The following is a 144,179-nucleotide window of genomic DNA, read 5'->3' on the forward strand; positions in this document are numbered from 1 at the left end:
TGTTTTGGGGGTAAGCAATCAAACGCTCATACCAAGAATTTAGAGGACTTGACGCTGATTGGTCGATTAGACAGTTCATCAGTTCTAAGAATCAATATAAACGATCACTGAACTAACTAGGACAAGAAACGCCCAGTACAGGAAGAGTGTACATGTTATCGTATCCGAATTGTTCCTTAAATTGGACAATAGCATATTTCTTAGCGGGTGTCCTCATCTCGACGTCATTGACCTTCATTGTTACTGGTACAGAATCAGTACACGCATCGCTATGGAATAAGCCACATATGGTACTTATCTGTGTAGATGATCTCAAGGAGGTATTATACTGTCCAGAATACACTTGTGATAAATGTGAAATGACTTTTCTCTATTAATTCCTTTTGATCTGAAGTTCTTTGTCACAAACTTTGTATATCTAATGCAACTTATCACTGCAGCTATAAACGGTTTTATTTGTTACCATTTTCTAATGTTTTGTCTAATATTTTAACCTCATAACAGTATGCTATGACCGAGTAACCTCAGCAGGTGAGGATAAGTGTGACGTGGATAAATCAGAGCTCGGGCTCTGGACAGAATGACGGAAAGGTATTATACATTATACCCACGATTGTATATATTTTTCTGTCACGTCAGAGGACCACAAGTTTGCAAAGCGAAACACGGTACAACTGTGTTGTAAAAGTATTTATATATCTGCCTTTATAGCTAAAATAGATAGAATTATCATAAAAACGCCCGCATGTTATCAGAAATGAGCGGGCCACTGTAACTTGATAATGCTCTCATATAACTTGACGACGGGCCATTATCACGCCCGTTGTTAGGTGACGTCATAGGGATAGGTGACGTCACGTTCAATAGTGACGTCATCTGGTTTGTCTATGACGTTTCCATATTTGTAAAAGTGGGTCAGTGACATTCGTGTTGATTGCAGTAAATATTTCAAAATCGACATTGTTGTTTCTTTTTATTTGATAACAAATTTCATCCATTTTAGCTATAATAACGGTAACCCTATTTTTCAGGGCATTATCATTTACAGAAGCCCTCGGTCTTTTCAACTGCCCTCCTTCGTCGGGCAGTTAATGGAAGACCTCGGGCTTCTGCAAATGATAATGCCCTGAAAAATAGCGTTACCCTTATATTAACACGGGATGACGATGACAATATACATGGTAGGGATTTAACCAACCCATATCACTTAACGGCAAGCATAGCTGCGGGTTTATCCCTACTTCTCTTAATAATCGTTATTTTCTTGTGGCTTAAAGCTCGACGCTTATTTTTGCACTGACCTTACTTACGGAAGGCTCCCCAACTGACAGTTTGACGATTTGGAAAACACCCCAAACTACAACCTTATTCCCCTCCTTCATTTATGTCTAAATCCACTATCTAAATGGATGTTTTTCGGATCATATCGACAGTATTTCTGGTATTTATTTTATTTCGAAGAATAAAAAAGTTCAATAGACCAAATACGTCATTGGTTTTACATTTGACAAATTCTCACAATTCTATCTTTGTCCCCCAGACCTCACGTTAACGGCTGGAAATACTTTAACTAATTTTCGTATTCAGCGGGTATTCCTTATTTATGATTTACTGTTTGATTGTCACAATTTGCAAATAAAACCCCGACACAATCTATAAATACACTTCAAAAAACGAAAGTAGATTTAGATGTAAAAACACTTTTTGCCAAATATCTAAAATAATTACAATAAATGAGAACCAAATAAGTCAAACAGAAAGATGACGTGTCTATAATTCGCGAAAACACATGCAAAGCACAAAAACGTAGCGTTTGGGGATCAATTTTACAGCTTCATCCAAACGCAAACGCCTGTAAAAAACGTGCAGCACAGGATCCTGCATTTAGGCATGCAGGCCCCCTGCTGAATGGGTGTAAAAATCCACATAAACGGCTGTTCATACGGTCCTTTTAACGGCAGTAGAGGTGGTGACAGAATGCCAAGACTGAATGCAGCTCAACGGAACAACGCCATTGGGAGATCACAAGCTGGAGCAACTCAGCAAGAAGTGGCCAGGCACTTTGCCATATCCAGACAGACAATCTCTGCACTGTGGTCCCCATACAACAACACCAACAGAGTTGACGACAGACCAAGGTCAGGAAGACCAAGGGTGAGAACCCAAGCACTTGATCGATACATCCGGCTGCAACATCAGGGTGGTAGGACGCCTCTCGTGCCTGTGGTAGGTGCATTGTCAGGTGTGCGTTACAGAGACTTGATCCTACAGCCTTACGTTCTTCCTCACGTCAACGTTCATGGCGGACAGTTCAAGCAGGACAACGCTCGACCGCATATTGCACGTGTTTGTAAGGACTTCTTACAGCACAACAACATCCACACATTACCTTGGCCAGCCCGGTCACCAGATTTGTCCCCAATAGAGCATCCGGCGCTTCTTGATGCACTTCAGCATGAATGGCAGCACATCCAACAGCGTGTTATTGACAACTTGATTGCATCTATGGGTCGTCGGTGTCAAGCGGTGATTGATGCACGCGGTGGGCACAATCGATACTGCCATTTTCCATACCCCTGTGACATTATCTGTAACGTGTGCGTGTGTCTGTCCAGGTGACACGATTAATGTCTTTAACATTGTGTACATTGATCTTCAAACAGGGTTTCAATTATGGTTTCTGTGTCCTATTTTGAAACACTCGCATTATCTTACATTTTGAAAGTCATTGTCAAGTTTCTTTTTTGAAAGGGAATACATTTCTGGAAAGATTTGTGTGAGTTGGCTAATGGCGTTCCGTTTAAAACGATTCCTTCCTTCAACGACGGGTGTTTTTATGGTACCTCAACAATTTGGAGTGGCTTTTCCGTTACCTCCAACATAATGCATATATTAATTGCCAACTGCCATGAGGCGATAATGATGACGATTCCTAATCTAGGTTATTCTTGCCCGTAATATTTCATATTGCAAAAATCGCTTTGTTCAACCATTTTACAGACTAGCTATTTGTGACTGTTATTACTGACTGACTGAGTATGGTTTTACGCCGCTTTTAGCAATATTCCAGCAATATCACGGCGGGGGACACCAGAAATGGGCTTCACACATTGTACCCATGTCGGAAATCGAACCCGGGTCTTCGGCGTGACGAGCGAACGCTTTAACCACTAGGCTACCCGACCGCCCCTGACTGTTATTAACGCTTGCCAGAAACGTACAGTGAGAAAATCAGACTATAAAATGGTAACGAATTTGAAATATTTTATCATATTTGTTCTCCTCCTTCACAGATACCGTATTACAATGAGAAAGTTTATTTCTCTTTATAACAGCAGTCAGCTGTACACACGTTGTTTTTTTAATCTACTGGTGATTTGGTCAAGACACACCCAATGATATAACTTTACAGGATTTTAAATGCAAGGATCGGCAAAAGTTGTATCTGAAAATATTTTTTTATCAGGAATAATATATTCCAATATCTTGTTAATTTAGATGCAGTTTTTACAAAACATATTTAAAATAATAATAATAACCCTAAGCGAAGCAGCTGATCGCTATTGCCGGGTATTATTTTTTACATGGAACCAGTCTGACCAGTCACCGTCAAGGCTCCGTGATCGCGAGAATTACGTGTTGACATAGAATCGTCCAACAAAAACAAATATGACTTTTAACGAATCAAAGTATGGCATTTATGATACATGTATCAATTCTCTGTCAACTAAAGACCGCCTCCGTGGTCTAGTGGTAGAGCGTCCGCCCGGAGAGCGGATGGTCCGGGGTTCGATCCCAGGCCGCGTCATACCAAAAGACGTTAAAATATGGTACTTGTTGTTACCCTGTCTGGCGCTCGGCATTAAGGGGCTAAAACAAGGACTGGTCGGCTCGGAGTCAGTATACTGTGTCTGAGTGGGGTATTCATGTTAAACTGCGGCATGGTATCTCAGTGAGCTAGCACTATAAATCGGCATCAGTCCGGACTAGTACAAGCAGCCACACACGCACACACGTGCATGCGCATCGCTATATAAGTGCAAAAATCTTGGACGCGACGTTAAACCCAATTTCACCTCACCTGTCAACTAAAGTTCGTTTCAAGGCGTCAATAACGGTAATCTGGTTGCTGTTAATAACGGTGAGTTGTGCGATCTTCCGATCGCTTCACACACGATTTCGTCGAAATTAATTAAAACAATATTAAAAGGAATTTTGAATAAAATTAATGTAACAAGTTTCAAACATAATTCCAGATATACAAAGAACACTTTTTATAGCCAGACAGTGTAATTACATCAAATAATTAGCGAACTTCAGTATGGATTTGTTGACATGGTATTTCCGGTGTTACGTGCTCACAGTAATGTATTTCCATGGGGGAAAAACATCAAACCTCATTAATTCGTGTATAATGCGCACCCCCTTCTACACAGCTGGGGTTTTTTCTTAAAAAAAAAGAAAACTATTCTCTTGCACTGTGTGCACTATTCTCAAGAAAATGTGGTTAGGCTTACTGATAAATTTACGCCAATTTGACTCTGAATTGGTCCCAATAAGCGCCCACCCCTTCTGTCTTTTTTTAAGGACCCTGGGCGCTTATTGGGTCGAATACAGTAATTAATTCTACATTGTATTTGAATAATATTTCGTGATGGTCATGCTTTGTGGTTATACGAAGAATCATAAGATCATTTCTCTTATTCTTTCCTATGTTACTACATTTTGACTGTTAACGCTGTTATTTGATGTTTTCCGGATATTTATAAAAAATTGAAATTGGTTACAAGTTAGTATATGGAATGATCGATACTGTATTACTTTTATTGTGTTTTTTGTGATGGTATTTTACATCCATGACCTGAACTCAGTCATCAGACCTGTGGGCAGCTCTTGTCCACAGGCGGAAGATGTTATAAGGTTAAAAACGTCTCAAAAACATTAGAAAATGGTAACAAATAAAATCGTTTATTGCTGCAATGATGAGTTGCATTAGATATACAAAGTTTGTGACAGAGAACTTTTAGATCGAAAGGAAGTAATAGAGAGCAGACATTTCACATTTATCACAAGTGTATTCTGGACATTTCATATTTATCATTGGATTGGTTCCATGTTATCGTCAATAAGTTAATGAAACAAGCAGAGAGGCAAGACACTTTTCATTTGTAGCATCCGGAGTGAGTCACAAAATCAAAAGAGAGATGATCAATCTGGCATGTAGGCTTCGGTATTTTACTGATTACGACACACATGAGTTCATGGTCAGATCTAACTTTTAACGAATGAAAATGAGGTATTGTGACATGTGACAAAGACCGGCCAGGCCTGAACACTATAAAATGATACCTTCAACATTAGGAGAAGAGAGCGCGGTTTGCAATCGATCAATTCGAATCCCGGTCGAACTAAGTTCTCCCCAGTTAGTGACGAGCCTGGTCCTGTCCTGTATTGATAGATGGGCTGAGAGTAAGTAAAACTATGTAAGTAAAAAGCTGGTGTTGCGTTTCTTTATTATGTGAGTATAAATACTGATAGAGACAATTTGGAGTAAGCGTTGTTAGACCAGTCACTCCTTGACGGAGCCGAGCCAATGATGACTAGGCGAGTTGCAAAGTCATGGCCTAACTGATCACAATGACCCGGTATGGCAATACTTTCAGTAGCTGTTGTAGGGTCGCACTTAAAGCGCAAAGGCAGTTATGACAGTACACACTCAACGTGCCTGTCACTGTGGCGTATGGGTATTGGTATTGGCGTATGGGTATGGAATGTATACCCACGATTTGGTACATCATAGCAAATTTAGAAGGGACATTGTCGCTTTCTCACTTTTTGACAATTCTTGCATGTTTTATTTTAGGGCGACAACGCTACAATGTCCCTTCTAAAACTGCTGAGATTTACCCAATTCCAGATTTATAACACCTTTCCGTTATTCAGCCAGTCCAGAGCCCGAGCTATTGAGGTCATACTGATTTACACTCTTAAAAAAACAACAACAACAAAATGTCCAGGTAGATTTTTAGTAAATTTATTGTACCTAATAAAGTCGATATATTTGATTCAATATCATAGATACAAAGAGAAATTTCTGAGCTCGATAGCCACATGTTAGCGTTGTACAAAGGCATTGAAAACTGTTCATTGTCATGTCATATAAAGGCAACAGGATTGCGCTGAACTCAGTTTCTTGTGTGACCGCCCCGGGCAGCAATCACGTTTGGCACTGACTGGAAAAGTGTACAAATTCTGTCCTGCGGAATTCTGCAGCATTCTGCTTGTAACACGTTGGCCAATTGTGGGAGTGTCTGCGGCGTGTTGACGTTGACGTACATTCGATCGAGTTCATCCCAGAGGTATTCTATTGGGTTGAGATCTGGAAATCTCGACGGGCAGGGCATGAAGTTGATGTTGGCATTATGGAGGTCAATGATTGGAAGAAGGCGAGGTTTAAGAATTTGATTCATGTAGCGATTTGCTGTCAAATTTCCATGAACCATAACCAAGTCTGATCTCGTGGAGTTGGATATGGCCATCAACACAATGAAGCTACCGCCACCGAAATTGTCAAATTCACGTACACGTTGTGGAGCGAACGTTGATTTCGACGACAATAAACATGTTGTCTTCCAACTGGCCAGAGACGAAGATATCGTCATTCATCGTTAAACCACACTCGTCTCCAGTTTCTCAACTTTCAAGGCTGTAAGGTATGGCACCAAAACAAGCATCGCTGTTGATGACTCTATTGCAAAATAGGGACGATAACCGGTCTTCTGGGTCGGATTCCAGCCTCGAGACGATGGTTCTTGACAATCTGATGCAAAATCCTCCTCAAACGAGGGATGCCTCCTGCAGTCTTCGTAGCTGTGGCATTGCGATGACATAGGTGGAGCAGTCGAATGTAGCGATGCTGTGCCGTGGTGGTAACTCTTTGTCGGGCAGTTCTCAGACGGTCTGCAGTGGAATTGAACTGTGTATATCGGTCCCAAAGGTGGCAAATGGTGCCGTGGTGGACACTGATGTGGCGTGCAACAGATAACTACGGTTCCCCTCTTTGGATACGTCTTTGGCGATGTCAGTCGGCAGCGCTGAGTCTCGGCATTTTTTAACGTGAAATATATTGACAGTTGAAATGACAAATTATTGGCTTAAGCTTGCCTTTTTATAGCCACTATTTTGATTGAAAGAGGCGACAAAATGGATCGGGTGGTCATCTCGGTGACTTGGCTGATTGCGTATCATCGTACAACGAAGTCATGGATCGTTGTTCACAATATCGATCACTGGATTGTCTGGTCCAGACTCGATTGTTTACACAGTCCGTCCTCATATAGCTGGAATACGTATGCGGCGTTTAACAACAAACCAAAACTTAAACAACGTCCGGGTGGTCACAATATGAGACCTGGCAAATGGTGGCCATTGTACCCTGATGGTGTGGATCTTTGCTCATGCTAAAGAAGATTGTTTGTCCAAGCCCTACATTTAACAGGTCTTCGTGATATAACTGTCACATTGCTCACGAAACATATCTACCAGGTATTCATAGCATACATTATGCCGAAACACGAACCATGCATGCATTCAATTTAAATGAACCCACAATCAAAGGTTTCGGGAGTGCCCAAGGGACGCAACTCTACACAGCGAATCGCCGCGTCTTAGACGACTGAGCCACGCGTGCCACCCTTGGTGACAGGTGTACTATAATTGTTACAACTGGTTAGACGCCAAAACACGACTCGCTGTGGGGTTGTGATCGGTTTTATTCAGATGACTAAATGTTGAAATGAAGAAATGACGAAATTGAGAAATGGCCCTGAAACAATTAGAACAGAATAGAAACGGCCATACATTATATCAGTTATACATACATATCACAAGTAGCTTATAATTATATAAAGAATATATTGATACTATGGTATCTCATAACACATTGTAAATTGTTACAAATTTATCCATGATGACACATGTTATCACGCCAAGGGAGACAATTTCCCACCAAATACAACATTTTGCCCACATACTCAAAATTAAAAATATTTACACATATACCCAACATACACATAATTCCACAAGTAAGCTGACGTACATTTAAATAAACATGTCGTAACCCTCAAAGGTGACATAAAACGTGTACATGAAGATAATGCTAATAAGCCTTACCTATTTGTGGAGTTGAGCCATGTAATTGAACGTGGTGACTCATGCTCGATGACCATAGATTGCCTGTAATTCACAAACACCATCATACAACATTGTGACAATGCATTCACCATCACTCCGGCTCTCTGCTCACACAATTCAAACAAAACCATTTGACATATATACATACAGCCAACTGACAAAAGCTGACGTTTAATAACTTTTTTTAACTCTAATCAGAACATTTGTTGCAACTTTCTACACCACCACATGGACTTAAGGTTTGACTTAGGTGACAAACATCAGATACTTTAGATACTTAAATACATTTTATAAAATTATCATTTTTAACAAGATACTAAATAACATTAATTTCTAAGAAACAACATACTTAATGAACATGTAAAAGAACTAATAAACCTAAACATAATTCAGTGTTTAAGTATTTAACTGACCTGTTGAATCCTACTCATGCCACCTTGCTGTTGCCTCGTGTGCTGTGCTCTGATTGTGAGGTGGTTAGATTGGTTCAAAGAAGACTATCTTAGTTTTTAAATTAGCCAATTAGAAGCTAAGCATTAGGGTCAGGTGATAAACAACTTTCATCCTGGATCCAGAATGAGACAATACTCTTGATCCAGCATTATACTTTACATAACTCTGACGTCATAACCATTCAGATGAATGAAATTCATAGGAACTAATAGATTAACAAAATCAAATGTCAATCTAATTGACATTCGCTTAAAACCACTAACATTAGAATATTGCCACCAACCATCAATATTTTTAACAACCTTTTTATGACTTAAACCTTATTTTTATTCCTATTTTACCTTTAAACCATAAAATATAAAACACCATGTTGCATCCAATAATTGTAAAATGGATATATACAAAGAAACCAAATAATGACATTAAAACACCCTCAAAATGACACTGCTGCATAATTTACACCTCCAGCGTGGCTCCTTGTCGTAACACAATCATCAAGACCTTCAACAAGACATGGGTTTCTGAAATTGGCGTTTTAGGCATTATGAACATCTCATGCAGGAAAGTATGTTTATAACGAACATTTCTGAAACAATACATATTCCACATGTTCACAAAATTCTTTGTTTTGGTTTTTTAATGTTTTTGTTAAATATTTTCCCCAGAGTTGTAGAGTAATACAGTATTCCGTCAAAACGTATTTTGGATTACATAGAACGACATATTACACTCCTTAATATTTAAACAAACATTAGAAATAAACATTGTCACATTTCGATACGCAATCAGACTCAAACATAGCATGTATCAACAGAATCAAATCAAAATATACTTAGTTCATATAACTTATTCATCTATACATATTATACTTATTTACAAACATTCTGAGAAGCATTTTTAAACCGTATTTTTTCATAAATATATTCATACATTATTTGCATGATCTTTTGAAATATGAGAAAGTTTAACATATATATTACACATCTTCTGTTAACTTACAAGTCATTCACATACACATTTACTAAATGCGATACAGCATTGTCATTGTCACTGGTAGTCATTTTTTTTTTCCTTTCAATTTTTTGAGCCAAGGTTGCGGCACTTTCTTCTCTGTGGTTCCTTTCTGCCACGAGCCTGGATCTGGAGCCTGAGACTCCTCCTTCTCGATATAATAATGTCCATGAATGTGTAGATGTTTGGAAGGTTGGGACCTTATTGCTTTAGTTCGGAGTGCCAACCCACCAAGTAGTTGATGTCAAAGTAGCTCCATGCATTACGCAAATCAGCTTCAACCAACTGTTAAGTCACAAAGTCTGAATTTCAGAACCCTGGCTTCATCAAGTTTAGCGCATCTATAAACAAGATACTTTACTGTTTTCCTCCAACCCATAATAAATCTAGACAGACCAGTCAACCACCTTGGTGGGACAGTGAACTTGAAAACATAAAGAATGAAAAATACCGTGCCCTGAGAGGACATAGAGATTATTGTTTAGATATTAGTGTGTTCAGGGAGTTGCGATCTAAATTCAAGAAAACGTTTGCACTTAAAAGACAATCTTATCAAAATCAACAGCAACAAAAACTTATTGAATCAAGAGCTAATCCTAAATTATTCTGGAAATTGTTAAAGCAAGGGAGACAATGACAATTGGTAGTTGGATTTAGAATTGATGAATGGATGAAGCTCTTTTCGTCCCTCCTCCACTCAGAAAATAAACCCATCTTACCTGTACCAATAGACACAGAAAATTATTTAACTGATGATACCCCGGCACATGAAGGATTAAATAAACCTGTAACAAATCAAGAAAATGAACAACATATCCAAAAGCTTGCAAATAATAAATCACCAGGATCTGATGGTATTGTCTCTGAATATTTCAAGAATACCAAAAATATAATTCTACCTACATTGACTGCTCTCTTTAATGAAATGCTTGACAATGGTGTGTTTCCAAATGCTTGGAATAGAAGTATCATTTGCCCTCTTTTTAAGTCTTCAGACAAGCGTGATGTAAACAACTACAGGAGAATATCCTTGATTGATAATTTGTGTAAAATATCTACCTCTATCATAAACTGGAGACTTAAGAATTTTTGTGAGAAAAATAACACAATATGTTTGCAGATGATCTTTCATCTGTATCATATTCAGCAGTTCAACTACAAAAGAAAATTGATGCTCTACACTTATTCCGTTTACAAACTGGTATGAAAGTCAATCTGAAGAAGACAAAAGTAATGTTATTTAGAAATGGTGGTCCCCTAAGAAGTTATGAAAAGTGGTCATATAATGGTGAAAGCATTGATGTTGTTCCATTTTACAGATATTTAGGAATTATGTAGACCCAGGCTTCACATGTTTAGCTGCTCAGAGTTCCAAAGCTGTGTTTGCCATAGATAGATATCAGAAGAAACTTGGTGATATTCCATGCAAAGATTTATTCAAACTTATTGATATTATTGTAACTCCTGTCCTGTGCTATGGCTCTGAAATCTGGGGTGTTAATTACAGCAATATAATTGAGGATATTCAAGTTAAGGTGTGCAAATCAGTTCTCAAAGTGTCAATAAATACATGTAATGTGATGGTGCTTGGTGAGTGTGGTAGAGCTCCTTTACAGCTCACATATATGACAAGAGCTGTGAAGTACTGGTGCAGGCTGATACAACTAAGCCCTGAGAGACTACCATATCAGTGTTACAAGATGCTAGCTGTTCTGGATGATTCAGGTCGCACCACCTGGGCCACACACATTAAAAATATTTTATTCAGATTTGGATTTGGATATGCATGGATAGCACAAGAAGTTGGGGATAAAAAAAAAAATTCCATGTTTACACAGAGACTATTTGACAACTTGCTGCAAACCTGGAGTGTAAATGTGAACAGTTTATCTGACTCTTATTCCTATAAACATTTTAAATCGCTACTAAATGTTGAATATTACTTAAATTCACCACTTCTATCTCACTTAAAAAGGATTTTATCACGCTTCAGATGCAGAACTTTCCAATAGCAGTAAATACTGGAAGATACCATACCATACCATAAGTAGAAAGACTCTGCCCTCTCTGTGTTCACTTTATTGAAAATGAATATCACGTACTATTAAATTGTGAATCCTACAGCTCCCTTCATAATGCACTTTTAGAAAAATATATTACCACTAACCTTCAGCATAATTTTATCTCTATTATTTCCTCAGATGCATATGATACCTTATATAAAATATCTATTTTTCTTACCAAAGCTCATCAACTTAGGGTAAATAGTAAATAATCCACTGCGAATAAGTATTAAAAAAATGGAAAAAATGTAAATAATGTAAATTTTCCCAGTTTGTAAATATGTCATTTTGCGCAGGCTTTATGTATTCCTGCATATGTATGTAATTTTGGCCAGTGGCCTTTTATTGAATAAATTGTCTGTCAAGGTTAGCATTATTCAGGCAGGTATCGTCGATGTCAAGCGGGTGGTCGGGCGTCGGACAGAAGCACGTCAAATGAGCCTATTTGCACTGTGATCAAGAATTAAAGAGAATATACAGACCCCACCGTTGTGCATTTGTCCAAATGGCTAGGCAAAAGTGGATCATTCACCCCTTCAACTGACAATCATTCACCCCTTCAACTGACAATTAGACACATTTGGGGCGGCATTTTTGGCTTGTTCAAAAACTGTTAACATAGTCACTGATACCAAATGGATGTTGTATTCAGCAGCTTACTGGTCCTCAATCTGGAAGAATGTTTTGTAAGTTGTCTGGCGTTAATCAGGAACATTTCCACAAATTTATTATAAGTAACATCTTATCATCAACAGCACCATCGATGGTGTGCAATATATCCGCCATATTTCGGGGCAAATGCCAAAGGTACTGTGCAGGTTGTCGACAGTTGTGAATATGAGCATCTTCTAGAGCCTTCAGGCATTTAGTTTTATGATAATTAATATGCAGGTTAAAAGTCAAATGGTGATCGAAAATGAGATCCGAAAACTCTTCTACAACCTTGATAGCAGTGCCATGTACAAATAGCTCTGGATCTTTGTGGTGCTTGTATTTCCTACAAAAATGAATGCAATTGGTCTTCACTTTTGGAAACTTAAAACCGTTTTCAAGACATTATTTTTGGATTTTGTTGAGACAAAGCTGCAACGGTCTCACGATGGTATGCACATTTTTGCCACGACATGAAATATTAAAATCGTCCACAAAAAGTGAACCATCAATGGAATCATTTATCAATCTTTATACTAAACAGAGCTACAGACAAAATTCTGCCTTGTGATCAAATATATTAGAAAGCGTCTCTAAACATGAATCAGGCAAATGCTTCAGGAGCTGATAGTGAATATTATCATTTCCCGTTGCAGTATCGTGTGCTTAGAGCAGTATTAAGCTCGTCTAGCGAAAATACCTCATTATAATCTTCTCCATTTTGAGAAGTAAAATCAACCCTCTTCTTTCCTGTTGTTTCTGATATTTTTGAAACTTGGGATCATAGTTCAATAATGAAGAGTGTTTGGCCAGCGTTTCGCCCAATTTATTGGCAATGTCCAATTTATCTGTTAATAGATGGTCAGTGTCCTTGAGATTGTTGACACTCGATTGCCTTTAATTTTTGCAATCATAATCCACACCTTGGATATAGGCGTGCGAGAATTAATTTTAGACATTATTCCTTCAAGCTTATTTTTGCTTGAAGGTACGGCGTGTCTTGGCACTTGTTATTTTAACATGATTTAACTTATTTACAGTTGGACGTCGGCGGAAATATGTCTCAGCCTTTTCCCTTCTCTTCCTAGCCAGTTTGCACTCATTATCAAACCATGGTTTTCGAATGTGTGGATTTGCAGAGGAGTTTAGAATGGTTATATCGGCAATTTCATTTTAGATATCAGAAAATAGCTGAAAAGGATCAGTCACATTTCTGAACACATCAGGCTTAACCTACCAATACAGAGTTCCTGAAAGCTAGTCTATTTGGCTTTGGTAAAGTTCCACCTTGATGTGGGTGGAACATCAGATGGATTATTTGCTGTTAGGAGTGAAGGGAAATGATTGCTTCCACACAAGTCATTGTGAACTGACCGTGTAAATTCGTTTAAGAGATTGAAATTTGTCAGTGACAAATCTAAAGCGGAATAAGTACTTGATCTATCATTGAAAATGCACAAGTTGTTATCAGAAATAAAACACTTTAAGGACTTTACCTTTAGGATTAACGGAAACACTCCACCATCATAGGTTATGTCCGTTCAAATCTTCAAGATCACGGAGGGCTTTCGGAGCTGATCATATAGTGATTGAAGGTCTGATCATTGAAGCGCAGAAGGAGGGGAAATATATAATGAGCACAGTGTAAGTGTTATATGCAAAGTCAGGCGTACTGCGACAGCTTGAAGATTGGTTTGAAGCGCCACAGAGAATCCTCCAGTAGCCTTAACACCTGGAGGAGAAAATGAATAGTAGGCACTATACCAACGTAAATCAAAGTTGTCAGTCTCCTGGAGACAGATTGCCGATGAGTTAAAATATTGTATTAATAAATGTAATGCATTAAAATTGGTCCTAAGACCTCTGCAATTCCACTGAATCAGTTGAATTATAATTTTCAAGTTACTTGTGCATGAACAGGAGATCTACATCTCCCATTTCAAGGCTACTTACTTCTGTTTCGCCCATAAGGATGAGGAGAGACATCCACGTCCTCCAAGGTTTGATAGCGGTTATAAATTTGTATAGGGTCACAGTGACCCTTTGGTACACGATCTGAGTAATCAACCTGTTTGTTTGGACTTTTTACAACAGGAGGTTTTTTTCCAATCATTTTTATTCCAGTTTCAGTGGTTACATACACATACGCCTTTACATTTAACTTAGGCACCTATTTATTAATGAAATTATTCTCTTTTTGAAACAATGTAGGTTCATGATCAAAATTTAGCTTATGTCGCGGGAAAACTAAAAACTTGCCGTTTCCACATGCTTCTAAATGCAGTTGTGTGGCTGCTTTATTTGTGAACGGTGAAGATTCATTCTTTTTTTTAATTTAAGTTCTGTCTTTCCGATGTAGGTTTCATTGCATCCACTACAAACAAACAAGTAAATAACATTTCTAGTATCACAACTCATATTTTGTTTTACAGTAAATTTAGTGTCCTTTGTAATTTGGACTGAACAGCCTTCAATTATACCTGTGGAGTGATGACAACAGAATCAAATTTAGAACCTGTCAAAATCATTCTAAGATTTTTGGGTTGTCTTTGGCTGTTGATCATTTTGTATTTGCTTAATATCTTCTCCATTTTAATACTTTGAATCAAAATAGGCAGCAATCGTTGAACCATGGATAATGTTTTTTCATGATTGGGGTTGAATTTAGATACTAGAGTTAAATTATTCCCCATATTGTTTTCTTCAGACTTTTCTCAGTTTTAGTTGCTTATTACTTAGCGCCTTCTGTATGCCATCTTCAATTAGCTTTGCGTGATAATTTTGATGCAGTAGGAAACTCTTAAGTTCAGCAAGGCGAGTAGTTTTAACATCATTCCCGGAAACAATGGTACAAATACGTCTTGCAAGACAGTAAGGGATATTTCGTTTTGTATGATACGGGTGCGTATCAGTATCTTTATAAAAGATATCAGTTTGTACAAATCTCCCAGATATTAAATTGATTCTTACATCTTCTTATTCTTATATATATTTTATTATTAACAATTAGACACAGCATATTTTACTAAGCGTAAAAAATTGGATAGGCCTTGATCATGTAGGATCGTGCAAGATGTTCTGGCATGAAAGTTGTTAACACCATATTTATGAGCAATCGTAGAAAAGTAAGCTAATGATAAAAGAATAAACAATACCAAACTATAATATTGTAATCATTATATTGGAGAAACATTGTAGTCTTTCTTTGGCAATGGAGTCAAAGTGATTGGAAATAATCAATAATAACACACAATCAGCAATCTATGCAAGAATGATGGTATCATGTAAACTAAAATATGATTTCCACTTTCTGTTTTAAGTACAAAGCTTATTATTAGTTTTTGCTGACAGATATTCTAAATAAATAGCATCTTTTAATACCTGTTTAAAACGTCCATGGAAGGTTTCACTTTCTTTAAACTAGAAATAAAAATGTGTCTTTTAGCTAACATAATAATATGATTATTTGCAGATTTTGCACTTATTTCACCAAATCATACATTAAATCGTGTAAAAAGTATATGACAAGTTCCAACAGAATTTTAAAAAAACTCCAAGTTCTGCCAGAATTCAAACACATATTCACAGTCATAAAATACATGCATCAAGCTTTCTTTCTCTATCTTGCAAAATTCACCAAAATCATCATCGACAAGTTTCATTTTATACAGTTCTTTTTTGCATATATCATTTTATGCAGGAATCTAAATTGAAAATCTATCAGTTTTACATCTCTAAAGTCTTTTCTAAAAGAGACACACAAAATTAAGCCCATTCTAAGCATTCACCAAATTCCATCTCCCATTTTTTACATATTTTGGGTTGTGATTCAGAAAAAATAATTTTATCATAAAAAAGTCTTGAACCTTTTTTACAAATCAATAAGTCCTGATAACATGGATGAATATACATATCAAAGCATAAATCTACATCAAATTGTTTTTTAATTACTGTTTTCCTTGTTTGAGGAATAATTGAAATAAGCTGAACATAATGCAAAAAATCCCTTTAATATTTATATCTTTCTTTTAGGATTTCAAATGGAGTAAATCTATTTCCCTGACATATATGTTTTAGGGACCAAATACCCTTATTATATCAATCTTTTATGAAAATATTTCGGGAGTTTAAGTAGTGGTTTAACCATAATGGTTAATTCATAATGTTTTCAATATGAGAAAGGTCTAATTCATATTTTCTAAATTTTCACATCAAGCTTTAATAACATCATTCCTATATGGGTTAGAAGCTTTTGTGTAGATAAAAGCATTTGAACCTAATCTTAGTAAATCATTTACTGGAATGTCATATTGCTGACATTTCTGATGTTTATTACATTTACTTAAAAAGGAGATTTTTAGAGATTTCACAAAAGTTTTAATATCAGGCATTCTTAGTCCCCAATTTTTATATTTTCTCTTTTTATTTTATCTGTTTTTCCGTTCCAAAGAAAATCAAAAAATAATTTGGCGGATTTGGGAGTGCAGTGAATATGTGAACTAGCTGTGGTAAAGCAAGTGTTTTAATAACTATTATTTTCCCAATTAATATTAAATGCCTTTTTCTCCAGGTTGCTAAAAGTTTAGTGATATTTTCTAATCTTTTACGAGTAATGATTACCCATAAATCCTTCAATTCCGGGTTAAGAAAAATACCTAAAACTTCAAAGACTCCATTGTGCAACTCTAAGTTGAGCTGATGACATATTTTTTTAATCTGCTCCAAGTGAGGGCGCCTATCCATATAGCCTTTGTTTATCCATGTTTATTTTTAGCCCTGACATTTGGCAGACATCATTAAGTGTTTTAATTGCATCATTAAGGCATTCTGGAATAGCATGTAAGAATAATTCGGTGTGGTCTGCATATTGACCAAGTTTATGGGTTTTTTCCATGCATCTCTATACCTCTAATGTTTGTATCCTCTCTAATAAGTATGCTTAGAATTTCAGCTACTAGAATAAAAAAAAAAAATATGGGGAAATGGGATCACCTTGTCTACATCCTCTTTCATTTTCAAAGAAAGAAGAAAGATGGCCATTTTGTATGACACAGAACTATTGTTAAAAGCATATTTATCCAATCAACAATACAGGATCCCAAACCAAAATTTGTAAGTATGTCTTTTATGAATGATTTGGAAATTGTGTCAAAGGCTTTCTCAAAATCTAAAAGAAGAAGAAGACCTGTTTTATTTTGTTCTTTTAGATGGAATATAATAATCTTATATTTTCTGCAATGCATCTTCCTGGTATAAAGCCAGTTTGATTTTCATCAATTAGAGAAGGGAGAGTTTTCTTTATTCTATTTGCAATACAAGCACTCATTATTTTGTATAATACATTAAGGAGAATTATAGGTCGCCAGTTTTGAAAAATAAAGTTCTATCCTTTTTACCTTTCGGAACATAGGTGATGATACCTCTGTTAACTGTTATTTTTAATTTCTTACTACTAAAGGATTCATTCATGTATCTGAAGATCCAAGGGCCTAATGTCTTCCAAAAAATTCTATGCTGAAACCATCAAGACCTGGACTCGTTATTTTTCATATCCATGACAACTCTATTAATTTCCTCTTGAGTGATTTCTTGTTCCATACTATCTCTTAAACTCAAGTTAAGTTTAGGAGTTTTGATGTCTTTTAAAAAACTATTTAGGTTATCGTTTTCGCAATTTGGATTAGTATATAATTGTGATTGTATTTTGTTCTTTTTCTTCTCTTCAAATAAGATGATATTGAAATTGAATTTCCTCTAACTTTCCTCAAGAAGGTTTCGAATACAATTGCTGCTGGGTATTTTAATTTTAAAAGCTCTACAGGAACATTATCCTGGTCATTACGGGCATATTCAAGTTTAACTTCTTTAAGTGTTTTTTTTAACCATATCACAAAATTCCTTATTATATAACAAAGATGAATTGAATTTCCAATAACCCTTCCCTTTTTCTTTGTTTACAGATGTTGATAAGGTTGAAGAGATGGCTGAGTGATCCGATCTGTAGCCTGCTGATATCTTTGCATCTAGTGTAATATTACTTACATTTTCTGTTATTAAAAAGAACAGGAGTTGGCTTTGTTGCCGGTGCGAGTGTTGGCGCTGCTGCTACTGATGGTGTTGACACAGGTGCTTCATCTGTTTGTGAAGAGGAACTGTATTGTAACAAAGAATATTTGTCTCCCCAAACCCAGGTTATGTCAGTCTGGCATTGCACAGACACGACTGATTTTGAAGATGTGTGTGTTACAGCTGCCGAGAAGGATACAGCTGTGGTTGGAGAGGTAGTTGCAGCCTTGACTAAACGCTTTGCTTCAGGGAAGGTTAAATTCTTTTCATGCTGTAATTGTACAATCTGGAGTTGAAGTTTGAGCTGTGGACAGGTATTTTAGGAAGCCACATGATTTTCAGAGCAATTTGCACAGTTAGGTGTTTTTGTACATTTATCACCAGTTTTGTGGTCATGTTCTCAACATTCATGGCAGATCTTGAGATTTTTGCACGATTGAGCACCATGCCCAAACTGGTGGCACTTGTAACATCGAAGTTGGTTTTGAATATACTCGCCCACCTCAATGTTGAAAATATCCTGCTTTAATGTTTCTAGGTGGAGTTGGTTTTGAAAAGGTCATTATATAGGTATTTGAATTATAAATTGTGTCATCTCTTTTGTATGTTTGACGTTAATGACTCCCTGATCTTGTAGTTCGACGTCTATTTCATTTTCTGTCATTTCACAGAGACAATGATCCCTGTCTCTGACAATGCCTTTGATCGAATTTAGAGTTTTGTGAGGAGAAATCAGAACAGGAGTGGAAACCAGCTGTTTGGCAGCTTGCAAGATTGAAGATTGTTTTGAGGTTTTGCATTCCACCAGCAGAAATCCACATCTAATTTTCTTGCAGCAATGCCATAAAGTGCCTTAGAGATGGCAAATGGGTTAAGCTTCAAAGGGGTACGTACCATCAGAAGCAGTAACCACTAAAAATCGAGACCAACTGTTGTTTGAAGAATTCTTCAGAGAAGTTTTTTCCTCATCTGAGGAATCATCCAATCAACATTTTGTTTTTGGGGGGTTGTGCCATGTTGATTTTGTATGTAGTTTACCACCCCAGCTCCTCACACACCACGGATTGTCATAATTAATCCACCAGATTGGCCACTGAGCCACCGCCTTCTTTAGGCATCTGAAAGATTTCACAATCAAAAATCAAGCTTAAATAGATAAATAATTGGGTCAAGTCCTAAAGTATAAGACAGTTGGTGCTGATTGGTGATTAGCAATGGACAAATGGAACAGTAAATAAGCACTTACAGTTCACTCCTCGACTACGAAGTAGACGGTGTCTGAAGCGGTCGTAAAATACCAAGAACTCTCTGATGCGTGATTTGCTTAACTACATTGACGGGATTTCACTTGGTTGAAGTTAAATGTATATCCTTGTATGTTTTGTTTTTTTCAAACATTTAGTATACACTTACTCCAACAGCCACTTTAACTCCGTTGTTTTGAGAAAGTTCTAAACTAAGATCAGCACAGTAATATAATTTTGTATTGTTCTACATTAACGTTTATGGGTGCATGGTTGCACAGCTTCCCTTTTTGTCAATCCCTCCCAATCCAATCCAACCCCACTTTAAAAATACCTGGATCCGCCCCTGAACAGGATTTAATTAATTCCAAAACTGGTATAGTATGTCTACAAAACAGGCTACAATGTTTATTACATACGACCTGTTTTCGTCTGCATTAAGAGTTATCTATTTCTAATCATGGTACCACAGTTTCGAACTCGTGAAGATCCGGGGTAGAATAGGTCTTCAGCAACCCATGCTTGCCGTAAAAGGTGACTATGCTCGTCGTAAGAGGCGACTAACGGGATCGGGTGGTCAGGCTCGCTGACTTGGTTGATGCATGTCATCGATGCCAAATGCGTGGATCGATGCTCATGATATTAATCACTGGATTGTCTTGTCCAGACTCGATTATTTACAGACCGCCGTCATATGGCTGGTATAATGCTGAGTGCGGCGTTAAACAACCAACCAACCAACCTATCGCACCAGTGAAATAAACCAAATCATGCAATTCTATTTACATATGCAATTGTTCTTAATATTGATTTATATTCCAAATGAATTTACAAAATATTCTGGCTATTTATAATGATATTAAACATTTTTTTGTAAATAATGATAATATTGGTTAATAAGGCAGTAATGACTTAGGTGACTCATAGGCTATCCCATCCCCTAAGTGACACTAATAAACCAAATCATGCAATGATATTTACATATGAAATTGTTCTCAATATTGATTTATATTCCCAAGGTATTTAGAAATCAAACTCCCAATGTTCTGGCCATTTATGTGGATATAACAATTTTTTTAAATAATATTAATATTGGTAAATAAGGCAGTCATGACTGATAACAGTACTGTTACATCCCATCGCGTCCGTTATAAACATAGTTTTCTGCATGAGATGTTCATAATTCCTAAAACGCCAATTTCAGGGACCGATGTCTTGTTGAAAGACCGTCTTGATAAGGACTTGTGTTACGTGTGGACTTTGCAATCGCAAGGGATTCACATTATCAAAGTGTAAATCTAAAAGATCTCTTTTCCCGTATCAGCGGGCATCTCATCATAAATTACTTGAAAGAAATTGGTCTGTATAATAAATTTTAAATATGTATGTGAATAATTAAATGCTTGTTTTTAAATTTGGTGTGATGCTATTAGCAACTGACATTATTAAAGGCTCTGTCCAGGAGGTTAACGTAGCGTAAAAATATTGTCCCCCTGTGTGACACGTAATCCTATAGTAATTGATGTAACTATCATCAACCAGTGTTTTAAGCCAACTCATTGATGAGGTTTTTTTAATATTGGCTAGTATTGTGCACAACCACCAGTGGCTAAAGTGATGACGTAAATCCTGCTAGGGTATCATGCAGGAAGCAGAAGTACTGTAAACTGTATTAATGATATTGTAATGCTCATATGTTTCATCAATTGTTTTTAAATATAGTATGCTCCAATATGTTTCATAAATTGTTTTTAAATATGTAATTGCATAAATAACTTAATTGTATATATATTAGCTTGGTCTCGTTGCTATATGGCTGAAATAATGCCGATGCGACGTTAAATTTTAACTCACTCACTCACTCACTCATTGTGTTACGGCAAGGAGCCATGCAAGAGGTATACATTTTAGTACACCTTCTGTCACCAAGGGGGCACGGATGGCTCCGGTCCGGTCCGCCCCAATTATGTTTCTAGGTTTGTCTGCACCATACCCGCGGTCGTGGGTTTCACCGAAGTGGTAAACATTTGAGACCTGCATCACTTCGGGCTTTCCTTCCACATTAAGCTGACACGCCGCAATATTATTGGAATACTGTTAAAAGCGGCCTTAATACCCATCTCACCCACTCACTTCTTTTCGCTAAGGGAATTCCTTCATGGGGATTTTTGTCGCAGGGATCCAACATTGCGTATGCTGCCACAATCGACATTAGTTATTAACATCCGACAGAGAAACGTTGACTGGTATGCCAACAATGAGTTCCGTTGCATTCATCCACATGATTAGCTTGCATCTATATTACCTCATTTACATTGCATTCATGCATGGTTCGTGTTTCGGCATTATGTATGCTGTGAATACCTGGGGGATATTGTTTAGTGAGCAATGTGACAGTTATATCAGGAAGGCCTATTAAATGTAGGGCGTGGACAAACAATCCTCTTTAGCATATTCAAATATACACATCGTCGCGGCATGATGGCCACCATTTGCCCCGTTCAATATTGCGACCACCCGAACGTTTTTTTAGTTGTTTTTTTTGTTTAACACCGCATACATATTCCAACAATATGAGGACGGACTGTAAACAATTGAGTCTGGACCAGACAATCCAGTGATCGATATTGTGAAGAACGCCCCACGCAGTTGGTGTTCGATTGGGTTTATGTTTAGTCTAACAACAAGGATTATGTAGGGTCCTAGGGACTTAGTCTGCCCTGGAATTCACAAAGGACGTTTCCAGGACGTGGGTTGTCGCTATGTGCCATTTGCATGCAGCTTAACAAACATATGGATTCGCATTTTGTTAGCACAAGGTTCTGATACAGTTCATGTTTTTAGTTTCGTCAACACAGCGAATCATCGATACTCTCTGTAACTAAACGTTTTCTCCGGCCATTAATTCCTGTAGTACATTTGTTCGCAATAAATTGCGAAATATGCAATATTCAACTTATATCGACATAATTCATATCAACTTACTATGTACATTGCTCCGCAAAGCAACATTTGTGACCAACCATGTGATATCGGATCTTGTTGGTTAATAATCACACTATTTGCTTCTTATTATATTTTAAAACTACAGTATCTTAGGAGCACAAAAATACAATCTGCAAGCTTCAATTCAAAATTATTACCTACATACGTGACATCAAACATTTTCCGACTTATAATTGTTTATGTAATAATTGCAGTTTTTAGATATAATGTCTGGTTAATTGAAAGTAGACATGTTTTGAACATTACGAAGTAACGAAAGAAAAATAAGATAATTTTGTACAGTCCGCACACATGCTGATTTTTATTGAAGTAAGGTGACGTCAAACATCTTTATGATATCACAGCAGAATTAGAAGGGACATTGTCGCGTTGTCGGATTGTCGCCCTTAAATAAAAAATTGCAAAAAGTGTCAAAAAGTGACAATGCAACATTTTGCCTAATTGTTGCATTGTCGCGCTTTTAATATATTTGAAAATTATATAATTAATTGTATATTTATATATTTATCCTATCTCACACTATGCAATTATCTTTCGTCTTTCGTTTCTGAGTGGAAACGTGTCTGAAATAAAAGTTTCCAGCTTCTAAAGTTTATTAACCCTGTCATACCTCACATCGCCAGGGTCACCTCCAAGATCTGGGTCATGCACTGATCACGTGTCTATCCCAGTCAACTCATTTTCTTATAGCATATACATGTAGACTAATGAATTTCGATGCAGGGATGGACGGGTGGGCATATAACGTGTGTGATGTGAGGATAAGTATATAAATATACAATTTAAAATAAAGTATTCAATTTTTTAAACTTATCCTATCTCACACTATGCATTTTATCCCACGGTTGGATGGTGGGGAGCAACTCCCTTGTCAATATGTGTCACATGTTCAAACGTAAGGAAGCGTAATCGTATGTCTAAAACGAACGAGTACGACTTACATTCGAGAGAGTATGCATCCAGTCGTCGAATCTACAAGACGGGGTATTCCTATTTCCAGAGGACGATAGGTTGGACCCACTCGGCATCTCTTTTATCGCTTCATCAAACCCTCATTCATCTCAGTGATTGAATCGATGGCTAAAAAATGAGAAGAGGAAACGATCGACAATATCCACAAAAGGACCATCGATCCGTTACTCAACACACTTCCCTGAAGTAGAGGTGTTTGAAATAAAGGATCGGGACACCGAAATCGGCCGCGTCTAATGACGACTTCATGTTGAAGACCAAGGTCTCTACAGACGAGTGATTATATCCTCCAACTGTATTGTCAGTCTGGGAAACCCGAATGAATACCCAAAAACACAAATAGTCTTGACAAATGTTTATTATTTACAGTGAGTGAGTGAGTGAGTTGGGTTTAACGCCGCTTTTAACATTATTCCAGTTATATCACGGCGTGTCAGCTTTAATGTGGGAGGAAAGACCGAAGTGATGCAGGTCTCAGACGTTTACCACTTCGGTGAAACCCACGACCACGGGTATGGTGCTGACAAACCTAGAAACATAATTGTTGCGAAACGGGATTCGAACCCACAATCATAGGTTTCTGGCGTGCCCAAGGGACGCAACTCTGCACAGCGATTCGCGGCGCCTTACACGACTGGGCCACCCGTGCCTCTGGATGTAATGTAATGAAAAACTGGTTATACATCTCCCTATCTGTGAAATTGTGTCGTGGAGATCTGGTGTCCAAACTGGTGAAGGCCTTGAACGTCCGTAATTGAGATGTCTCGGAGGTAATGGGATGCGAACACTGTATCAGATTTCCAAAAACATCCCTCCATAATTGCAAGGAGCAATTATTATGAACTGCCATGGTGGAAGCGACAGCACGGTTTTCGTGAGAATTAGATGCAACTGGAGCAGGTACATGTAGGCCAGCGAAGGTGTAGGCTCGAAGGATCACTGAACGTATCAAAAACGAGATTGTGGTTTTGGATACTTCTGTAGTAGCTGCCGCAGAGAGCGGGATGAATAACCTCTTACATAATCGACGAAGTGGTTTCGCCGCTTCCAGATTGATTCGAAGTGTATGTACCGGACACAACAATATGTCTTCATCAGGGTTTAAGAGGGCGGTCAATGTTCGGATGCTGAATAGTTGATCCGGTTGACCAGGAAGTTGATTTTTGGCGATGAAATCCCATCGTAGTCCCAAAAATACTTTACCATGTGCGGTTCGTTCAAAACGCACTCTGTTGACGTCTAAAGCGTAGATTTCACTCACACGAGCAGCCGTTGCAAGGGCCTGAAGGAAAACTGTCTTCAAAGAAATGTTTTTCGAAATCTTTCTCGGCGAGAGGTTCGTACTCGGCCGAAGTAAGACGGCGAAGTATGATGTTAAGATCCCAAATTGGTGTAACACATGTTATATTTGGGGTGACACTTTCTTAGTAAAGCACAGTCTCTAGTACTTCTTTTAAATTGAGTCTCGTCCGGGATTCCAACCCACACTTGCCAGAGTGAGGCACCTAATCGCCAGCACACAAAGTCAGCGATCTAACCCACTCAGCCACCGAGGCTTCCACTAAAATGAAAGTCCGTCAACTGGTAGTCTAGATCACGTACTTTGAGTCCCCCTCTGACAAGTGTAAATTGGCAGGGCTCCCATGGCCGAAAGCTATGCATACACAATGCCATTTAGAAAGTGGTCAAATGTAACACATGTTATATTTGGGTTAACACTTTCTTAGTAAAGTACAGATTCTAGTTCTTTTTTTTAGTTGAGTCCCGTCCGGGATTCCAACCAACACTTGCCAGAGTGAGGCAAATAATCGCCAGCACACAAACTCAGCGATCTAACCCACTTAGCCAACGAGGCTTCCACTAAAATGAAAGTCCGTCAACTGGTAGTCTAGATCACGTACTTTGAGTACCCCTCTGACAAGTGTAAATTGGCACGGCTCCCATGGCCGAAAGCTATGAAGACATAATGAAAGTTTTGAAAGTGGTCAAATGTAACACATGTTATATTTGGGAAAAACACTTTCTTAGTAAAGTACAGCGAGCTCCATGTTAGTTGTAAAACATGACAAGTCGAAAGGACGAACATCGGTCGGGTTCGATACGTTGGCTGACATAAGACGGTCATCCACACTCGTGTCTAACGCGAAGACTCGTCGAATGTCTGAGTCTCGGGATATGACGGTAGGTTCGGCTTTGAAGGTAGATTCGTGGAGACCTTACACATGTCGTCTGTAAGAAAAGAGTCAGAAACTCATCCATCATCTAACGAGATCATGGGGCCAGTGGGATCCCCTGGCCCACCGATGAGGGTGATCGGGCCGATCTGGCTTTCTTGACCGGTGTTTTGGTGGATTTGGTGGATCTGACACCGATCTCACACCGATTTTTATGCATGTATAGTTTGAAGGATTCATCTGGTAGATCGGAGCAGAGCTCGCAACGCTCTAAAAAATGCATAGTCCACGACAATGCAACACTTGGAATGAGGGTCAGACGGCGAGAAAACACGTCGGCACAAAGTCCAGACAGGTCTCCGTGTGGACTGCTCGTCCATTATGAAGAATAACTATCCCAAACAGGGGTGTAAGTAAATTTGCAGGCAATTAGACGACAAAAATATGAAGATCGCTTGCAAGCGAAAACAAAACAAAATGGATTCCTGTAATAACAACACGTCACCAGTGCGTGGCGATTTGAAAGAAAATGACTTGACTGGTATAGACACGTAATCAGTGCACGGAGGTCAACCAGCGTGCAAAGAGCATGGCCAAGATCTGGGAGGTGACCGTGGCGATGTTAGTGAGTGAGTGAGTTGGGTTTAACGCCACCTTTAACAGTATTCCAGTTATATCGCGGCGTGTTAGCTTAATGTGGGAGGAAAGCCCCAAGTGATGCAGGTCTCAGACGTTTACCATATAGGTAAAACCCACGAGCACGGGTATGGTGCTGACAAACCTAGAAACATAATCGGGGCGAACCGTGATTCGAACCCACAATCATCGGTTTCTGGCGTGTCCAAGGGACGCAACTCTGCACTGCGAATCACGGTGTCTTAGACGACAGGGCCACCTGTCCCCCCTCGTGGCGATGTGAGGTATGACAGGGTTAATGAACTTCAGAAGCTGGACAGTTTTATTTCAGACACGTTTCCACTCAGAATCGAAAGAACAAAAAGAAATACATAGTATGAGATAGGAAAAGTTTAATTTTTTTTTACCAACGGGAGACAATCTGACAATGCGACAATGTTCCTTTTTGGGTTCCAGTATTGAAACACTTGCGCTTTGTCAACATACCGAGTTTACCTCGTCCCTTATCTCCCCGCCCAAACAACTTGTCAGCTGCAGTCTAACAGTCAAATACCCCATTTGAAGACCGACACATCCCTCGCTACCTCGCTGTAGGGTGAGATGGTCATCCATACCCATTCCCATACGCCACAGTGACAGGCACGTTGAGTGTGCATGCTACGACCGAGTAACGTGAGCATACGTGCTTCGGGTAAGAGAGATATGTATACACTCTTCAAAATAAGAAACGTAAAGTAAATATGTAGTTCATGGAACCTGACTATACAAAAAATCTGGTATATAAATTGGATATATGTTATTGAAGAAATGTTGGTGGCCTTGTATTTGACAAACGTAGCTTCAAAAGGCAGCCATTGACGATTTGCAATATCTTAAACGGGGGTTTAGGGGAATCGTAGTCTTCTGTTGCACGCCACTTCAACGTCCACCACAGCACCATTTACCGCCTTTGAGACAGATATACACAGTTCAGTTCCTGATGCAGACCGTCCGAGAACCGGCCGACCAAGAGTTACCACCCTGTACAGGATCGCTACATTCGACTGTTCCACCAACGTCATCGCAAAGCCACAGCTATGAAGACTGCAGGACGCATCCCTGGTTTGAGGAGGATATTGGACCAGACTGTCATCAACCATCTTTGCCAGGCTGGAATCCGACCAAGAAGACCAGTTATCATCCCTGTGTTCCAACAGATCGATCGACAGCGACGCTTGGTTTGATGCCATACCTTACATCCTGGGAATACCGCCAGAGGCAGATGTTTTAACAGGACAAGGTTCTACCGCACGCAGCTCGTGTCACGCTAGACTACCTTCATAATGCCAACATCAACCTCCTGCCCAGGCCGTCGGGATCTCCATATCTCAACCCAATTGAATACCTCTGGGAAGAACTCGATCGACGTGTACGTCAGAACATGCCGCAGACACTCCCACAACTGGCCAACGCGTTACAAGCAGAATGGCGCAGATTTCCGCAGGACAGATATTGTTCACTCATCCACTCATCCAGTCGGTGCCGGGGAGATGCAGAGCCGTGATTACTGCCTGGGGCGGTCACACAAGATACTGAGTTCAGCACAATCCTGTGGCCTTATGTGACATGAAAATGAACAGTTTTCAATGCCTTTGTACAACAACAACATGTGACTATCGAATTCATAAAAAAAAATTGTATCTATGATATTAAATTAAATATATCGACTTTATTAGGTACAATACATTTACTAAAAATCTACCTGCGCGTTTCTTTCTTTAAAGAGTGTAAATCAGTATGACCTCAATATTTCGGGCTCTGGACTGGCTGAATGACGGAAAGGTGTTATAAATCTGGATTTATACCCACGATTTGGTACATCACAGCAGAAGTAGAAGGGACATTTTCGCATTATCGCATTGTCACCCTAAAAAAGAAAAAAAACATGCAAGAAGTGTCAAAAGGTGACAACGCGACAATGTCCCTTCTAATTTGGCTTTGGTGTACCCAATAGTACATGTATGCTACGACCGAATAACGTGAGCAGGTGAGTTTTTTTGCATACGCGCTTCGGATAAGAGACATACGCAAATCAGTATGGCGTGGATAGCTCGGGCTCTGGACTGAATAACGGAAAAGTATTATAAATTATACCCACGATTGTATATATTTTTGGTGATGTAGAAGTATTTATATCTGCCTATGACACGGGAGAGAGAGAGGGGGTGGGGGTGGGGGTGGGGGGGGGGGGGGTCGTTAATCCCGATACAACGGTCCTCCCACACTTCCATTTCACGCTAACACGCCAAGATTTGTCTAAACTACTATTCAAAGCAGTGTTGAGACCAACATATTCTCTATATAGTATGATACCTCCTTGAGATCACCCATACAGATAAGTACCACATGCAGCATATTCCATAGCGATGCGTGCACTGTTTCTTTACCAGTAACAATGGGGGACACCCGCGAAGAAATCTGCTATTGTCCAATTTAAGGACAATTTGGACAAGATAATTTGTACATTGTTCCTGTCCTGGGCGTTTCTTGTCCTACTTACTTCAGTGATCGATGATATTGATTATTAGAACTGATGAACTGTCTAATCGACCAATTAGCGTTAAGTCTTCTGAATTCTCGGTATGATTGCTTACCTCGTATTTCGTAAATCAGTGTTTATCAAATATAACATTGTTACATCATGAGCATCGATCAACGCTATTGAAATGCAATGACATGCATCAACCAAGTCAGCAAGCCTGACCACACTATCCCGTTAGTAGCCTCGTATAGCATAGTCGCCTTTTACGGCAACCATGGATTGCTAAAGACCTATTCTATACCGGATCTTAACTCGTCGACAGGGATAAATATTGAAATACTAATGTGTTTTTGCCAACTGATAAGGGTATCGGGGGCATGGAAATATAATACAGGGAAGAAATTACAATGTAAAAAACAAATAAAACAATAATAGATTTGTTCATTTAAGGACTGGGAAGTTATTATAGGGGAGGGGGCGTCATAAAAAAGTTAAATGTATTGGGGGAGGGGAAGGACATGACAAAATGTTAATTAATAGTGGGGAAGGATGTCAATAAAATATGAAACAGTATTAAGACAAATTTCACCCCTATATGATGTGGCGCAGCAGTCATAGCAGACGCGGGAAATTGCTGTGCCAAAGTGCTACCCTTTGGGGCACCCGGATCACTGAATCCGAGATTCGCGACGATCAAGATGTTTGGTTTGCCAACAAAGTGCAGCACTGACAAACCAACGATCATTATCAGGGTGTCTTCTGTTCGAATCCATGGTCGACATATCCAGGCAACCTCTTCTAACTATTGTCCAATGTCCAATGAAATAAGGTCACGAAGAAGTATTGAGACTGAAACGTGTAATTCTGCTGCAGGTTCTTTTATATTCAGAAGTTCATCTTGTAAGCATAGAAAGTATTGTACTTGATACGTCCGTACATGCAAACTGATAAAAGTGTACCTTTTCAGTCACCCCTCTTTTGCAAAGTCCCATCAGTCAAGTAACATATGCTTAACAGTGAGACTGTAAATATGTGCTGTTGTTTTAATGTAGGAGGTTCATCCACATCATGTTGCCGTTTTATTAAAACGAGCGTATTGAGACCTAATTGAGTGCCCCATCATTTGGCATGAATAAAACGGTTAAATGTGGAAGATGTGTAGATATAGGTGCTTTAGCTTCAACATCCATTGTATATATATATATATTCAAATGTTAAAATTCAAACACAGTGGTTTGCTGCACCCTCATTTAATATTTCTCCTGTATGGTATGTAAAATGCATCTGTATAATCAAGTCACATCTGTTTTAAATCTCTCAATAGTCTGTGTTGTGCAAGAGTGAAAGAACGTGTAACACATCCAGATGAACTGCTTACGAGCTCGTGTGGACAGAGCGCCTCATGGAGAGCAGATGGTCGGTGCCTCGTCACGAGACGAACAAGGTAAGATTCTACCCGATAGATATCGTCATACATTCATGTCTAGATGTTCAAATACAAATATGCATCATGATAGCCGTACACACAGTACACTCAGACCTATTTTTGAAGCTGTGTCAAGAGTCAGAGGCTGTAGCTGGTAGCATGCAAAAAAGGTTATTCGGCATTGAACATGTTTATAATCAGATCAAAATTCTATGAGCACATTGTATATTAGGGGTATCATTTCTGGGATCCCAATGTTACAACATATACCCAGGAGAGTACGCAGAGGTAATCAGTCGTAATTGGGCCGTTGACAGGATTTTAATATATACTAGAAAGGTGTTTGCATAACATGCAAAAACAGAAGCCCTCCCACCAGAAATATGTCAAGGCCTGCTTCATGCGCATAATTGGTATCCAAAAGGTATACTTCGTGTTCATAGTTAGAATCCATGATAGCTACTTTGTTTGCATAGTTGGAATCCAAAAGGTCTGCTTCGTGTGTCCATCTGGAATCAAAAAGGTCTACAGGTGTTCAAAGTTAGAATCCAAGACGTCTACTTCGTGTGCACATTTGGAATCCAAAAGGTCTACTTCGTGTACATTGTTGGAATCCAAAAGTCTTCGTTGTGTATATTGTTGGAATCCAAAAGTCTACTTTGTTTGGAGAGCCTACGAACCTCGAGTTTCGTGGAGACAACAGACGGCTTTGGGTCCAACGGTTCTTGATTTTGTATAATGATCACGACATGAATAATCTATTGTATTACAACTTCGGTTCAGTTGAAATCTTTTCCAGGGAGAAAGGAGAACCAAACGCAGATGTCATGTTGTTTTCTAGCCAATATTGATCACGTGACATTCACGTGATTTGAGCATTATTTTTCGGGTCAGTTTTAAACGGTTACGTCAGCATTATATGTTTCACGTGATATTGATTAAACAAAGAAATTCAAAGATTTTTAACTGAGGAATAACAGATTATATTAAGTGTCACCCTAATAAATATCATCGTGTTTCAATACTGAATCATTAAAATATAGAACATAATTTTTTTCTATGTTCTGTAAGACTTTTATAGAGTAAAAGTTAAGACCATGGTTGTTGTTGATTATCTGAAGTTGACACCGTGTAACCATTCGACACGTTGACTATAGGTGTTGTTTAACTCAAATTCTTCCATATTGGAATTTAAAGAAAAACTGCAAATGAAAGCAACAAAAAACATTTAGATACAGTAGTGTAACTCCTTTGTAGGTACTTTGACGATGAACACGATACTGAACAAGTTGGTGTTTGTATGGTGTCCTCCAAGGTTAACCTGTCCCAGCATCTATTGGTTACCTGCATTTGTGAAACTGTTGTAATGTGTAGTAATAACCTTAAGTGTCCACTAATAGGTTTGCTCCTCTATCTTTGAGAACGTATTGATGACTATGCAATAATATCAAGGATAGCTTGTCACCAGTGCCACCAGTAGGGTGGGATATACTCACCTTTTCGCGAACACTGGCATCATCACTCTTTGATAGTGATTAATAAATCTTGCAGTCATTTGATTATTCTTGAAATTTTAATTAATTGTTGGGGCTAAGTTTGTATTTAGCGAGGTTCATTTTCCATAATCTAGAAGTAAGACATAACTTACGTGACCATTTTCTTTACATATTTGCGTCTCAATAATAGTATTTTTCATACAGTTGTCTGCATTGTGTTGCAGTCAATCAACCTACCAGCGCTACTTCAGTCACTCATCTGTTTGTCGCAACGGCACATTTCAACTTGCAAACAAGTGTTAGTTCTTCATACATGCAATGAAGCTAAAGTTATTTGGCGTGCTCTAATCCTCGAAACCCACAATTATTTATAAAGTTGAGTTATTTATGGAAGAAAACTATAGTTCACAAGAGTATTGCAGGGTCCAGTTCCACAAAGCGATAGAAGGGCTACAACACTTGAAAGTCTAAGTATTGGAGTTAGTATCACCACAGCGCTAAGATCACTTTTTGGAACACCCTCAAGATTTAATATCCTCTTTAATATCCACTTTTTGATGGGTACAGGTAACAGGTAATCTTATTAAGATCAGTCACATCAAGGTGATGTCAGGACAAATTCAAAACGGCTTGCCTCGGGTAGCGGTTGCATGCATGTACAATATCATTGATTGCTTCGGTTAACCATTGCACGTTTGTATTACAATATCATTGGTGGCTTAATAAACAGAGTCTCCATCAACTCAGTAAAAATTTCAGTTCATCGCTTGAATTAATATGCTCGTAATTATATTGGCATGACATCTGTGTTTATTTGAATGTTTACGCTTTAATTTACCATACTGCAGTCCTTCTTGTTTCCACCCAGACCATTGTTGCTTCGAGTTGAACAGCAGAGTCTCGCCAAGCAGTACGATATCGTTGCTGCCGCACTTTGGTATGATTGTGTGGGTTCCACATTGTTGAGATTGAGGATCGCTGTCGCTTGACCCGCTGGGGGTATGGTACCATCCTAAGACGTGTTCAGCGTTGCTGTTCAGGAGAAGACAACAGGAGAGGACCACCTGGGGCAGGTAGGGTTCCTAGGTCGTACACAACTGACAGATCAATTCTTCCAGGCATCATCTTCCCGAGGCAAGAGAGTTCACTGACTATATAAGTCCAGTTTCCACCCTTGCCGTACAAGGCTTCCACAAAAATGAAAGCCCGACAACTGGTAGTCTAGATCACATACTTTGTGTACCCCTCTGACAGTAAATTGGCACGGTTCCTTTGGCCAAAAGCTACGAACAAACAATGCCATTTAGAAAGTGATCAAATGTAACAAATGTTATATTTGGGATAACAGTTTCATAGTAAAGTACAGATTCTACTCACTCTGGCAGTATGGGTCCGAATCCAAGATGAGACTCAACCTCAAAGTACTAGAATCTGTAATGACCATTTTCCAACAATACTTTCCAACAACTATTAATCCGTCTGACGAACCACCTTCAACAAGGTGGAACTTTACAAAGGCCAACTGTTTTTCTTTAAAACACTGTGTACTGAAAAAGTAAAAGGAATTTTCCTGATCCTAATAAACTTTTGTGAAATATATTAAATGCTATTGGAGGCAAAAGCATTCCTAAGTCCTCCGCATACCCTCATATACGTAACAATGGTTTGATGATGATTGTGAGGCTATTAGGATGAAAGCTGAGAATATTTCCGACGACATCCAGCTGTCCACAACTTGAATAGCGTTAACATCTAAAGTGGGTGGGGCTAAAGTGAGACGTACCTTCAAACAGACTAAACGTCAATGGTGGAGGAACCGTGTATCAAAAATTAATTCCCGCACGTCCATATCCATGTTGAACATGATTAAGTGCAAAGGAACTAAATCAAAGATGGGAATACCCTTTTAACTACCAAATCTGAAATTGCCAACAAACTTGATCACACTTCGGCAAATCATTCCTGATCATCACATTATAACCCTCAATTTCAGAAGTTTCAAAAACAGCAGGAAAAGAAAAAGGTAAATTTTAACTCTGATATTGGTGAGGACTACAACGAAACATTTTTACTCCATAAATTAATGCAAGCTCATGACACACCAGCAGGAGCCAACAACATCCACCATCAGCTCCTTAAACACTTGCCACTTTCTTGTTGTTTTAAGAAAATGAATACAATAGAAAGACAGCAACAGCTCTGTCATACCAATTGAAAAATGGGCGAACGAAAACGGCTTCAAATTCTCAAAATCCAAAATAGACTGTATTCATTTTTGTCATAAATACAAACCGCATAAGGATCCAGATTTGAATTTAGATGGTATTCCTATCAAAGTGGTAGAGGAGGCCAAATTCCACATTCTTACCACGCATCAAATGTCCAATGGCAAAGTGCCTGAAGGCTCTCAACTTGTTAAAAGTCGTTTCAAATTCCGAGTAGGGATGGGATCGGACCACCCGCCTGCACTTGTACAGATCGTTGATATGCTATGGTTCCATTGTCTGTGGTGGAGCCTGCAAAAGCAATTTAGAAAAATTAGACACAATACACCATCAAGGCTTAAGGCTCTGTCTTGGAGCTTTTAGGACCTCTTTCGTGGACAGTTTGTATGTGGAGGCCGATGAACCTTCACTCGAACAGCGACGCATTAACGTTCACTGAAATACATCACTAAATTGCACTCAAATAAATCAAATCCAGCATATAATTGTGTTTTCCACCCTCAATGTGAAAACCTGTTTCAAATTCTGTCCAAGTTTAAACCACCACTTTGAATCAGAATCCAACCAGACATAACTGCAGCTAAAATAGATCTTAATATTATATCACCTTAACGTCCATGGCAGATGGTGAAGCCAGAAGAAGACCCCTACTTTAACCCAGCTTAAAAAGTCAGAAACTAATCCTTTGGTATGTCAAAAATCTTAAAACCAATTACGCTCGAAATATATTTCTCACAAGTCCATGTTTACAGACGGGTCCAAGGATGGTGTCAAAGTTGCAAGTGGATCCAGAACTGTCTCCACTAGAATCCCAGATTCTAGTTCTATCTTTACTGCTGAGGCCAAAGCTATCCTAAAAGCTTTGGCCTATATTGAACAACAAAACCAATCTAAAAAATTTATCTTCTCCGATTCAGGATCTTAAAAGTGTCTCCTTAAATCATCCTATAATTCTAGACATTTTAGAACTGTTCAATTATCTTTCTACTGGCCAATGTGACATTGTCTTTTGCTGGTTGCCAAGTCACGTAGGCATAACAGGTACCTCAAAAGCCTGTGCTGCAGCTGAAGCAGCTCTTGACAAACAGTTATCTCCACTACTTATCCCGTACAGCGATTTCAAATTAACTATTAAAAGTTATACTCGGGATTTCATGCAAAAGAGTTTGGACACCCAGGTACGAAGCAATAAACTTCACGAATTAAAACCAATAATCGGTCATACTTAATTGGGTTGTCAGTGAAGACATGATGAGGCCGTTTTACGACAATGTCGTATTGGCCACAGACGGTTTACCAATGACTGTCTGCTTAAGACAGATGAGGACAAATGTATCCCTTGTGATGAAAGGTTCACTGTCAAGCGTATATTGCTTGACTGTGTGGACTTTGCAATCCCAAGGGATTCACATTATCAAAGCGTAAATCTGAAAGATCTCCTTTCCCATGTCAGCGGGAATATCATTATCAGCTATTATCAGTCTGTACAATACATTTTAAATATGTATGTGAATAATTAAATGCTTGTTTTAAATTTGGCGTGATGCTATTATCAACTGACATTATTGTAGGCTGTGTCCAGGAGGTTAAGGTAGCGTAAAATTATTGTCCCCCTGTGTGACACGTAATCCTATCATAATCATCAACGAGTGTTTTTAAGCCAAACCATTGCTGAGTATTTTTTTAAATTGGCTAGTATTATGCACAACCATGTGAAAAGTGATGACCTAAATCCTGCTGGGGTATCATGCAGGAAGCCGAGGTACTGTCAGTCCCTATGATCCCCAGCGAGTAGGGCTAACTTTGGTTACTGGTGGCCTATAGCCCGTGTTGTAAAACTGTATTCATGATGTTGTTATGCTCATGTTTCATGAATTGTTTTTAAATATTACTTTGTATAACGACTTCGAAAAGATGCTTGTATTGTTTCTTTAATCATTATAAACCCGTAGTACAAAAGGGGTAAAAAACCTGTACATGTCAGCACTTGAGTAATGGTGATAAGACCTTTGAGTAGGTGTAGAAACCACTGATTTGAAACACGTGCTTTTTCCAGAAGTTTGAAAAAAAAGGTAAGAAAAGATAACTCTTATTGACTTAGATAGAAAGAGAAGCGTCCGTAAAATATTGCCTCGTAGGGGGCAAGACACTCCCCTTCTGATTTCGCATGGAAATCACACACAATTGAAATGTCGCTGTAATGTCACATATCTTGCAGACACAAGTGGAATTAAAACAAGCGAACAAGGTTCACAACTGGACGGTTGTAAGTCACACACTTATCCTTCTTGTACACACGAATCGCGGCTTTGCGGACAAGGTTATCTTGTCCAGGAAACACTGTTTCCACAACACCAAGAGGCCACTCATTCCTTGCACAATTGTCTTTCACAAGAACAACATCTCCTTCTTGCAGGTTAGGCTGGGAAATCTTCCATTTCGACCTGGTTTGAAGACTCTGCAAGTAGTCAGGTCTCCATCTTCGCCAAAACTCTTCTGCAAGTGTCTGGACATACATCCACTGAGACTTGCATATATTTTTTACATCTAGAGACAGATCAAAATTTGGGGTGTGTGCCGTTTTTTGAGTCAATAACATTGCAGGTGATAAGATCATCGGTTGTTCAGGGTCAGTCGAGATGGATGTGATAGGTCGAGCATTGATGATTGCCGTCACTTCAGCCATAAGGGTCGAGAGTACTTCATGGGTCAACCGTTTTGTGTTCAAGAGCATAGCATCAAGTATTCTCCGAGAAGTCCCAATCATTCGCTCCCATACACCTCCCATGTGAGATGAGTGAGGGGTGTTGAACAACCAAACCACACCATTGTTGTACAGGAAGTCTTGCACAGGCCCATCTTCTACATTAACAGCAGTGACATTAAGGGATTCAATAGCACCAATGAAATTTGTTCCCCTATCAGAACGGAATTGCTTGACTTCCCCTCTTAAGGCAATAAACCTTCTGAGACAGTTTATGAATGAGGAGCTTGTCATTTCTTCAACGAGTTCAATGTGTACTGCACGTATCATTAGGCAGGTAAACAATATTGCCCATCGTTTGCTGTTTGCACTACCACCTCTTGTACGACGAGTCACAATTTCCCATGGTCCGAAAGCGTCAACACCAACATAAGTGAATGGTGGGCATGGCACCAAGCGGTCTGGAGGCAAATCTGACATCATTTGAGTTTCTGGTTTTCATCTGAGCCGATTGCACGTGACACACTTGCTGATTAGAGATGACACCAGTCTTTTTGCCCCAATAATCCAGTAACCTGCCGATTTCAGAGCACCTTCCGTCAGATGTCTTCCTTGATGTCTTACCCTGTCATGGTAGTGGTGTACAAGAAGCTTTGCAACATGGTTTCCCTTGGGAATGATAATGGGATTAATCTCACAAGCTGTCAGTTTGCTGTTCTTCAGTTTCCTCCTACCCTAAGAACGCCTTGTTCATCTAAAGCAGGTGAGAGGGACAAGATTGAGCTTTTCCTTGGAAGTGGCTTCTGGTTTTGCAGACACATGATCTCCTCAGAGTAAGCTTCCCTTTGGACTGCTTTGACAATGAAGACCTCTGCATCCTTAAATCCTTCTACATTTCTGAAGTCTTTACACTGGTGCCAACCAACACATGAACTGTTAGTTTTGGTGAAGGATCTTGCAATGTGTTTCAGATGTGAGATTGTCTTTACAAGTTTTTTCCAACTAGAAAATCTCGTAAAGCGATCAGTGCCAAGTTGTTGCGGCACAGCTGTAGAGACTGAGGTTTTAGTCGACTTGAGTTCAGCTCTAACCTCTTTATCATTGTCTGGGTCGACAAGCGAGAAAAGTTGTGAGTCACACATATCAGATGTATCACTTTGGCTCAGGACATCAGGTCCTCTTAACCAAAGGCAATCACTGTAGCACAATGATGTCACAGACCTCGTTGCTTGATCAGCTGGATTTATGTTTGATGGCACATAGTTCCACTGTTTTGGTTGTGAAGATTGGCGAATTCTGTCAATCCTGTTTGCGACATACACATGGAATCTTCGTTTCTCATTGCATATATAACCCAATACGACGCGGCTGTCTGTGAAAAAATGCAGGCATTCTGCCTGAATGTCAAGCTGCTGGAGTAGGACATCTGCCATCTCTGCAGATAGAACAGCAGCACACAACTCTAACCGAGGTATGGTATGTCCATGATGTGGGGCTACTTTGGACTTGCCCAGCAAGAAACTCAGTGTACTGGTGCCATTGACGTCGTACATCTTGAGGTAAGCAACAGCACCTATTGCTTCCTTCGAAGCATCAGAGAATATATGAATCTCTTTGGTAAGGGAATCAGACATTGAGATTTTTTAATAAGGTCTTGGGATGACAACATTTTCAAGATTCTTGAGGGAGTCACACCAGTTCTGCCACTGAGATAAGTAAGAAGAGGGAAGGGGGTCATCCCAACCAGAGGTTGTTGACATTAGTTCCCTAAGCAACAGTTTTCCTTTGATGACAACTGGTGCTGCAAAGCCCACAGGGTCGTAGAGGCTGTTTATGGTAGACAATACCCCACGCCTGGTGAAGGGCTTCGTCTCGGCACAGACTTGGAAGGTGAAAGTGTCTTTGTTAATATCCCAGGATAGGCCAAGACTTCTTTGAGGCGGAGGAGTGTTCGTGTTGAAGTCCAAGTCCTTGATGTCCTTGGCGAGGTCCTCTGCATCAAACGCAGCTAGCACAGTTCGACTGTTGGAGGCTATCTTGTGTAGTCTTATGTTACCCCCATGTTGGAGCACACTCTGGGTTCTCTGAATCAGATCGATGGCTTTTTCCTCTGTTGGGACGGACAGCAGTCCGTCATCAACATAAAAGTCATTCTCCACGAACCGTTTCACATCAACGTCAGCATTTTCCACTGATCGTCTGAGACCATAGGTAGCGACTGCAGGAGAGGGTGAATTCCCAAACACATGAGCAGTCATTCTGTACTCAATCAAGTCTTGGCTTGGATCATTATTTCTGTACCAGAAGAATCTGAGGTAGTCACGATGAGATGGCTTCACCTTGAAGCAGTAAAACATTTGCTCCACATCTGCCGTCACTGCAAAGGATTCTGTTTGGAACCTGAGAAGGATTCCCAACAGATTGTTTGTGAGGTCAGGACCAGTCATTAGGACACTGTTCAGGGAGACGCCATTGTACTTCGCAGATGAATCAAATACACCCCTGATTTGTCCTGGTTTCTTGGCATTGTAAACACTAAACAAGGGCAAGTACCAACACTCTTGATCCTTTTCCAATGGAGGGGCTATTTCTGCATGTCTATGACTTTTGCCATGAATGTTGTCATATGTTCTCGCTTTGTTTGATCTTTGCACATGCTGGAGTCCAATAATTTTGCTCGATGAATGGCATGGAATTTGTTGCATGGCAGCCTGGCACGATCTTGTCGAAATGGTAGTGGAGCAGTCCAACAGCCATCACTATCCTTTGAGAATTCAGCATCCATAATCCTCAGGAATTGCTTGTCTTCAATAGACAAAGTCTGCGTTTCGTCAAGTCTTGTTTTCTGAAAGACACTCTCCCCAAAGTCATTTCTCTCTTTGACTTCAAAATTATTAGGACAGGGCTCCATGATTGTCGTTCGACCATCCCTGAGCATGTGAGTCTTGTTAACTATTACCACATCCGGTTTGTGTACCTGCCCGAGACAGACTTCCCCAATTATTGCCCAGCCAAGGTGCAACTTCTGGGCATACGGTGCATCAGGCAGTCCAATGCGCTGATCAAGTACATGATGAGCTGCTAGCAGGTCACGTCCTATGAGCAACAGAATGTCTGCACCTGAATCAATAGGTGGGATGTACTCAGCAATGTCCCTTAAGTGAGGATGATGAATAGCTGTTTCTGGAGTAGGGATCTCCTCTCGCACATTTGGAATCTCATTACACTCTATCAAGGTGGGTAAATGTAATGATGAGGACCTGTCTAAGGCTTGAATGACATATCCTGATGCTCGTCGGCCAGACATTGTCACACAACCAGCACAAGATGAGAGTGTGTATTCAACTTCATCTCCATCTTCATGAAAATTATCAAAGAACTCATTTTTTGCAAGTGACCGGTTGCTCTGATCATCAATAACAGCGTATGAGAATAAGTACTGTTCTGGACATCCTTTTGGAAATACCTTGACTAGCAGAGTCTTGGCACATGACTTGCCGCCAACCAAATTATCACATATCTGTGTGCAAGCTGACATCGTTATTGGCTTCTCTTCGTGATGTGACGCCGACAGAGCAGTAACGTTTCTCTCCCCTTCATGCTTCCTCAGCGAAGTCCTGCTGTCTGCAACTTTAGCGGAGGTTTCTCCCTCATTGTAACTGTGCATGGCGGTAGCATGATGAACACTCCCACAAAAGAAACACTGAATGCTACACTTGCATTCACGCGCAGTGCGCTGAGTAGATTCACAACACTTGAAGCATATTCTATGCTTACCAAGAAAGTCCTTTCTCTCACTCAGAGATAGACGTCGGAACCCCTTACAATAATTAAGAGTATGTCCCTCCGATTTATCGTGGTAGGGACAGAGTCTAACTCGTTCCGTAACATTGTCTTTCTCCCGGATGTCAGTTTTCTTTGACAACAGTTTGAAGTTTGGGTTGATATTCAACGGATGAAATTTCTTTGTGGAATTTGGCGCTGACTGTGAGTCATAAAGAAAGCTTGGATCATTTCGTATTCTAGCCTGTCTGCTTATGAATTCTGAGAACACAGAAAAGGGAGGATAAGCAACATGATACCGTTCCTTGTAGTTGACTGCTTCATTTGTCCATTTCTCTTGAAGAGCGTAGCCTGTTCACAATCGGAGTCACGCCCGCTGAAGAGTCATAGTATGCCAGAAGGGCTGAGTACCTCTGATTGTCCTTCACAGACTCAATTTCGGACACAATGTCTGCCAGGTCATAGAGTTTATCATGATCTTTGTTGGAAAGTTTAGGGAAATTAGACAATTTTTTCTTGAGTGCAGACTCCACAAGCTCGGGACTGGCATATCTGTCTCCCAGTCGTTCCCAGATCTTCTGAAGGCCGCGAAGTGAATTATGAGCATTAGCAGCACGAATACTAGCGGCTTGTCTGCTGGACTCCGGGCCAAACCACCTGACCAGCAAGTCGATTTCCTCCTGCGGAGACACATTTAGTTCGTACATAATTTGTGTAAAGCTATTCTGCCACACAGCAAAATACTCTGGCTTATCGTTGAATTTACTCAGCCGAGAGAGGAGGAGGTCTTTCCTCATCAAATATTTGGAGAGTTCTGAACACAAACCCAGTTGGTTTGTCACATGTCCCAATGCAGGGGGAGCTGTCATGTCTGGGACATAAGGTTCAGCTGCAGGGTTGAGCACACTATTTGGTGGAACAGTACCACGTTGAATTGTCGAGGCCTCTGGTGCATGTACTTGCCTTGGTTGAGTATGGGAGTCGTCACCATGGTTATGGAAGGACTTGAGGTCATGAACTGTGTTGCGATTACTCTGCCCGGCTTTGTGAGGTGTACTCGTACTTACGGGTATGTCTTGGTTCTTGGACACAGTTTCAACCTGGTCAAGTATCCTAGTTTCAAACTCATAAAAGGTTTGTTGGTTTTCCACAAATTTCTGAATTTCTTCGAGCTTCGCCGATGTCTGGGAAGAACGGTCGTCTCACCTTGAATTCTTGTCAACCTCCAAGACTCCCTGCATAGCTTGTAATTCTGCCTCGGCTTCATGTACCTCACGCTGTGAAGTAAGAAGTTTCAGATTCACTTCCAGTTCAGCTCGCTGTTTCTCCATCTTTGCTTCCTGTTCAGCGAATTTCAGTCGAATCTTGGCCGCTTCAGCCTTTGCTTTTTGTCTCATGAGAATAGAACTTCCACTTGAATGAAGGCTTTTGCTTCGCACAGAAGCTGATTCTATCCTGTCAGTGTTTGTCAAACTAGTAATTCTAGCATTAATGTCCTTCAGTGCCATCTGCACCTTATTCAAGAGTGAATCGGCAATGTTTTGATGTGCAGCCTGTACTTGTGAACTTTCTTCAGTGCCAGTTCATTGTAAATATGCAAAGAATTCCAAATATGTTTCCTCATACTTCCCGTATTGACAGTCAATATTTGCACGCACACTGGTTAATTGTCCCAAATCATCATGTGTCGAGTGTGAACAGGCACTCTCTGTTTGCCTTGCTAGTTTGGAAAGTTTGTTGACATAATTTTGCACGTTTTCTTGATATAGTTCGTAACCTAGCTCCGTTAAACGTCTAGATCCTTTACGTGATTCCATAGTGTTATACTCACGCACAATTCTTGGAAGAATAATGTGTCAATGGATCGTATGTCTCGTGGTCATCGGAGCGCTGTGCCTCTTATACGAGAGCGGCGATGAAGGTTTTTTACTATAACGACTTCGAAAAGATGCTTGTATTGTTTCTTTAATCATTATAAACCCGTAGTACAAAAGGGGTAAAAAACCTGTACATGTCAGCACTTGAGTAATGGTGATAAGACCTTTGAGTAGGTGTAGAAACCACTGATTTGAAACACGTGCTTTTTCCGGAAGTTTGAAAAAAAAGGTAAGAAAAGATAACTCTTATTGACTTAGATAGAAAGAGAAGCGTCCGTAAAATATTGCCTCGTAGGGGGCAAGACACTTTGCATAAATGACTAAATTGCGAATATATTAACTTAGTCTCGTCGCTATATGGCTGAAATAATGCCGATGCGACGTTATATTTTAACTCAGTGTTTAGGCTAAAAGAGTGAGTGAGTGAGTATGGTTTAACGCCACTTTTAGCAATATTCCAGCGATATCACGGCGGGGGACACATTAAATGGGGCTAAAAGAGTGTATCAAATTATGTACTTGTTGGTTTATTCAGTTACACATATGTTTTTCTGTGATCTGTTTCTGGTTACTTTTAGTACAGATACAATCCCGGTTAAATTATCATGAACAGCTTCAGCATCGTCGACTACGTGGTGTTCGGTGCCACCATCCTCATGTCACTTGGCATCGGTTTGTATTTTGCCCTGTCTGGTGGACGTCAGCGATCTACATCAGAGTTTCTGGTCGGAGGTCGCAACATGCAGATTATCCCCGTCGCGTTGTCGCTCGTGGTGTCCTTTGAATCATCCATCATGATCCTGGGCATTCCAGCTGAAGTGTACGTGTATGGCGCCCAGGTCTGGATCTCCTCCTTCAGTTCATGTCTGACGGTGTTCATTCTTACTGGTCTACTGGTTGTGCCGTTGATACATCCACTTAAGATAACGTCTGTTAATGAGGTACATGCAAACACTACTATACTTCATAATTAAATTGTTAACATAATGTCTGCAATGATGTACTTGAAGCAGTTAGATTATTTTATTTGGTCAATGTTAGCTATTATTATTAACCTTGAATCTTAGCATATGCCTACAATGTTACGTTATGCACAGATATTCTTTTGTTACTAAGTATAACATTTGTCAAGTAGCATTGGTCCTTTTCTAAGATAATCGTGACACGAGTCATTAACATACCAAACCTGTTACAAATAATGTTGACATCACATACCAACTATTTCACATGAAGGTCTTACTTGTTGAGTTTATCAAATCCCCTTCACAGAAAATCCCCTTCACAGAAAATCCCCTTCACAGAGTCAAAGGTATACTTTGCTTTCTTGTCAAGGTGTAAATCTTATGATGTGAGTGCTTACTTACTGTAGCGATGAACAACTTTAAGCTATACATTTTAAGAATCACCGTGAATAATCTGCTTTCTTTACTGAATTATTGTAGAAACTTTATTTCGTATTTAAAAAATCCAATTTTTAACAAGTTTCGTTTAATATAAAAATATACATTCGCTATTATTATTAATAACTGAATGATAAGAAGGCTGATTGTAGAAATTCAATTAAACTTATGATGCGGTTATTTGATTAACTTATTCACTATATTGTGAATTGTTTCCCTTCACAATTCGACCCGTGAACATTCCGGGGTAGAATAGGTCTTCAGCAACCCATGCTTGCCGCAAAAGGTGACTATGCTCGTCGTAAAAGGCGACTAACGGGATCGGGTGGTCAGGCTCGCTGACTTGGTTGATGCATGTCATTGATCCCAATTGCGTGGATCTATGCTCATGATATCAATCACTGGATTGTCTGGTCTGGTCAAATATTGCTAAGGACCTCGAAAAGGATGAGACGCCAAACATATGACGTTGGGATAAATAAATGTGGTTTTTTTTCATACTAACAAAAATATACTGAAACAGAAATATTTTCTTTTTATTCGAAAGACTTGGCACAAAAAAGATTTACTTAATCATTCTCTATATTTGTGTTTGTAGGTATTCTACATGGGAATAGTTGTGTTTGGGACAGCCATAGGTCTCGAAGAAGGTAATTATATATATTCTTTAAAAAAAGAAACACAAAGCCAGATTTGTGTGAGGAAGGAAAATGCATTTGTAGGATAAACCGTACAAGGTATTGAGCCAAAATGTTGTGGAGATAACACTTGGTGATTGTAGTCAGTTATCGGTACATAGGAAAGTCCAAGGTGTAGGTCAGCTAGCATCAATAGCATCAGCTAGCATCAATGCCCCAGTTGGAATCGTTGTCCACCTGACATCTCCGAATCAGATCTTCGGGTTGTGGTTGACGTCGGCGTAGCGGCCTCTCCAAATCATCACATAGGTCCTCTATCGGTTTCAAATCCTGGGATCTGGAGGGCCAGGGGAGTAGACAGGCTCTTGTGCTGTATGCGGTCGAGCGTTGTCCTGCTGGAATACACCGTTGCCATTGGCTGCAATTGGGAGGACGTGTGGTAGGAGAATTTCGTTGATAGATCGTTGAGAGATTGAGGTTGCCCTGGATATGGACCAAACCTGTCGTGTCATGATGAGAGATAGTCGCCCACATCATAACGCTACCCCTACTAAACCTGTCCACACCAGTGCAGTCGTTATTGACGATGTTGTCGGCGCAATATGTCGCGTCAAACAGGACGTCGTGCTCGTAGACCTGCTGCTCTTAAACGATTCCGTACAGACTGGTCGGACATTCTGCGCAGTCCGGGTATTTGAGATGCGGTTGAGGTGGCTGTGGTCGTCCAATTACGTATTGACCCATGCTGTTGAAACCGATCCTGTAGCCTTGTGATCATGCTGGGCGATACATTGAAAAGCCTAGCTGCAGCTGATCGGGACTCCCCTGCATGCAAACGGCCTATGACGTTGTTCCTTTGCACTTCTGTTCATCTTGGCATGTTGTTCAACAGTCACTGTTCGATTGACGCAAATGCCAGGCAATCCAAAACAATGCTCTATAATACCGTTCATAGTGCTGCTGCACGTGCAGTTCCTGCAGCTCCATGGTCCTTTGGTAATGCACTGGTTGCGTTTTTCCGATTCGTACGTGTTTCCCGACTGATGATTTGCATGTCCTTGTTGTAATCATTTTGATCAGGGAAATTTGTCACTGACACTATAACACATTAAACCTCTTCATTTTGCACCACTTTGTTCGCTAATTCTGCTTTTATGGCCGTATTGCGTTTCTTTTTATGAAGAGTATAATATGTTGGTAAAGAAATGGCCACAGTAATTTGCTTTTGTTGTAGAAAATATATGTACTGTTATCTATTTATTAATATGCATCAGCTTTAGAATGGCACGCTTGTAATATGTAATTGTTTGAAAACTAAACAATTCATATCTAATTGGCTTGGTAATAATAAGGCTTTTTTGTGATCAGTGCTATCCAAACGGAAAAGTGATTAATTTATAAAGCTTTGGTATTATGGTAAGTTGTGGCACGGAACTTTGTGTTAAAAAAATGTCAGCATTATTTTTGCATTTATTGGGATTACTTGTTTAGTTAAATCATGGCATTGCAATAGTGTTGGTTTCTAATTCTTGACAATAGCTCTGTTCACGGTTGGCCTTTTCCATGTGTGCTTAGGAAAGCTAACAATGGGGTAAATATGGCCTTGACTCAAGTTAAACTGTGTTGAAATTATACCCAGGCAAACAAATCTCTATTTCATTGACTGATATACCCAAAGTGTGGTCAATGTTCCTCGCCATATTTGCTGCCGTCATTTACACAACGATGGTAAACTGTACAAGAAAATGTGTATGGGTTGTGTTATGATGTAAATGATGAATTTATGAAATGTATATCCCTTTTAGTTAACGATATCAGTGTGAAGTTGTGTCCGATTGTTGACGAGGCTTTTTGCGTATGCCACTATCATTTGAAACCATGAGGCAATGTGAAATATGACACATTATTACAAGTAACCCGTGAAGATCCGGGTTAGAATACGTCTTCAGCAACCCATACGTAATAGGCGACTATGCTTGTCGTAAGAGGCGATTGACGAGATCGGGTGGTAAGGCTCGCTGACTTGGTTCATGCATGTCATCGTATCCCAATTGCGCGTATCGATGCTCAAGATGTAGAGCACTGGATTGGCTGGTCCAGACTCGATTATTTATCGGCCGCTATGATCAGAGGCCATTTTCAACCACCATACCCAAAGTTCTTCACCCACCCTAAATGTGCTGTTGCTGTGTTAATGATTGTGTCGGTGAGTACTTTGCTGTAAAACCTGTTTTAATCCATAGGGTGGAATCAAAGCAATTGTATGGACCGATGTCTTCCAGACGTTCATTATGACCCTCGGAATCCTGGTCATTGTCATTAAGGTGAGTTAAACTTCCTGGAATGTCTTTACAGACATGGGCAACATGTGCCCCAAACGTGTGCACCCGTCAATGGCGCATGTGGAACCCGTCAACTAAACGTGTGCAACCCGTCAACCATATGTGTGCAACCATATGTGTGGAACCCGTCAACCACTCGTTTGCAACCCGTCAACCACACATATGGGAGGGAACAAACCTTTGACAAGACCCATATTTTCCTGACATACGAGGTGGCAAACACAAGTGATATTACTGTTTTCAAGAATGAAATACACTGGGTTGTATTTGCTGATTAACCTCTAAGATGAGATGTATGCAAATTGACTTACGCGCGGGGTTACGCAAAGTGTTCGGCCTCCTGTTTATTTTTTAAATGAAATTAGTGTCATGACCGAGTGGACTCGATCGGTTGGCCTCTGCCTTTATCTGCGTTACCCAGCTAAGCCTATGGGGAACAACTCAGTGGATACAATATACGATGTCATCAAGTTCATATGCGCATGTTGGAATCTTCAGAAATGACGTCATAACAGGACAATGTTTTACTACGTCATTGCTCTTTGCGAATTTTCGCGGAGCTATCTTTATATCCATGAACCCAAGTATTGAAGTCTGTTCTCATAAATACATATAGTCAACAATAATTACTTCACAGAGAGCTTATTTAATGATTAACACACACAAAATGTACACAACAGTACGAAATCAGTGACATCGTTCTGTTCTTTTTACAGCCAACCAAGAAACAGTAGTTTGGAAGTGGGCGTGGCCTGATTTGTCTTCTGTTGATGGAAACATAAGAAACGCAAAAATATTGCTTGGTTAGCCAATCTAGTGCCAAGGAAACGCTTGCAGTTTATTTATTGTTGGAAAGAATGAAAGATATTTCAATCAACCACATTGTCCTTAATTCAAAGAAAGTCAGTCCAAAACTGTTATTGTGAGAATTCATTAAAAAGTTGATATAATAAGAAGTTGAAGAAATAAACGAAATTCGATGAAAACCATTACATATATTTCGATATTTATTGTGTGTTTGTTATTATAATAACAATCTTAATAAGCATTCTTTTGTTGCACTGACATGTGTCAATATATGTTAAAAGAAGTGTCGATTGTACGATTCCGATTTACACTTCACCATGAGCAGATGCTTATGAATCACAATCAGATATTCATTCCATTAAACCCATTTTCGTGCCCAACTGTAGATGAAATTACTACATTAACAGGGATACGGCAAGTAATTGATTGCGATAAATCCTATTAACACTGGTTATTCCCCTTGGTCAGACAGGTAGTTGTCAGACAGGTAATTAATGAAGACGTATCTATAACTAGAATAGGACACTCCTCGTTAGCGGGATCTACTTAGATGTTCTTTGATGATCAGACAGGTAGACTGTCATTTTCCTCCATCCGAATTTTGATATTTACCAAAACACATATGCCAAAACTTAATAATATAATCGCTATTAATGTACAAATTCAATGTATGTTATTGGCGGTAAGCATTAAGATAAGCTAATTCATAATATATTTGTGGATTTCTACTGAACATAACCTACTGTTCAAAGTATACATCGACTTGAGCTGCATACGGGAAGGAAATCAGAAAAAAAATGTACACATTTAATTTGAAATGTAATTTGAAGTTCAATCATTTATCTACGAGCTAAAATATAACTTGGGTGAATTAACAAACTGTAAAGAAGCATATGTGGGGGTCATACATGCCACTTCTCATAAAAAATATACAGTTGATGAAAGTCTGATAACAAAACTTTTGAACGCATCCATAGCACCTCGGCCGTAAGAGGCGACTAACGGGATCGTTTGGCTCGCTGACTTTCAAGATGCATGTGATCGGATCCCAGGTCTAATCAGAAAACCAAAGAGGGGTTGCAATGTAACCTCGCTTCAACATCATGTCAAGGCCAAATCCTCACTTAGCAGTTCTTCAGCAACCCTTGCTTGTCATAAGAGGCGACTATGCTTGTCGTTAGAGGCGACTAACGAGATCGGGTGGTCACGCTCGCTTACTTGGTTGATGCATGTCATCGTATCCAAATTACGTAGATGGATGCTCAAGAAGTCAATCACTGGATTGTCTGGTCCAGATATTTACAGACCGCCGTCATATACCTTGAATATTGCTGAGTGTATTGTATCTGCATATGTATTGTATGCAGCACATCTCTATAGCTGCGTTGTACTCGCGGATATTATCTCTTTGTACCCTTGTTTTGTGTATGGGCCGGAGGCCCTAAGTACAATAAAACCTCTTGATCTTGATGTTGTGTGCGGTGTTGAACAACAAACAAACAAACCACACCGGCACAACATGGCTTATCAGCTTCAAAATTGTCATTACGCCACGTTTCACTTTCCAGGGTACCTTAGATGTCGGGGGAGTGGTGAAAGTGTGGTCTGCTGCATCCAAAAGCGGAAGATTTAACATGTTAAAGTATGTACAGTTTTCTTTCACCCTTACGATTTCAATGTGGAACTCCCCTTCTTAAACGCTTTTCCCTGCTTCCAAATACAATTGCTTCTCCCTCAAGATAAATATACACATCAATTCACAAATTAGCATGCAACACTTTCAATTTGAACTCATAGCTTGTGGGGGCACTGGTTGCCAAGCAATGTAAGACGCTGCAAGTCACTGTGCAAAGTCGGAAATTAGAAACCAATGATCGTTGGCTTAAATCCCGGTTCTAAGCCTTTTGAGGTTTGTCAGCTCCATTGCCGAGCTCGTGGGTTTCATCAATGTGGTCACTTCAGCCGTTCCTCCTTTATGAAGCGGACACGCCGTGATATAACGGGAATTATGTTCACTCGTTCACTCACTCACTCACTCACTCACGAAGCTGGTATTCTTTTCAATTGTTAGCAATTGTAACCGTATTAAATACTTAAATTATCCTGGGACAGGTACAGCAGTACAACAGTATACATGTGTGAATATAGAAATAACGTGTTGGGAAAGTTTCTCACTAACTCAAACCTGATGATTCAAATAGTTCCTTTTGTGACAAGATCACATCACGGAAGAACGCATTACCGACCAACATCTTATCAATTTACAGCTTTGATCCTGATCCAACTGTGCGCCACACGTTCTGGGGGCTGTACTTTGGGTACCTGGCAAGAGGACTCAGTTTGTCATTCAACCAATCAACCATACAACGTATTTGTTCAGTGAAGACGCTGAGGGGAGCACAGAAGTATGACTTGTTTACAAGGCAATCAGTTTCAGAGACGTATATCATTATTAGTAATCTAAGTGTTACAAATAGTAACAAATGAAATGAAAATTTCTAATAATGACAACTATTTGTCTGACAAGAACATTAATAAACGATAGATAATGACTGGATATATGTTTCTTGCAGAACCAACCAAAGTATTGTATGTCACGAAAATAAGCATCTCAAATGCGAGACAAAATATTTCCAAAACAACAGAAATTGTGTTCAGAATGACTTATATTGATACTGTCCTGTAAAATGGATGCATTGTTCTACACGTGTGGGATTATATTTCTTCTTAAAAAAAAGAAACGCACAAATAGATGTTCAGTAAATTTATTGAACCTAATGAAGTCTTTATATTTAATTTATTATCACAGAAACAAATATGAAATTCAGACACATTTTGTCGTTGTACAAAGGGTTGGAAACTGTTCATTGTCATGTCACATAAGGCCACAAGGTCCAGCTGAACTCAGTATCTCGTGCGACCGCCCCGGGCAGCATACACGGATCTGCATGTGCTCGGCCCTGACTGGATGAGTGTACGAAATCTGTCCTGCTGAATTTTGCGCCATTCTGCTTGTAAAGCGTTGGCCAGTTGAGGGAGTGTCTGTGGTGTGTTCTGACGTTGACGTACACGTCGATTAAGTTCATCCCAGAGGTGTTTGATTGGGTTGAGATCTTGAGATCTCGACGGCAAGGGCATTACGTAAAAGTTGGCAGTATAAAGGGTATTCCACCGTGACACGAGCTGTCTTCGGAGGAGCGTTTGCTGGTTGGCGGTCAATAATTGAAAGAAGGCGAGGTTGAAGAATTTGATTCATGTAGCGATTTGCTGCCAAATTTCCCTGACCACAACCAAGTCAGATCTAGTGGTGTAGGATATGTCCCCCACACACCGACAACACTACCGCCAACGAATTTGTCAAATTCACGTACACAATTTGGGGCAAAACGTTCAAACATGTTGTCTTCCATCTCGCCGGTGAAGAAGACATTGCGATTCATCGCTAAACCAAACTCGTCTCCAGTTTCTCATATTCCAAGGCTGTTAGGTATGGCACTAACCCAAGCGTCGCTGTCGATGGATCTGTTGCAAAACAGGGACAATAACTGGTCTTCTGGGTCGGATTCCAGGCTCGCAAAGATGGTTCCTGAAAGTCTGATCCTCCCCAAACCACGGATGCGCCCTGCAGTCTCCGTAGCTGTGGCATTGCGATGACGTAGGTTGAACAATCGAATGTAGCGATCCTGTGCAGGGGTGGTAGCTCTTGGTCGGCCGGGGCGGTCGGGTAGCCTAGTGGTTAAAGCGTTCGCTCGTCACGCCGAAGACACGGGTTCGATTCCCGACATGGGTACAATGTGTGAAGCCCATTTCTGGTGTCCCCCGCCGTGATATTGCTGGAATATTGCTAAAAGCGGCGTAAAACCATACTCACTCACTCACTCACTCTTGGTCGGCCAGTTCTCGGACGGTCTGCAGTGGAATTGAACTGTGTGTATCGGTCACAAAGGCGGCAGATGGTGCTGTGGTGGACATTGAAGTGGCGTGCAACAAAATACTGCCATTCCCCTCATTGGATACGTCCTATGGCGATGTTTGGATCAGCAGCGCTGAGTCTCGTCATTTTCGAATGTTGACAATTGAATGACAAATTATTGGTTTATGCTTGCCTTTTTATAGCCACAACCACGAGTTACGAATGCCATAGCGTGCACGTGCATTTTGCTTTACTGTTTTTCTCCATGACATTTTTTTAACAAGTGTGAAAACAATGCCGTTTAAGACATTGCAAATCGACAATGGCTGTGTTTTGACACACGGTTTTTTTTTTTTGTGTAGTCAGGTGCAGTGGACTACATACTACCTGTGCATTTTTTTTAAGACTATGTGTATTAGTAAATATAGTGTTTATATTATTAGCACATGTATTGCACAGCCAATGTCATGTTATCATTGCACCAAAGCACCATTATATATACAGTGAGAATAATTGATTGACGTGTCAGGCTACAGGAGTAAGGCTATTATCATTTGGGAGGGGACTGTCATGGAGAAGGATCGTTCATGGTTAAAAATAACAAACGCACTCACAACGTTGTGGGTTTCAATTTTTTCCCTATCGCCATGTGCTGATCAACTTCATTATAAAATTATATTACAACATTTTAATTATTACTTTGAAAGAAATACTTATGAATACAATATTAATAAATTTACCACTGTAGATATGTGGATGTCAACAGATTCTGAAGGAACCACATGCAAATTACAATTTGTTTTATCTTTGGGTTACACGTGTGTGCTATTTATGATACTATAGGTACTTGCATCAATAGGCAGGTATGCTACAAACTTTCTTTGCGCCGTGTTGATCCTCTGGATGAAAGTTAACTTGTAATGACTTTTGGATTGTGACGTGCTTTCTCCTCCAGGGTTACCTTCATGGCCGGTCCTATCTATTGGCTGACTGTAACACTGTCTATACCAATCGGTATCGTGGCTTACTCATATTACGATCATCTGGGGTGGGATCCACTTGCTTCTGGTCAAATCACCGACCCAATTCAGGTACCAATCTGTTTTCCGTCTAGAACTGACCCCATATTTGACTATTGTGTCTTATGTTCATATCAGGTGTATAAGCACGTCAGCTAACTGTGGAATCACTCTAGATGGGATTTTGCCAAGGGAAGGGAGTTAACTGACTTCAAAAGTCGAATTTCAACCCTTCCAAAACTTGGCTGGAATTACTAGGCTTGTTCGTAGATCCGCCAGTGGCTATGTCTCTTGTACGTCCCCCCTACTGACCAATCAGATTCTACCTCTCATATATCTTGCACTTGCATTAAACAAAATGGCGGCGAGTCAAGATGATTTTATCAACAATAATGATCCCTTGCCTCGGGAAGATTGCAAGATGGCAGCCATACACGACTCTGATGATGTTAATAGTTTTCGGAAACACCAACTGTTTTTGTAAAATAATGTGTTTTCCACAATGCCAGTATAAAGCACTGGGTTCAAAATGATTCTTTTTCAGATCCTTCCCATCCTGACTGTGGACATCTTTAAAGGTATCCCTGGGATGTTTGGACTGTTTGTGGCAGCTCTCTGTAGTGCCTCAGTGAGGTGAGGGAATGGGGAGGTAAAATGTGGCTTAACCTCGCGGTCAGTATCATTGCGCTAATACAGCGACGTTGCTTGGTTGCTTGTACTGGTTCGGACTAATGCCGGTTTGATAGCGCTAGCCCACTGAGATATCATGAAGCAGTTTAACATGGATACTTTGCTCAGACACAGTACGCTGGTTCTGAGACGGCCAGTCCTTGTTAAATACCCTTAATTCCGAGCACTGGACCGGGAAACAGTCCAATTTTTTCTTGCAAGACGCGATCGAACCACTGACTTTTCACTTTCCGAGGAGACGCTCTATCCACTAAACCCTGGAGACGACAGCCTCACTAAAAAGATTTGAAAGTAAAGACTCTTGGCTACTGTCATTATCAGCACACAGCTGAACGTCAGTTCTCTGAAGTAGAAATAACAATACTTTGTGTCTAAAGGTATAACAAATGTCGTTTGTCCCAAGAAGAAATTGTCACACAGTAAGTGTTCACATAGGATGTCATTTAACAAAGGTCGACATGGATTGTGTGTACATGTTAAGGTATTAAATAATTTAATTGTTTGGCGTTTGTTGAGATTGAAGTCCACATTTTACATAATCCCTTCCCTTCAGCACTATTTCCTCTGGGCTGTCCAGTCTGGCGGCCACAACCTCGGAAGACATCCTCAAGCATCACCTGCCAAATCTTTCCGACTTCAAGGCAACACTTGTAGCTAAAGTAGCAGGGAGGATGTTGCGTACACATGTATGGTATTGTTATCCCCATATAATGAACTCGGGTGGTTGCGTGAAGGAGGAGGTGGTGGTGGTGGTGGTGTGTGTGTGTGTGTGTGTGTGTGTGTGTTATAGTCGACGCTTCGTCCGTCCGTCTGTTCGTCCGTCAGTAATCATTGCGTAACCCGAAAACCGTTAATTCTTTTTCAACATAACTTGACAGATATATCAAGTAGATCCTTAAGTGGTGGACTTTGCTACTTACAGTTTTGACATTTTTATTTTTCTCAATTTCCATTGAAACAATTTGGACTTAGCTGAAACGGAGGTAATCGTCTTTTCCGCAGCAGCACTTAAATCCTACTCAGCGTTTTTCATCCGATCTTGGTACATGTATTAATCAAGGATAGAAGTGGTGCCTTTTGCTCTATGCCAACAAGCTTTACCTTGACTTTGTTCATAGTGGTGTATTTGTCCAAACCTTATCTCTAAAACTAATAGGTACTCTTTCTTGAAACTATGCTCACACGAAGACCAGGTTGTCAACTGGTGCCTTTTGCTACTTTGTTTAAAATGTATATTTTTTTCAGCTTCCATGGCAACAAGTTCGATGTTGATTCTGTTTATAGTGGTGTGTACCTGACATAGAAATACAAAGTTCCGAATCCTATTTCCATGGTATTGTTTTGATAGCTCAATAACTACTCTTGTAAATGGACAGATATATTAGTTAGAAATTCATCAAGTCAAAGTAAAAGTCAGATGATTTGGTCTTTGAATTTGTGGGGACCAGGGAGATTTGTCATCTTCTGATGATCTACAGGTTACCTTGCTCAACATTGACAACATAGTATGTTTATCTCCAATCTGCCATGACGAAGTAAACCTCAAACTCTTTTTTAATAGCCAATTGATTGACTGTTTGGAATGGGTTATCGATCAGAAATTACAGAATCACTGACAGCAGTCATTGAACAAAATATGGCGCTCTTTACCCTCAAACAGTTTGTTTTCACCCTATTACTTAGGTCGAAATCTTTACAGGCATTGAAAGCATGTGGCACAGCAACTTGATTAGCTGACATGAGGTTGGCTTCCCTGAAGAAAACTAAGCAAAGCCTTGCAAATGTTTTGTTCTACGCCGCGCGTCACAATTAAGACGTCATATCGCTCATTGTGCCACAAAAGATATGTCATCAGAGTAATTCTATATAGGCAAAGGCCAAATAGCAAGCTCTCCTTTGTCCTAAAAAAAAAATATTTGAATTCTCTTTCTAGATTTCTGTCGTGTTTTCTGCACAATCTGTCACTCATGATGAATACTTTTGTAAACGCAAATTTGCATTGTGTAGCCTATAATTGTACATATAGTTATTAAAATATGCCTACCCACAATGGCTGTTAAAGAAGTACTATTCTAAAAATATAGCTTCCGCGGTGATTCGGCCGTCAAATCGACTGTTTTAAACAAAGGGGGTCATTGTGATTTGAAAACCTCTGACTGACCAATCAAAATTAGTATTTTCAAAATCCATGGTAGAATGTTGGGTAAAACAAGAAACAAAAAACAAACACACAAAACAAACAAACACTTTTACAAAAACTCGCTCCCGCAAGGAAAATACCGGAATTTAGACACTCGTTATTTATGTTACTTTCAAAAGCAATGTTGATTTTCTGAAATTGATCTATCTCAAGGGACTGTTATGTGCGTGTTATGAAGCAAGATTAATACATTATTATTGTTCAGCTCACCAGATTGAATGTCAAGTGAGCTTTTGTTGTGGCCCATATGTCCGAGGATCGAAACCGATTTTACACTTTATCCACTTTACAGACATCATTTGTTTTAAAATTGTAATGAAATGTATGGCACACATTTAATTAAAAGTGGGGAAAAATCATTTGTGCCTGGGGGCATATTGTTTACTGTTACCAGGTAGGGTCCCATATATTTTGGGTGACAGATAGAAAGTAGTATGTTATTGTCCGTGATAGTGGGTGTGCGATCTCGACAACATCTGCGTGTTTGAGCGTGTGCTTGCGTGCGTGCATGCGTACTTGCGTATGGCGAAAATACCATTTAGCTACTGTTTTGTCTTATGTACCAAATCGTCCTAGTTAGGTAGATTCTCAAAACGCATGGTCAACCATTTGGCAACAATAGTTTAGAGATTCAAAATTTAACGTTTAACAATAACGTGTGTTCAGGAAGAGGTATTTCTTTTTACACAATTAAAAAGGTAAGCAGTTGTGACCAGTGAGCTGCCTTTAGCACCTATAATGTTTCATATCTTAGACATGGTATTAAGTTTGGTTTTGGTTTGGTTTGTTGTTTAACGCCACATTCAGCAATATTCCAGCTATATGACGGCAGTCTGTAAATAATCAAGTCAGTGATTGATATCATGAGCATCGATCCATGCAATTGGGATCGATGACATGCATCAACCAAGTCAACGAGCCTGACCACCCGATCCCGTTAGTCGCCTCTTACTACAAGCATAGTCGCCTTTACAGCAAACATGGTTCCTGAAGACCTTCTCTACCCCGGATCTTCAATGGTCCGGTATTAAGTATGTTGATGACATCATAATATACAAAGTTTGCGGTGAAATATATAATGGAGAGGAAACATGTATATATTGTGGTCAAGAAACTATGAGTTAAATCCTCTTCATGGGATCACCAAATGAAGGACAACATTGACTTTGCTGCGTGCAGGTTGTTTAGTATAAATTTTTTAACAGTAAAGCAATTACTGACGTCAATGAGGTGGTTTTATGCCTGAAATCTAACAAATTATTTTCTTCCATTTTCACATGCTTTGTTTCATCGCAGTGCGGTAGGACAGTTCCCATACAAAGCCACCACAGAGGGTACCACATCTCTTGTTTGTATGTGCAAATGCCCTGGCAATGTCCATAAGGCATATTTCATCAGTGTCCTCAGACGTTGCTAGGTCAAAGTATTTTTCAGATGTGTTTTCAGTCTCATAAGACTTGAGAATGATCGTTCAGATGATGCAGTCATGATTCGTCTTATCAGGTAAATCTTGAGTACTGATCGCCTCAAGACATATTGTTGTATTTTTGCTGCAGATCAGTGTCTGCAACTCAGCTGAGATAACTGAGTGCCTTGAGGGTCAGCACATTTAGAAAAACTGTAGGCCCAGTGGAAAAACTGTGGGCCCAAACATTTTACCTGAAGCAGGAAGACATACTCTTGCAACATAAATTACAGCACACAAGTCAACCAGGAATGGCGATTACATTTATTACTTTATTTATTTATTTTATTTATTTACGATTTGCTTGAAACGTCTTCATGTTGCTCTTTGACATGTTCAATGTGGACCCGTTTTCGAAGCATGTGTCCCAAATTATTATATTGTTTAATAACATGGGAGAAAATAGTTCATTATTTTAATTCTTTTGATAAATATGATAAATTGAAATCAAATACGTATTTTCTGACTTTGTGAAAAGTGATAGATTTAATAAATGAATTATTTTGACGTTGCTGCAGTGTGGCCAGTACACCGGCCTCCGGTGTTGAAAGAGTTCACAAGAGTACATTGAAGCTGGCTCCTGTTTCTCCAAGAAATCTCAGTGTTTTGATTCATTTACCATGCTTACATCTTCAAATAAACTGCAGGCCGTAAAGGCCTGCTGGAATATAAAACTATCAGCCCAAGAAAAAAATTGTCGGCCTCGGGCGAATGGGCGAATGGGCCCATGTCCATTTTGAACACTGCTGCAGATAGTTAAAATGTTTATAGGTAGTTAACCTAAGCTAAATTGGTCGTCATTGTGACGATGATATGCTGTCAACAACAATGAATCTTAAGGCGCAAACAATGACACAGTTTTTGTATGACCCCTGTCCCGTAACAGGGTCAAAGGCAAATTGCCAAGTTTCGAAGTAATATCGGCTCCAAAATGTTTCCTTGCATACAACTGTTCAGGATTCAAGAACACCCGTGAGAGAACAGTTTATACATTCAATTTTATTTCGATTCATACATATAGCTTTGTTTAAAGGACACGTAAACATAGCATAGCAACATCATAAATGCTTGACTAAAGTCTAAATTGAAAAACGGTAGCAGATGTTTGTCGCTCTGCACAATTTCAACGATCGGTCGGCGCTTTGTCTGCCTCCTTCCACCTGGGATTTTTTAATTGCATTTACGGGGCTTTCCTGCCTGCACATTCGTTTGATAACCGTGTCCACAATATGAGCTCTTAGTAACAGCATAGAAGATGCAGTAGTGTACTCAATTCTCAATTTTTGAACATTGAAGGTTATCAGAGAATTACGATAATCATTGGGAGCAATCCCTGACACAGTAGACATTGTCTCCATTATAGCGATATAATTATAAGGAGAATTACATGAAAAAAACATAACATATATGATAAACCTTTTCTGAACATGTCAGTTCTGAGGAGAATTATATCCAGGTGACATAGCTGCTTAACATTTTGAATGCTACAAAATTTTACGACATAAGTTTTAAGACTGTAGGATTGTTCAAAAAATATTGTTTGAGTTTGCTATACCAGATAAAGTGGATACTGAAATTCCTCTTCAACATCACTGGGGCATGTTTAACATTAATACCTGCATCACCTCGGGCTTTCCTCCGATATTAAGCTGACACGCCGTGATATAAACGTAATACTGTTAAAAGAGGCATTAAACTAAACTCACTCACTCGCTAATACTATTGTACATTCTTTTATATTTTAATGGGCAGCGTCCTAGCGCAGCAAACAACACTGCATTATATGTAGACGCCTAATAATCACTGACAGAAGTCAAAGTGAGATCGCTTTACATTATCTCCCTTGAGGAAACCAAGGTTAGCTGATGCCTAACATAAAACGCTACCAGTGTAACCATCAAACAATTTCCACATGTGTAAAGCTATCAACAACGCCAAAATTTGACTGAACTCGACACCTTTTCTAAACTAAACGTTTGTGGTTTGGGTGTTAAATTCAAACCCCAATGATTTTCAATAATAATGTATCTAGGAAAATTGATATTCGCAACAAATTCAAAATTTCCACTTTATTTTCAATTTAAGATTACTTTCAAAGAATGTATCTTATATAATGTAGAAAAGTGAATAATAAAAAAAGATATCCCAACAGCACAGGTGTTTCTTTAAAAGAAAACTCGTTCCGACGCCTACGTGTGTTTATGCAGCAAGTAATATTTAATATCAGTGCTGGCAGCAACTTTTGTAAATTTTGTTAAGTGTCTGTCTTCGTTGACTAAATAGTGAGCTACAGTGCCAACGCACTATTTTGGCAATTATAGCCTCCTTGATAGCGACAAACGCATCTTTAACCATTGACAATGATGAATATGTCATTGAAGATATCCACAAGTGTCCTGGTGGCCTTTTCCGGACCTCTGTGTGGATTATTCATCTTGGCAGCATTTTGTCCTTGGGCTAATGCAAAGGTACGGATCCTACATCATCGGGTTGGTACTATCATAAGCATAGTTTTTAACAGGCGCTTTATGGTCGGGAAGAACAAGAATGTCAACTGAAACACTTTAACGTTCAAGGGTTGATTTTAGCAGGCTTATGTCTCAGACCAAGCAAACTTTGTCAGAATCATGAGGTCTTGGTGTTGTTTGTTTGTTGTTTAACTCCGCACTCAGCAATATTTTAGAGCTATGTGACGGCGGTCTGTAAATAATCTAGGTTGAACCAGACAATCCAATCAATTTGGGATACGATGACGTGCATCAGCCTGGTTAGTGAGGCTGCCACTCCGATCTCGTCAGTCGCCTCTTACGACAAGCATGGTCGCAAGCATTGGTTGAAGACCTATTCTTCCCCGGATCTTCAAGGGTCAGTATCATGAAACCAGGGCAGAGTACCCTATATTTGTCCAAATTGTTTTCGAATTTTGGACAAAAAATGCAAAGTTTGAGACCGAAGGGGAAAGTAAAAATTAAAAATAATATCAATAATAAACATACAGTAATAAGAAAAAGATAGACCTCTTTCAGGGAATTACATTTTTGATATCTCATCAGAAAGAGGTTACTGAAAATAGAGTTCCCACATTATCCTCTTTTAGTTATTGCTGTCATGTAGTTATATTGAAAAGGTCATTTGTGTCTATTATGACATCATTGACCGCCTCCGTGGTCTTGTGGTAGAGCGTCCGCCCGGAGAGCGGAAGGTCCAGGGTTCGATCCCGGGCCGCGTCATACAAAAAGACGTTAAAAGATTGTACTTGTTGTTACCCTGTCTGGCGCTCGGCATTTAGGGGCTAAAACAAGGACTGATCGGCTCGGAGTCAGTATACTGTGTCTGAGTGGGGTATTCATGTTAAACTGCGGCATGGTATCTCAGTGAGCTAGCACTATAAATCGGCATCAGTCCGGACTAGTACAAGCAGCCACACACACACATACACGTGCATGCACGTCGCTATATAAGTGCAATAATCTTGGACGCGACGTTAAACCCGATTTCACCTCACCTCACCTATTATGACATCATGTTTGCCTTTTTGTAATATAAAATGTGATATGGACATGCCATGATATAACTTGAATACTGTCCGCTCAATCACTCACTCACTCTTACTCTTTACAATTGTTAGCAATTGCTGTATCAAATACTTAAACTTTCCTGTGACAGATACAATAGCATACATTATTGAATATAGAAATAATGTGTTGGGAACGTTTATACCAAACCCAAATTTGATGATTCAAATATTTCCTTTTGTTACAAGCTCATATGGCACCGATGATGTTTCTAGGCCTATCAGCCCCACACCTGTGCGCGTGGTTTTCACCAACGTGGTGAACGCCTGAGACCAAGGGTCCAGATTTTCGAAACGATCTCAGCTGAGATAAATCTTAACACCTTACGTTCGAAAATATGATATCTTAAGTTTGAGATAAGATAGATTTTCGAAACTATCAGAAACCTGTTGCAGATCGCACGAAGATACGATAACTATCGTAACTCTAACTGAGAACTTATTAGTGTCAGAGATTGAAAAAGCAGGGTGTTTCGAAATGACGTCACGGAGATATCCCAGCCGTTGATAATAACAAGTGACATGGAATTCATGATCACATTGTCAGGTCACATTGTTTAACACGCAACTATTTGAGTGACATTCCGTGCAATCCTACATATATATGTCCTTCATGTAGACGTTTTGTTCTTATGATAAATGATGCCATGACTACTCGAACACAAATAACATTCGTGTGCCATGCAAAGGCATTTTTCAAACCAAAAAAATGTTATAATCAAAAAGTGTAGTGTTACCACAATGTAGCTATTAGAATTGGACTAATGTGCCAAAAAAGATACTTCACTATTTTTCCTTCAAATGATCCTCCCGCGAGCGCACAGAACTTTATGGTAACACTTTGCGTATTAAGTCAACGACGACAGTAAGGGACGTTATTCTAAATGACAATGACGAGACCTTTGATCGAACAGCAGGCGTTCAGCATTTAAGATGCGTGTTCAAGTCTGATGTTACGTGATGAATACTTGGTCACAATACTGCTTTTTTTATGTGTATGTCAAAAGTCAAGTTTATAAAGAAAACACCAATATTATATCTGGAAACACTCAAAACAAAAATTGTTCAGGAAGCAGCGCACCCATAATGAAAATGCATGTTTCTTTTGTTTTTTACATATCTAATATATTTTTGGAATAAACAAAGGACTCAAATACAATATCAATCTATTTATATGTAGATTATATTTATTTTTTTAATCTATCTAGAACTTTAATTCTTATCAAAATTTGAAAGTGACACTTATTTTCGTTCACAAAGGGAGATACTTCAGGAATTGTCAAGTTATGTTGTCTCATGGAACACGCCACAAGTTAACGTGAACATACATATAATGTAGTCCTTTTCTATTCTTTTAAATTAAGTAGAGCTAATAAATTGATTTGTCTGATTTGATTTAAATTGAAATGAAAAGCGAAACCTATTCCCAAACGTTTGGCTTGTCTGACAGCATTGCTAAGGGTGCGGTGACCCTATCCTTTACAATGTCTTTATTGTGTCAACTGTCTCAAGTATCTATATTTTATTAATTTAAAACGAGTAAATGTACACTTACATATTAAAAAGACCATTTTTAAATCGGTCCATTGAATGCAAAATTCAAAGATTATCCTGGTGAAAATGTCTATTTACTGATCAGTAAAGTACATTCAATGAACATTGTCTGCGAAAATATATTGGAAAGTGATGTTTGGAAAATGTTCAACATACGTTACTTAATGATGACATTTTAAACCCAAACGAGCATGGAAAACCATTTTTTACTTCATTTCGCATGTTTAGATTGATGTAATTTTATAACATGCGAAAATAAAGACAAAAGCATTGTCGTTGGTTGGTTGGTTTGTTGTTTAACGCCGCACTCAGCAATATTCCAGCTATATGACGGCGGTCTGTAAATAATCGAGTCTGGACCAGACAATCCAGTGATTAAAAAGCATTGTCACATATGCAATCCAGAAATTATAACAGCGGAACTCTGTGCTGTTTGAAAACTGTAACATTGAGCAGGGTCTCACTGGGCGAATACAAAGGGAAACCACTCTCAGTTAGAGTATGATTAGCTGCCTCTGAGTTGACAATAAGGTCATGGTCAGTACTTTAACCTGCTGACACCGTCAGTATTTATCCTTCCCAAATTATCGAAAAAGAATGTTGTTTCACACTTCTTCAGCATGGACTCGGATAGACACATATTATAAGCTATCGACTCCATAGTTATGTGGATCGCTGTTGCTATGAAGAACATTTCTGACGTGAAATCTTTTATCTGTTCTTCGTGTTTTCGAAGTGTCAGTTGGAATCCCACAGTTATCAGAACTGGCTATGTTTGAACGTAAAGCAGATTAGTTGTTTGAAATCAATTGTTTGCAAAGTATGCCGCCATCTTTGATGAAGATAAAATAAACATACGACAGGTATGGAGCTATCTTAGATTTATGACCATCTTACAATATCTTAAAGCTCCGATAGTTTTGAAAAAAGACCACGATAGACTACGATTTCCATACGATAACTTAACAATACTTTTAGGGCTACGATCGTTTCGAAAATCTAGGGCCTGTATCATTTCGGGCTTACACCACACATTAAGTTGACACCCTTTCCTGTGACAGACACATCATTATACATAATTGAATACAGAAATAACGTGTTCATAAAGTTTATACCAACCACCAAACCCAATGATGCAAATAGTTCCTTTTCTTCAAGGTCAAATTACAATGATGATGTATCTAGGCCTGTCAGCACCATACCTTACTAGTGGGTTTCACTTGCATCATGTCGGGTTTTCCCCAAACATTAAGCTGACACGCCATGATATAACTAGAATACTGTTAAATGCAGCATTCAACCCAACTCACTCACTCACTCATTATACGCATGTGACAGGGGGCATTCACCGGTGCACTCGTGGGTTCAATAATCATGATGTGGATCTGCCTGGCTTCTTCATTTTCCGGTGTTGTGAAGCCTACGCCATGGCTTCCTCCTGGATCAACTAACCAATGCATGACTGCAACACCACCAGTGGCTTCAAAAACGTCAATATGGACGACATTTACTCCATCTGTGTACAACGCATCGGTGGCCGAAACTTTCCGAGAGCCGTATGTATCAATCAAATAAAAAAAACCATATGTGACAGCATTGAAATGAAATAGCTTTGTAATATGTAATACTTAAAAGAAGTCAAAGACCATCATTCATTCATTTTACTATAATTAATATGTCATGTCATGGCAAAATAATCGGGTGTGATGTCCTATTAACATATTTTAAATTAAAAATTTAAGTGATTCAAATGATATTCTACCATGAAATTGAAGAATAATTGATTCTGATTGATTTAAAAGAGCTGTTCTTAAGGACTTTGCAGGAGGGGATTTGACAGTCAATCAGAAAACACTCCTTCCTTCGAAAGTCCACGGAAACAATGTCCAGATATCACTGAATTCACACCTTATCAAACTTGATGTAATTCATTTCAGAACATGATAAAGAAAATCATACATGAACCACCATTCCGGGCCACAAATGTCTCATCCCTTTCACACGCCAGCTTTGAATGCGTGAAATCTTGAAATTGACAGGTCAAATCAAGCAGATTGCTCGTGTCAAAATATCGGGCTCGTCTGCAGCTTGAAAAGCTGTTTTAAAACTATTTCTACAACCTGTCCCCACTACCATGGAAAATGACTTCTCATGCTTATTTCCAAGAAATGACTTGGTCCAAACAATGCACAGCAGGTTGCGATGAAATTATAACATAACATCTATCTTTGGACAAAGTTTGGAGGGTCAGTTGTTAACTTCTTTTTGAAAAACGATGTGTTTTGAACACTTATTTTGAACTAATGAAGACTATGGGTTAAGTTGATTTTGAACTTCTGTGCTATTTGTTACATATATAACTAGCTGTGTTTGCGTCCCTTTGTACCCTGTGTTGTTACGCGTTGCAAGAGAGCACCGTTTTTAAAAGCGTTGTTGCCGTCATGGTAGAATGGAGATAAATGTACAGTGTTTTCAAATTTGATGTAGTCCCTCTGTAGAGTAGATACCTCTTATTTATACATTTGAATAAATCAAAATTAAAGTAAGAGGTATTTACTTTACAGCAGGTCTATATCAAATTTCAAAACATGGTCGGTTTATCTTCTTATTGCAAACTGCTTTTGTATTACTGAGTGTTAAAAGTTCTGATTCAAAACCAGTTGATTATTAATATTTAGTTCAGATTATAATGGACATTTTTACCAGTAAGGTAGACTGATCGAGCTGTGTGAATTAGGAGTTTTCGCACGTGTGTATTTTAAAGTTTCTAAATAAGGCTGGTCACGTGACGAAACATTGTTTCATTTTGGAAAATGATATGATATGGCGTCCTCCTTTAATTTGTCCATGACGTCTGAACAATAGGCTGACCGCTGAGTTCATATGGCATACCATTTTCCTGTATTGTCGTTCATTGACTCACCATGGGTAATCTTGTCATAAACTATTTAAATATTTGGCATTATCTATGTTTACATTTTCCCATTTGTCAGTTTAAGCGGCACGAGAAAGGTGACTATGTCGACCATGGGAAAATATTATTGAGAAACAAATTTCAACTGATGAATTATTTGATGGGTATTGATCAGAAGTTGCTGGATGACAGAGTAGACAACAACAATTTATGGACAACAACTTTATTTCACTGTAATAGCGACGATTCGGTATAGATCCGTATATACGGTATAAGGATCTATACTGATCTATACTAAAACGTCACCATTACAGTAAAAAAAAAGATGTTGTTGTCCATAAATTGGGACGTGTGGTTTTCTCACTGACATTAAATCAATTCAGCAGCGATGTGTGCACCTTTTGACATACACAAATGTGAGTGTTGTATAAGTATTTGGATTTTTTACATCTTGAGTGAACATGTTTTAGGATATGGATAGAGGAAATCTACCGGCTCTCTTATGTGTGGCTTGGACTTCTCGGCACTAGTCTGACAACACTCACTGGCTTCACTGCCAGTTGGATCACAGGTAACAACATTAACGGATAAACCTTGGACGACTTAACTTTGGAGTTTACACATACACGAGTATACTTCTTTATAATATTTCCAGGACGCATGAATGGCCTTGTCATTAGTTTGACTACACCCATCGGCATTATTGCCAGCTGTGTACAGGTAACAACATTATTAGGTAAACCCATGCTTGCTGTAATAGGCGACAATGCTTGTCCTAAGAGGCGAATTACGGGACCGGATGGTCAGGCTCATTGACTTGGTTGATGCATGTCACTTGATTTTCTGGTCCAGACACGATTATTTAGAGGCCCCCGTCATATAGTTGTAACCTCTTGGCACACGTGGCCTTGTCATCTGAACAACTGTAAGGCCTTGTGCGATCCTCCAATCTTTTCAGAAACTTTTCATGTCTCAAACTATACTTGACCTTTAGTAAACCAAAACGTAAACTCTATGGATGACAACTCTGATTTATTGCATACAGCAACGTTTCAATGCAGATTCTTACACCGTTATTAGGCTTGAGGTAGAAAAATGTAAGAAAAACGTTCAAGCGTCAAAGCACTCGGACGCAAGCGTTCTGGTGCATTAACTAACAGGTTTCGGGCAAACCTATTCTTTATCACACATGGGGATAGAGCTAACTTCTTTAACAGATAACAAAATTGTAATCCCTTCTAACGAATACATGTAGCTGCAATATTGCCGACACGGCTTAAATCAAGTTATGCTCATTGTCTAACTGTTTTCGAAAATGACAAAAAAATCATGGAATAAATCCGCCTGCTCGTTTTACTTACCTCGTGAGGAAATGCAGGGACCTTAAGAAATGTGGGATCTGAAACTTTCAAAGGGATAAATTTTGATCCTACCATCACGACAGTGCATCCAAGTCAAACGTGAATATCTCCCCTAACACGCTACATACAGTATGCATATCATGTCTGATCATAATTTCAGGTTTTAATCGCAACAGCCCAGTAGATCCCAGGTACTTGGTGCCTGTAGTTGACAGACTGTGCTGCTGTCTTCCCAGATCAACCAGGGCTTTCCTTTCACGAAGAACAAACGAGGATAGCATCAGGGTAGTCTGAGGATGTTGTTTCTGTATGTAAAGGTTGATTCAATGTTATGTGAGCTTATGGTGTCAAATTCATATTCGGTGCTTGGGGGAGGGAAGTTTTACAAAAACATACTCTTCAAAGAAAGAAACAGAAAGCCAGATTTGTGAAACGTAGGAAAATACATTTATACGAAGAACCGTACTACGTATTGAGACGAAATGTTGTGGAGAGAACACCAGTTATCGGTACATAGGAAAGGTCCAAGGTGAAGGTCAGCTACTATCAATTACGCGTATGTACCCCGTTGGAGTCGATAGCAGCCTGATATCACCTGCACATGGGGTGAGTATGGTTTTACGCCACTTTTAGCAATATTCCAGCAATATCACGGCGGGGGACACCATAAATGGGCTTCACACATTGTACCCATGTCGGGAATCGAACCCGGGTCTTCGGCGTGACGAGCCAACGCTCTAACCACTAGGCTACCCGACCGCCCCTCTTCACATGGAAGAGACAAATACGCGAATCACATCCTGGGGAATGGTAGCCCACTCGGCCTGCAAAAGCCAACTGCTGCAACGTTTGGGGTTGTGGTTGATGTCGAAGTAGCCGTCTATCCGATTCATCCCACAGGTGCTCTATCGGGTTCAAATCACGGGATCTGGAGGGCCAGGGGAGAACATCAACGTTGTTGTTGTGTAGACAGGAACTTGTGATCCGTGCTGTATGCGGTCGAGAATTTAGTTGATGTAAGACTGCCATGGATATGGACCAAACCTGTCGTGCCATGATGAGAGATAGCCGCCCACATGATAACGCTACTCTCATCAAAGCTGTCCATTTCCAGTACGCAGTTTCAAGCGTAAAGTTCTCCCCGACGTCTGTAGACCCGTGCTCTTCCATTTACTCAACAGAGGAGAAATATTGATTCGTCACTGAACTCTTTCGTCACTCTCCATCGCGGTTGAGGACATACCCAGATTTGACGACACCAAGGCAGTCGTTATTGACGATGTTGTCGACTCAATATGACGCTTCAAACAGGTCATCTTGCTCGTAGACCTGCTGCTCTTAACCAGTTTCGTACGGTCTTGGTGGAGACTTTGGCAGTCCTGGTATTTGGGATGCGGTTGTGGCTGTGATCGTCCTTTCACGTAGGGTGTTGCAGTCGCATGTAGCGATCTTGGGCGGGATGGTTACTCTTGGTCGTCCCGACCCTGGCCGATTACGTGTTGACCCATGCTGTTGAAACCGATCCCATAGCCTTGTGATTGTGCTGGGCGCTACATTGGAAACCTTGATCGGGATTCCCCTGCCTGAAAGCACGACTTTGTTTCTTTGCACTTCTGTTAATCATGGCATGTTGAACTGTCACTGTTCGATTGATGCAGATGCCAGGCAATCAAAAACCCTGCACTTCAATACCGTTCATAATGCTGCTGCACGTGCAGTACGTGCAGCTTCATGGCCCTTTTAGTTATGCACTGTGTGCGTTTTTTTCCGAATCGTACGTGTTTCCCGACTGATGGTTTGTCTGGAAATTTGTCACTGACACTATAACACATTAAACCTCTTCATTTTGCACCTGTTGGTCCGCTAATTACCCGTTTTGCGTTTCTTTTTTAGAAGAGTATAATTAATTCGTTGAAATTACACAATGACGATGTACCTAAATATATCGATTAACGATACCACCATACACGCAGCAAATAGTAAAGTTTAATTCACATCAAAATATTCAAACCTGTTTCTAGAGCACTCTGCAGAGTTTTGTGAAAAAAACAGATTTTATTCATTCTAGCAATATTTTACATTTACAGATAATGCATGGTATGTAATACTGTCCATTGTGGACAGGAAAATAATATGTTCTGTTGCTATAATTACGCGGGTCAAAACATATTTCCAATTTATACTAATGATCTATAAGTTGTTGACAATAGCTGCTGGTTGCCCAGAGAGAAACAAATTTTAAGCGTTTGTTCGGGGGTCACTTCATCCGTAGATAATGAGAGAGAAAGATAGAAGCAAACATAACCTCGCAGTTTAGAATGCACAAAGTCATAAAGTTCAGAAGTTATTTAAAAAAATAATAGTCTTTATTGCCAAAATTTATTGTGTGTTGTAGATTGCAGTGAATCTTGCTGGGCCTCGGCTGATGACGCCAACAGAGGGACGACATGATCTGCCGCTGTCGGTCAGAGGGTCGGAGGAGTTGTCTCCCTTACAACCATGCAGGGGGGTCGAAACTATATGATATTTAATCCGAAGGATGGACGAACACTTCTCTCCACGTTAAGACTCACTAAAAATAGAGTTCCAGGTAAAGTTTGGAAATTCAGTCGGAAAAGAACCAACCTCTTGGACATTCAAACCACCCATCGAGCCTGAAGGCCGAGAATGAATTAAACAGCTCGTCTTGGTTCCACAAATTTTATGTCTTCTGGTTTCATTTCTCACTCGCATATTCCCAACTGTGTCTTCCCATTCTCATGGATCTAATGTTTGAATCTGACCGTTACTGACCATGTCATTTGAATCAGCTGTCTTCTCTCTGACATATTTGTTCCAGTTCGTTGTAAACAGTCTGACAGTTGCTGTTCTCGCCTCTTGCCTGACAGGTCCTTTGAACTCTGTTTGATGCTTCTCATCGTTGATTGGCTGCTGACTCTGTGGGCGTGTCAAGTTATGTGCATGAATTAAACAATCACCTGATTCATGTAACAGGATATTGTATCGTTTTCAGGGATATTGTTTTAGATTTTCATTTCAAGTAGTTTTTATCTTTATTAGCTTTAGTATAAGATGTATGTGCTGTGGTTAAGAGTCCAAGCGGTTGGTCCATTTTATTAACGGGTGGACAGGTTATTCTATTCCTATTACCTTGCATTTGCACACTTGTAGTGATTCTGCTTATAAAATTTGCACAGACAAGACATGGATTTGTTTGTTTGTTTTTGAACGCCGCAATCAGCAATATTTCAACTATATGACGGCGGTTTGTAAATAATCGAGTCTGGACAAGACAATCCAGTGATTGACACCATGGGCATCGATTTACGCACACTAGTCAGGGATCCTGACCACCCGATCCCGTTAGTCTCCTCTTACAACAAGCATAGCCGCCTTCTACGACAAGCAAGGGTTGCTGAATACCTATTCTCTTCCCGAATCTTCACGGGTCTGCAATACATTGACAACAAATAGCGCAGCAATGCCATAATGTGGGAAGCGCACGTAGTATACCTACAGAATACGAACAATCATATTTATACTATTACAGGAGTTTCATTTGCTTGTTTCTTGTTTAACGCTGTCGTCAGCAATGTGCAGTCTTTGTTTCGACAATTTTGACAAGACAACACATTGACTTATGATGCAGATAAAGTCCCTAACAGCCAGTACGGTGCGGCGCTGGCATCGAGCCTGCCAAAGCGATAGGTTGGCAATCTGCCAAAAGAAGGCCTGACGCAAATAGCTGAAAGTGAGATTGATAGTTTCGTCGGCTTTTACACCACAATCCACACGGGGTATAAAGGCTATAAATAGGGTGATGATACATGATTAATTATTTATTTTTTTTAAATAATTTATGAAAATAATGTCCAAAACTGAAAGTGCTAAGATTATTTGAACAACGAAATGCTAAAATGATTAATGTGACCTCCTGAATCGAGTGAGTGGGTGTGTTTTCTGTTATATATACTCATGTATGATTGACAGTTATATACCTCTCCAACCAATTATGATGTTAGTTTCTTATAAAACAATTCTTTATTATAAAAAAAGACGATTATCAAACGGACATTCTTATTTATTCGACTTTTGGTCTGACTTTATTTCCCCTAAACTCTGAGAATAATATAACGTGCCAACTAGATAAGGGTTGTCTTGCGATTATGCTTGTCGTTAGAGGCGACTATGCTTGTAAGAGGCGGCCAACGGGACCAACGGTATTGGGTGGTCAGGCTCGCTGATCTGGTTGATGCATGTCGATTATCTAATTTCAGTCACTGGATTGTCTGGTCGAGACTCGATTATTTACAGACCGCCTTCATATAGCTTGAATATTGCTGAGTGCAGAGTATTGTTCATACGTCGCTTTTAGCGATATTTCAGCAATATCAACCTGGGGACACCTGACTAATGGCCTGACTTTATTTCTCCAAGACACAGAATAATAAAAGGTGCCAACTAGATAAGGACAGACTGTTTGAGAACTTGGTACACCAAGCAGTACCAACGTATTGCATTTTAATCAAATATTTTTCGTCCTACCGACATGATTTTTTTGGCAAAATATTCATAAACCAAAGGCTAGTCTAAGTGGGCATAAAACTAAATTTCTACAGATTTTCACTGTCCCACTCGTTCACCTGTATTCGGAGGAACCGGTCGGCAGGCAGCTACAGGGAAATGATGCGATATCATCACACGATCACTGACTACTATTGTGTACAGGTGCAATGTATAACAAATATAATATAAAACGCTAGAGAATAATCTGTATCCGTCACGTGAGATTGTATACGGAGGAACCGGTCGGCAGGCAGCTACGGGGGAATGATGCGATATCATCACGCGATCACTGACTACTATTGTGTACAGGTGCAATGCATGACAAATATCATATAAAACATTGGGCGAAAAAGGGAAAATAGTGATGAAAGTGGTATGAACGGATCACTGAAAATGAGTGAGCACTACCAGTAGCTGCCGCCTCATACACAATTTGCAGAAAAAATATGTGTTCTTGTTCCGGAAATACCATGTAATATGATAAGGAATATGAATATGATTATGTTTATGAGTAACCACTATTTTGTATATTTTTCTTTTCTCTTCTTTTTTTTTCTATATTTTTGTTCACTTAACATATTACTAGCCTGTGTTTTTTTATTACATTCTTAACCTAGCTGTACACAGGTAGCCACCTAAGATTTATATACTCAACAACAAAAGTTCCTGTGACAGCAATATTTCAGTGTATTTTTCAAACAAGTAACGCTTGGTTTTCAATAGTGTAGTACGTGTATGGAATCAAGTCACAAAAACGCAACTGCTACAGAAAAGCATGCATTTCATGCAAAAGTTGACTTTTATGCAAGCCCCATGCATTTCACTACCCAAGAATGGGTATAAAATATGTGCGTTAACGGGATTCCATATGCATTGTTTAGCATCATGCTGACAACAACCACTCAGAAAAGAACAAAATTACGCAATTATTCAACGTTATTATATGCCACGCCTGTCCGAAAATGAGCGTCTGCGAGCCATTGGTATGCTTGAAGCAGGATCGAGTCAACTTGATGTTGCAAGACAATTTAACGTCCACAGACACACCATTTGGTGTTTATGGCAACGTTGGCAACAGACGAATGCAGCCAGAGACCATCCTCGGAGTGGCAGGCCACGCGTAACCAATAATCGACATGACAACTGGATTCGAACAACACACCGATGAAATCGATTCCAGCCAGCAACAGTGACTGGAAGAAGCATCACTGGCCTTTGACGAATATCCTCACAAACCGTACGTCGCCGCCTCAGATGTGCAGGGATTGTCGTTCGATTCACTGATGAGTCGAGTGTACCGACGTCGAGGTAAACGTTACGTGAGTCATTGTGTCAGATTGGTTCGAGGTTCGAATTCGAGAGAAAGGACCCGTTTGATAGTGGTAGAGGGAAATCTCAATGGACAGCGCTACCGCGACGAGATCATTGGCCCAGTTGTTCTACCGTTTTTGCGTCGTCATGGCCAAGGCATTACCTTTCAAAATGACAACGCCCGGCCTTATATGTCAGTGACTGGATTATCTGGTCCAGACTCGATTATTTATAGACCGCTGTCATATAGCTGGAATACTGCCGAGTGCCGCGTTAAATTACAACAACAAAAAACAAAAAAAACCATGGTATCACCGTTTTGAGTCGTCTACTTTTTTAATGCATTATGCTGATATAAAATCTCCTCTGTAACCCGAATTATATATAACTGTACTCAAGAGACAAACGATTAGCTACAGCAATGTGTAATTTTCGAATATATCTTCACTTCTTTCCAGTCAACATTATTCATAAAAGGTCATTGTCAAATATACGGCGGTTATGACTTACAAGACACCTTCACTGAGAGTAGTACTGTCATGTCCCTTTGAGTTCGTTATAATCATAGTTGCCTGTAGGAGATGTTCATAATTCCTAAAACGCCAATTTCAGGGACCGATGTCTTGTTGAATAGCCGTCTTGATAAGGACATCATTGTGTTACTGCAAGGGGCCATGATATAGGTGTACATTATAGTACACCTCCTTTCACCAAAGGGGGCACGGGTGGCCCATTCATCTAAGGCGCCACAATTCGCTCTGCAGAGTTAAGTCTCTAGGGCATTCCAGGAAACTATGATTGTGAGTTCGAATTCCGGTCCGCCTCGATTATGTTTCTAGGTTTGACAGCACAATACCTGTGCTCATGAGTTTCACCAATGTGGTCTGATACCTGCATTAATTCGGGATTTCCTCCCACACCAGGCTGACTCACTGTAACATAGCTGGAATACTGTTAAAAGTGGCGTTAAAAGTGAACTCTCCCACTCACTTCTTTTCGCCAAGGGAATTCCTTCATGGAGGTTTTTTTTCGCAGCGATCCAACATTGTGTTTGCTTCCACAATCGACACTTGCTATTAACATCCGACAGAGGAACGTGGACTGGTATGCGTACAAAGAGTTCAGATGCATTCATCCACATACATGTAATTAGCTTGAAAACATATCACCTCATTTACATTGAATGCATGTCTCGTGTTTCGGTATAATGTATGCAATGTATAACTGGTGGTATTATGTATAGGAGAAAACACGCCTCCGAGGTTTTGGTAGAAAATGTAAACCCTGTGTTTATACCACAATCAAATTTCCAATTTGCTGACCCCGAGTGTTTACATTTTATACCAAAAGCGAGAAGTGTTTTCTCCGGCTTATAAACCGCTTAGAACGTTATTTAAAACATTGTGTTATAACGAAGTATTTACGAAACCTTTACAACGCGAACTGACGAATGCCCACGCGAACATAGCTGAAACTGCACGAGATTTTCGTGATTGCGTCATGGTTATAACCACGTGGTTACCTACCGCAGCTTTCAACCGAATATGACTTTCAGGATGAGTGACACAGTTTATAACACAGTCAAGTTTCCAAAACCCTGATATTGATGAGTGTGCCTTTGACCAATTAACTGAAGCAGAGGTCCAGAAAAAAATGAGAAATATGCGTACCCAAATCTACGAAGTATAAAAATGACTTTGGTGGAAAAGTGTGTTGAAAAGGTGGCAAGAAGACCGTAGGCAACGTTCTCTCGATGATAATATCGCAATTTCGCTGTCGGTATTGAAAGATGATCTGTTGGAAATGGACTCTGAAGATCTTAATACTGCTATGAAATTCTTTGTGTTTGAAGCGAGAAAAGTTGATGGTACGTCCTATTCAGCTTAATCGGTGTATGGCGTTTTCAGAGCAATAGCCTCAGCTCTCAAACTTAACGGATCACCTTTCAATCTTATTGATGATAGGGAATTCAACAAATGTAGAAAAGGTCTAGACGCATGCATGAGAAAAAAGTGCAAGTGGTTTGGGTGCAGACTGTCGGATATCCAGGTGATATCCAGAGCTGAGGAGGTGAGGTGAGGTGAGGTGAGGTGAGGTGAAATTAGGTTTAACGTTGCGTCCAAGATTATTGCACTTATTTAGCGACGTGCATGCACGTGTGTGTGTGTGTGGCTGCTTGTACTAGTCCGGACTGATGCCGATTTATAGTGCTAGCTCACCGAGATACCATGCCGCAGTTAACATGAATACCCCACTCAGACACAGTATACTGACTCCGAGCCGACCAGTCCTTGTTTTAGCCCCTTAATGTCGAGCGCCAGACAGGGTAACAACAAGGACCATCTTTTAACGTCTTTTGGTATGACGCGGCCGGGGATCGAACCCCGGACCTTCCGCTCTCCGGGCGGACGCTCTACCACAAGACCACGGAGGCGGCACCAGAGCTTAGGAGAATAATGTCTGAGAGAAGGGAGCATTGGACGAAGATAATCCACAACAACTACTCGACACCATGCTTTATCTTACTGGTGAGTACATTTACGTGCTATAAACCACATTGAAAACACAATAATTTAACTTTCTTTGAATAGAATCGCCTAATAAATTGTAACCCTTTAGCAAATAAGTTTGTCATTTTGTTTATTATAATATAATAATATTGCATGATATGTGACTTGAGCATTTCTGCAACAGACTAAAATGACATTTCTGTTTTACTAGGACTAAACTTAGAATTGCGTGGTGGGAAGGAACACCGCAGTCTGAGACCACACCAGAATCCACAGATTACAGGACCACATACTGACCAGAACGGGCGCAGATATTTGCAGTACACAGGGGATGCTTCTAAAACTAATCCAGGAGGGATCAAACATTGTGAAATGCAAAAGAAAAAGGTCCGCGCCTCTGAAAATATCGAACACCCAGAAAGATGCTACCTTCGACTGATTGAAGAATAAAAGTCTCTTTGGTAAGTTTTCGATTTATGCCAATTTATCATATTTGCTCATAACCACGATATTAAGAAGTACGTGTAGCCTATTTGTAAATAATCAGAAAATGCATGTTACTATAATTGAAAACACCATTATAAAACGTAAAGAGATCACCTAATATAATTCTAGATTCAATAATCTACCACTTTCATGTTGGCACTATGTGCAGAACCACATGTAACGATGTATATTTCAGTCCACTCTCTTCAACACGAGCAAACGCTTTCTACTTCACTCCCTTAAAGAAGACGAAGGATGGAAAATGGTATCTTGAATCGCCCACGGGACACAATACCATACAGACAACAGTGAAGCGGATCTATGCTATGGCTGGAATTACAGGGAAGAAAACCAATCATTCACTCCGGTCAGTGAGCAGCAGATATGTAAACAAACAGTAATGTAATGGAACATTTATGTTATGCATGTCGGATAAAACCATTATCCAGTTTGTGCTGTATGAATGGTAATGCTAACTGATGGTAAGAAATCAATGTCTAATTTTGACACTAATCTGATCATTCTGAGAAGTATGAAATAATAAAATTAGTGATTATATTATATCGCTGTCAAAAGTTTAAGTGCCAATACGATGACACTTGCATCTACATTCGAATTAAATTAAAATTTGCTCTTGAACAAATTTATACCGAAATATATAAAACTGAAATTTTCACTTCCAGGGCCATCAGGGCCTAAGGCTTTGCCTTGGAGCCTTTAGGACGTCACCAATTCACAGTCTGTATGTAGAAGCGGATGAACCTTCTCTTAAACAACGCCGTCTGAAATTAGCATTACAATATGTCACTAAATTATATTCAAATCAGTCAAATCCAGCTTTTAATTGCATCTTTAATCCTCTTTACCAAGATATTTATAATAAAAAAACGTCTCTTGTTCCACCACTTGGAATCAGAATCCAGTCTGCCATGTCTGCCGCTAATATTAAACTGCAATATATAGCTCCCTTTCAACTGTTTTCATCACCTCCTTGGCAAATGGTAAGGCCAGTAGTTGATCTCACATTAACCAAATTAAAAAAATCTGAAACAAATCAACTAATTTATCAACAACAATATAATGAATTAAGGAGCACTTATGATACTTACAATTCCATATTTACAGATGGATCCAAGGATGGTGACGCTGTTGCCAGCGCCACTGTCATTGGATCCAGAACCATATCAACTAGATTACCGAATGACAGTTCCATTTTTACAGCAGAATCGGATGCAATATTAACTGCTCTCAAATATATCAATAATAAATCTAAACATAAACGGTTCATTATCTTTTCTGATTCACTTTCCTGTCTTCAGGCAATTAAGAATATATCTTGTAAACATCCACTTTTACGTGAAATTATAGAACTACATAATGATCTTGCTACTGGCCAATACGACATCGTCTTTTGTTGGTTACCAAGCCATGTTGGTATCACTGGTAACACAATGGCTGATGCTGCTGCTAAAGCAGCACTCACCAAATCTGTGACACCACTTCTCATCCCCTATAGTGATTATAAACCTATCATTAGATCTTACATCCGTGATCGGATGCAAAAAAAGTGGGACACCCAAGTCGGTATCAATAAATTACATGCAATTAAACCAAATATCGGTTACACCTACTTGGGTTGTCAGTCCAGATTTGAGGAGGTCATAATACGACGATGTCGTATTGGCCATAGCAGGTATACAAATGAATTTTTATTAAAAGGTGAGGATCCTCCATTTTGTATCCCTTGTGATGAGAGAATCACCGTCAAGCATGTCCTGCTTGATTGTGTTGATTTTTCCATCACAAGGGATAAATATTTCAAAGTTTCATCCTTAAAGGATCTTTTTAGTATCAATGCTCGTTTAATTATTGCCTTTTTAAAAGAAATTGAATTGTTACATAAATTTTGATTGATATGTTTTGTATATAATATAGTTTTTATACTTGGTAAAATAAATTTGATGACTGAGATTGTTAGTGGCTGTATCCTTGAAGGGGGTTGAAGTAACGTAAAATTATTGTCCCCCTGAGAGGATATGTAAGACCACATCATTCAAAGTACATTTATTCTTGCCACAGTTTTAGACGTAGAATATTTGTTTATTTTAAGTGTTGGCTAAATTGCATATAATCACCAGCGGCTGAAGGGATGGTGTAAATCCTGCTGGGGAGTCGTGCAGGTAGCAAAAGTATTGTCAGTCCCCACGGTCCCCAGTAAGGTGTCCTAACTTTGGTTGCTGGTGATCTATAGCCCATTTTTATATTGTATTGTTGATTGAAAATGTATTCTTTTAAATGTTCTCAACTAGTTTTAAAATCCAAACTGTGATACTCTAGTTATTTTTACTGTCCTTCGATGACAGATATTTAATCCATTCAAATCTTTGTATTTTATATCAGTTCTCGTCACGATATGGCTGAAATACTGCCGATGTGACGTTAAATATTAACTCACTCACTCACTTCCAGGGCACAGGACTGATGCAGTGAGGGTCTACAAACGAGTGATGAACAAAAGGCAATGGCTTCAGATGTGTTGGCTTGCAAAGTTCCAAAGAGCGAAGAAAACTCCAAGAAGAACGTTGCATCGACTATGTCTGTCCCGCCTTCTGAACCAGAGTCAAGCAAAACCAGAGTCAAATTTCATAATGTCCTTTTATTGTCATTAAAGAAATCTGATGAATAGTTTGCCTTTTCTTTTTGGTGATATACAAAGAGTTTCAAGCCTACTTGGGTGTTTTGGGACGAGGGTTCATTCTCGGTAAAACCTGGGAAGGAGTTTTACTGAACTCCAGTAAAACCTCTTCCCAGATTTTACTCTGGGAGTAAGACCTCGTTCCTGGTATTGATGCCTGTAGAAAGGATAATGAGTTATAACTGCAGTTATCAAAATTAGGTTTATAATTCGTGAGCAATGTGACAGTAACACTCTTCAAAAAATGAAACGCACAGGCAGAATGTAGTTCATTGAGCCTAACTCCACAAATAATCCGGTATATAAATTGGATATTTGTTATTGGAAAATGTTGGTGGCCTGATATTCGACAAACGGTGCGTCACAACGCAGCCATGGTCGATTTGCAATGTCTTAAGCAGCATTGTTTTGAGACTTCTTCAAAAATGTCATGGAGGAAAACAGTAAAGCAAAATGCACGTGCGAGTTATGGCATTCGTAAATCGTGGTGGTGGCTATAAAAAGACAAGCATAAGCCAATAATTTGTCATTCAACGGTCAACATTTTTCAAGTACGAAAAAGCAGAGACTCGGCGCTGCCGATCTGAACATCACCATAGGACGTATGCAAAGAGGGGAATCGCAGTCTTCTGTTGCACGACACTTCAACCGCCAACACAGCACCATTTGCCGCCTTTGTGACTGATATACACTGTTCAATTCCAGTGCAGATCGTCCGAGAACCGGCCGACCAAGAGTAACCACCCCTGCACAGGATCGCTCCATTCGAATGTTCCACCTTCGTCATCGCAATGCCGCAGCTACGGAGACTGCAGGACGCATCCCTGGTTTGAGGAGGATATCGGATATATGTCAGGAACCATCTTCGCGAGGCTGAAATCCAACCCAGAAGACCAGTTATCGTCCCTGTTTTGCAACAGGTCCATCGACAGCGACGCTTGTGTTGGTGCCATGCCTTACAGCCTTGGGATTTGAGAAACTGGAGTCGAGTGTGATTAAGCGATGAATCACGATTTCTTCTTCATCGGCGAGATGGAAAACAACGTGTTTATCGTCGTCGAAATGAGCGTTTTGTCCCACATTGTGTATGTCAACTCGACAAATTCGGTGGCGGTAGTGTTCTGGTGTGGGGGGCCATATCCAGATGTCAACCCAATCGAGCACCTCTTGGATAAACGCGATCGACGTGTAGTCAACGTCAGAACAGATACTCCCGCAGATACTCCCACAACTGGCCAACGCGTTACAAGCAGAATGGCGCAGAATACCACAGGACAGAATTCGTACACTTATCCAGTCAGTGCCGAGGAGATGCAGAGCCGTGATTGCAGCCCGGGGCAGTCACACGTGAGTTCAGCGCAAACTTGTGGCCTTATGTGACATGACAAAGAACAGTTTTCAATGCCTGTGTACAGCGATAACATGTGGCTATCGAGGACCAATATTTCATATTTGTATCTATGATTTGAAAATAAATATATCGACTTTATTAGGTACAATATATTTCCTAAAAATCTACCTGTGCGTTTGTTTTTATTAACAGTGTACAAAGTCAAGCAAAATGAAGACGAAATGTAAATAAACGAGTCTGGATTAGACGATCCAGTGATCGATATAGTGAACAACGCTCCACGCAGTCGGTGTACGATGATACGTTATCCGTCAAGTCACTGAGACTGACCACCTGTTCCATTTGGTCGCCTCTTCCGACCACCTGAGGTTGATGGGGACCAATATTCCAACCCAGAATTCCCATTGGGTTAAATTTTAGTCTATCGACAAGATTTGTGTTTGGCACAAGGGACTTATTCTGCCCAGAAATCCACAAGGGACGTTTCCAGGTCGTGGATTATCGCCATGTGCCACTTGCCTGAAGCTTAACTAACATATTGATTTGCATTTTGTTACCACAAGGTTCTGATACTGTTTGTTTTTGGTTTCGTCAACACAACGAATCGACGATGCTGTCTGTAACTAAACGTTTTCTCCAGCCATTCATTGATGTAGTACAAAGGCTCGCAATAAATTGTGACATATATTCAACTTATATCGACATAATTGAAATCAACATACTACGTACATTGCTTCGCAAAGAAACACCTGTGACCGTCCATTAGATAGGGGATCTTAATATGGTTGAAAAATCACATTTGTACTTATTATTGTATTTTTAAAACTACAGAAAACAAAAATACAATTCACAAGCTTCAGACCGCCTCCGTGGTCTTGTGGTAGAGCGTCCGCCCGGAGAGCGGAAGGTCCAGGGTTCGATCCCGGGCCGCGTCATACAAAAAGACGTTAAAAGATTGTACTTGTTGTTACCCTGTCTGGCGCTCGGCATTAAGGGGCTAAAATAAGGACTGGTCGGCTCGGAGTCAGTATACTGTGTCTGAGTGGGGTATTCATGTTCAACTGCGGCATGGTATCTCAGTGAGCTAGCACTATAAATCGGCATCAGTCCGGACTAGTACAAGCAGCAACACACACACATACACGTGCATGCACGTCGCTATATCAGTGCAATAATCTTGGACGCGACGTAAAACCCAATTTCACCTCACCTCACAAGCTTCAATTCATATTTATTACAGAGATACATGGGGTCAAACATTTGGACTCATTTTCCGACATAACTGTTTTGTAATTCTTTTGGACATAATGTCTGATTAATTGAACGACACATGTATGTTGATAGGTTTAGAAAAAAATGTTTTAAATACATTACCAACTAAAGAGAGAAAAATAAGATACTTTTGTACAGTCCGCACACATGGCGATCTTTACAGAAGCAAGTATCTTATTACATAATTGGGAGCCTGTTCAAATGCAGTTCAATTAGTGAGGTGAGGTGAAATAGCGTTTTACGTCGCGTTCAGTATTATTGCACTGCATGCTCGTGAGATACCGCAGTTTAACATGGAGAGCACATTCAGACACAGTAAAGCCTATTATCCTATTCATGCCCGAGCGCCAGGCAGGGAAACAACAAGTACCATAAGACAAGGTATGACGTGGCCGGGGATCGAACACCGATCTTCCACTCTCCGGGCAGACGCGCTATCCGTTGGACCACTGAAGCGGCCTAATTTAAATAGAGTTTGATCATGTGCAGAGTAACGTCTCTTAGTCGTTCAAGGATATGTTTGAACAGACACCTAATCCTTTCGTTTTTGTCACTGAGGTTCTACAAGGCACTAAAACACATCCACACGCCTTCCATAGCTGTAATCTGTGTCTTGGATGGAATCCTAGTTTGGGCTATTGTCGCGTTGTTGCATTGTAGCCCTTGAAAGAAACAAAAGTGTAAAAAATAACCAAAGCGCGATATGCGGCAATGTGATAACGCTATATTTTGGTCGTTTGTCGCATTGTCGTGCTTTGAATATTTTGTATTACTTTACCAAAGGGCGACAATCAGACAATCCGACAATGTCCCTTCTTGTCTTCCATATTCTTGACACGCTTGCGCTTTGTCAACATACTGAGGTCACAGTGACAGGCACGATGAGTGTGTAGGCTACGACCGAGTAACGTGTGCAGGTGAAAGGGATAAGGCAATGAGTATGGCCTAGATAGCTCTGGCTGCTGAAAGGTGTCATAATACCCACGATTGTATATCTTTTTCTGCCACGTCTGAGGACTACAACGTTTCACAGCGAATCACGGCATCACGGAGTAGTATTCGCGTGTGTGTGTGTGTGGACTTAAGCAGATACTTACAACAACTGCAGAGAGAAAGAGAGAGAGAGAGAGAGAGAGAGAGAGAGAGAGGGGGCAGTTTTTACATTTAACTAGTGAAATGATAGTTTGCTGATAGCGAGTATGGGTGTCTGTACTGCAATTCATCCACTCATCAATACAAAGTAGAACCAACTAATGTTTTAAACGTCTAACAACTACGCTCACACACACACACGCACACACACACACACACACACACACACACACACACACACACACCTAATCCTTTCGTTTCTGTCACTGAGGTTCTACAAGGCACTAAAGCACATCCACACGCCTTCCATAGCTGTAATCTGTGTCTTGGATGGAATCCTAGTTGGGGCTATTGTCGCGTTGTTGCATAGTAGCCCTTGACAAAAACAAAATCGTAAAAAATAACCAAAGCGCGATATGCGACAATGTGATAACGCTATATTTTGGTCGTTTGTCGCATTGTCGTGCTTTGAATATTTTGTATTACTTTACCAAAGGGCGACAATCAGACAATGCGACAATGTCCCTTCTTGTCTTCCATATTCTTGACACGCTTGCGCTTTGTCAACGTACTGAGGTCACCGCGTCCCTTATCTCTCCGCCAAAACAAGACTTGTCAGCGGAAGATCAGTATAATACACCCATTTGAAGACCGACACAACCCTCGCTATCTGCTTCATAACGCTGGAGGGTGAGATACTCACCCATACCAATACGCCACAGTGACAGGCACGTTGAGTGTGTAGGCTACGACCGAGTAACGTGTGCAGGTGAGTTTGGCTTGCATACCTGCTTCGGATAAGAGGGATAAGGCAACGAGTATGGCCTAGATAGCTCTGGCTGCTGAAAGGTGTCATAATACCCACGATTGTATATCTTTTTCTGCCACGTCTGAGGACTACATCGTTTCACAGCGAATCACGGCATCACGGAGTAGTATTCGTGTGTGTGTGTGTGTGTGGACTTGAGCAGATACTTATAAGAACTGGAGAGAGAGAGAGGGGGGGGGGGGGGGGGGGGGGGGGTACATTTAACTAGTCAAGTGATAGTTTGCTGATAGCGAGTATGGGTTTCTGTACTGCAATTCGTCCACTCATCAATACAAAGTAGAACCAACTAATGATTTAAACGTCTAACAACTGCACTCACACACACACACACACACACACACACACACACATAATACCTCCATGAGATCACTCATACAGGCAAGTACCATATGTGGCATATTCCATTGCGTTGCGTGTTCTGTTTCAGTACCAGTAACAATGGAGGTCATTGACGTTGAGATAAGGAAACCCGCAAGGAAATCTTCTTTTGGACAATTTAAGGAACATTTCGAAGACCCCGTCTACAAGAACAAGTTCATATGTACACTGTTCCTGTTCTGGGCGTTTCTTGTTCTGGTGAGTTCAGTGATTGATATCTATTGATTACTAGAAGGTCGCGTCAGGTGACCCGACTAATCCACCATTCAGCGTCAAGGCTTCTGAATTGTCCGTATGAACGTGGGACACATTCATACATCTGATTTCTGTACCTCGAAAACGAATGTAATCAAGACGTTCCGAGTGCAAACAAATAAAGCCAAGCTCTGTTGGTATGGATATTTAATACAAGAACCAACGCATCCCTCATTAAGTTAGGCGGAGTAACAAAGTACATTGAGAGTCACCGGATGCAACCTTCTATGGAGGTCAGATTTCCACGCAGAGAGGTGTAAAAGATCTCGTAATAATGACGCTGACATCACGAAGAAACGCCGTGATATAATTGGCGTACTGTTCAAAGCGACCGTGAACCAAACTCACTCATTCATGAATAAACCCTCCCACCCCCTGAACGTATGCCGGTCGTATGAGACGACAAAACGGGTCGGGTGGCCGCCATGGTCATGTTCGGGGACTTGTAAACTTTGAATGCGTGTCATCGTACCCGACGGCGTGTTCACAACATTGATCACTGGATTATCTGGTCCAGGCTCGATAATTTCGATAAATCATAGCTGGAAGACTGCCGAGTGCGGCGTTAAATAATCAACAAACAAAACGTTTGTACAATGTTTAATTCTTGTTCAGAATAAAACTATGTCTAGGCATACTCTGTTGTCAGTTAGATGATGGTTTGGTCACGGATTCACAGATCAGGCTCGGCGATTTGGACATGTAATCCATCGAGCATTGACGGCATGAATCGTTGCTCACAGTATCGACAACTGGATTGTCAGGTCCAGATTCGTTTATTTACAGACCCCCGTCATATAGCTTGAGTACTGCTGAGGGCGGAGTTAAACAACTAACAAACATTTATTCCTTCACTCTTTCTGCAGGGTTTTGCTGCTGGCCAAAGTGGCCCATCGTTCCTTGACCTCATGCTGATCACGAACACGAAGGTGGAGCAGGCCTCGGCCCTGTTCACATCAGGAGCTGTTGGCTTTACGGTCGGTGCGTTCGTCAGTGGGTTTCTGTACGACAAGTGTAACAAGCTGCTGTTGCTGGCGGCCTGCCTCGTCGGCAGCAGCATCTTCTCCGCCGTCATCCCGCTCTGTACTCCGCTGCCAGCGATGATCGCCATGTATTTTCTCAGATCTTTTGTGTCTGCCGGAGTAGAAACAGGTAGGTAACTTTGTTTGATGGTGTAGAAACAGCAAGGTAGTTTTGTTTGTATGTTTATGCCGCAGTTTGCAATATTACGGCGGTCTGTAAACAGTCGAGCCAGCAACAGGCAAGCTAGTGGTTGATTGAATGAGCAACGTCCACTGCAATCCTGGTATGACGCATGATCAGATATATTGCATTATTTGTTTTTTGTTTAACACCGCACACAGCAATAGTCCAACTACATATGACGTCAGTCTGTACATAATCGAGTCTGAACACGACAATCCAGTGATTAACATCATGCCATTTGGAATGTGATCAAATGTAACAAATGTCATATTTGGGATAACACTTTCTCGGTAAAGTACAAATTCGACAACTCAACGCCAAAAAAGACCAGAAGAAAGTCCCCATAATTTATACTTTTCCAGTGTTATTCCAAATATAACATCTGTTACATCAGGAGCATCAATCTACGCTACTGGGATACGATGATATGCATCAACTAAGTCAGCAAGCCTGACCACACGATCTGGGCAGAATGACCCATTATCAGATATGACACTGATCCGGACTCCCAGATTCAACTCTTGTGAGTGTGATTCTCTGTCAGCCGCCACCAGCCACTCACCGACACACTTAAACCAATGTAACTATCATGTTTTACATAATAAATACAGTAAACTACGGTTATAACGAACTCAACGGGACTACTAATTTTAGTTCGTTTTATATGTAGTTCGTTGTAAGCATAGATACAGTATAACTACAGCAAATAGTCGGGACCAAAAAAGTAAGTTCGTTATATCCGTCAGTTCGTTATAAGCGTGTTCGTTAGAACCGTAGTTTACTGTAATGTAACATGCAAGAACCAATCAAGCTCTTCTTCTTTCAGGTGGCAATACCGACTTGATACGACTCTGGGGCAAGGACAGTCGTGTTTTTATGCAGATTCTTCACTTCAGTTTCGCCTTGGGAGGTCTTGTAGCCCCTCTGGCAACAGAACCCTTCCTAGCCCCAAAGTCCGTCCATACCACGATCACAACAGTCCCTGTCAACGAGTCCCATTTTCTTGAGTATGGATACAATACAACCAAAGCGTACGTCCAGGACAGTTTAAGATTAAATGGGACTAGTTACAACATGACGACTGCAGCTAATGAAGACGCTCCGAAATCGCAAATCCTTTTTGCTTTCATAATCACAGCAGTTCTTTTCCTTTCTGCTGCTATTCCTTTCTTCGTGGAGTTCTTTCTCCGTAAGGCTGATAAAAACCGGAAGCCGGAAGACGAGCAAGAAGTTGACGGTCATTGCATACCACCCCCTGTCTATGTGATAACTGTGGCTATGATTGGAGCTTTCTTTTTCTGTTATTGTGCGCTAGAAGAGACGTTTATGTCATTCCTGGCGGTATTTACTGTGGAGGGGTTGGGCTGGACAAAGCCAGATGGAGCTTTGGTAACGTCTGTGTTTTGGGGAAGCTTTGCTGCCTTTCGGTTTCTTGGGATCTTTTTCATAAATATGTTGACTCCATCGTCAATGATAATTCTGTGTCTTGTAATTCTGTCAGCGAGTTTGGGTGTATTCTTGGTCTGTTCCCTCTTTGCCGTAACTATTGGAATTTGGATTTCATCAGTGGGGATTGGCCTTGCAACATCGATCGTATATCCAACGACCTTCACATGGGTCGAAGAGCATGTCATCAAGGTCACGGGTAGGGTCACGTCTGTTATTGTGATATGCGCAGCATCGGGGGGAATGGCGACACCATTGTTGCTAGGATACCTGATGGAGGAAGTGACCTATCTGTGGTTCTCGTATTTGTTGTTTTTGGTGTCGGTTATTCTGCTAATTATACATATTGTGCTGCGGTTGCACTCGGTTTTTGTGTTAAAGAAATATCACAGAGCAGCTGAGGCTGAATCACCTAATGAGCTTGCTGCACCTCAGGAAAGGGGGAAAATGTTTGAACCAAACGAACATGTACGAACGTTTGAACTCTGATATTTAACAGTATGATGACAGATATAAATATTGAAATCTTATGCCAACCACAAGTTTTTGCCAACTGATAAGGGTAGCGGGACCGACGCATGAAAATAAAATTATGATACAGGGAAGATGAAGGTGTTGGGGAGGATCACATCTGTATTAAGAGCCGGAGTCATGGAAAATATAAATACAATGTAAAAAACAAATAAAACGATTATAAATTTGTTCATTCACGGACTGGTAATGTATTATGGGGTGACGGGGCGTCATGACATTGATGTAATGGGGAATATGGGGGTAATGACAAAATGTGACGTAAACGGTTGGGGGGGTGGCGTTAAAACATGACAGTCCTAAGACAAATTCCCCTTATAATACATGATCGGTCCCTTAGTGAGTTTAGTTTAATGCTGCCATTGAACAGTATATCAGTCAGGCAACACTGTACAGAGAACAGTCCCACTTTAGACGATCGGGCCACCCATGACCACTGTTCAGTGAAGACGTCCTAAACTTGCTTCATTTGCTGTGGCGCAGAAGTCATGGCAGACGGTGGAGTACTACCCATGGGGGTACCCGGATCGCTGAATCCGTATGTCACGCTCGTGATTTCTGGTTTGCCAACACAGTTTATCGCTGGCAAACCAAGGATTATTATCATGTCGAATCTTGGATTCCAGTCCACGGTCGGAATATCCAGGCATCCTTACAGAACGTAGCCAGGCAAATTGCAGTGCGTGCACGACACTGGCCCATCGCACGTACGTCTATGACTGTATGGCCAACATAGACTACTTTCGATTGGCATCTTTGAAATGTCAAAACAGCACACGATTCAAATCAAGAAATCCCAGAAAGACAGATTTACAACTTTCTGCTACAGGCGTCTCCAGATTGTTTTCTCACATCTCTACCAATAAAACAAATCTTGTGTCTTACGGTGTTCTTTATTTACACTTGTATTTAATGTGATAGATACGCTCTGTAAAATGGTTTCAAACAGATTTGAAACACCAAAATCAAGTTACATTATAAAATTGAAAGCACACAAATCAAATTCTCATTTCTGACTAAAACAGTACAATACAGTTGATATCCAAAAGGTCTACTTCATGTGCATAGTTGGAATCCAAAAGATCTACTGATATCCAAAAATTCTGCCACGTGTGCATAGTAGGAATCCAAAAGGTCTAATCCGTGTGCACAGTTTGTATGGAAAAGGTCTACTTTATGTGCACAGTTGATATCCAAAAGGTCTTCTGCGTAGTACAATTTGAATTCAGTTAAAATCATTTCCCGAAAGAATGGCAAATCATACATTGCCACTCGCAGATGTCATGTTGTTTTCTACAAAATTAAGTCAATATTGATCACGTGACAAGTCAATATCTGAGGCAATTCACGTGATTTGACCATACATTTCTGAGTCAGTTTTCTATCGTTACTTCAGCATTATAATATGTGTCACGTGATATGAACAATTAAATTGAAAGATTCTTTACTGAGGTAAAACAGATTATATTAAGACTCACCTAATCAATTACATCACGTTTCAATACTGAAAAATTCAAATATGGAAAATATTTTCTAATGACTGAAAGACTTTGATGGAGTAAAATTTAAGGCTGTGGTGGTGGTTGATCGACTGACATTTGACACCGAGTAAAAATTCCACAGTCGTTCATGTAGTATTATTAGCGGTTCGGAAATCATTGTTACGCAACGCACGTGCAATACGTGCTCGGGCTTGGCTACCGATTGTCACTTGTCTGATGAATAAACGAAGTCGGAAGTTGGCAGGTTGTCTCTTGGCTATTGAATGAACACTACAATTTTGGGACGAGGATGGGATTCTACATGTGTGGTACCAAGAAGACCAATCTGTTAGTTGGTGACGAACATTTGCTCTGTGTTCATGGGACTGATAGCACTTGTTGTAGTGTGCGCTGTGCTGTTAAAAATGGCGTCCTCAACATGTGGTCGAATGGAGAAATTGTCAGTGTCTGAAAATGCCGACTGGATTGAGTACATTGAAAGATTTGATCAGTATTTCGTCGCTAACGATGTTGAAGATGCTGGGAAAAGGAAAGCGATATTGCTTACCGTAGTAGGTAAGGAAATCTACTCTCTCATTAGGACTTTAGTCTCACTGGCAAAACCTGCTGACAAGTCATATGCAGAATTGGTTGATGTCGTTAAAAACCTGACATTTCAGAATAGAAAATGAGGAAGAGGGTTGAAAACCTTTATATCACAAGATATGTTTCATCTTTTCTGTAATCATTTTATTTCAAAACAAGGGGTGTCATTTGGGTCCAGTGAGGGAGTTAGCTGAGCCTAGCTGTAACTATCATGTTTTACATAATAAATACAGTAAACTGCGATTACAACGAACTCAAAGGGACTACCAATTTTAGTTCGTTTTATATGTAGTTCGTTGTAAGCATAGATACAGTATAACTACAGCAAATAGTCGGGACCAAAAAAGTAAGTTCGTTATATCCGTCAGTTCGTTATAAGCGTGTTCGTTAGAACCGTAGTTTACTGTAATGTAACATGCAAGAACCAATCAGACTCTTCTTCTTTCAGGTGGCAATACCGACTTGATACGACTCTGGGGCAAGGACAGTCGTGTTTTTATGCAGATTCTTCACTTCAGTTTCGCCTTGGGAGGTCTTGTAGCCCCTCTGGCAACAGAACCCTTCCTAGCCCCAAAGTCCGTCCATACCACGATCACAACAGTCCCTGTCAACGAGTCCCATTTTCTTGAGTATGGATACAATACAACCAAAGCGTACGTCCAGGACAGTTTTAGATTAAATGGGACTAGTTACAACATGACGACTGCAGCTAATGAAGACGCTCCGAAATCGCAAATCCTTTTTGCTTTCATAATCACAGCAGTTCTTTTCCTTTCTGCTGCTATTCCTTTCTTCGTGGAGTTCTTTCCCCGTAAGGCTGATAAAAACCGGAAGCCGGAAGACGAGCAAGAAGTTGACCGTCATTGCATACCACCCCCTGTCTATGTGATAACTGTGGCTATGATTGGAGCTTTCTTTTTCTGTTATTGTGCGCTAGAAGAGACGTTTATGTCATTCCTGGCGGTCTTTACTGTGGAGGGGTTAGGCTGGACAAAGCCAGATGGAGCTTTGGTAACGTCTGTGTTTTGGGGAAGCTTTGCTGCCTTTCGGTTTCTTGGGATCTTTTTCATAAATATGTTGACTCCATCGTCAATGATAATTCTTTGTCTTGTAATTCTGTCAGCGAGTTTGGGTGCATTCCTGGTCTGTTCTCTCTTTGCCGTAACTATTGGAATTTGGATTTCATCAGTGGGGATTGGCCTTGCAACATCGATCGTATATCCAACGACCTTCACATGGGTCGAAGAGCATGTCATCAAGGTCACGGGTAGGGTCACGTCTGTTATTGTAATATGCGCAGCATCGGGGGGAATGGCGACACCATTGTTGCTAGGATACCTGATGGAGGAAGTGACCTATCTGTGGTTCTCGTATTTGCTGTTTTTGGTGTCGGTTATTCTGCTAATTATACATATTGTGCTGCGGTTGCACTCGGTTTTTGTGTTAAAGAAATATCACAGAGCAGCTGAGGCTGAATCACCTAATGAGCTTGCTGCACCTCAGGAAAGGGGGAAAATGTTTGAACCAAACGAACATGTACGAACGTTTGAACTCTGATATTTAACAGTATGATGACAGATATAAATATTGAAATCTTATGCCAACCACAAGTTTTTGCCAACTGATAAGGGTAGCGGGACCGACGCATGAAAATAAAATTATGATACAGGGAAGATGAAGGTGTTGGGGATGATCACATCTGTATTCTGAGCCGGAGTCATGGAAAATATAAATACAATGTAAAAAACAAATAAAACGATTATAAATTTGTTCATTCACGGACTGGTAATGTATTTTGGGGTGACGGGGCGTCATGACATTGATGTAATGGGGAACATGAGGGTAATGACAAAATGTGACGTAAACGGTTGTATTATAATACATGATCGGTCCCTTAGTGAGTTTAGTTTAATGCTGCCATTGAACAGTATATCAGTCAGGCAACACTGTACAGAGAACAGTCCCACTTTAGACAATCGGGCCACCCATGACCACTGTTCAGTGAAGACGTCCTAAACTTGCTACATGTGCTGTGGGGACAAGTCATGGCAGACGGTGGAGTGCTACCCATTTGGGCACCCGGATCGCTGAATCCAAGATATGTCACGCTCGTGATTTCTGGTTTGCCAACACAGTTTAGCGCTTGCAAACCAAGGATCATTTTCAGGTCCACGGTCGGATTATCCAGGCATCCTTAAGGAACGTAGCCAGGCAAATTGCAGTGCGTGCACCACACTGGCCCCTCGCACGTACGCCTATGACTGTATGGCCAACATAGACTACTTTCGATTGGCATCTTTGAAATGTCAAAACAGCACACGATTCAAATCAAGAAATCCCAGAAAGACAGATTTGCAACTTTCTGCAACAGACGTCTCCAGATTGTTTTCTCACATCTCTACCAATAAAACAAATCTTGTGTTTTACGGTTTTCTTTATTTACACTTGTATTTAATGTGATAGATACGCTCTGTAAAATGGTTTCAAACAGATTTGAAACACCAAAATCAAGTAACATTATAAAATTTAAAGGACACAAATCAAATACTCATTTCTGACTAAAACAGTACAAAGCAACACATATCACACAAAGTATATATATATATATTTGATTAATACATAAATACATAAACATATATATATATATATTGTTTTCATGCTGATTTGGTTGAGATGAACCCAACCAGTGGGGCACCTGATATCATCAAGACTTCATAGTCATTCAATCACATACTCATGATATACTCGGATCTGTTTTACTGAACTTGGACCATCTTCGAGGCACTCCCATCCCTCTTTGAACTCCACTGCCAACATGTAAACATGGACGAAGGAAGGAGCATCATCCCCAAGAGTTGACGCCATGTTGTGGCAAGCGGTTCAATTTTTCAAGCTCCATCACAGCACGATAGCCAATTTGGTCCCTTTTCGTCCACAGTGAATACCTGGTCACTTTGATGTCTTTGCTGCTGAATTATGCTGCTTGTTAATGCATTTGGTTCAAAGTTCATCCTGGAAGCATAGAAAGTACATCAGTGCATGCAAACTGATAAGGGTGTTCTATACATACTTCCTTGTTCGGTTCCTAACCTTTCGTCCACATCATTTTCTCGTTTAATTAAAAGGAGCGTGTTGATGGCTAATTGAGTGTCCATTAATAACACTGTTAATTGTTGATTTCAATCTTGGTACGGGAGGTGGAAGAAGTGGAGATATAGATGCTTTAGCTTCAACATCCATTGTTTTGTACCTCAATTATAGATGAAATATATACACATTTATCCCAACTTAAATTAATATTTTCCGATTGTTTGCTGCGCCATCATTTAGTATTTACTAATTACATTTAGTATTTACAGTTGGTATCCAAAAGGTCTACTTCATGTGCACAGTTGGTATCCAAAAGGTCTACTTCATGTGCACATTTGGTATCCAAAAGGTCTATTTCGTGTGCACAGTTGGTGTCAAAAGGTCTACTTCGTGTGCATAGTTGGAATCCAAAAGGTCTACTTCGTGTGCACAGTTGGAATCCAAAAGGTCTCATTCCTGCATAGTAGAAATCCGAAAGGTCTAATTCGTGTGCACAGTTGGTATGGAAAAGGTCTACTTCATGTGCACAGTTGGTATCCAAAAGGTCTTCTGTGTAGTACAATTTGAATTAAGTTTAAATTAATTCCCGAAAGAATGGCGAACCATACATTGCAACTCGCAGATGTCATGTTGTTTTCTACCAAATGAAGTCAATGTTGATCACATGACAAGTCAATATCTGAGGTCATTCACGTGCTTTGACCATACATTTCTGAGTCAGTTTTCTATCGTTACTCCAGCATTATAATATGTGTCACGTGACATGAACAATTAAATTGAAAGACTCTTTACTGAGGTATTACAGATTATATTAAGACTCACCTAATCAATTACATCATGTTTCAATACTGAAAAATTCAAATATGGAAAATATTTTCTAATGACTGAAAGACTTTGATGGAGTAAAATTTAAGACTGTGGTGGTGGTTGATTGACTGACATTTGACACCGAGTAAACATTCCACAGTCGTTCATGTAGTATTATTAGCGGTTCGGAAAACATTGTTACGCAACGCAATTGCAATACGTGCTCGGGCTTGGCTACCGACTGTCACTTGTCTGATGAATAAACGAAGTGGGAAGTTGGCAGGTAGTCTCTTGGCTATTGAAAGAACACTACAATTTTGGCGACGAGGTGCTGTTAAAAATGTCGTCCTCGACATGTGGTCGAATGGAGGAATTTTCAGTGTCTGAAAATGCAGACTGGATTAAGTACATTGAAAGATTTGATCAGTATTTCGTCGCTAACGATGTTGAAGATGCTGGGAAAAGGAAAGCGATATTGCTTACCATAGTAGGTAAGGAAACCTACTCTCTCTCATGAGGACTTTAGTCTCTCTGGCAAAACCCGCTGACAAGTCATATGCAGAATTGGTTGATGTCGTTAAAAAAACATGTGAATCCAAAACCATTAGTTATCGCTGAAAGATTCAAATTTTATCAGCAAAAACAACGCTCTGTCTCCGGATAACCGTGAATGTTGGCGCTGTGGAAAGAAAAACCACAAACGCTTTTTTGCGAGAAAAGCATATGTCATATCTGTCAGATGCAAGGACACATTAGCAGGAGGTGCCATGAGAAATCACAGGAGAAGAAGGCCCATAAACCAGAAAAACTTAAGAAAAAAATCATCCCAAGTCATGTATATGGATACAACAGTGGAACATGATATACCTGAAGGCAGTGATGAGGATGCAGACTCTTATGAGGACGCATTGAGTAATACTTTATTCACTGTAAAATATGTTGCAGGTGATAAGCCTATCTACATTCCTATGTGTATTGAAGGGACAAACATTTCATTGGAGTTGGACACTGGAGCTGGAGTAACTTTGATTTTGGAGGAGCAGTACAAGAGAGAATTTAGGCATATTCCGCTGAAAACCACCAACCTGCCTTACTCGGAAACTTATACTGCAGAAAAGTTGCCTGTTTGGGGAAAAATATAGGTGGATGTTGACTATAATGAGCAGTCTACCACTTTACCAGTATATGTGGTGACAGGAACTGGGAGTAGTTTGAGCCTTGAGAATTGGATATAGAATAGGGGGAGTAGTTTGAGCCTGATATTAAAGAATTGGATATAGAATAGGGGGAGTAGTTTGAGCCTGATATTAAAGAATCGGATATAGAATAGGGGGAGTAGTTTGAGCCTGATACTCAAGAATTGGATGTAGGACACAGGGAGTATTCTGAAAATAAATTATAGGTTAAGAAAAGTATAGTGATTTAAGAGAGGCACCTTGAGTTTATCCAAATAAGTGAAATATAAAACTGTAATAAAATAACTGGTACTAAAACATCGGACACACAATATTGGGGATCGTTCTTAACCTGACATTTTGGAATAGAAAATGAGGAAGAGGGGTGGAAAACCTTTATAATACAAGAAATGTTTCATCTTTTCTGTAATCATTTTATTTCAAAACAAGGGGACTTTTGGACCAGTAGGGGCGTTACCTGAGCAAGGAGTGTTTTGAGTCTGGCTGTGGGAGTCATGAGAGCCTAGGCCCATATGACTCTAGAGTCAAATTTAGGGAGAGTCGTTTGAGCCTACTATGCTGGAGTTCCTAGGCAGAAATTGGCTATTTCAGATACAGCTTGACTGGTATTCCATTGGCAGAATCAATACCGTGCGAGTTCACAATTACCAGAAGGACTTGGAAGAATTGTTATCAAAGTATTGAGCCCTATTTGATGGCATTTTGGGAAGCTTCATCCGTCTGTAAAACCCTGAGCAAAACCAAAGTTCTATAAACCAAGATCTGTTCCATATGCACTACAGGATAAAGTAGCTGAGGATCTGGACAGACTAGAGAAGATTGGGGTCATTAAGAAAATGGAATATTCTGAATGGGCTGCTCCATTGTACCGATACTCAAACCTTCAGGCGCTGTGAGCATATGTGGGGATTATATGCTGGCAGTGAACAGATACTTGGAGGTGTCTCAGTATCCTTTGCCTGTGCAAGAAGATTTGCTCAACCAACTGAATGGTGGGACGAAATTCACCTAATTAGACCTATCACAAGCCTATCAACAAATGTTACTTGATGATGAATCCATATGTGACTAAGAACACCCATAAGGACCTTTAATGTTATACACGATTACCCTTTGGGGTCGCATCAGCCCAGCTGTATTCCAGAATGTCATGGACCAGGTGTTACAGGGTCTGCCAGCAACTGGCGATTTCATAGATGACCTGCATGTCACTGGTACAGATAATAGTAATGTGTTTGAACGTTTGGATTCTTATGGCATCAAACTGAACAAGTCGAAGTGTACTTTCCTTCAACCATCTATGGAGTATCTTGGTTTCAGGGTGGACAGTCAAGGTATTCATCCGACGGAATCCAAGATTGAAGCAATCCGGAATGCACCGCGACCAACAAATCTGACAGAACTACAATCCTTTTTGGGGTGTGTGAACTATTACCGGAAGTTTATACCAGATATGTCCACCGTGTGTGCACCATTAAATATACTTCTGCAGAAAGGAACAAAGCTGAGCAGCTAGTTAAAAACTGTGCTTCCTGTCAACGTACAACCGGTCCTGCCTTCAACCAGACAATATCCCTTGATCTGGCCTTCCCGTCCTTATCAACGGATTCACGTTGACTTTGCTGACCCCTTTATGGGTGAGAACTTTCTTATTGTGGTGGATGCTATGTCCATATGGCCTGAAGTAGTTCAGATGAAAGCAACAACAACAACAATAAGTACCATAAATGTTTTGAGAAAGCTCTTTTTCTTCCTATGGCCTTCCTGATCAGCCAATCTCTGATAATGGACCACAGTTAACCTTTCACCAAGTCATTTCTGAAGAAAAATGGAGTTAAACATATTCTATCCTCGCCGTTCTCTTTAATAGCGACTATGCATATTTCTGCTGTCCGACCGAGCCACACCTCACAGTACAACGAAAACGACCCCTGCAGAGCTGTTCACGGGGAGGCATATTCGTACTCGACTCGAATTACTGAGACCAGATCCTGCTTCTTCAGTTCAAAGAAAAGTGTCTCCGAAAGTGGATGTAGTGAGGCATTTCGAAGTTGGCGACCCAGTCCTGGTAAGGGGCTACAGGGGTCGTACCGAACTATGGCTCAAGGGGGTTGTACTAAAAGCGTTAGGTCCTGTGACTTACAAGGTTCAGGTAGAGAACTTTGAGTGGAAGCGCCATGTTGATCAGCTGATAACTATGCCACGTACACCTGATCTATCAGTAACATCCACTACTGAGGACATAACAATCACTGATAGGTCTGAAAGTGCGCCTATGTCTGGGGATATCGAAGTGGAGAGTGTGACAAGGCCCCCAGAGACTGAAATTGTACCTGTGACAGAAACACCGACTGGAAGATATCCTGTCAGGGAGGGGAAGAAACCAGAAAGACTGGCTTGTTGAATATTAGTGTCACATTAAGTGTGTTCGTGTGTTGACAGTGGATTGAGGTATTGACCTACTGACCTACAAGTAATTTGAGAAATTATATGACTTTATTTATATTTGTTGTGTGTTGAACTTGTAGAGTGCAGTGAATCTTGATGGGCCTGGGCTGAGGACGCTAACAAATGGGGGACATGAATGCCTACGTCAGTCAAGAGGGCCTGAGGAGTTGTCTCCCTTACAACCGTGTCTGGTGGGGGAATCGAAGATATGAGAACCGCCTTCGTGAACATTCATACCATCCTTCGAGGCTGAAGGCCGAGAAGGAATGAAACAGCAAAGGTGCCGGCTCGCTCAACTGTGTTTTTTTCGCTCGCTTGGGTTTTACGAAATACATGTCTAAATCGCATTTTTATCTTTATAAGTTGTAGCATAACATGTATGTGCTTGGGTTTGTCAATCCATTGATTGGCTCCTGACTGGCGTGTCAAGATATGTGCAATTAAACAATCACCTGATTCATGCAACAGGATATTGTATATACAGTCTTCAGGGATATTGTTTTAGCTTTCTATTTCAAGTAGTTTTTATCTTTATTAGTTGTAGCATAAGATGTGGGGCGTTCAATAAGTTTTGCAAATTCAATATAAGACCAAGTCGCAGAATATCGTTTGCACTTTTATTTTTCAATATAATCTCCATTCACCTCAATACACTTATTTAATTTGTCCCTCAAGCTTTTAATACCACTTTTATAGAAATCCGCAGATTGGCCCTCTAACCATGCCCCTGTGGCAGCCTTTATGTCATCGTCGTCCTAGAAGCGTCTTCCACGTAGAGCAAATTTCAATTGCCGGAACAGGAAATAGTCACTGGGGGAATCCACATTCACATATGGCGGCCTGTGTAATTCTCGTCTTGTGAACCGGAGCGTTGTCATGCAAAAGTAGCATACCACGTGTTAACATCCCACGGCGTTTCTGGCAAATAGATTATCGCAATTATTTCCTTACATTAGCATAATACTGTCCATTGATTGTAGTTTTTGGTGGCATGTTATCAATCAATAATATGCCTCTTGCATCCCAAAATATGGTGGCAATTACCTTGCCAGCCGATGGTTGAGTTCGAAACTTCCTCGGAGGCGGAGAATTCATCACCTGTCAATAGACGAGAAAGAAATACGGCTTCATCAGCAGTATACAGATCCAGGAAGTCTCGACCACTTTCAGTTCTCTGATGGCGATCTTGAGCTCGGAGGTTTCTAGGTACCCATCTTGATACCTTGGACATACCAAGATGCTCATGAATAATGGTTACAACAGTTCCAACTGATATTTGGAATTCCCTAGAAAGTTCAGATACTTTCACTTGTCGGTCAGACAAAATTCTTCTTTCTATAGCAGCAATGGTTTCCGGTTGGGTGGCATCTGAAGGCTGCCTGACCTTGGGTCATCGTCTATGGACTCCCCCTTCCATACTGTAGAGACCAACGGCAAACTGTGGAATAGTCAGGAGCATCCTCACCCATCACTTTACACATGCGATTATGGATAATGTTTCCTTTGCATCCCTCCTTGGTAAGGAACTTTATTACGGCATTAAGCTGACACGCTGCGATATAACTGGAAAACTGTTAAAAGCAGCGTTAAACCCAACACACCCATCACTCACTCACTTGCAACAAGCAAAGTCGCCTCTCACGGCAGGCAAGGGTTGCTGAATACCAATTCTCTACCCGAATCTTCACGGGTCGACAATACATTGACAACAAATAGCACAGCAATGCCATAATCCTATATTCATGATGTGAGTTTGTAGACACACCCTGGTGTCCCCCACAGTGGTGATTGATTGACAGACTGACTCACTCATTGATTCAGTACATTTTACCATGTCCGTTGGTATAAATGTCACCTCAACACACCCCCGCAGCTCGTGATTTCTCGTCATACACTTCCCCTATAACATTCATATAACCCACAGTGTGTATTCCTACACCTGAAATGTTTATCAATCTCATAAGTTTTGTCTGCTTTAATTTATACAATTGTTTTTTATAAAACTGTAACTAGATGACACATGTCTTCGTTGTCGAATTTAATTTATAAGGATACCCAGTCAATCCTAGTCTTTAACAACCCATGCTTGCCGTAAAAGGCAACTATGCTTTCGTAGGAGGCGACTAACGGGATCGGGTTGTCAGATTCGCTGATTTGGTTGATGCATGTCATCGATCCCGATTGCGTAGATCGATGCTCATGGCATAAATCACTGGATTGTCTGGTCCAGACTCGATTAATTACAGACCGCCGTCATATAGCTGGAATATTGCTGAGTGCGGCGTTGAAAAACAAACTAAACCAAAATCACATGTACATCTGTACTTCCACACACTGACACACACACACCAACATAACGCCCACGCCATTAACACGCATGCACAACACATTACACATACAATCAAACAAAATAATGCGAGATGGTTATACTCCATATTTTTTAATATAAGGCGAAATAAATGTCTTGGTTCTCAGACACCATCGCATCATCAAGTCTGCCGCACGTTTTGTTATTTATTGACATTTTAGAAAAAACAAAATACTCAATATTCCACGTCTCGAATACACCGCCCCGACAGTACCCGTGAAGATTCCGGGGTAGAATAGGTCTTCAGCAACCCATGCTTGTCATAAAAGGCGACTATGCTTGTCGTAAAAGGCGACTAACGGGATCGGGTGGTCAGGCTCGCTGACTTGATTGATGCATGTTATCGATCCCAATTGCGTGGATCGAAGCTCATGATGTCAATCACTGGATTGTCTGGTCCAGACTCGATTATTTACAGACCGCCGTCATATAGCTGGAATATTGATGAGTGCGGCGTTAAACTACAAACCAACCAACCAACCACCCCGACAGTGAAATACTGCAATACTAAACACAGTTACTTCCCTTTACACGCGCACTGCTTCAGGTTACACTCAGCATTATGTTGAGCCAACTGTCCACGGCAACACACTCAGACGTGTTGACTTTTAAAGTCAGTTAACTCTCATGTCTCGGGAAGATGAATCGTGACCAACTTCGTATTTTATACCGTGACAAGCTGAATAGCGACTCGTGCCCCTCTCGTGTCCATGTTTGCGACTGGGTTCCGTCTAAGCGCAAACGGGCATAGCTAAAAGAATTGTCAACACGTTGCGTAATGATTCACGAAAAGTTCCCTCATATATCGTATATATTAAATATGCTATTGAAACAATTTGAAACTAACAGTATTATATAGTACGATTGAACACTTTTAACTGTACCTTGGGTATACTTTTAATGCAAGACATATGTAAAATCAAAAATGATTCCTGAGGGATTCTTTGGCCGACGTACTTCAAGTCATACGCGCATTCTGATTGGTTTGTCGTATTTACACATTCATCGACACGTTACGGAAAGGGACGAGTGGTGACGAATGTCGCACTCGGTCACACCGGCAAACAGATAAGTTACTGCAAATTCCCGGCGTTGCGTAAGGGCAACAATGGGGTCACCTTATTGATTGCGCACACCACGGTCGTGAAGTCGCTACCTGTGTGGTTGTGTACACAGTCGTCGCCATGGACGCTTCAACTTCAGGTGTGTGACCGCGCTGATGACGTCACATGGCGGAGTGAGCAGACAGACCTTGCATGGCAAAGCTTGAAAAGGTAATGTAGCCCAATCATGACGTACATGTGTCTCCAATGATACAGGGTGGATGGATTATAGATATATGAGCCCGTCAGGATCATGCCAATACTCGAACATTAACGATCGGACCCGTAAAGATCCGGGGTAGAAAAGGTCTTCACCAACCCATGCTTGCCGTAAAAGGCGAATATGCTTGTCGTAAAAGGCGATTAACGGGATAGGGTAGTCAGGCTAGCTGAAATGGTTGATGCATGTCATTGTATCCCACTTAGATCTATGCTAACGATGTCAATCACTAGATTGTTTGGTTCAGACTCGACTATTTACAGACCGCCGTCATATAACTGGAACATTGCTGGGTGTGGCGTTAAACAACGAACAAGCAAGCAAAAAAGATCTAGTTTAAAGGTTGGTGGTCTTCCAGGCTACAGCGTATTGGGGAAGTTAGTTATACTACACCACTTCACACCACAATTGCACATTTCCAAGACGTATTTCAGTCAGTATCGTTCATTCTCAGCTTCCTGGGGAGAATACAACTCAAGCTGACTGCCAGGCACTAGAAGGACCTTTGTTGTCTCATAACCATCTCCAGGCTCGCCGACTTGGTTGATGCATGTCATCGATACCAATCACTGGATTGTCTTGTCCAAAGAGGATTATTTACGGACCACCGTCATATAGCTGGAATATTGCTGAGTGCGGTGTAAAACAACAAACCAACCAACCACAACCATCTCATCAAACCAGGCACTTATTCGCCGCTACGCAAATATATCTACCGGACGGGCGAAAAGTACAAATATATTTCGGTATTGTCTGGTTTATACTTAATATCATTCAATGAAGACAAGTTATCAGTTTTCAAGATAGAGGAATAGCAGGGAGAATCAAATGATAGAACAGAAAAGTACTTGTACAGAGTAAGGAAGAGCAAAGTGAGTGAGTGAGTGAGTGAGTGAGTGAGTGAGTGAGTGAGTGAGTGAGTGAGTGAGTGAGTGAGTGAGTGAGTGAGTGAGTGAGTGAGTGAGTGAGTGAGTGAGTGAGTGAGTGAGTGAGTGAGTGAGTGAGTGAGTGAGTGAGTGAGTGAGTGAGTGAGTGAGTGAGTGAGTGAGTGAGTGAGTGAGTGAGTGAGTGAGTGAGTGAGTGAGTGAGTGAGTGAGTGAGTGAGTGAGTGAGTGAGTGAGTGAGTGAGTGAGTGAGTGAGTGAGTGAGTGAGTGAGTGAGTGAGTGAGTGAGTGAGTGAGTGAGTGAGTGAGTGAGTGAGTGAGTGAGTGAGTGAGTGAGTGAGTGAGTGAGTGAGTGAGTGAGTGAGTGAGTGAGTGAGTGAGTGAGTGAGTGAGTGAGTGAGTGAGTGAGCCGCTTTTAGTAATAATCCATCAATATAATGGCGGGGGGGCACCAGAGATGGGCTGCACACATTGTACCCATGTGCAAAGTTTGTACACAAATCTCTTTGTTCTCATCATATGCACTGACACTGATTTAAAGCATTAACGTTTGTAAGTAAGATCTGCATTGCCAGGTACAATCATGTTATGCTTGAAGGAGACAGTGTTTAAGCAGTTTAACTGACATCAACGGTCAAGTCAGTTACACATATGTTTGTTTGTTTGTTTGTTGTTTTACGCCGTATTCAGCAATATTCCAGCTATATGACGGCGGTCTCTAAATAATCGAAATTGGACCAGACAATCCAGTGATTGACATCATGAGCATCGATCTACGCAATGAACACATGAGATACGATGTTAGTCGCCGTTAGTCGCCTCTTACGGCAAGCATGGGTTGCAGAAGACCTTCTCTACCACGGATCTTCACACACATGTAAGCGTTACGACTTGATTATGTGACCACTGGTATATTCAATGAGTGAGTGAGTGAGGCTTTACGCCGTTTTTAGCAATATTCCAGCAGTATCACGGCCGGGGACACCAGAATGGGCTTCACACATTATGCCCTTCGACGTGACGAGTGAACGCTTTACCCACTAGGCTTTATCTGCGTGAACTATGTATACATGTACCTCCTTTTATATCCAACGCCTCCGTGGTCTAGTGGTAGAGTGTCCGCCCGGAGAGTGGAACGTCCGGGGTTCGATCCCCGACCGCGTCATACCAAAAGACGTTAAAAGATGGTATTTGTTGTTACCCTGTCTGGCGCTTGGCATTAAGGGGCTAAAACAGAACTGGTCGGCTCGGAGTCAGTATACTGTGTCTTAGTGCGGTATTCATGTTAAACTGCTGCATGGTATCTCGGTGAGCTAGCACTATAAATCGGCATCAGTCCGGACTAGTACAAGCTGCCACAGACACACACACGTGCATGCACGTCGCTATATAAGTGCAATAATCTTGGACGCGACGTTAAACCCAATTTCACCTCACCTCACCTCACCTCACCTCACCTCACCTTTTATATCCGTATACAACCTCCTGTTTCAGTAATATTTAATTATTCTTGCGTTTTTCCCCTGTAACAGATGAACTACAGGGAATGGTCGAGCGCAACTCCAAAAGCCAGGAGAACAGCCATCAGGAAGATGAAGGAAGCTGGCCTGGTAGAGAAGAGACGCCTGGAGAGGGAGGGTCTCCTTCCCGACTATGACTACCCCGACCCTAAGGGAACGCAGAGATCGTCAGGACAGAAGAGGGGGCCAATCACCGTCCTCAATGACAACCCAGGCCCTTGCTACAACATCTATCCTCCTAGAAGCATTGGAGTGACTCTCTGTGGACGAGGCCTTGCCAGGAGCCAGGTCATCCTTGTGGACGGAGATGACCTCATCAACGACAACGACGGCGGAAAAGCATCACCTCTCCCCGTTGACACAGTCGCCAGACCGAGAGAGGGAAGAACAGAAGCAAATCAGGAGAGAGACCGAAAAGAAAGCGTCTATCAGAGCACACACAATGCACAAGCTCTAACGGAGACGAAACTCAAACCTGAATTCCGGGTTAAGCTTCAAACAAGGAAGTTGTACCCAGAATATGCATACTACAAGTGTGACGGACCTATCCACTCCATTACAGCACGCCAACGGCCATCTTACATACCAGAATCAGGAAGCCCTGGACCTATGTATGACACTAGGGACAGCACACGTTCACCAGCGTTTTCCTTTGGTATACGCCATCATCCACGTTGTCTTCGGGTTTCCGAAGCCGGTGTACTTGTACATCAGTGATTATCAGTAATGGGAAGAATGGAAAGCTTGGTTGTGCTCGTCGACAACGAACATTTTCTGGTCCGAGCCTAAAAGTTTTTTCCCTTTTACTTAAGCCCATCCGAGAGTGGGTTATTGAGTTGGATTTTACCCGGTTTGTTTAATAAAAGTAGCTGTGTGAATGTTGATCCTAATTTATACGTGATCGACCGTGTAGAGGTACCACGATTTATGTTATTCCAGAATGCGTCATTCCTTTCATGTACATCTTGAAGGGATTACGACATAATAAACGCCATTAAACCATCTTTGTAAGTCCATTTATGATGCGCCAAATTCCTTTCAGGTAACCCCCATAGTGCTAGATTAATATTTATGCGATCTGTGGACCAGTGTGCATTCCGTTTTCATTCTCAGCTTCCTGGGGAGTATAAAAGCCAAGCTGCCTGTGAGGCGCCATAAAGTTAAATCACGCTACCATCACATCCTCCCGGGTACCCATTCACTGATGGGTGACCGGCTGCATATGGCGAGCAGGGAGACACTACATGTGCTTCAGTGTGGGTTACGGCCAAATAATAAATCCTGAGTTTGTGCAAAACCTGGGCATCCACTGACAATGTGTTGGACAGTCTCATTAAGTTCATTGCATAATCTACATTTCAAATTTACATTTTTATACAAAACCACACATTGACGGTTTCGAGTGGGAAGTGACTGGTCCTGGGCAGCAAGCAGAAATCCTTCTGTTTCATTTTCGGGCCAACCGACTTCATCCAAGCAAAGGACTCTCCAGTGTTGCAGATCCTCTCAACACACTGCACATAAATTTCATTCTGGGCCGATTTGGCACTTCGCTTGGTTGACTCTCATTTCTGTACCGTCCAGATGTAGAGAACCATCAACAAAATCAACAATGACATTGAAATTATGTCCCGCATATTTGGCTCGTTTACGAAAACTGTGGAATGCCTTGTTTTCATTATGGGTTTTGACATGCTTACAAGAGCATCATCAGACAAATAAATGTTTGTTAATGAAACCACGCCCTCCCATTGTAATCGGTAAACATAAGCGCTTGGCGGAAGAGCGAGGGTGGTGGGATATATGGTCAGACATGTTTTTTCGTGTGAGGGTGTCAATACCCTGAATTTCTTGTTTCGTCCAAACAACAACACCAAAAGAAAGGACGGGTACAGAATCGGTATTTTCTTAAGTCTACATTTGTACTCAGCCCGATGATTTTCTTTGATATGGGCATTCTGGAGTCTGTCCGTAACCTGCATACCTGCATCTAAGTACTATTGGCCTGAGCTTCCACGTGATGATCATTGACTCCTCCCCTAAATAAACTGACTGATCCTCCCTCTACTACCTTGCCACGTTTCAGATGAAGAATGTTACATTTGGAGAGTCAAAGGACATACCAGAAAAGGACTCGACAATGAAAATCTGATTTTTAGTGTGGATCGTCCATTGTCATCGAGTTCAAGTTCATCCATGTGAAGGAGGTGAGTAAGGGGTTTCGGGGTCTATGGTGTGGAGATCCAAGATCTCTTTGCTAAGCAAAAAGCTTAAAGGATTTAGTGACAAGCGGAAAAGCAAAGGACTTAAAGAATCGCCCTGCAATATTGCTTTTCTGTTAGAAATGGGTTCCGAAGTCACCACCTGCCCATGCTAATACATCTCAAGTTGAGTTGACCAGCAATTCATTAAAGACTTGAGTAAAACAAATAGTCGCTCGAGGAGGTCAATACATTCCCAGTGACTTCAAAATCCATACGCGAGGTACAGAATCATTAGCTTACCGATTGCGGGGTACCGAACCTAAGGAACAGAGAACAATGTTGAGTCGGAACAAGGGCGTAGAACATACGCACAAGCACAAGTGAACATTGCCTTTGATTTTTATGAATTCAAAACCTGACTCTATTTTAACCAGTGTTGCCATACTTATATCAATACCAGCAGTCAAGTCGAAGCGAATGTGGCACAATGGATATAGTTTGAAAATATCTAATTTGTTTTTATAGATATTGACTTTCATATCTTAAGTAGCCTACATCTTGAAATAATCTTTGTCTTCAGAAAAAATACTCCGATTCAATACCTCTCTCCGCCAGGGTGGCCGAGTCGTCTAAGGCGCCGCGATTCGCTGTGCAGAGTTGCGTCCCTTGGGCACGCCAGAAACCTATGATTGTGCCATGATTATGCTTCTAGGTTTGTGAGCTCCATAACCGTGCTCGTGTGTTTCACCGAAGTGGTAAACGTCTGAGACCTGCATCACTTCGGGCTTTCCTCCCACATTAAGCTGACACGCCGCGATATAACTGGAATACTGTTAAAAGCGGCGTTACACCCAACTCACTCACTCACTCACTCTGCGCCAGGATTTGACACACCCTCCACAGGATTGTCTCGCCCACAATCACTCTCAACACAATGTGCGTGGGCAGCAATGAGAAACAATTTGAAACATTGGTCTTAAAATATATATTAGTTTATAAAGTTCGCCCCCCGTGTATCAGGGGCTCGTCCTTGTAGCATTTGGTGTTACGTAACTGACGCAGGTTAATTTGCATATCACGTGACAGGACCTTTCTCTTGGTTGTGAACAAGCCCGCTTATTGTCAAATCAGGACAGACTGGCCTAATGTAAGCCCTTTGGTGATCTTTAGATATTGTTTTGAATAATTATGTAGATATGCTGCTACAACTGCGACAGTGGGGTGCACGACAATATATCTTTACACATTAAAGTGGCCGGTTAGCTCTGTATGGCTTCGATGACTTGCTTGTTGCTTGCTTGTTCGTTGTTGAACGCTGCAATATTCCAGCTATATAACGGTGGTCTGTAAATAATCGAGTCTGGACCAGACAACCCAGTGATTGACATCATGAGCATCGATCCACCCAATTGGGATCGATGACATGCATCAACCAATCAGCGAGCCTGACCACCTGATTCCGTTAGTCGCCTCTTACGACAAGCATAGTCGCCTTTTACGGCAAGCATGGGTTGCTGAAGACCTATTCTACCCCGGATCTTCACGGGTCGCTTCGATGACAGAACGTGAAGAAATACAACCACTGTAAACAAAGGAGAACTTCTTCATTTGCTCAATTAAAGATAACCATTCTATGACATATGTTTATTAAATTGTAGACTTGAAACAGATGAAACATGCAATATCTTGAATGGACTGTATGAGATGTGATGGATCGTTACTTGGCGCTGGCCTGTTGCAGAGGTACTAGGCTGGCTGCATGGAGAGTGAGGAAAGTTAGTACATACAGTCACCCAACCCTCATAGGTAATAATATCTGCTTCTTTTGTTCCACAGTGCCTTTAGGGAAACCTTTATGTAGATTAGATGTTGTTTGTTGTTTCATGCCGCACTCCAGCTATATGACGGTGGTCTGTAAATAATCGAGCCTGGACCAGTCAAGCCAGTGATTGACACCATGAGCATCGATCAACGCAATTGGGATACGATGACAGCCATCACCCAACTCAGCAAGCCTGACCACCCGTCCCCGTTAGTCGCCTCTTACGACAAGCATGGGTTGATGAAGACCACCTCTGACCCGGATCCTGAGCTCTGGCCAGTGTTGCTTTGCTCATACCGTCCACAGTAATATTCTTAATCAACACTGTTCCTGACACAAAAGGGGCGGTCGGGTAGCCTAGTGGTTAAAGCGTTCGCTCGTCACGCCGAAGACCCGGGTTCGATTCCCGACATGGGTACAATGTGTGAAGCCCATTTCTGGTGTCCCCCGCCGTGATATTGCTGGAATATTGCTAAAAGCGGCGTAAAACCATACTCACTCACTCACTCCTGACACAAAACATTTTCCTGTCTCTGTCCTTCAATCCTTTATATACGTCTCCATTTCGTGTTCGTGTCTCTCAACGTGGGCGTGGCCATCCAATTCGTGTCCCTCCAAGTGGGCGTCGCCATTCAGCACTTTCCCCTTCAAGTGGGTGTGGCCATTCAGCACGTGTCCCGCAAAGTAGGTGTAGTCATCCACGCGTGCGAAGCTGTACGTTGTGTGTGAACAAGCTGTCTGAGACACGCCCAATGTTTTCACTTCCTCTTCTTCCGCCTGTTTCCTTTTTTGGCGTCGGTGGAGGAGAAGAACAAACATATCCAACTCCCCCGAAAGGATGAAAGTGGACCCAGCTAAGTAGAACGATGCATTGTAATTCGTGGTAGAGTCAAATAACCAGCCTGTGAAAGGGAGAACAGGTAACACTTATTACCTTGACCCACTGATACAACGTTATCTTTGAGGCATGCTATTCCTACATGTGCGTCATCGTGTTCCCTTTGGTTGGTTGGCTGGTTTGTTGTTTAACGCCGCACTCAGCAATATTCCAGCTGTATGACGGCGGTCTGTAAATAATCGAGTCTGGACCAGACAATCCAGTGATTAATATCATGAGCATCAATCCTTGCAATTGGGATGGATGAGATGTATCAACAAAGTCAGCGAGTCTGACCACCTGATCCCGTTAGTCGCCTTTTACAAGCATAGTCGACTTTTACGGCAAGCATGGGTGTCCCCTTTGACTGACAGGAAGGTTAAATTTGTTTCATCAATATTCATATCATAAATATACTGATCTGATAGTGTATGCGACATCATTCTTCACGGACGAAATTTAAATTATTTTCAACATGCTAACCACAAACTTAAAATATTGTCTGCTGTAACACATTAAATTATTTTAGGTTTCTCAGCGCCATATCTGGGTTGTACCAAAGTTGTAAATGTCTAAGATTTTTATCACTTCCATCTTTCCTCCTACGATGATCTTGACACGATGAATGAGTGAGTTGGGTTTAACGCCGCTTTTAACATTATTGCAGTTATATCACGGCGTGTCAGCTTAATGTGGGAGGAAAGCCCGAAGTGATGTAGGTCTCAGACGTTTACCACTTTGGTGACTCCCACGAGCACGGGTATGGTGCTGACAAACCTTAAAAAATAATCGGGGCGAACCGGGATTCGAACCCACAATCATCGCTTTCTGGCTTGCCCAAGGGACGCAACTCTGCACAGCGAATCGCGGCGCCTTAGACGACTGGGCCACCCGTGCCACCCTTGACACGATGATATAACTGAATTTATAGTTTACAATCCCCTTGAGTAAATGGGGAAGGCTACCAGAAAAGGGGTCACCTGGTCGGTGATTAACTTAAGAGTGGATTCATAAACTACAATGTCATCCCTCCCTCATTCACTCATACAGCAACAAAACAATAATCATTTAATTATTGATATCTCCTAAACGGTGATCGTCCATGTGGTCCCTTTCCTGGTAGCAATCCTCAAATGTGTCACCTGCAATGGGAGACGCTACCATACAAATTACGCCAGACAAGACGGAGCCCAGTCCTATGGCGTCACCGGTGCGCTGTAAGCCGACCAGTGTAGAGTGGATGGTAGGGATAAAGCCAGCGTACACACCTGCGACAGTCGTAAACAATATTGGCGAATGTCGTAAACGTTATTATTACATTCTAATTTCATGTCGTGAGATAAATTATCCAATTGGATTTGTGATGTATAACGCCGACACTATTCCAGCTTTGGGATGGCGGACAAACCAGTGATTGATGTCATGCGCGAGGTCCCACGGTGCACGATAACATGTATTCAACCAAGCCACTGAGCACCCGACCATTCAGAAGCCTCTTACGACAAGCATAGAGTGCTGGGGTTCAGATTCAACTCCGAACCGCCAAGGGGGCATCCTATTCCAAAGCAAACGTACGACTTGACAGGAAGAATTGAGTTGAGCGTCACAAAAGCGTCACTTCAACGTCACTTAAGCGTTACTTAATCGCCACTAAAACGTCACCTAAGCGTCGCAAAAGCGTCACAAAAGCGTCACGTAAGCGAACAATAACGTGAATCGAGGATTCACGCCGCCGACTATGGTGCTTGGTCTGCACAAAATATTTATTTGTAAACGAAGAGGTTGTCGGATCTTTCCCCATTGGGATTCATTTATTATTGACACGAAAGCATTGGGAACACCATCATCCCTTATAAGTAAATGAGGGTCGGTAGAGTAGTCCAGTGGTTCAAACGTTCGCTCCCGATCGTCACGCCGAAGGCCCGCGTTTGGTTCTGCACATGAATACAATGTATGAAGTCTATATGTGGTGTCCCACCGCTGTGGTATTGCTGGTATGTTGGTGAAATCGGTGTGTAACAATACTCACTCGCTTAAGTAACTAAAATATACACATGTTGAGATGTAAAGTAAGAAGAGGTTATAAATTTGTATACGACAGCTGTTAACAGGAAAATCTATGCTAACTATTCTTAGCATTGTAAGTTATGCGGAACGTATGGTCGACCTCCCTATGCACACGCCTTGTATTACCGAGTAACCAGCCAGGGTATAGAACTCTGTGAGACGTGGGCTGACGACAGTAGCGACACCACACACCATCAGAGACACGCCGTGCAGGAGGATGGTGTTTACGCAAGGGAGGTCACTCACCCACCCCAGGAAAATCCGGCCGACGATGTTTTGGACGCACATGATGGAGATGAGATAGGCCGTCATGTACTGTAATATGGAGGGTAGATGTATGTGACACAGAGGGAGATATATGTAATATAGAGGGTAGATATATATAGAGAGAGGGTAGATGTATGTTATATAGAAGGTAAATGTATGTAATATAGGGGTGGATGTATATACAGAGAGGTAAGATGTATGTAATATAGAGGGTAGATATATGTAATATAGAGGGTAGATGTATGTATTATAGAGGGTGGATGTATGTAATATAGAGGGTGGATGTATGTTATATAGAGGGTAAATGTATGCAATATAGAGGGTAAATGTATGTAATACAGAGGGTAGATGTATGTAATATAGAGGGTAGATGTATGTAATATAGAGGGTGGATGTATGTAATATAGAGGGTGGATGTATGTAATATAGAGGGTGGATGTATGTAATATAGAGGGTAAATGTATGCAACATAGAGGGTAAATGTATATAATATACAGGGTAAATGTATGCAATATAGAGGGTAAATATATGCAATATAGAGGGTAGATGTATATAATATAGAGGGTAAATGTATGCAACATAGAGGGTAAATGTATATAATATACAGGGTAAATGTATGCAATATAGAGGGTAAATATATGCAATATAGAGGGTAGATGTATATAATATAGAGGGTAAATGTATGTAATATAGAGGGTGGATGTATGTAATGTAGAGGGTGGATGTATGTAATATAGAGGGTGGATGTATATAATATAGAGGGTAAATGTATGTAATATAGAGGGTGGATGTATGTAATGTAGAGGGTGGATGTATGTAATATAGAGGGTAGATGTATATAATATAGAGGGTAAATGTATGTAATATAGAGGGTGGATGTATATAATATAGAGGGTGGATGTATGTAATATAGAGGGTGGATGTATGTAATGTAGAGGGTGGATGTATGTAATATGGAGGGTAAATGTATGCAACATAGAGGGTAAATGTATGTAATATAGAGGGTGGATGTATGTTATATAGAGGGTGGATGTATGTAATATAGAGGTTAAATTATGTAATATAGAGGGTAAATGTATATAATATACAGGGTAAATGTATGCAATATAAAGGGTAAATATATGCAATATAGAGGGTAGATGTATGTAATATAGAGGGTAAATGTATGTAATTTAGAGGTGGATGTATGTAATATAGCGTGTAGATGTATGCAATATATAGGGTAAATGTACGCAATATAGAGGGTAAATGTATGCAATATATTGGGTAAATGTACGCAATATAGAGGGTAAATGTATGCAATATAGAGGGTAGATGTATGCAATATAGAGGGTAGATGTATGTAAAATAGAGGGTGGATGTATATATAGAGTGAGTGAGTGAGTGAGTGAGTATGGTTTTACGCCGCTTTTAGCAATATTCCAGCAATATCACGGCGGGGGACACCAGAAAATGGGCTCCACACATTGTACCCATGTCGGGAATCGAACCCGGGTCTTCGGCGTGACGAGCGAACGCTTTAACCACTAGGCTACCCGACCGCCCCTGTATATATAGAGAGGTAAGATGTATGCAATATAGAGGGTAGATGTATGTAATATAGAGGGTAAATGTATGTAATATAGAGGGTAGATGTATGTAATATAGAGGGTAGATGTATGTAATATATAGGGTAAATGTACGCAATATAGAGGGTAAATGTATGCAATATAGAGGGTAGATGTATGTAATATAGAGGGTAGATGTATGTAATATAGAGGGTAGATGTATGTGATATAGAGGCTGGATGTATAAATAGAGAAGTAAGATGTATGTAATATAGAGGGTAGATGTATGTAATATAGAGGGTGGATGTATGTAATATAGAGAGGGTAGATATATGTAATAGAGAGGGTGGATGTATGTAATATAGAGGGTGGATGTATGTAATATAGAGGCTGGATGTATGCAATATAGACATTTTTATACATTGCTTTATTTATTGGAATAAATCTATGCCCTTAATCTTAGCAGCTACCTGTTTTAAAGAATGCCAATGTTCCACAGACAAAATTTAATCACTCAGCAGCAAAACTTGTCATTCAATAAATAAGATAATGTAAGTGTTTGGGATTTTTAAAAACGAATCACAATACACTTCAAAAAGTTAAATATACACTTTATACAAATATACCACACAAATAGTATATCAGTTGCTATGTTGGCTTGGTTGATGCATGTGGATCGATGCGTGGATCGATGCTCATGATATTAATCACTGGATTGTCTGGTCCAGACTCGATTATTTACAGCCCGCCGTCATATAGCGGAGGCGGTCTCACTGATTGGAGACCTGTGCGCTGTGCATAGGACCACGTGCCACCACAGCACTTTCAAGGGACTGCATGGAAATGAGAGGGTTGACAAATTAACAAAGAGTTGTTTAAAATGTGATGCGTTCTTTTTCCCACTATATATCAACTTCAACCGTACAAATAATTACTATTAATTTTATTCATTCAAGGGCATAAATGATGGGCATTATCCTTAACTATAAAATGTCACAGCCAGAGAATTATCAGTATCGATTGTCTGCCGAAACAGATTTCACTGGGCGTAAAAGGCAAATTAGTTGTGAGTGAGTGAGTACGGTTTTATGCCGCTATTAGCAATATTCCAGCAATATCACGGCGGGGGACACCTGAAATGGGCTTCACACATTGTACCAATGTCGGGAATCGAACCCGGGTCTTCGGCGTGACGAGCGAACACTATAACCACTATGCTACCCGACCGCCCCCAAAATAGCTGTGAAAATTATATATACGGGTCACTGAAAATCGGTGATGACACCAGGTGTTCGCAAAAAAGGGTAATCATGCCCTGCCCTACCTGTAGCACCGACCAGGCAACGCGAAATACTAATAACACTTGATTGCCATGCGTGATAGCACCGTATAAGGTTTATAGAGAATAATTGATAGGTTTAACTCCTTATTGTGACAAATGGCAATTAAATGAGAACGTGGATAAGAGTAGTGATTGAGTGTAAGTGAGTATGGTTTAACGCCGCGTTTAGCAATAGTCCAGCAATATCACGGCAGGGGACACCAGAAATGGGTTTCACACATTGTACCCATGTCGGGAATCGAACCCGGGTCCTTTGGCGTGACGAGCGAACGCTTCAACCGCTAGGCTGCCCGACCGCCCCGTGGATAATAGTAAAGTGATACTATTTAGAAAAGGCCGCAGATTAAGGATGTATTAACAGTTCACGCTGAAAGTACATTCCTCGTCTACTGGCTCTTGGTTCATCAGACCGCCTCCGTGGTCTAGTGTGAGAGCGCCCGCCCGGAGAGCGGACGGTCCGGGATTCAATCCCCGGGGGAGTCATACCAAAAGTCGGTAAAATATGGTACTTGTTGTTACCCTGTCTGGCGCTCGGCACTAAGGGGCTTAAACAAGGACTGGTCGGCTCGGACACAGTATACACACACACTAACACACATACACACGTGCACTATATCAATGCAGTAATCTTGGACGCGACGTCCAACCCCATTCACACACACACACACACACACACACACACACACACACACACACACCGCGTGTTAAAGGGGAGCCATATAGTGTTACAAAGGCAGTACATACCGATTCCTTTTACGTTATTGTCTGCCCAGGAAGGAGAAAATATTATTTCTAACACAGAGCTTCAAGGGTAAATATTAATAGTATCTTGACCACACCTGGATGACCACCACCAAGCCAATAGTCCTTCATTTCCCAATGAACGTTGGTATGACGCGTGATAACGCTAACAATTCGAATAACGAATTCCCCAATGTCTAACAATAACGTCAAAGAGGGGCGGAATTTGCTCTCGTGAGAAGGCACTGTCTTCATCAGCTTCACCTACCCGCCTACCTACAATTGTGGATAAAAAAAAGCATAATTAAAACATCCTTTTTACGAAATAGGATTGTTAAGAATACTTAAACAAAAATGTCATAATTTCCACTAAAAGAACGATTTTGTAAATTCTGTAATTGTGATACTGTGGAAAATGAAGTTCATTTTCAATCTTACTCTGATGTTAGATTTTGGAAAAGATCCCAAGATCTTATTTTATGTACGCAGTAGTTGAAAAGCGTGTACATTAGTTTAATGTCAAGTACTACTTTTCTTGATACCCTCGGCGCACTTTGATCTCAAATGCATAAACAGCGTCTCACCGACCATGGGAGGGGTTTACGGGTTGTTATAAGTAGCAATCACCGTTATTTGAATCGGCCTGATGTTGCATTTTTAGTAAAACACATCTGTGACGTCATTCTATTGTTTGAACGCTCCATTATGTTTTCAGGAATGGAGAGTTGCTTGTCAACTGTACATTATCTTGAAGCAGCATTTGAATTTTTCAAATATTTTCAACTACAGAATATTTTGTGAAAGTGTAAAAGTAGGGATGAGTTTTAAGTAGGGGAATATCCTCGTAACTCTCCATTCCTTAAAAATAATGGGCCTCGGCCCCTGCTCCATTATTTTTAAGGAAATGAGAGTTACTCGGACATTCCCCTCTACGTAATGTATTGTATACATGATATGACACACGAATACAATATTTTCTCTTTCGTTAACAGTACAAAAGAAACCCAGAGATGTAATGATGAGTTCCCAAGATATTGGGCATTCTGCATCAATTAGAATTGGATCGTGAAGATCCGAGTAGAGAACAGGTCTTCAGCAACCCATGCTTGCCGCAACAGGCGGCTATGCTTGTCGTCGTAGTAGTCGTAGTGATATAAATCACTGGATTATCTGGTCCAGATTCGATTATTTACAGACCGCCGCCATATAGCTGGAATATTGCTGAGTGCAACAAACCAACAACAATTAGAATTGAACTAAAGGGTTTTGCAATGACACTATGGTCATATAAATTCGTCTACCGTAAACAAACCATTTCATCGACTTAGAATTGATTAAATATGTAACTAACTCTTTTTACAAACACTAAATGTATTTTTATATTAAAAAGTGCAGAACATTGAAATGTTTTAATTATCTGAAGTAGTCGGCGTGAGAGTCGGAGACAGATGGTGAGTTAAATGCGTTCCGTCCCACGGCCTCGGAATACGGGATCTGACGAGGGAGACTTGCCGCCAGTCTGTATTACCCAACTCTCCCCTGGGTTCACGCTTACTGGCACTTCTTTGTGCACACGGCACATAGGAGCCTTCCCCTTCTCTGTACAGCAGCTTGAAGAAAATGTGGAACGTCACTTTATTTGACCCTTATGTCCATCAACACAGTATCACACCACCCTGTTCTGACTTGACAAGGTGAGTTGAGGACAAATGGGGTTTAACGTCAAGATTATTTTACCTATATAACGACGTGCACGCAAATGGCGGTTTTCTAGTGCTAGCCCACTGTCGCAGTTTAACATGAATACCCTAGTCTGTCTAATTACAGACCCTGATACAAATATGTATCAAATACAGCCCATGCAAATCTATAATGTTTGGCAAGTCTAGATTACTGCAGTATCACTGGGCTCCCTTTTATTATATTTTTATCAAGATAACTGAACAACTGGGTTTTTTCTGTACGATATGTTCATTTCAGAGACTAGATGTTAGTCTAATGAATACCCCACTCAGACACAGTGCACTGACTCTGAGCCTGCCAGTCCTTGTTTTAGAACTTAATGCCGAGCGCCGACAGTAACAACATTTTGCCTGGGTCAGGGTAACCTAACCTTCGCTGTAACGCTAGCCTCACATAAATGATTGTCCTGATGCTTCTTGCCAGGGCTTATGATAACAACTTGGAGCTTGCCTTTACAAACATATTATCATCAGACCATTCAAACAACTCTGACAGAGTGATAGCTGGTGGGTCATATCCGGTCATGGATAGGTCACCACGTGAAGGACGCCAAGATAGAAAGGGGTGGTACCCAGCGACAGAGAGAACATATTCGCGAGTATTAACGCTTCGGCATATTACGGTGAGTAAAAGTAGCACTGGTTTCCGTTGTAACAGACGACAAACATCATGTTTACCTTTCTGATTATATATGACCTGATGAAATAGAACAGTTCCGTTATACAGAGCTATAAGTTGATTGAGTGTGCGAGTTATGATTTAGTTGTCATCGCTGTATGTGTGTTTGTTTAGCTGTTGTTTGTGAGTCTTTACATACCCAACTGTGAGTCTTGTGTATATTTCTCGACCGATGACTTTCATTCATGGGGCAATAATTGAAATCCACACGAAGACAATATAAATAATGATCATCTATTTCTAACCACTTAATGATATTGTCCTGTACACATCACCATAGAATTTGTCGTCGATTATTGTTTATTTGTTTTACGGAAAATTTGATACATCCCCCATCATCCGGTCATGCGCCATCATCCGGTCATGCGCAGTAACCTATTGCACATGTCGGCTTCGTGTAAGTTTCGAACGTAATGTCCTGTGTTTCGTGGGTATATTTTTTATTTGGGGCATTGCTTATGTATTTTGACGTTTATAACACTTCAACTGTCGAAATTCATTGCTGTGTGGGTTTTCGTTTTATAGATCATTTTAGGACCTGACGACAAAGTTCATTATGAAGTGGGGCACGGGTGGCCCAGTCGTCTAAGGCGCCGCAAGTCGCTGTGCAGAGTTATGTGCAGAGAAACCTATGATTGTGGGTTCGAATCCCGGTTTGCCCCGATTATGTTTCGAGGTTTGTCAGCACCATACCAGTGCTCGTGGGTTTCACCGAAGTGGTAAACGTCGGAGACCTGCATCACTTCGGGCTTTCCTCCCTCATTAAGCTGACACGCCGCGATATAACTGGAAAACTGTTAAAAGCGGCGTTAAACCCAACTCACTCATTCACTCACTCACACATTTTGAAGTCATGTATCACTCTACCTCCAAGGGGATTTACGGTTACCGTCACCAGCAACCTATGATTGTTGAAAGAAGCGACAAAATGGATCAGGGTGGCTTGACTGAGTCATCGAATTCCGTCTGTGAGAAATATTAACTTGACTATAAAGTGAGTTGCAAAAGAAAGTATACCAAGTTTGTTTATTATGCAATTAAAAATGGTAAGAACTGTTGTTGTTTTATTAAGTCTGGTTTACCACTCATTTCTGGAGCAATTTGTAAAGAATAATCTGTGGATAGGTAATTATGCGTATATATATATATTGGTTAAATGAAGACTGGGGTAAGAAATGAATTGCAACCACAAACCCATATAATGCTTCAAATATTGTTGATTTGCAACAAAAAATGAAATTTATTGATTTTAAAAAAAAGATCAGATTCTAAGATACTCATCAGCAGTTGTGTATAATGCGAAATGTTTTGTTATATTTTTTACGCGTTTTAAATCAAATTATATTTTTTTTAAATATGTAAAAGTATTCTTTGAGTCCTGACGGAGCGTCAGTACACTTCATTTTTGGATATAATACGGTTTTATACCGCTATTTTCAATTGAACATCAAACATATGATATAGTTTATTTTGCTCTTCAGTTTAGTGGGAGAACACTAAGTATATTTTATGTGTTTTTTAGAAACAATAATATATCTTCAATTTGTGAAGGTCAGTATTTTGATTTCGGCATAAAGTTGTTTGGATGTTTACAGACCGCGGTGATATAGTTGGAGTATTCATGCGGCCTATAACAACATTCAACTTATTCAGTTGTAACTGAGAACTTTGACTGGACCCAGCATTTTCGGCGATCGTGCCTTTCTTGATGCTAAGTAGAACGTGTATTTACTGATGTGTTCAATTGCATCTCGAGAGTGAGTGAGTGAGTTGGGTTTAACGCCGCTTTTAACAGTATTCCAGTTATATCACGGCGTGTCAGCTTAATGTGTGAGGAAAGCCCGAAGTGATGCAGGTCTCAGACGTTTACCACTTCGGTAAGCACGGGTATGGTGCTGACAAACCTAGAAACATAATCGGAGTGAACCGGGATTCGAACCCACAATCATAGGTTTCTGGCGTGTCCAGGGGACGCAACTCTGCACAGCGAATCGCGGCGCCTTAGACGACTGGGCCACCCGTGTCCCCGCATCTCGAGAGCGTTTGCAGGGGAACAAGCCGTTCTCGTGTTCCCACGCCATTTCTTATTTCTTGTTGTACTTCCTGTTTCAAAGGGGCGGTGGGATAGCCTAGTGGTTAAAGCGCTCGCTCGTCACGCGAGAGGCCCTGGTTCGATTCCTCACAAGGGCACAGTGTATGGAGCCCATTTCTGGTGTCCGCCTTGATAGTGCTGGAACTTAGCTAAAAGCGGCGTAAAAGCATACTCGCTTACTCCTGCTTCATATTATGTCGGAGAAGATCGAGGTCGTTGTGAAGAACTGTGTTAAGCATGGGGAGGGCCCCCACTGGGACGACACTACACAGTGCCTGTACTACGTGGACATGTTCGTCGACGACGTCCACAGATACAACGCCGTCACTGGACAGGACAGCCGTCTAAACCTTGGAGGTAAGTCCAGTTGCAAGCGCTTTATATAATTAGCTCTTATGTGTCAGCTCGTGTGCGAAATGTGTGCTTGTTTGTTTGTTTGTTTGTTGTTTGGCGCCGCAGCTGTTTTCTATCTATGTGACGGCGGTCTGTAAATAATTGAATTAGAACCAGACAATCCAGTGATTGACATCACCCGTTAGTCGTCACGTACGACAAGCATGGGTTGCTGAAGACTAATTCTAACCCGGAAGCGTCTGAACAATGGTGCAAGCTCATTTTATACCATACTTTGCAACAGTTTCAAATATTTCATTAATAGATTTTGAACAAAATAACAATGCGACAGTGAGAATGTCGAGGAGATGTAGGGTAGCCTTGTGGTTAAAGTCTTCACTCGTCACGCCTAGACCCGTGAACATCTGGGGTAGAATAGGTCTTCAGCAACCCATGCTTGCCGTAAAAGGCGACTATGCTTGTCGTAAAAGGCGACCAACGGGATCAGGTGGTCAGGCTCGCTGACTTGGTTGATGCATGTCATCGATCCCAATTGCGTGGATCGATGCTCATGATGTGAAGCACTGGATTGTCTGGTCCAGACTCGATTATATACAGATCGCCGTCACATAACAATAAACACTATACGACGGTGGTCTGTAAATAATCGAGTCTGGACCAGACAATCCAGTGATACATCATGAGAATCAATCAACGCATTTTACCTCACCTCAGACACAAACAAAAACTCACTACTTTTTTCTGTTGTGCGTTTTGCATCAAGTATAGTAAAACATAAAATTCAAGATGTTGGACAGAACATATCGAAATATTGCTGACATATGTATGTGTTTTGTTAAGAGTGAGTGAGTTGGGTTTAACGCCGCTTTTAACAGTATTCCAGTTATATCACGGCGTGTCAGCTTAATGTGGGAGGAAAGCCCGAAGTGATGCAGGTCGCAGACGTTTACCACTTCGGTGAAACCCACGAGCACGGGTATGGTGCTGACAAACCTTCAAACATAATCGGGTCGAACAGGGATTCAAACCCACAATCATAGGTTTCAGGCGTGCCCAAGGGACGCAACTCTGCACAGCGAATCGCCGCGCCTTAGACGACTGGGCCATCCGTGCCCCCTGATTTGTTAAGAAATGTTCAACAAATTATATTGCATTGAATGAGTACCTCTTGGTGTTCTCTGTTTTGCCAACAATCTCCAGGTTTCAAAAGACAATCGTTCCTTTTAGTTCTTCCCTCAGTGCACGCAATGTTTGAACTGTCATGTCATCATGTTTCATGCGTGGAGACTCTGTGGCGAGCGTCATCATCCCCCGCCAGAAGGGAGGCTTTGTGGTGAGTCAGAAGACAGACCTCGGCCTCTTGGACTCATGGGAGAGCGGCAAGGTCACCAGCATTGCGAAGGTCGAGGCCGACGCCAATATGTTCAATGACGGCAAAGTAGATGCTTCCGGTAGACTCTGGATTGGTAGGTTCACATTTTTGTGTCTCGTGTTGAGTGAGTGAGTGAATGTTGTTTTACGCCAGCCAGAAGCCAGGTCTGGAGGTGATCAGGTTAACAAGTAGGGTGACGTCATGATAGTAAACATTGGGACTCGAAATTTGGGTTATTGCTTTGACACTCACTGATAATCAGAATGTTGGCTCCAGGATACTGTTATACGTCTACTCTGACGTGTATACGTCTAAAAAAATGTTAATAAAGCTTTACATAATTTATAAGCTGAAAGAAATATAAAGATAAATCATCATAGGAAAATCTTATCGTCTAGTAAATTTGGACTACGAACGTCATACAATAGAAGTGCGATTATAAGGGTCACCCCTTAACCTGGCCGCCATACGTCGATAACGATTGCCGTGCATGTCCAGACTGAGGTGTCCGTATCGATATATTGATAATAACTGTCCATCAAGATAATGTCAAACAATGAATTCATTTTCTAGGAAATGGAATTGTACATGATTAATTCCATGTCTTAATTACCACTGCTGTGTCCAATCAGGTTGCCGTTATGTATTAGATTTAACACAGTACTCATAATACCTATGTATTAATCACTGAAGTAAACGTATAAAACTGTATGTCTGTATCTGTGATAGGCAGAGGTACAGGGTGGCAGTCGATTCAAGAGACGTACCAGACAGACAGACAGACAGACAGACAGACAGACAGATAATTTATTTGAGTCTCACTTCCTTACATATAAACCAGTGTCCAAAAGAAACGATACCAACTTATTTTCAAAATTGTTTTTCATTAAGTGAATTGTCTAGTATGAAAACATGCCAATTCGTATTGCACATCCCAAACACAGAATAGTCGATAAAAAATACCGGGAACACGTGATCACTTCCGGGAAAAAACGTAAATTTCGTGAAAGTGACATTTCCCTCTCTAGCATGTTCTGCACGTGCATAAAAACTGTATAAAACGGCTGATCAGACACGTTGATATCACAGCAACAAAAAGTACACAAGATATGCCACGTTTGACAGCCATCGAGAGAGAGAGAGCCGTTGGAATGGTCCAACAAGGAGCGTCACACGTCGACGTCGCCAGAAGGTTGGGCTGCGCACGCATCACTATCACCAGGTTGATGCAGCGGTTACGTCAGACAGGTCAGACGTCAGACAGGCCCGGGAGTGGAAGACCACGAGTAACCACGCCCCGTGAAGATCGTTACATCCGGGTATTACACCTGAGGAACCGCACCGTAACAGCGACGTCCACGGCGGCTACAGCACTGGGACACAGGATCAGTCGACAGACCGTCTACAGGAGACTACGGCAGTATGGTATCCGGCCACGTCATCCCTACCGCGGACCGCTCCTGACGCCTCGACACCGGAACAACAGACTGATCTGGGCCAGGCGAGTTCGACGTTGGCAACGGCGGGACTGGGCACGTGTTATGTTCTCTGATGAGAGCAGATTCCTCATCTTCAGAAACGATGGACGGCAGCTTGTATACCGACGATTTGGTGAACGTTTGGCGCCTAACTGTATCCAACAGGTCCGGCCGTTTGGAGGTGGAGGGTTAATGGTTTGGGGTGGCATATGTGGTGACGTCGAAACGATGCTTGTCGTAATTCGTGGAAACCTGAATGCACAGCGTTATCTTGATGACATCCTACGGCCTGTTGTGGTGCCCTTTATTCAGCAACAGCCTCGTGGACTCCTTTTCCAACAAGACAATGCAAGGCCACACGCAGCAAGATTAACACAGAACTTCCTTGCCAACGCCAACGTACAGGTTCTGCCATGGCCCGCATGTTCACCGGACATGAATCCCATCGAGCACTTATGGGACCACCTCGATCGGCAAATCCGACGTCGCCGTGTGCCTCCAGTCAACGTCCAGGACTTGGAACGATGTCTCCTCGAGGAACGGCAACGCATCACTCCAAACGTCATCAGACGTTTGACGTCATCAGTCCGTAGGCGTGTTCTGGCATGTATTGATGCTCACGGTGGACATACCCGCTACTGTCTTGACTTTGAGACGTGTGGTGTGACATTTCCCGTTGTTTCTGTGATCAGTGCTCTAACGAAATGTTCATTTTTCGACCCCACCCATCTTTAAAGGCTTGTCATATTGGTTGTACAGATTTTATTGAAATGAAATTTTTGTACAGATGTTGTGAAAGGATTTCTCAAATGCATAACACCAATCCTAAACTTCTGCATTGTTTAGTTTTTCTTTTATGTCGTTGCAAACAGGTGGTATCGTTTCTTTTGGACACTAGTTTATAATATATGGGGAATAAACGCTTTAAAAATATCTTAGTATAAGCATATAGTTGGTTGGTTGGTTTGTTGTTTTACGCCGCACTCAGCAATATTCCAGCTATATGACGGCGGTCTGTAAATAATCGAGTCTTGACCAGACAATCCAGTGTTTAATATCATGAGCATCGATCGATGACATGTATCAACCAAGTCAGCGAGCCTGACCACCCAATCCCGTTAGTCGCCTTTTACGACAAGCTTAGTCTCCTTTTACGGCAAGCATGGGTTGCTGAAGACCTATTCTATCCCGGAATCTTCACGGTCTAAAAGCATATAGAGTAACGAGCCAATCCCTACAGAGTTATGAGAGACTATTTACCAGTGCCTGCTCACCAAAGCTCTATCTTCTGTATGACTCATGTCTTTATCCCCAACGGTCAGCTTGGGACCTCCTTACACCATAACAGCCATCAGTAACAATTGGCACCGTGTGTTTAAATGTGTTCAAAATATTCCTTGGAAACGTGCGTAAGTAGAGATTATTTCACTGGCATGTTTGACATACTGATTTATACTGATGCAATAAGTGTAAGAATTCTTGTACTTTCCGGGGGCGGTCGGGTAGCCTAGTGGGTAATGCGTTCGCTCGTCACGCCGAAGACCCGGGTTCGATTCCCGAGATTGGTACAATGTGTGAAGCCCATTTCTGGTGTCCGCAGCCGTGATATTGCTGGAATATTGCTAAAAGCGGCGTAAAACCTTACTCACTCACTCACTGTACTTCCCGAGCGAGAGCGGGGCTAATACATGAATTCTTACACGAGTTTTTTAAGGAATGACACACATTTGAGTGTAATAATTTCTTTATTACCCCTTATTTCTTAATCCTTTGAGTTTCCCTTTAAAAAATATGCACTGATCACCACCGCTGTCCCAGAAAACCACAATTTGTCGAATGACGTCAAGAATCTTCAGCTATGACGTCGTTTCTAGTGTGACGTCATTTCGTCCTTACGTCGCAATGAATTTCGAATGACGAAAACAATGCCATCTGGATGACGACACTGTACACTGGTGCGCGAGAAGTAATATCTGCACCAGTGCACATACGATTTTTGTTAACTCGGTTACTTCTAACCCTATATTACCCACGTGGTGAAGATGCAGGTGGTAAGATACTAAATTCGTACGTCGCACGTGTGTCGTACAAGGTTGACCTTGTTTTATTCGTTTTTGATTGGATAACAGTGACCTCTGTCACACCGGGGACTACTTTTTTCATTCATAAAAAAATCGCGAGACTTCATTCATTTTGCAACTACAAGGCAGAATTGAAGAATTAATGAGAACGAGAGATATTTACCAACACTTTATTAAACCAAACAAAATAGTCACACGCATCAACTTCGGTTTGCATTATATATATAAGTTATGCATAGAGCTTCTACAAACATTATATAATCGAGCTTCGTATATCCATTTACAATGTACGACTACCGATCAATAGAGCGAGGGTCCACATGAGCGTGACGCACCCGACCACTTTCGCAACTTTCAATTTGATTTAACGTAAAAGGATAAGCGTGGTGAAATGAAGTCTGTTTAAACTATCTGGACAGATATCTAGACTTACTTAGGGTTGATCCAGTTGTGCCATCAGTGTCCCCTTCGAAGCGTATTTTGTGGCGCTGTTACGGGAGGTGTTGTTCATGAATGAACGTACACGACTGCACGACCAGATCACTAAAAGTGAACAGTTCTGATACAAATTATTCGAAAACTCGGTGGAAGTGTGCCTGACTTCTGATCTTGTGGCCCCAAACATCCCAAAATAAAAACAATAACATTCCCTATCTCTAGCTTAAAACGCTGTGAGTAGATCACGGTTGTCTTTTCTTATTCCGGTGGTGACCTTGCCCTTCGATCGTTCGAAGCTGTCACTGACATGCAAGCAGACTTGAGTTTGTTGATTTTATAGGGTGGTACAGTTAACACGAATGTCTTTGGGGAACACTCAGATTTCCCTCTTCCAAAATGGTAGAACGTGATATAAATTCAGCGGATAGATCAAGGAAACCGAACCATTTTGATTGCACAGACGGGACACCGGCAGTGCGAGTGACCGACTGTTAGTCCGATATTCAAAGCGCGGCGCTGATGTGACTTTTCAAATTTTCTTATAGGTGTCCGTCGTACTAACAACATGGCGCTTGAATTACCATAAGTTGAAGAATTTCTTCCAAAAGGATCTTGAGCGTCAGTGCTGTCAATGCCAATATTTGAGCATATATCAATATTCATGCGCAACCAGATTTTGCAACCGGTTTCAGTTTGGTCTGTCAACGAAAGAAAGTTGTTATGTATTTACACTTAAATATATATTTAACGTGGGTAAGAAATAAAATACCACACTCATTCTCGTCAGATACCATTTTTACGAAACGAGTGGACTTTCTATGGTATCTGACCGAGCGAAAGCGAGGTCATGACACCATAGGAAGTTCACGAGTTTCGTAAAAATGGTATCTGACGAGAATGAGTGTAGTATTCTCTATATATGTAATGATGACAATTAATAACACAAGACGTCATTCGTGACGTCACTTATAACACCTTAATGAAAACCATTCCAGCAAAAGATAACAGAGCTTTGGAATGGTTTGATGATCGAGAAACCAAACATTTTCTAACCTCGGAATTCCAGATCATCTGAACCTTCAGAAATACTATTTAATTAAGTGTCTGTGATTCCTCCTCGGCTGTTCCCTCAATATATGCCACATAGGTTAATCAGACCGCAGCCAATCAACATGCACAGTGCTAGCAGGAAGATTCTAAATCGAGAAATGCAACATTCATATTTAATTAAGTGAAAATTTAAGGTCGCATCGGCAAAATCTCAGTCAATACAGCGGCGAGAACAAGTCACACATCACCATCAGAAACATGTACAACAAGATTTAATACATGATATAGAGATAAGGATAGATACAAGTTTTTTTTAAATCTACACAATTATATGAACTACAATTAAAATCATGTAAATAATTCATGTTCACATTGTACTGTACAGACCAATTTCACTGAGCCATTAAAACTAAGTCCCCTCTTATACAGTGAGTGAGTGAGTATGGTTTTACGCCGCTTTTAGCAATATTTCCATCAATATCACGGCGGGGGACACCAGAAATGGGCTTCACACATTGTACCCATGTCGGGAATCGAACCCAGGTCTTCGGCGTGACGAGCGAACGCTTTAACCACTAGGTTACCCGACCGCCCCCCTCTTATACAGAGATCGTTTTGCTTCGTAAGAAACTTTCACTGTGAGTGTGTTTAATATTATATGTAAGAATAACTACCTGATAGTTTCTACCCAGGGTCTTGTTTCTGTGGCAACGGTATCGCTGACCCCAACAAGTGGCTAAAGCTTCAGGGCTCATTGTACAGCCTGGATAGTGATGGCAGCGTTAAAAAACACATCAGTAACATCAGCATCGGCAACGGCATGGACTGGACTGACGACAACAGCGTCATGTACTACATCGACTCCATCCCCAGGCAGGTCTGGGCCTTCGACTTTAACATCACAGCTGGGTCCATCAGTAAGTAGACTCTGGCACTCCCAGCAACCAGGGCCCACGTTCTGTCTTGCATTTTGTGTGTTGTTCAGTGTCCCAATGATGCAACTGCATGTAAATTCGACCTTCAGATGTTACAGACACTTGACCCGTGAAGAACCGGGGTAGAATAGGTTTTCAGGAACCCATGCTTGCCGTAAAGGCGACTATGCTTGTCGTAAGAAGCGACTAACGGGATCGGGTGGTCAGACTCGCTGACTTGGTTGATGCATGTCATCGTATCCCTATTGCGTGGAAACCCGTGAAGATCCGGGGAAGAATAGGTCTTCAGGAACCCATGCTTGCCGTAAAGGTGACTATGCTTGTCGGAAGAGGCGACTAACGTGATCCGGTGGTCAGGCTCGCTGACTTGGTTGATACATGTTATCGATCCCAATTGCATGGATCGATGCTCATGATGTCAATAACTAGATTGTCTGGTCCAGACTTGATTATTTACAGACCGCCGTCATATAGCTGGAATATTGCTGAGTGCGGCGTTAAACAACAAACAAAAAAACAAACAAACAAACTACAGACCGCCGTCATATGGCTGGAATATTGAGTGCGGCGTTAAACTGCAAACAAACAAATAAAACCCGAATCGGGATTTTCACTGATACAAATATGGTCTTAAAAGATCAGAAGGCCAGTAGAAACACAGAGTTCTCTCTGTTATAGGCAACAAGAGAACTGTAGCAGATTTCAGCTCAACTGAAATCCCAGATCTGGGTTACCCGGATGGAATGGCCATTGATACGGAGGGGAAATTATGGGTGGCCTGTTTTGACGCTGGGAAAGTTGTCCGACTCGACCCCGAGACTGGTAAGTGTGTGTAAATATTAGCGACACATAAGACATTCAATCTCATATTGCATTATCCATTAACAACGAATGATCGGATTTGTCGCCATTATTTCCATTCTCATCCAATGTTGAGCTGAGGTGATTTAAGCGCCTCTGGTATAGCGAACTAATGTTGTTATTGTTCTCATATCGGAAAAAGATCAATACATGATGTTTTTATTTGAGTTTTAATAGGGCCACTGTTGTTTGTTTGTTTGTTTGTTTGTTTGTTGTTTAACGACGCACTCAGCAACATTCCAGCTACGGCGGTCAGTAAATAATTGAGTCTGGACCAGGCCTCGCTGACTTCGTTGATGCATGTCCTCGTATCCCAATTGCGTGGATCGATGCTCATGATGTCAATCACTGGATTTTCTGGTCCAAACTCGATTATTGACAGACTGTTGGCATACACCTGGAATATTGTTGAATTTTAGTTTTAAACAACAAACAAATATACACAGTCATACGCATATTACAATAGTAATTTCACTCAATATTTGCAAATGATTTAATTCGTTGAAACGGATTGATATCTTGTCCATACAGGCAAAGTGATCCGCACTGTCAAGTTCCCATGTGAAAAGATAACTTCCTGTTGTTTCGGCGGGGAGGACTTCACCGACCTCTACGTCACATCAACGCCGTACATGATGACCGAAGCAGAATTGGAGAAAACACCACTGGCTGGGTCAATCTTCAAGGTCACCGGGTTAGGAGTTCGAGGCCGCAAAGCTAACATGTTCTCTGGATAAATGTTTTTCGTTCAATGCATTTTCAAAGACAAAGCTTTTCAACCATTTGTAAATCTGAGTTCTATGTTATGTTGGATTCTTAAGCATCAGTGTTTAGGGAGACAGCTAACGTGTTCTCTGGATAAACGTTTCTGTTCGAGGCGTTTTTAATAACACCCTTCAACCATTTCTAAATCTGATTTCGATGCCATTCGATGTTTGCATTAGATAGAAACAGAAGCTGACACATCACGACCAAGGCCCCGTTCCACAAAGCGATCTAAGCGCTAAGTCGATCTTAACTCCCATTCTTTAACACTGACTTTAGCGCTTTGTGGAACGGGGCCTTGGTCCTGAATGCCCCAACACTTACCAAATGAAATTAATATCTTGAAGCAGTCCAACTTTTTGAGATACCTCCAGTTTTATTCTGGTAAATCCGCAGCCTTCGAAATTCACGCTAGGTCGCTAGCCCGAGACTACTAAGATGTACTAGGGACAAGTAAAAATGATGACAAGTACTATTTGAGGGTTATAACAGTTCTCAATGGTTTACTTATACTACAACTTGGAATTGAATAAAACTGATAAAATATATACACGGTGTTACGTGTTGATTCAACCCATGCTTGCTGTAAAAAGTGACTATGCTTTTCGTGAGAGGCGACTAACGGAATCGGGTGGTCAGGCTCGCTGACTTGGTTGATACATGTCATCGTATCTCAGTTGCGTTGATCGATGCTCATGATGTCAATCACTGGATTGTCTGGTCCAGACTCGATTATTTTACAGACAGATGTCATAAAGCTGGTAAATTGCTGAGTGCGGCGTAAAACAACATACAAAACCAAAACGTCTGCGCTGTTTGTCAACAAACATTGCTGACCATTTGACATATGTCAAAGTAAACAAACTTGTTAAAGTGGACGGTCGGCCTCCCAGTGACAGTGCATGGGGGCGACGTCGCACTCATAACTGATTCCGATTATAAGGAATATTTACAGTGTTTGGAACGTCAGTACAAACACACGACTGGGAGATTAATCCCGTGACTTGGCACCCAAGGTGTGGGCTCAACCTGGGGACGAATGTTGTCCGATGGCCGTTAACAAGCTGTGTCGTGATGTTCGCCCGCGAGACTTTTTCAAGGATGACAGTTCATTTCATCTTGCACCCAACACACAGTTCGGGGTTAAATCTGTCGTCACTTTGTTTTAACGCCAACCCTTTAGTAGAAACAAGCTCGACTTCCTGATGTCATCCAGGGCTGGACTATCTAAAGGCAAAAGGTTGACGGATCATAGCCCGAGAAAACGAATAAATCAAACTTTATCCGACAATGGTGTCCCGGCGCATCAGATTATGCAAGTTTCGGACCATTAGAACGCTAAGTCTATGAACAGCTATTCGACCATTAATGAATTATTACAATATCAAAATATCAACAAAATTCTGTCATCTGCTATCACTCTACAGGTGTGTCTGTCAAGACCTCCAAACATCTCATATGCACATGTTCCCCATCAATGTGCTTTGTTTGTTTGTTTGTTGTTGTTTTACGCCGCACTCAGCAATAATCCAGCTATATGACGGCGGTCTGTAAATAATCAAGTCTGGACCAGACAATCCAGTGATTGACAGGCTCTCTGACCTGGTTGATGCACGTCATCAATCCAAATTGCGTGAATCGATGCTCATGATATCAATCACTGGATGCAGAGGTGCAGTGCAAAATCTGATTTCGATAAGTTGATTTTCTTTTAAAATATTGCTTTTTTCATGTTTTGAACTTAGAAATATTTAGGAGTCGAAGTCGGGGGTAATAGTGAACTCACCGCGTCAAATAAAAGACGAGACACCATTTTGTGGAGTATCAATGAGTTTATTACAAGAATCATTCAATAATTGATAATATTTTTATTTCACAAGCTCTGGTACACAATTTAAAGCATACAACGACAGTGGGGATATTACTGTGCCTTTTGAGCATGTCTTTGATAGAGTTGACAGAAGTTTTATGCTCTTCTTGTACATGGCATACATGGCACATTTTTACACAATAATACAAAGTATATGTGAGTAGTTGCACTTCTAAAATGGATCTAAATTGTCTGCATATGTCTCAAGCAGGTGTACGCGAAGGTTGTACTTTAAGCCCAATTCTTTTTTCACTGTTCATCAAAGAGCTGGTGACACATTTGGCACAGGCGTTTGTTGATGGTATTTTTCTAAAAGCGGAAATGTAACTTACATGCATATGTAATTGAAAATGAAATTTTGTATTAATATGCCCCGCATGTGTTACTATTCATTCAAAGTCTGAACTTATGAAAATAGTATGATTACAATGCTGCAGTCCTCTGGTTTAAGCGTTCTAAAATATTAAGTAAATTTCATTAAAAGTGTCATCAATCTCCGATCTTTATAACTGTAAATATTTTCTTTTGCAGTCATGTTCAAGACACTGTCATTGTATTCAGGCCTTAATCCTGAAATAAATGAATGCTTGGTATCCGAGGAAATGTATAACATTATACTCCTATATTTGCAGATACTCGTAGCAGATTCTACACTAAGATTACAAACTGCTTGCCCCAACACTGTAAGTGGGGATGGAAATCACTGATGACAAGACACAGGTAATGGTATTTAGAAACTTGGGTTATTTATCAAAAATGGGAGGCGTGGTCATATAATGGACAGGAAATTAAAGTTGTTAACACACATATATGTATCTGGGATTAATGATTTTACACTTGAAATGATTTGGACGAAGGCATGTAGTACACTCTCATAGGTAGCAAAGCCCTTATTCCGATACAAACAATACGTAAACACAATGTGACTGCTGGAAATACTTTCACAATATTTGACAGAAAAATGTATATGTTTCTACTTATGGAAATCAGATATGGAGATTTACACGAAGAGAAAATATCGATGTTGTCCATCGAGAGTTTGTACTAAATACTTGTTTCCAGTTACCAAATCTTGTGACGGATTATGTTCTTAAAAGCGCTTTGAACTGAGAGTGAGTGAGTGAGTATGGTTTTACGCCACTTTTAGCAATATCACGGCGGGGGGGGGACCAGAAATAGGCTTCACACATTGTACCCATGTCGGGAATCGAACCCGGTCTTCGGCGTGACGAGCGAAAGCTTTAACCACCAGGCTACCCGACCACCCCTTGAACTGAGAGACGTTTATCCAGAGAACATGTTAGCTTTGCGACCTCGGACTCCTAACCCCGTGACCTTGAAGAGTGAGCCAGCCAATGGTGTTTTCGACAGTTCTGCTGGGGTCATCTGGACAGCCGATGACGTGACGTAGAGGTCGGTGAAGTCCTTCCCACCGAAACAAAGCGACGTTATCTTTTCACAAGGGAACTTGACAGTACGGATCACGTTTCTGGACGGACAAAATATCAATTCATTTCAACGAACTAAATCACTTGCACTTAGCAAGATTCTATCTTTACGATGACCTTCTGCAAATAACCAAGTCTGGACCAGGCAGTTGAGTGATTGACATCATGAATATCGATCTATGCATTTGGGATATGATGGCCCGATCCCTTTTGCCGCCTCTTAAGATTAGTGGGATTACTGCGACAAACATTCCGTGGGATTACTGTGTATGACTGTGTTTGACTGTGTATGACTGTGTTTGACTGTATGACTGGTTGACTGTGTTTAACTGTGTATGACTGTGTTTGACTGTATGACTGTGGTTGACTGTGTATGACTGTTTAACTGTGTATGACTGTGTTTGACTGTACGACCGTATTTGACTGTTTGACTGTGTATGACCGTATTTGACTGTGTTTGACCGTGTTTGACTGTGCCATATATGAACCATGTCAGAATCAGCCGATCGTGTGTTCCCAATTATTATCCTTGGTTTCTCAGCACCTCATCCGCGTTCCAGGATTTTGCATAACTGGTAAATAGTTATACCATGTTGTGATATCAGTGAAATAGTGTTCCAAGGGGCGTCAAATCACAACTCAGCAATACCCTCTAAGACAGTGAGTGGATTTTTCATCTTCAAACAAACCGGTTGCCCAAGAAACTCAAATGAATACATTGTCTACATTGTATTTGTCTATTTCAGGATATTGAAGTTAATTGTAAATGAATGCATTGTCCAGATATACAGATCTTTGAGATCAATAACATACTTAGTCTGTCATACCCGAAGCGCTTATTTCTCCTCAGCTGAAGAATTGGATACCACCACAGTAAAAATGAGAAAAGTTTCGTCATATCCGAACATTGTTGAAAAAATATATTATATCCGGGTTTGTACTGGCAAGCTATGAACCGTTTCTTTCTTAATTTTCTGGTTGATTGGGCAATGTGAGACCGAATCTTATTAGAGCAACATTGGTAGATTGACTTGCTTTTCCCCGCAAATGTTCAATGTGTCGCTAATATTTACACCCACTTACCAGTCGTGGGGTCGATTCGGAGAACTTTCCCACCCTCATAGGCGGCAACCCATAATTTTCCTTCCGTATCAATGTTCATTCCGTCCGGGATAGCCAGTGCTGGGATATCTGAAAATCTGCTGAAATCTGTCACAGTTCTCTTGTTGCCTGAAAACAAACAGTAGCTTAATAGAAAGGTGTTTGTCCTGACCCTCTGAACAAAACATCCCGATTCAGCCTCAGGATAAAGTGGAAGTTTAACTGAACCCTGGATAGCATTCGGCTTCACTCGGCTAGTTCCGCTACCTGTGCAATGCATCGTCAAGCAATGGACTAGTGATGTTGTAAATGTAATATATATTGTCAATGCAAGAGCATAACCTATCTATTTTACCCGCGGACACATTAATATTTGGTTAAAGGGCACTTTAGCTGTGACAACTATGAATGGACGGCTGAAAACTAGTGATGACACCAGGTGTTCGCGAACAGGGTAAGAAATCACAGATCCCACCGCAAAAGGTTTGTACAACATGACGATAACGTTTGCGTTCACCTCATATATTTCTATCTGTATCACCTGTTACGACTCGGTAGCAACAACTGCAGAATCCACAATGGATTTTAAATATAGTTCATGTAGCAGAGTGTCTAAAAATGTAATTTTATTCGTACAAATTTTAGATCAGTGGGAAGATTAACCCCAGAGAGACATCGTACAATATTTAACAGAGATGCAGATGTTTTAGCTTAAAGAGACAAACGTGTACTCCAGCCATACACGCCTTGACTCATGGCGCTACGGTCGTTTGTGGAACGGTAGACTAACATCTAGTCTCTGAAATGAACATATCGTACATAAAAAAACAGTTGTTCAGTTATCTTAATAAAAATATAATAAAAAGGAGCCCAGTGACTCTCTTCATTTTCAGATACTGCAGTGATCTAGACTTGCCAAACATTATAGACTTGCATGGGCTGTATTTGATATATATTTGTATCAGGGTCTGTAAGACAGACTAGTGGAACGGGGCCTTGGACCTTTGGAGTTGAGGTGGAACGAGTGGTTTTGATAAGTGACTTCAATGTCTGTTACAGCTAAAGTTGGAATTTACATACAGCTGCATCATTGGGAAACTGAACAACACACAAGACCAACGTGTGCCCTGGTTGCTGGGAGTGCCAGAGTCTACTTACTGATGGCCCCAGCTGTGATGTCAAAGTCGAAGGCCCAGACCTGTCTGGGTGTGGAGTCGATGAAGTACATGACGCTGTTGTCTTCAGTCCAGGCCATGCCGTTGGGGCTGCTGAGGTTAGTGAGGTGTTTTCTGGCGCTCCCATGACCCTCCAGGCAGTACAACGAGCCCTGACCCTGCAGCCATTTGCTTTGGTCGATGCCGATGCCATTGAAAATAGACCCTGTGTTGAAACTATCAAGTAGTTATTGGTGTAGAGGTTGGTGCATCTAATATCAGATGTATTCGCATATTTTGTTATAAAGCAGAAAGATCTCTGGACCAGCACAAGCGGGGACTTGCTTGTACAATACCTCAAGGAAGGTCTGTGTAATGCAGTTTAAGTGTGTATTATTTACATAATGTTTATTTAGTTCATAAAGTTGTGTAGATTTGTGTATCTTCATCCTTATACCTAGTTTATTTACATCTTTGTGATGGTGATCTGTAACTTGTTCTCGTCGCTATATGGCTGGGATATGGACCAAACGACGTTTCGTTTGTCACTCACCTCATTATAAATGTTGCATTTCTCGATTAACAATTGCACTGCTAGTACGGTGCATGTGCCATGTATTGAAAGAACAGACCAGGGAACAAGACGAATTACAGATATTAAATTAAATATTTCACATTGTTCAGATAACCTCGAATTCCGAGTTACAAATAGGTGAGAAAATGTTTTTATTGCTCGGTCATCAAAGCATTCCACATTTCAGATTATGATGGAACGGTGTCCATTAATGCCTGATGAGTGACGTCACGTATAACGTCATCTTTAGTTTGTAATTGTCATAATGGACGTGCCAAGGACTGCTTTTAAACAATATAAAACTCATCCAAACACAAGGTGTTCAGTGAGCGTCAAAGCCATAACACGATTTTCGAGTACCAATGTTCACTACCTACTGGTTTCCCCGGGCCAGGCTCGATCACCTACAGGCCGTCAACAACATTCACTCACTCACTTACTCACTCACTCACACGAGACACAAGAATGTGAACCTACCAATCCAGAGTCTACCCGAAGCATCCACTTTGCCGTCATTGAACATATTGGTGTCGGCCTCGACTTTCTCAATGGTGGTGACCTTTCCACTGTCCCATGAGTCCACGATGCTGAGATCTGTCTTCTGACTCACCACAAAGCCTCCCTTCTGGCGGGGGATGATGACGCTCAGCACAGAGGCTGAAACATATGATATGACAGTTCAAACATTGCGTATCCTAACAGAAATAAAGAAGGACTTAAAGAGAAGCTTGTGTTTGACACCCGGAGATTGAATGGCAATGCAGAGAACACCCCATGTGGATCGCTTCAATGAAATTTAATTTGTTGACATTTCTTAACACAACACATACAGTAAACTTTGGCTATAAATAAAAGGGACCAATAATTGTTGCTCGTTATAACCGTAGTTTGTTATAAGCGTTTCAACTAAAGGATACCGCAAATGACCGGGACAATATAAAAACAGTTCGTTTTATCCGTCACTTCGTTATAACCGTGTTCGTTATACACGTAGTTTACTGTACACAATTCTGCAATAATTTGATGTGTCCCGTTCTTTGTTCCAAGAGTATGTATTAGAACGGCTTTGAGTATTTGATCACAAACTGATAGTAAGTGAGGAAGTATGGTTTTACCCTGCTTGCAGCAATATTCCAGCAATACCATGGCATATGGTACCAGAAATGGGCCTCACTCACTGTACACATGTGGGGACTCAAATCCTTCGGCGTGACGAGTGGACACTTTAACCACAAGCCCCATGAAGATTCCGGGTTAGAATAGGTCTTCAGCAACCCATGCTTGCCGTAAAAGGTGACTATGCTTGTCGTAAAAGGCGACTAACAGGATCGGGTGGTCAGGCTCGCTGACTTGGTTGATGCATGTCATTGATCCAAACTGCGTGGATCGATGCTCATAATATCAATCACTGGATTGTCTGGTCCAGACTCGATTATTTCCAGACCGCCGTCATATAGCTGAAATATTGCTGAGTGCGGCGTTAAACAACCAACCAACCAACCAACTTTAACCACAAGGCAACCCCAGCGCCCCTCCAACATTAATCACTGGATTGTTTAGTCGAGACCTCAGTCAGATAGCTGGGATATTGCTGAGTGTGGCGTTAAACCAACACACGTTGTGCACACGAGCTGACATATATGTATCAGGAGAGCTGATAATAAAAAGAGCTTGTTATTGGACTCACCTCCAAGGTTTAGTTGGCTGTCCTGACCTGTGGCTGGGTTGTATCTGTGGGCGACATCAACGAAATAGTCCACGTAGTACAGGCACTGCGTAGTGTCGTCCCAGTGGGGGCCCTCCCCATGCATTGTACTGTTCTTCGCAACGACCTCGATCTTTTCAGACATCTGAAACAGGAAGTTGAGCAAGCAATATAGATATGACGAGAGAATATGTGGCAAAGAGAATAGATTGCTTCACAGTACCAACTCTCGAGATGCAATTGAACACATCAGTAAATACACGTTCTACTAAATTATCACTCAGTACTTTTTGCTTAGCAAAGAGGCAGAGATCCCCAACACCTCTACTCACCTCTTTTACATGGGTGACCTAGAACTTATTGCCAAAGGAGACTCCACTCTAAAAAACAGATTCTTATTGTTGAGTCTTTTTTTCTTATTGGCATGTCCTTTGGGCTCGACAAATGCAACATTCTTAATATGAAACGTGGCAGGATAGAATTTGAGAGGATAGGTCAGTTTACTTGGGGGAGGAGTTATTGACCAAGGTCAGGCCTATACGTACTTAGGGATGTAGGTTAGAGATAAACTCCAGAATGCCACCACCACAATTGAGCCCACCACCCTCGCTCTTTCCCTCAATCGATTATATTTATCAGTTATAATGGGAGGTGAACTGGAATTGACGATGTTACATTCGTACACGGCAAAGATGAACTGTCACATGACAAGAACATCACTTGACAGGGCAAGGTCCAACAACATAAAGTTCAAACAGAATACGTTCCAGATTCTCACCAGTAATACAGAAGCATTAGAACTAATTCGACATTCGATGAAAAAGACAGTAACATTTGTATGAGAAGTGGAACAAGATCTGGCATTTAATGAACTCAAATGAATCATTACAGAATCACCAGTTTTCTCCTTCTACGACCCCAAGAAGCCCAATGTGATACAATCAGATGCAAGTCTAAAAGGGCTGGGATGTGTGTTGTGCCAAGAGGGGAGACCTGTGTGCTATGAAAGCCACTCTCTGAGCCCAGCAGAAGAAAACTATAGATTTTCTGAAGGTAAAAAATGGTATGAAATGGTTTCTTACATTGAAACTCAGATTGTTTAAGAATGATGAAAACAACGAATCTGTTTTGGCCGAACCTTCCCTCAGAAGTACTAATTTCTCACTCTTGTATGTAGCTGAGATTAACATTCAAATAACAGAGGCGTATTAAAAATTGTACACAGGAATGTCAGGTTGAGGGTAGTGGGTGGATGTTGGTTTATATTGTTCATTTAGACGTGTCTCAGCTGAGTATGTTCATTTAGTTGCCAGCAGTTATATTCCACTTCCTAACAAAATGAAGTATCAGAAAGCTAAAATAAACGAAGACCAAATTCGTTTTGTCTGGTCTATCTCAGCAGCTCTACATCCAGTGGATAAATAGCAAATATAAAACGTATGACTCAGAACTAATATGAAGGGAACAGACATGCCTGTGTTGATAATACAAATTTTGAGAAATAAAATGATATTCCAATCAATTTATTAGGTTTTGGTGCGAAGGATGAGGTATTTCCCTCACATATATCATAGTACACATATTCCACGCAGTAGGATTATTGTTGTTGAGCAAGGAAGATAAGGTAAAAGATTATTGAATTGCTAGCAACATGGAGACGTACATCTCTTTCTCCTTGGCATATTTGAGATTTATTGATTCCCTTCAGTTTCCCAATGCCAGCTTGGCCACTTTAGTTCTGAACTTGAAAGCAGACTGTACTGAAAGGTTCCAGGAGCTGAGCAAAGAATTTTAAGATGATAGCCATTTAAATTTACTTTCAAGAAAGGGTGCTATATCCATATGATCATATGGAGGATGAATCTAAATTTGATTGAAGGCAGTCCCCATCGAAAGAAGAGTTTTACAATGTATCAACAGATGAGTTGGCATCTGACTCAGACTATGAGCATGCACAGAATATCTGGACGGCATTCAACCACAAATCTATACTTGAAGCCTTATGTTCTTCTTCAGATGTTTTTGAGAATTTTAGGAATACTTCTATAGAATATTATCATCTTGACCCAGCGCATTTTGTATCTTTACCTGGCCTGAGTTGGGATGCCATGTTGAAAATGGGAAACGTTGAACTGTTATTACTGACTGATCTAGATATGCATTTTATGGACGAGGCTGGATTGCGAGGGGAATAGGCATGATTTCAGTGAAGCATGCCAAAACAAACAATCCTTATGTGAAAGACTATGGCCCAAACTCCTATTTGATGTATTAGGATACTTACAAGGTGTATGGATGGGCTATGTCTCAGTCATTACCCGAACGTGAGTTTCAGTGGGTCACTTCTAAGGAGCTTGACACTTTAGACTTTAAGAAAATTTCAAATGATGAGGACACGCGTTACACATTAGGAGTGGACATGGAGCACCCTGAAACTGTACATACAGTCACAACTCTCCCCTTGCTCCCGAAGCTAAAGTAGTTATTGATGATATGTTATCGCCTTATTCTGAGCAATTTAAAATGTGAGTTCAAATTTAACGTCACATCAGCATTACTTCAGCTATACAGCGACGGGACCAAGTTGATATATTCACAAGTCAATCATGAATCCAAACAACTTTTATCAAACATTCTGACTGTGGCCGATACGGCATCTTTGTAAAACAACCTCATCATGTCTTGACTGACAACCCAAGTAGGTATTGCCGATTGTTGGTTTAAATTCATGAAGTTTATTGATTCCTACCTGGGTGTTCCATCTTTTTGGCATTAGATCCTGAGTATAACTGTTGATAGTTGTTTTGAAATGGCTATATCGTTCCTATATATATATAGGAGTGGAGATAACGATTTGTCAAGAGCTGCTTTAGCTGCAGCATTGGCTTTTGAGTTACCTGTTATGCCTACATGACTTGGTAACCAGCAAAAGACGATGTGAAATTGGCCAGTAGAAAGATCGTTGAAAAGTTCTAAAATGTCAAGGATTATGCGATGATTTGAGAAGATGATGACATTTTTAGATTGGTTTTGTTGTTTAATATACTATGAGACTATTAATTTTGATGCTAAAAAGTATGACAGATAGTATGCTTCCTTGATGGACGGCCGAATTTTGATCAAAATAATCAGACAGGGTAGAGCCCATTTGTACTTGAAATTGTCTGTTGTCTGAAAATGAGATATGAATTGAGGTAATCTGCCCCTCAATCCAAATTCATGCAAATCTTTAATCAAATGCCTCCTCTAGGTCGAAAAAGATTGATACAGTATGTTGTTTATTGACAATAGAATTGTTATACAATGCTTTTAAACGCATCTAATGGTCAATGGAACTTCTGGGTTTTTTCTGAAACCACACTGGATGTCACTCAGGAGGTTATTGGTCTGCAGGTACCAGACTCATCGATTGTTGACTATGCACTCCATGGTTTTACAAACACAGCTAGTTAATGATATTGGACGACAATTGGATGGATCTGTATCATCCCGTCCAGGCTTTGGAATAGGAATAATAATAGCGTTGTGCCACAAAGGAGGGACATTTCCGGTTGTCCATATTTCATCAAATATACTAAGTAACGTTTCCAAACATGAATCGGGCAAGTGTTTCAGGAGCTGATAGTGGATGTTGTCGGCTCCTGCTGCAGTGTCATGAGATTGCCCTAGGGCAGTATATAATTCATGGAGGGAAAATGTTTCGTTATAGTCCTCAACATCATCAGAGTTAAAATTATTTTTTTCTTTTCCTGTTGTTTTTGAAACCTCTGAAATTGAGGGTTATAGTTGGATGATGAAGAATGATTGCCGAAGTTCACCAAGTTTGTTTGCAATTTAAGATAATTAGTGGTTAATAGTGTTTTACCATCTTTGAGATGGTTAACTCCAGATTTTGATCCTTTGCCCTTAATCTTTTGAATCATGTTCCACACCCTCGAATAGGTGTTTTGTGAGGCTAGCCACTTTTTCATCTGATGTAAACTGATTTCAAATTTGCCTTCCTTTTTCATCACATGATATAGATTTGATGGCCCCGAAAATGAAGCTTGGATTGGGATTAAAATAAGTATTGCGTAAATATTATGTCCAACCTTCAGCGGGTATGGTGAACATGGACATGGTAAGCAAATAAACTTACGTGGCTGTTGTAAGCTATCAATCTCCACCCAGACGCGTATGTATACATACCTTAATGCTATCAAGTAGACAGGCAACTCGCCCTGTGACCTCGTTTCAGGTTGTACACACACTCCCGGTTTGGTGGTTTGTTGTTTAACGCCACACTCAGCAATATTCCAGCTATATGACGGCGGTCTGTAAATAATCGAGTATGTCATCGTATCCCAATTGCGTGGATCGATGCTCATGATGTCAATCACTGGATTGTCTGGTCCTTACTCGATTATTTACAGACCACCGTCATATGGCTGGAATATTGCTGAGTTTGGTGCTAAACAACAAACAAAAAAGACTGTGCACGTTTTTATCTCTTGCGCTTTGAGCATATGCGGTTTGGAGTTCAGCGCAGTACAAACAATCCGTTAACCTATCTTGGTCGTGCTAGACGGGTCTTTATGCTCGGTCACTTTGTGTCATTGTACCCAAATCCTCACTACTAGAGTGAGTGAGTGAGTGAGTATGGTTTTACGCCGCTTTTAGCAATATTCCAGCAATATCACGGCGGGGCACACCAGAAATGGGCTTCACACATTGTACCCATGTCGGGAATCGAACCCGGGTCTTCGGCGTGACGAGCGAACGCTTCAACCACTAGGCTACCCGACCGACCCTCTCACTACTAGATGTTTGGTCGTCTGTAACAGCGGACAGCAGTGTTGTATGCACTCACTGTAATGTGTCTTGTCCCCAACACTCGCTGATATGCTCCTGTCTCTGTGTGGGCGTCCTTCACGTGCTGATGTATTATGGTCTCTGATATATATATATACATGTCGGCGGATTGCATGACATAAGCGTGATGCACAATAGCTCTGGCTTTGTGGGTAGTATTTTGATAGTCTATTTGCATAGCTGAGCTAGGATGTGTCCTTGAAAGTGTACTATGGTACTCTGAAGTAAGGCAACGTCCGCACGTAGCCCGGCCCAGCCTCGACTTTTATATCATAACCCCTGGTATTACAAATCATTTACCGTATTCGATGTAATAAGCGCCCCGCTCTAATAAGCGCCCATGGCGATATTTGCTGATATATTGGCTAGTGAACAATCCCAATTAGCACCCCTTCCGACTGATCAATGTACACAAGACTTATTTATTCGTGTATAATACGCACTCGTGTGTTATATGCACCTTTCATTATGGGCAATTAAATTCTGAAGAAATATATCTGTCGTATATAAACATTTCAGGCTGTCAGCATAAACCACGAAATTTATCTTTCAACTCTGTTTTTTCCACCAAAATAATATTCTAATAAGAGCCCCCTATTTCTAAGCCCTGGGCGCTTATTACGTCGAATACGGTATCTAGGGCTATAGTTCGACCTCGTTTGCCCTTACTCATGTAAACAAACGGGCTCAAATCTTTCCTTAAATAAACGTGATCATTTTGAGTAACTGACTTTGACATTGCATATAGAGTAATTTGTTAAGACGTCTGCCTCGGTGGTCTAGTGGATAGAGCTTCTGCCTTGGAAACGGAAGTTCGGGGTTCGATCCCCGGTCGTGTCATACCAAAAGGCGTTACTAATGGTACTTGTTGTTACCCTGTCTGTCTCAAAGACACTTTGTACTCCAATGCTCTCACACAAAGTGAAAGTCAATTCCTAAATAATTTCAATAATCTTGAATGCGACATGAATCTCACCTTGTCAAGGCAGACCTGGGTAGTCAAGGCAGACCTGGGTAGTCAAGGCAGACCTGGGTAGGGAGGTACTGTGTTAATGAGGTAGTGCGCATTGGGGACAAATAAAAAGACATCTCAAATTTTCTTCAAGCTGCTGTACGTCACCTTTCACCCAATATCTTGCCATTGAATTTGAGAACAATTACAAATCATATCATGTGGTATCTGCCTGTGATTTAAGATTAAAATAATTGTCAAACAAAAATGTTGAACGATCATCTGGACGATCATCGAAAATTTTGTCAAACTTGTCGAATATAATATGGCCTTATATTGACCGTACAGGCGGGGATGTCAACAGGTTAGAAACATCGTGACAAGTACCAAGAACAAGTCACATTACAGTAGTGTTGTACAGCAGTGTAATGTATTGTTAAACAATGATTGTAACTGTATTACATTGTTCATTGCACTGTATTTGGACAATGGTTAGTTTTCAGGAATGTTGTACTATTTAATATAAGGAGTAGTGAGGAAGTTCTTATATTTAGATGCCCGAAATATCTGTAAACCTCCGGAAAAGCATGGATGGATGCCAAGCGCTATAGAAACATGTGGAATATTCTGTGATGTTCAAGTGACACTGGACTGGTCAAGCACTGTGTAGAAAGTGCTGGAAGTTGGTAAGACTATATTAGTGGAGCGAGCGCGTCCCTGATTCATTTCACATTTCATCTGACATTACAGCAAGACCAATTTTCGTGTGGAGATCACTTTTCACCCTGATGGCAAGCCAAGGCCAATCTCGGAATCTTGACAAATGTTGAGGCTAGGTGAGGTTAGGTGAAGTGCTCTCACATTATATACTTCCATTGAATAGTGTACTACAAATCTATTGTGCACTGTAATTGATCTGTAGTAATGTGTGTTGATTTGTAAACCTAGTTAATTTTGTAATACAATTGTTAATTGTAGACCATTTGTTGGTTGTTTGTTGGTTTCACACTAAGTTCTCTAACATGCATATTTCTGGGTTATCATAGTGTTTCAATTTGGGAATTGGCACGTAACAGTAACGTGTACCACGGGGCTCGTAAAAAATCGCTAACCCTGCAGTATGACCTGATAACAACATTTATAGGATACCACATGAAACTGATTGCAACAGAAAAATGTAATCACTTTATGAACTTGCACAAATACTACCGTCAAGAAATAAGGCGAGTGAGTTGGGTTTAACGCCGCTTTTAACAGTATTCCAGTAATATCGGGCGTGTCAGCTTAATGTGGGAGGAAAGTCCGAAGTGATGCAGGTCTAAGACGTTTACCACGAAGAAACCCCGTGGTGAAACCCACGGGCACGGGTATGGTGCTGACAAACCTAGAAACATAACCGGGGCGAACCGGGATTCGAACCCAAATCACAGGTTTCTGGCGTGCCCAAGGGACGCAAACTCTGCACAGCGAATTGCGGCGCCTTAGACGACTGGGCGACCCGTGCCACCTCAAGAAATAAGGGAAGACCCTAAGAGTCAAATAAAGTGACATCTCACATGTTCTTCAAGCTTCTGTACGTCGCAAGTGACTGACGGAAATTATCGTACCTTTAACCTTACCTTAAAAGAACAAAAACATCTTGCATTTGCATTTGAGAATAATTACAAGTCGTATCATGTGATATCTGTGTGTGTTTTAGAGTAAAATAATTGTCAAACAAAAAGGTTGTCAGAGTTTCTGGTCCATCATCAAACGTGTCGAATAAAACATGGCCTTATATTGGCCGTGCAGACGGGGATTTCAACAAGTTAGAAACATCGTGGAAAGTACCGAGAACAAGTCACAGCACAGCAGCATTGGCCACGGGAGGCGTCAATAGTCGCCAACCCTGCAGTATGACCTGATAACAACATTTGTAGCTGACGACATAAAACTGTCTATTTGAGGCTGACAGAAGCGACCAGGGACTGCAACAGCAAGATGAAATAGGGTAATGGACTTGAAAAATACTACCGTTAAAAATAGATGAAGTGAAAGTGAAGGTGTAATGATGATAAATGTCTGTAAAATTTATTTCGGGTGGTCGATCAATATCTGGTGTGTTCACCATGTTGGGCGATACATGCACGACACCTTGATGGAAAACTGTTGATTAACTTGCATGGTTGCCCTTGGTATTGCTCACCTTTCCGCCAGAAGAGCTACCCTAAGCTGGGCCATGCTGGCGGGTGATTGGTCTCTGACGTACTCTCTCCTCCAGAGAACATCCCACAGAGGATCTACTGGGGTCATGTCTGGGGACGACTTGCGCCAGTCCAATGTCCGTATGCCCTCGCGTCGGAAATAAATCTACACTCCAGTGTCACCCAAGGGCATGAAACGTATTGTGTCATATATTTTGCAAATATTTGGATACATATTTCTCTTTCTTTAGTATGCAGTGTGTTTTCACGTTCATCACAAGGTGTGCGTTCGTATGAAGTATCTGTACAGTGTATTACAAGGAGTTATCGTTCTTTGATGGTTGCCTCAATCAAAATGTGGTGAAAAGGTGAGGTGAAATGGGGTTTAACGTCGCGTCCAAGATTATTGCACTTATATAGCGACGTGCATGCACATGTTTGTGTTTGTGTGTACTAGTCCGGACTGATGCCGATTTATAGTGCTAGCTCACTGAGATACCATGCCGCAGTTTAACATGAATACCCCACTCAGACACAGTATACTAACTCCGAGTGGACGCTCTACCACTAGACCACGGAGGCGGTCCAATCAAAATGTGTTCATGACGATGTCATTATATCTGTACAGTACCATATATTACGTATGTTTTCAAAGGATTAGTACTAGAACTACTCCTTGTATAATTAAAATGGCATATTAGAGACCAGTTGTATTTATTTATATATGTGTATATGTTAGTCCCAAACTTTACTTATTCCCTATACATGTGTTTCAGGGTATCTATTTAGTAGACAAAGAATGAGTGAGGGAGTGAGTGAGTATAGTTTTACGCCACTTTTAGCAAATTCCATCAATATCACGGCAGGGGACACCAGAAATGGGCTTCATCCATTGTACCCATTTGGGGAATCAAACATGGGTCTTCGGCGTGCCGAGCGAACGCTTTAACCACAAGGCTATCCCACCGCCCCTGTCTACAAGATGACAGAGCTACAATGTGCTGAGAGCTGTTCTCGATATTGTTATCGACTTTCTCCATTGATATGTGTACACAAAGTAACACAAAATTAATTTGGTACTAGTGCTTTTGTTTTATCTGGGGCTCTGGTACAAAGAGTCATGTAACAATTCAGCAATATCAGTGGCTAAAACAACAATGTGCAGACCGCCTCCGTGGTCTAATGGTAGAGCGTCCGCCCGGAGAGCTGAAGGTCCAGGGTTTGTCATACCAAAAAACGTTAAAAGATGGTGCTTGTTGTTACCCTGTCTGGCGCTCGGCATTAAGGGGCTAAAACAAGGACTGGTCGGCTCGGAGTCAGTATACTGTGTCTGAGTGGGGTATTCATGTTAAACTGCGGCATGGTATCTCAGTGAGCTAGCACTATAAATCGGCATCAGTCCGGACTAGTACAAGCAGCCACACAAACACACACACGTACATGCACGTCGCTATATAAGTGCAATAATCTTGGACGCGACGTTAAACCCCATTTCACCTTACCTCACCTCCACGAAGCTGCTCACAAACTGACAATTTCATGTCATATTTCTATCTTAAGATGTCCAGTATCTTATTGACGTTATGAATCAAAAGCAA

The 144,179-nt window shown here is 40.8% G+C and overlaps 6 protein-coding genes and 1 long non-coding RNA gene across 9 annotated transcripts; 6 read left to right on the top strand and 1 right to left on the bottom strand.

Moving 5' to 3' along the window:
- Positions 1-43,106: 43,106 nt before the first annotated feature.
- Positions 43,107-66,656, top strand: LOC125372751 (sodium-dependent multivitamin transporter-like). The gene is made up of 7 exons (XM_048383325.1): positions 43,107-43,340; positions 44,500-44,551; positions 45,432-45,535; positions 46,783-46,863; positions 53,165-53,253; positions 53,864-53,996; positions 66,615-66,656. Exons 1-7 carry the CDS (start codon positions 43,107-43,109, stop codon positions 66,654-66,656), a joined length of 735 nt encoding a protein of 244 aa, XP_048239282.1.
- A 15,582-nt stretch (positions 66,657-82,238) lies between these two features.
- Positions 82,239-87,187, top strand: LOC124151288 (sodium-dependent glucose transporter 1A-like). The gene is made up of 4 exons (XM_046523683.2): positions 82,239-82,430; positions 82,918-83,066; positions 83,990-84,275; positions 85,156-87,187. The coding sequence occupies exons 2-4, from the start codon at positions 82,929-82,931 to the stop codon at positions 86,262-86,264; spliced, it is 1,533 nt and encodes a 510-aa protein (XP_046379639.2). The 5' UTR covers positions 82,239-82,430; positions 82,918-82,928; the 3' UTR covers positions 86,265-87,187.
- A 1,025-nt stretch (positions 87,188-88,212) lies between these two features.
- On the top strand, positions 88,213-90,736 carry LOC125372752 (sodium-dependent glucose transporter 1B-like). The gene is made up of 2 exons (XM_048383326.1): positions 88,213-88,363; positions 88,842-90,736. Exons 1-2 carry the CDS (start codon positions 88,213-88,215, stop codon positions 89,948-89,950), a joined length of 1,260 nt encoding a protein of 419 aa, XP_048239283.1. The 3' UTR covers positions 89,951-90,736.
- An 8,591-nt stretch (positions 90,737-99,327) lies between these two features.
- LOC124151259 lies at positions 99,328-103,033 on the top strand. Its single transcript, XM_046523643.2, has 2 exons — positions 99,328-99,576; positions 102,042-103,033. Exons 1-2 carry the CDS (start codon positions 99,559-99,561, stop codon positions 102,744-102,746), a joined length of 723 nt encoding a protein of 240 aa, XP_046379599.2. The 5' UTR covers positions 99,328-99,558; the 3' UTR covers positions 102,747-103,033.
- An 11,449-nt stretch (positions 103,034-114,482) lies between these two features.
- Positions 114,483-136,214, top strand: LOC125372757. The gene is made up of 4 exons (XR_007218226.1): positions 114,483-114,590; positions 129,246-129,333; positions 132,222-132,435; positions 135,487-136,214. It is a non-coding gene; the product is annotated as an uncharacterized LOC125372757 (long non-coding RNA).
- On the top strand, positions 114,977-127,291 carry LOC124151287 (regucalcin-like). Of its 3 annotated transcripts, XR_006863348.2 has the most exons (7): positions 114,977-115,261; positions 117,616-117,766; positions 119,050-119,229; positions 124,875-125,099; positions 125,796-125,939; positions 126,510-126,767; positions 126,889-127,291. XR_006863348.2 is itself a non-coding variant. In XM_046523681.2 (6 exons), the coding sequence occupies exons 1-6, from the start codon at positions 115,037-115,039 to the stop codon at positions 126,713-126,715; spliced, it is 1,131 nt and encodes a 376-aa protein (XP_046379637.2). In that variant the 5' UTR covers positions 114,977-115,036; the 3' UTR covers positions 126,716-127,291. The 3 variants fall into 3 exon arrangements, 2 of the variants coding, with proteins under 2 accessions (XP_046379637.2, XP_046379638.2); XM_046523681.2 differs by having other exon boundaries at positions 126,510-127,291; XM_046523682.2 differs by having other exon boundaries at positions 114,984-115,261; positions 117,432-117,766; positions 126,510-127,291.
- On the bottom strand, positions 129,808-139,776 carry LOC124151286 (regucalcin-like). The gene is made up of 6 exons (XM_048383346.1): positions 139,445-139,776; positions 134,578-134,740; positions 133,368-133,547; positions 132,321-132,542; positions 131,145-131,291; positions 129,808-130,103 (listed from the first exon to the last, which is right to left on the bottom strand). Exons 1-6 carry the CDS (start codon positions 139,622-139,624, stop codon positions 129,898-129,900), a joined length of 1,098 nt encoding a protein of 365 aa, XP_048239303.1. The 5' UTR covers positions 139,625-139,776; the 3' UTR covers positions 129,808-129,897.
- Between the last annotated feature and the right edge of the window lie 4,403 nt (positions 139,777-144,179).

The sequence above is a fragment of the Haliotis rufescens genome, unplaced genomic scaffold, assembly GCF_023055435.1.
Source record: "Haliotis rufescens isolate VD_foot unplaced genomic scaffold, xgHalRufe1.0.p SCAF_47, whole genome shotgun sequence".
Lineage (NCBI taxonomy): Eukaryota > Metazoa > Mollusca > Gastropoda > Lepetellida > Haliotidae > Haliotis > Haliotis rufescens.

What these genes read in the sequence shown, in the direction of transcription:
- LOC124151287 (XM_046523681.2), top strand. Translation starts at nt 115,037, where the DNA reads ATGATTGTCCTGATGCTTCTTGCCAGGGCTTATGATAACAACTTGGAG. An exon ending in CAGCCGTCTAAACCTTGGAG is followed by an intron (nt 117,767 to 119,049) that starts GTAAGTCCAGTT and finishes TCATGCGTGGAG; the next exon opens with ACTCTGTGGCGAGCGTCATC. An exon ending in TTCCGGTAGACTCTGGATTG is followed by an intron (nt 119,230 to 124,874) that starts GTAGGTTCACAT and finishes GTTTCTACCCAG; the next exon opens with GGTCTTGTTTCTGTGGCAAC.
- LOC124151288 (XM_046523683.2), top strand. Translation starts at nt 82,929, where the DNA reads ATGGAGGTCATTGACGTTGAGATAAGGAAACCCGCAAGGAAATCTTCT. An exon ending in TCTGGGCGTTTCTTGTTCTG is followed by an intron (nt 83,067 to 83,989) that starts GTGAGTTCAGTG and finishes CTCTTTCTGCAG; the next exon opens with GGTTTTGCTGCTGGCCAAAG. An exon ending in GTCTGCCGGAGTAGAAACAG is followed by an intron (nt 84,276 to 85,155) that starts GTAGGTAACTTT and finishes TTCTTCTTTCAG; the next exon opens with GTGGCAATACCGACTTGATA.
- LOC124151286 (XM_048383346.1), bottom strand. Translation starts at nt 139,624, where the DNA reads ATGCAAATAGACTATCAAAATACTACCCACAAAGCCAGAGCTATTGTG. An exon ending in TGGGGACAAGACACATTACA is followed by an intron (nt 134,741 to 139,444) that starts GTGAGTGCATAC and finishes TTCCTGTTTCAG; the next exon opens with ATGTCTGAAAAGATCGAGGT. An exon ending in TTCGGGTAGACTCTGGATTG is followed by an intron (nt 132,543 to 133,367) that starts GTAGGTTCACAT and finishes GTTTCAACACAG; the next exon opens with GGTCTATTTTCAATGGCATC.
- LOC125372752 (XM_048383326.1), top strand. Translation starts at nt 88,213, where the DNA reads ATGGCGTCCTCAACATGTGGTCGAATGGAGAAATTGTCAGTGTCTGAA. An exon ending in GATATTGCTTACCGTAGTAG is followed by an intron (nt 88,364 to 88,841) that starts GTAAGGAAATCT and finishes TTCTTCTTTCAG; the next exon opens with GTGGCAATACCGACTTGATA.
- LOC125372751 (XM_048383325.1), top strand. Translation starts at nt 43,107, where the DNA reads ATGAACAGCTTCAGCATCGTCGACTACGTGGTGTTCGGTGCCACCATC. An exon ending in AGCCATAGGTCTCGAAGAAG is followed by an intron (nt 44,552 to 45,431) that starts GTAATTATATAT and finishes GTTGTTCAACAG; the next exon opens with TCACTGTTCGATTGACGCAA. An exon ending in TGCAGCTCCATGGTCCTTTG is followed by an intron (nt 45,536 to 46,782) that starts GTAATGCACTGG and finishes TTTAATCCATAG; the next exon opens with GGTGGAATCAAAGCAATTGT.